This window comes from Lampetra fluviatilis, chromosome 53 (assembly GCF_964198595.1).
Source record: "Lampetra fluviatilis chromosome 53, kcLamFluv1.1, whole genome shotgun sequence".
Taxonomy (NCBI): Eukaryota; Metazoa; Chordata; class Hyperoartia; order Petromyzontiformes; family Petromyzontidae; genus Lampetra; species Lampetra fluviatilis.
In genome coordinates, this window is record NC_136327.1 from 8,533,377 (window position 1) to 8,655,280 (window position 121,904).

Sequence of the window (121,904 nt, forward strand, 5' to 3'; positions counted from 1 at the left end):
ACTGGGGTAGAGTGGGACACCCACTACACACTGGGGTAGAGTGGGACACTCACTACACACTGGGGTAGAGTGGGACACCCACTACACACTGGGGTAGAGTGGGTCACCCACTACACACTGGGGTAGAGTGGGACACCCACTACACACTGGGGTAGAGTGGGTCACCCACTACACACTGGGGTAGAGTGGGACACCCACTACACACTGGGGTAGAGTGCGACACCCACTACACACTGGGGTAGAGTGGGACACCCACTACACACTGGGGTAGAGTGCGACACCCACTACACACTGGGGTAGAGTGCGACACCCACTCCACACTGGGGTAGAGTGGGACACCCACTACACACTGGGGTAGAGTGCGACACCCACTACACACTGGGGTAGAGTGGGACACCCACTACACACTGGAGTAGAGTAGGACACCCACTACACACTGGGGTAGAGTGGGTCACCCACTACACACTGGGGTAGAGTGGGACACCCACTACACACTGGGGTAGAGTGGGTCACCCACTACACACTGGAGTAGAGTAGGACACCCACTACACACTGGGGTAGAGTGGGTCACCCACTACACACTGGGGTAGAGTGGGACACCCACTACACACTGGGGTAGAGTGGGCCACCCACTACACACTGGGGTAGAGTGGGACACCCACTACACACTGGGGTAGAGTGGGACACTCACTACACACTGGGGTAGAGTGGGACACCCACTACACACTGGGGTAGAGTGGGTCACCAACTACACACTGGGTAGAGTGGGCCACTCACTACACACTGGGGTAGAGTGGGACACTCACTACACACTGGAGTAGAGTGGGACACCCACTACACACTGGGGTAGAGTGGGACACCCACTACACACTGGGGTAGAGTGGGACACCCACTACACACTGGGGTAGAGTGGGCCACCCACTACACACTGGGGTAGAGTGGGACACTCACTACACACTGGGGTAGAGTGGGACACCCACTACACACTGGGGTAGAGTGGGTCACCAACTACACACTGGGTAGAGTGGGCCACCCACTACACACTGAGTGGGCCACCCACTACACACTGGAGTAGAGTGGGACACCCACTACACACTGGATTAGAGTGGGTCACCCACTACACACTGGGGTAGAGTGGGACACCCACTACACACTGGAGTAGAGTGGGACACCCACTACACACTGGGGTAGAGTGGGACACCCACTACACACTGGGGTAGAGTGGGTCACCCATTACACACTGGGGTAGAGTGGGACACCCACTACACACTGGAGTAGAGTGGGCCACCCACTACACATTGGAGTAGAGTGGGCCACCCACTACACACTGAGTGGGCCACCCACTACACACTGGAGTAGAGTGGGACACCCACTACACACTGGGGTACAGGGGGACACCCACTACACACTGGAGTAGAGTGGGACACCCACTACACACTGGGGTAGAGTGGGCCACCCACTACACACTGGAGTAGAGTGGGTCACCCACTACACACTGGGGTAGAGTGGGCCACCCACTACACACTGGGGTAGAGTGGGACACCCACTACACACTGAGTGGGCCACCCACTACACACTGGAGTAGAGTGGGACACCCACTACACACTGGAGTAGAGTGGGACACCCACTACACACTGGGGTAGAGTGGGCCACCCACTACACACTGGAGTAGAGTGGGCCACCCACTACACACTGGGGTAGAGTGGGACACCCACTACACACTGAGTGGGCCACCCACTACACACTGGAGTAGAGTGGGACACCCACTACACAGAGTGGGCCATCCACTACACACTGGAGTAGAGTGGGACACCCACTACACACTGGAGTAGAGTGGGCCACCCACTACACACTGGGGTAGTGGGACACCCACTACACACTGAGTGGGCCACCCACTACACACTGGAGTAGAGTGGGACACCCACTACACACTGAGTGGGCCACCCACTACACACTGGAGTAGAGTGGGACACCCACTACACACTGAGTGGGCCACCCACTACACACTGGAGTAGAGTGGGCCACCCACTACACACTGGGGTACAGTGGGCCACCCACTACACACTGGAGTAGAGTGGGACACCCACTACACACTGAGTGGGCCACCCACTACACACTGGAGTAGAGTGGGCCACCCACTACACACTGGGGTAGAGTGGGACACCCACTACACACTGGGGTAGAGTGGGACACCCACTACACACTGGAGTAGAGTGGGACACCCACTACACACTGGGGTAGAGTGGGACACCCACTACACACTGGGGTAGAGTGGGACACCCACTACACACTGGAGTAGAGTGGGACACCCACTACACACTGGAGTAGAGTGGGCAACCCACTACACACTGGGGTAGAGTGGGACACCCACTACACACTGGGGTAGAGTGGGACACCCACTACACACTGGAGTAGAGTGGGACACCCACTACACACTGGAGTAGAGTGGGCAACCCACTACACACTGGGGTAGAGTGGGACACCCACTACACACTGGGGTAGAGTGGGACACCCACTACACACTGGAGTAGAGTGGGACACCCACTACACACTGGAGTAGAGTGGGCCACCCACTACACACTGGGGTAGAGTGGGACACCCACTACACACTGGGGTAGAGTGGGCCACCCACTACACACTGGGTAGAGTGGGCCACCCACTACACACTGGAGTAGAGTGGGCCACCCACTACACACTGGGGTAGAGTGGGCCACCCACTACACACTGGGGTAGAGTGGGACACCCACTACACACTGGGGTAGAGTGTGACACCCACTACACACTGGGGTAGAGTGGGCCACCCACTACACACTGGGGTAGAGTGGGCCACCCACTACACACTGGAGTAGAGTGGGCCACCCACTACACACTGGGTAGAGTGTGACACCCACTACACACTGGGGTAGAGTGGGCCACCCACTACACACTGGGGTAGAGTGGGCCACCCACTACACACTGGGTTAGAGTGGGACACCCACTACACACTGGGGTAGAGTGGGCAACCCACTACACACTGGAGTAGAGTGGGACACCCACTACACACTGGGGTAGAGTGGGCCACCCACTACACACTGGAGTAGAGTGGGACACCCACTACACACTGGGGTAGAGTGGGCAACCCACTACACACTGGAGTAGAGTGGGACACCCACTACACACTGGGGTAGAGTGGGCCACCCACTACACACTGGAGTAGAGTGGGCCACCCACTACACACTGGGGTAGAGTGGGCCACCCACTACACACTGGGGTACAGTGGGCCACCCACTACACACTGGGGTAGAGTGGGCCACCGTGGCAGCACTGGAGAGGTCGGCTGCAGGGGGGAGAAAAAAAATAACCAATCAGCGTTTTGTTAACGTGACATTTTTGACCAATTGGCCGTGTCGGGTGGTGCAGGGTTGCAACACATTTATAATAACGCGATCTCACCCAGAACACAATATTGTGACGTCTATAGGTCTTTACGCAAGCCTACAGGCCTGTACGCAGGTCTGTAAACAGGCCCATCGGTTCATACTCTTTGTTTTTTTCGGTAAAGTCACGTAGGTAAAAAATTAAATTAATGAAAAAACTAAATTAAATGTTTTAATTTAGTTGTAAATTAAATTAAAAAGACAACCAAATTAAATGATTCAATTTAGTTGTTTTTTCATTTATTTAATTACATTTTTTACCTACGTGACTTTACCGAAAACAAAGAATATGAATCATTGCAGTCACAAAAGCTTCAAATCTAGAATTAAAGCCCATAGGTCTGGATGTAAGTTTACAGGTCTGGATGTAAGTTTACAGGTCTGGATGCAAGTTTACAGGTCTGGATGTAAGTTTACAGGTCTGGATGTAAGTTTACAGGTCTGGATGTAAGTTTACAGGTCTGGATGCAAGTTTACAGGTCTGGATGCAAGTTTACAAGGTCTGGATGTAAGTTTACAGGTCTGGATGTAAGTTTACAGGTCTGGATGTAAGTTTACAGGTCTGGATGTAAGTCTACAGGTCTGGATGCAAGTTTACAGGTCTGGATGTAAGTTTACAGGTCTGGATGTAAGTTTACAGGTCTGGATGTAAGTTTACAGGTCTGGATGCAAGTTTACAGGTCTGGATGTAAGTTTACAGGTCTGGATGCAAGTTTACAGGTCTGGATGCAAGTTTACAGGTCTGGATGTAAGTTTACAGGTCTGGATGCAAGTTTACAGGTCTGGATGCAAGTTTACAGGTCTGGATGTAAGTTTACAGGTCTGGATGCAAGTTTACAGGTCTGGATGCAAGTTTACAGGTCTGGATGCAAGTTTACAGGTCTGGATGCAAGTTTACAGGTCTGGATGCAAGTTTACAGGTCTGGATGCAAGTTTACAGGTCTGGATGCAAGTTTACAGGTCTGGATGCAAGTTTACAGGTCTGGATGCAAGTTTACAGGTCTGGATGCAAGTTTACAGGTCTGGATGTAAGTTTACAGGTCTGGATGCAAGTTTACAGGTCTGGATGCAAGTTTACAGGTCTGGATGCAAGTTTACAGGTCTGGATGCAAGTTTACAGGTCTGGATGCAAGTTTACAGGTCTGGATGCAAGTTTACAGGTCTGGATGCAAGTTTACAGGTCTGGATGCAAGTTTACAGGTCTGGATGCAAGTTTACAGGTCTGGATGTAAGTCTACAGGTCTGCACGCAGGTCTGTAACCAGGCCCATAGGTCTCTCCATGTCAGTCCACAGCTCTGGAAGGAGCGTGGATGTGACGAGGGAAGAGGCACGGAACGAGAGGGCCATGGAGAAAGACGACACGAGGAGGAGACGGCTCCGGAGCAATTGATCGATGGGAGACTTTCGCCCAAATAAGAAAAAAAACGACGACACCACCAGAGACACCCCCAGACTGGCTGCACGAAACACGAGCACCGGGGAGGGGGGGGGGGTCGCAGTGAATCCGCGGCCGTCAGCGCAACACAAACACAGCCGGGGAGACAGAAGCGGCGTATAATCCGCACGGGGCGTTTCGTCGTGTTTTTATTATGACCACCATCACCATCGCCGCCGCCGCCGCCAGCACGCGTGTTGTGGTCTCGCCGCCGACGTTGGCAAAGCGCTTCTCGTGTTTGAGGATCGCGGCGCAGCCTGGGAGGCAGCTGCGCCCTGATCCACCTGGAGCCAGGATCCAACCGGATCGCCACTCGGCGGCAGGAGGATTTGGGTCTTCTAATTCCGTGTCACCCGATCCTCGCGCCCGGCCACCAGCAGACACCCCCCCCAGCCCCCACCACGTCCCCCCAGCCCCCACCACGTCGATGAATGCGGGGAAGCCGGAGTCCCGCAAGGAGCGCCGAGCGCCGGCTGGGGTGGGGGGACACGGTGCGGCAAGATGCTGCTCGTGCATCGGCGGAGAAATCAAATATGATTGTACGCGAGGGCAGGAAGCTCGCTGTCCTTGTTGTGGTAGTCTGGCCGGGCGGCTGAACCCCGGATTCGAACCCAGGGAACTCGGCGGTGCCGCCTTGGGGTCTAGAACCACCCACCAACCCCCCCGCCCCCCCCCCCCCAGAACCACCCAACCACGACAACCTTGAGCAATTGAAACATGAAGGCGTAAATTTGGCGAGCCAGTGATTGTGCAAAGTACTGCACGTCCTTTGGCGGGCGGTGGCAGTTAAGAAACAATATCAAATATTACAAACGCCATGGCATTGTTTGGAACCACCATTTACGAAAGTGCCAAGTCCAATGAAAAGGGAATCAAGACGATGGGTGCTGTCCGTACGAGCCAGGCTTGGCTCATCCGACAAAAAGCTTTCACAAAGGGAGAATAAAAAAACAAATAAACCGGCACAATTTCCGTGGGAGGAACCCAGACCAGGGGCGGCAGTGAAAGAAAAAAAACGCACCATCAGCTTGCGTCGTTGGGAATACATTTTTCGTTCCTTAAATTTTCTTTAAATAAAATAAATCCACAAGTATCTCGTTACTGCCCCAAAATTTCAAAAGCGCCGAGAACGGCCACCGCAAAAACCTGCGGCGGGGAGAACCTGCTCGGGTTTGGAGAAAGCGTCTCCGCTCGGAAATGACGCCAAAGCCCTGCGGGATCGGGCGATAGGATTCAGAAATGCGATGTCGGTGCATTTGGCTGCTGCCATACATTTCCACGCGTTAAGCCACTTCTCGTTGAGCTCTCATTAGCGGCCAGGTCGCGTCCGACAAAGGGCTACGTAGCTCAATGGGCCTCACACCTGGTAAAATAAAAACCAGTTGAGCTTTTCGTTTTAAATTCTAATCTCCGACCGTCGTCGTTAGTTCATCCCCCCCCACCCCGCCCCACCAGCTCGCCCCCCCCCCGCTCGCCAACGACGCCCCCGAAACCAGCGTCGCGCGAGCGGCCTGCGACTCGCAACCGCCCACGCGACGGGCAGGGGCTGGAGGGCGGCGCGCCAAGGCGGACTTGAATCTCGCAACCTCGGCGTAGGAGTCGAGCCATCGCTCGCTCGAGCGCTGCCCGTTCGGGCCGAACTTGATGCAAGACGCAGCCCCCCCCCCTCCCTGCTACCCACCCCCACAAAAAAGCAGTGAGCTCTTGTAACGCGGTGGCTGCGCTAGGAACTTGGCCAACCGAATTTAATTCTATTGACGTGGGAGAGTGCGTGGAGGGGAGCGAGATGAGATGGGAGAGGCAGGAGAGTGCATGGAGGGGAGCGAGATGAGATGGGAGAGGCAGCAGAGTGCGTGGAGGGGAGCGAGATGAGATGGGAGAGGCAGGAGAGTGCGTGGAGGGCAGCGAGATGAGATGGGAGAGGCAGCAGAGTGCGTGGAGGGGAGCGAGATGAGATGGGAGAGGCAGCAGAGTGCGTGGAGGGGAGCGAGATGAGATGGGAGAGGCAGGAGAGTGCGTGGAGGGGAGCGAGATGAGATGGGAGAGGCAGGAGAGTGCGTGGAGGGGAGCGAGATGAGATGGGAGAGGCAGGAGAGTGCGTGGAGGGCAGCGAGATGAGATGGGAGAGGCAGCAGAGTGCGTGGAGGGGAGCGAGATGAGATGGGAGAGGCAGGAGAGTGCGTGGAGGGGAGCGAGATGAGATGGGAGAGGCAGCAGAGTGCGTGGAGGGGAGCGAGATGAGATGGGAGAGGCAGCAGAGTGCGTGGAGGGGAGCGAGATGAGATGGGAGAGGCAGGAGAGTGCGTGGAGGGGAGCGAGATGAGATGGGAGAGGCAGCAGAGTGCGTGGAGGGGAGCGAGATGAGATGGGAGAGGCAGGAGAGTGCGTGGAGGGGAGCGAGATGAGATGGGAGAGGCAGCAGAGTGCGTGGAGGGGAGCGAGATGAGATGGGAGAGGCAGGAGAGTGCGTGGAGGGGAGTGAGATGAGAGTAGGAGAGGCAGGAGAGTGCGTGGAGGGGAGCGAGATGAGATGGGAGAGGCAGCAGAGTGCGTGGAGGGGAGCGAGATGAGATGGGAGAGGCAGCAGAGTGCGTGGAGGGGAGCGAGATGAGATGGGAGAGGCAGCAGAGTGCGTGGAGGGGAGCGAGATGAGATGGGAGAGGCAGCAGAGTGCGTGGAGGGGAGTGGAGTGAGATGAGAGGGGAGAGGCAGGAGAGTGCGTGGAGGGGAGTGAGATGAGAGGGGAGAGGCAGGAGAGTGCGTGGAGGGGAGTAGAGTGAGATGAGAGGGGAGAGGCAGCAGAGCACGGAGAAGAATGGAGGTATTCTTTGGTTCTTTCGGTAAAGTCAAGTAGAAAGAAAATAAATTAAATAATAGAATACGACGTTTCGATCGCAACACAAGCAACCGTCATCAGGTAGAAAACAAACCCAGTAAACTTAGAACAGTCGGCACCCCACCTGGTTGATTACGTTTTTACAAAGATTGCTAAATTTGAGATAGAGACAAAACACCGACACGGAGACACACAGACAGACACACAAGCAGAGAGAGACAACACAGAGACACACAGAGAGAGACACACAACATAGACACACAGACAGACACAAGCAGAGAGAGACAACACAGAGACACACAGAGAGAGACACACAACATAGACAACACATAGACACACAGAGAGAAACACAGAGACACACAGACAGGCACACAACATAGACACACAGACAGACACACAAGCAGAGAGAGACAACACAGAGTCACACAGAGAGAGACACACAACATAGACAGACACACAAGCAGAGAGAGACAACACAGAGACACACAGAGAGAGAGAGAGACACACAACATAGACGCGACTTTACCGAAAGAACCAAAGAGTAATTCCTGCAGTCACGAAAGCTTCAAATCAAGAATGGAGGTGGCGCCCTGTGTGTTGTGTACGAGGGACGGTGACAGCGTAGGTGGATGATGATGACGACGACGATGATGGTGGCTGATTGATGGCGGTTCCTGTTATCGTCAGCCTATGACCAAACCGCCCGATATTCGACCCAACTTGTCAGACAGAAAGCGTTGATTTATTTCGGGGTGGGGGAGGGGAGGGGAGGGGGGGTTACATCTTCCCGCCGTTAATCTCCCCAGACGATTCTAACAGCAATGTAAGTCGTGGCCGAGGGATGCGATGACCCTAAACCCCAGGGGGGCTGGAAATTCCCCGGGTCCAACGCCGGCACCCTGGCGGCGCGGTGTCTCTCACGCCGCAGTCGAGGTCTCGGCGCGTTCCGCTCGCCACCCCCCCCCCAACCCCACGTGCCGGGAGGTTCATCCCTCGCCGGGGGCCGCGCGTTGGGGCCGCGGAGAGAGGTGGGGGGGGGAGACTCGGGGGGTGGGGGGGATAGGGGAGTGGGGGGAGGGAGGGTCGAGGGGTCCAACTTATGCCTTGACGTTGTATGCGGCGTGCTTCTGGTTCATGGGGTTCTCTGGCGAGCGCATCCAGTCCTTCTTGAGCGCCTGCTTGAGCTGCGACAGCCGCATGTTGGGGTTCTCCTTCTTCAGCCGCGGCAGGTGCAGCTCCTCGTAGGCCGTGTACGCCGCCTTCATCCGCCGCTCGGGGTGGTGGTCGACGTTCTCCTTGGTGCTGCGCGCACACACATACACACGCACACACACGCACACACACGCACGCACACACATACACACAAGCGCACACATACACACGCACGCACACACACGCACACACACACACACGAGCGCACACGCACACACGCACACACGCGCACACACACGCACACACATACACACAAGCGCACACATACACAAGTACGCACACACACACGCACACACACACACGCACACACACACACAAGCGCACACATACACACGCACACACGCACACACACACACAAGCGCACACATACACACGCACACACACACACACAAGCGCACACGCACGCACACACACACGCACTCACACACACACACACAAACGCACGCACACACAAACGCACGCACACACAAACACACGCACACACAAACACACACACAAACACACACACACAAACACACACACAAACACACACACGCACACACAAACACACACACGCACACACAAACACACACACACACAAACACACACATACGCACACACGCACGCACGCACACACACACACACACACAAACACACGCACACACAAACACACACACACACACAAACACACACACACACACAAGCACGAGCACAGAGACGAGAGATGTTGTTAGCCATGCCGGGGATGAAGCCGAGCTTGCCGGGTTCGTGGCACCGCTCGTTAACCCCTTGCGTGGTAGACGCTGTCCGAGTCATCATTTGTTTGGTGTTGTACATTAATAACCACTTTCCAGTCTCAAGCTCTCCTGTACACGAGGTGTTTTCGTTTATTTATTCAGTGCAATTATTATTTACTTACGTATCCAATGTTTTGCTGTCTGTGCTTTTTTTTTAAAAGACTCCTGGAGCAAATGGCTTTTATCTGGCAATAAAGGTCTTCAATCTCGCCGCGTATTAAAAAAAAAGTTAATTATGCAATAACCCCGAACACTCACTTCAAATGGCCTGACATCGTTCACTTTTACAGGGGGAGTCCCCGTGGGCTCCAGGGGCTAATACCGAGTCAGAGCACAGAGGAGGCCACCAGTGCAGAACACATTCTTATTCTTGGTTCTTTCGGTAAAGTCACGTAGAAGGGAAATAATAAAATAATAAAAATTTTACATAATAAGATAAAATTCTCACGACGTTTCGGCCACAACGCAAGCAGCCGTCCTCAGGTGAAGAACAGGGCTGTCGGAAAGACAGCGTCCTAATGAACACTGCTAAGCTTGGCAGCGTATTTTTAAGCTGGGTCAGAGGAGGAGAGAGCCTTGACAAAGGAGCTTACATATCAGAAGAATTTAGTATATTGATGACAAATCCAGATACAGAACACCCATTCGGGTGTAAAAAAAAAAACATCACGTAAACTTAGAGCACAGTTACATCTCTGGGACCTTTCTTTTGCCAGCATCAAAAATGATGAAAAGAAAGAATCCGTTTTGGTTACCATCCGTAGGACCTTCATGCCGGTATAAAAAATGATGAAAAAAAATACTAAAAGGTTTGACCCCTTTTTGGCAATAAAACGGGAGTTGTGTTAAGATGTTCAGACATCAAAAAGACAACATTAGGCACACACAGTACTTGTGCCAAACACGCGCATTCAAACATGCTCTGATAACAATACATGACGCATTGTCTTTGAAACGGATTGGCCTACACCAGAGACAGCCTCGTCTCACCGCTGCTGGACCAGAGAACAACTCCTGAAGGGGAACGGCACGGAAACAATGCAAGTAATCACAGAGACAGCTGCTTTATTGCCAGAAAGGATATTAATAAAAAAACTATTCTCATTTTTTCGCAACACAGCGATCACTCAGCCCTCGCAGAGACGGACAGCGACGTGACAGTGCCAGCAGGCACCACGGAGGGGCGGGGAGGGGGCGGCAGCAGCGGCAGCCAGAGAGCGCCGTGGCGCTACATTCTCTCTCCGCTAGATATTTATCCGCGCCTCCGAGAGGCACGGTTGGCTACGTACGGTGCGAAAGACGTTCAACGTACGTACATTGAGAATACATTCAGGTGCTATCGGCCAATTAGTGAGAACACACGCGGGGGGGGGGGGGAACCGGAGCACCCGGAGCGAATCCACGTAACGTGAGGGAGGAGGTGGGTGGGGGGGGGGGCGGTTAGCGCTACGCTGCGCTATGAACCTGGTGACCCGGGTTCGATTACCACTCACGGCTAACACCAGTGGAGATTATTTGAACTGGTCCTGGGCTTCTACTAGGTCGACTTAGCCTCAAATGACAAAGGTGGCCGGGCATGGTGCTGGCCACCCACCCCCTCGTATGGTGTGTCGGCCTTCATAGGTGCTCGCTAAAAGCACTTGCCCAACAGTCTGTTAAGGTTATACAGGTGATCTTTGACGTCGTCTTTGGGGGGGCAACGTTCTATACCCGTACAGATGGACGCAGATGCAGATTAGTCCCCGCCTGCTGCACCGCCGTCTCCTGGCGAGCCAGGGGATATGGCACCTCCTCGAAGCCCAGGGGAAGGGAGTTTCACAAGTTGCGTTCGGGTCCTAGCTGCTGCCTCCAGTGCGGGGAGTTCACAGACCCCGTGCAGCGTAGCCACCACCGCCCCACAAAGGGGATTCAACAACACCCTTCAAAGTAGGGCACCAACAACTGCAAAGACAAAGATCCCCCTATATAATTTAACAGACTGTTGGGGCAAGTGCCGTTAGCGAATGGCACCTATGACAGCTGGCATGGTACACGAGGGGGTGGGTGGCCATCTCCACGCCCGGGCGTCTTTGACTCCTTAGTGGCGATGTTTACACCCCGCACCAGGCACTCATTTGAGGCTGGATCGATCTAGGGGAGGCCCAGGACTGGTGCAGATAATCGTCACCGATGTTGTACGTGAGCGGGAATCCAACTCTGGTAACTGGGTTTGTAGCGCAATGTGCTAACCACCGCGCCACCGCTCCCCACACACACAGATCCAAGTCAAACACCGGACTTGACCACAAATTCCAGCGCTGGGAGTCTCAGCGTTACGCAGGGCGGCCGCCGGATTCCAACCGTGAACCTCTGCAAGCAGCGGTGAGCGCACGACCGCGGCACCGTGAGAGGCAACTGAAGGGACCTCAAAAGTAGTTCACGCATCAGTCGCCACCGACGCGAACAGCGGCCAGGACTCAACACTCGGCGTCGCCGGATTCGCGGTGCGGTGGTCGCGAGCGACCGGGCGGCCGCGATGGTCACAGGAACGTGAAAGTCATTCGCCGTGCAACGTCAAGAACCGCACGATGCCGTGCAAATGCAACTGGCGGGGCGGAGGAAACGAGTAAGAAAATCGGCGCACACGCACGGATTGATTCCACAACGTTTCCCCGCCCGGACGTGCGGTTTGTCCGCGAAGAGCGGTGCATCGTCAACGTCGACGAGCCAACGTTGTGACGTCATCGGGAGGTGATGAGGGGGTGAGGGGGGGAGGGGGTGGGGGGGGGGGGGTGAGGGGGGGGGGCGAGACGCTCGCTCGCCGCGCTGGACGTCGTTTTGTCCATTTCCCATGTGGTCACCGTCGGCCACGTTCCGGGCGTTCGACCCTCCAAGCGACGCGAGCGGCGACCGTCGCTCTCCAGAGGGAGACGTCCCCCCGATGGCGACGCGACAACTTGACGCTCATGCTGCTCATGCTGCTCATGCTGTGTTCGCACTCGAGCGTCCGTACGAGAGCCATCAAGACCCCACCCCGCCCCTCCAAAGAGAGACATTAAAAACCTGGGAACCTCACACGTTCTTCTCTCTCCACCTTCCCTTCACCTCATCTCCCCCCGTTCCCACACTCCCTAATCTGTCTCGCTCCCCTGTCTGAAGCCGCCTCTCTGCCTCTGCCCCCGCCCCCTCCCTTCCCCTCCACTCTCCCCTCACTTCCCCCCCAATTTCTGCCTCCCCTCCCTCCCTCACCCCCGACTAGCCAGGTTGGCTACCTGCGTATGTATGGTGGAGAAAAAAGTTCAGCACACAGCACTACATATTCACGAGGCACATGACCGCTGGCAGACGAACCTTCTCCACTCTGGCCAAGTCCACGAGGGTTGGGACGGGTCGGGGGACCAACACCCTACCCCAAAGACAAAGCTCCCCCACAAGGCCTGCAACGGACTGTTGAGGCAAGTGCTGTCAGCGAGCACCTCACAAACACGAATACGAACCGTACGCAAGTTGTTCAATCCGGGCGAGGTGATTGAAAGAATTGGGAGAAAAAGATGACGGGAGGGAATCCCGTCCATCCGACAAACACCGAGCGGCCAGCAACAAACGGCACTCTTACATTCAACACCTTGTAGGGCTTCTCGCGACCGATATTATGAATAACCATTGACCTTATGCGGTCAGATTGCCACGTCGGCAGAACGTTTGTCACGCGACACCAACCACCCATCTGTGGGACGCGGGCTTCCGTGTGCCATCTAATTTCCTTTCGGCAAATGCAACAGATAAAATTTCATTTTTTATTAATTAACTTTTTTATTATTTCATTATCGAGGCTCTCAAAACGCCCTGGCGTGAAGGGCGCCGTATCATTAATAAATAAATAACAATCGCCACAATAAATCATTCTAATTACAAATGGGCGTGCAGCGGTATGGCGCAGAGGTAACACTTGTGCCGCTCGGCAAGAAATGCGAGGGCTGGCAGTCTGTGCAGGTCGTCGTTTGTGTGTTCTACCCCTGTTCTGCAGAGAGAGTGAGTGGAGTTTGTATGATCTCCCCCTATTCTACAGAGTGAGAGTGAGTGGAGTTTGTATGATCTCCCCCTATTCTACAGAGTGAGAGTGAGTGGAGTTTGTATGATCTCCCCCTGTTCTGCAGAGTGAGAGCGAGTGGAGTTTGTATGATCTCCCCCTGTTCTACAGAGTGAGAGTGAGTGGAGTTTGTATGATCACCCCCTGTTCTGCAGAGTTAGAATGAGTAAAGTTTGTATGATCTCCCCCTGTTCTGCAGAGTGAGTGAGTGGATGGAGTTTGTATGATCTCCCCCTGTTCTGCAGAGTGAGTGAGTGGAGTTTGTATGATCTCCCCCTGTTCTACAGAGTGAGTGTGAGTGTAGTTTGTATGATCTCCCCCTGTTCTGCAGAGTTAGAATGAGTAAAGTTTGTATGATCTCCCCCTGTTCTGCAGAGTGAGTGAGTGGATGGACTTTGTATGATCTCCCCCTGTTCTGCAGAGTGAGTGAGTGGAGTTTGTATGATCTCCCCCTGTTCTACAGAGTGAGTGTGAGTGTAGTTTGTATGATTTCCCCCTGTTCTACAGGGTGAGTGAGTGGAGTTTGTATGATCTCCCCCTGTTCTACAGAGTGAGAGTGAGTGGAGTTTGTATGATCTCCCCCTGTTCTGCAGAGTGAGAGTGAGTGGAGTTTGTATGATCTCCCCCTGTTCTGCAAAGTGAGTGGGAGTGGAGTTTGTATGATCTCCCCCTGTTCTGCAGAGTGAGAGGGAGTGGAGTTTGTATGATCTCGCCCCGTTCTACAGAGGGAGTAGAGTTTGTATGATCTCTTCCTGTTCTACAGAGTGAGAATGAGTGCAGTTATTATGATCTCCCCCTGTTATACAGAGTGAGAGTGAGTGGAGTTTATATGTTCTCCCCCTGTTCTGCAGAGTGAGAGTGAGTGGAGTTCGTATGATCTCTCCCTGTTCGACAGAGTGAGTGGAGTTTGTATAATCTCCCCCTGTTCTACAGAGTGAGTGGAGTTTGTATGATCTCTCCCTGTTCTACAGAGTGAGAGTGAGTGGAGTTTGTATGATCTCTCCCTGTTCTACAGAGTGAGTGCGAGTGGAGTTTGTATGATCTCCCCCTGTTCTACAGTGAGAGGGAGTGGAGTTTGTATGATCTCCCCCTGTTCTACAGAGTGAGTGAGTGGAGTTTGTATGATCTCTCCCTGTTCTACAGAGTGAGTGCGAGTGGAGTTTGTATGATCTCTCCCTGTTCTGCAGAGTGAGAGTGAGTGGAGTTTGTATGATCTCCTCCTGTTCTGCAGAGTGAGAGTGAGTGTAGTTTGTATGATCTCCCCCTGTTATACAGAGTGAATGTGAGTGGAGTGTGTATGATCTCCACCTGTTCTACAGAGTGAGTGGAGTTTGTATGATCTCCCCCTGTTCTGCAGAGTGAGAGTGAGTGGAGTTTGTATGATCTCTCCCTGTTCTGCAGAGTGAGAGTGAGTGGAGTTTATATGATCTCCTCCTGTTCTGCAGAGTGAGAGTGAGTGTAGTTTGTATGATCTCCCCCTGTTATACAGAGTGAATGTGAGTGGAGTTTGTATGATCTCCACCTGTTCTACAGAGTGAGTGGAGTTTGTATGATCTCCCCGTTATACAGAGTGAATGTGAGTGGAGTTTGTATGATCTCCACCTGTTCTACAGAGTGAGTGTAGTTTGTATGATCTCCCCCTGTTCTACAGAGTGAGTGGAGTTTGTATGATCTCCCCCTGTTCTACAGAGTGAGTGAGTGTAGTTTGTATGATCTCCCCCTGTTCTACAGAGTGAGAGTGAGTGGAGTTTGTATGATCTCCCCCTGTTCTACAGAGTGAGAGTGAGTGGAGTTTGTATGATCTCCCCCTGTTCTACAGAGTGAGAGTGAGTGGAGTTTGTATGATCTCCCCCTGTTCTACAGAGTGAGAGTGAGTGGAGTTTGTATGATCTCCCCCTGTTCTGCAGAGTGAGAGTGAGTGGAGTTTGTATGATCTCCCCCTGTTCTGCAGAGTGAGAGTGAGTGGAGTTTGTATGATCTCTCCATGTTCTACAGAGTGAGAGTGAGTGGAATTTGTATGATCTCCCCCTGTTCTGCAGAGTGAGAGTGAGTGGGGTTTGTATGATCTCCCCCTGTTCTGCAGAGTGAGAGTGAGTGGAGTTTGTATGATCTCTCCATGTTCTGCAGAGTGAGAGTGAGTGGAGTTTGTATGATCTCCCCCTGTTCTGCAGAGTGAGAGTGAGTGGGGTTTGTATGATCTCCCCCTGTTCTGCAGAGTGAGAGTGAGTGGAGTTTGTATGATCTCCCCCTGTTCTGCAGAGTGAGAGTGAGTGGAGTTTGTATGATCTCCCCCTGTTCTACAGAGTGAGAGTGAGTGGAGTTTGTATGATCTCTCCATGTTCAGCAGAGTGAGAGTGAGTGGAGTTTGTATGATCTCCCCCTGTTCTACAGAGTGAGAGTGAGTGGAGTTTGTATGATCTCTCCATGTTCTACAGAGTGAGAGTGAGTGGAGTTTGTATGATCTCCCCCTGTTCTACAGAGTGAGAGTGAGTGGAGTTTGTGTGATCTCCCCCTGTTCTACAGAGTGAGTGGAGTTTGTATGTTCTCCCCCTGTTCTGCAGAGTGAGTGGAGTTTATATGATCTCCCCCTGTTCTGCAGAGTGAGTGGAGCTTGTATGTGCCGCCCCCTACTGCAGGACCCTCCTGAAGTAACAGAGACTCCGTGAGGCTTTCTTCGCGGGGAAATGAACGTGAACAAATGAAACCGAGGGGGCTGGAGAGAGACTAAAACTACATCTTTTATTTTACCAGGTAAGGCCCACTGAGCGATGTGGAGCACTTTTTCAGAAGCGACCTGGCCACAAGTGATAGCTCGACGAAGCGGCGGCAGATCACGTGGGAATTTATAGCAGCCAAATATTTTACATGCGGAGGGAAAAACCGGAGAGACCCGGAGAAAAATCCACGCGGCCACAGGAAGAGAGACACGCAAACTCCAAATATACAGCAGGCGTCGAGGTCGGGATGGAGCCCATCACGACCTCCGGTGAAAAACAGGCGAGCCGCGGAGCGACGTACCTGAGGGCCGCGATGGCGTCGTCCACGGACCGGGCCTCCACCGCGTCGTCGGCAGCCACCAGCCGGTTGATGTTCTCCTCCAGCGGCTGGTCGGCTTGAGTCACCCCCTTGCCCGCGACGCCGCCTGCATGGGGGAAGGCGAGCGTCGGCACCGCGGGCGGCTCGGGCAAAACGGCAACGCAACACCGCCAAGCCGGTGACCGGGTTTCAGAGATCGGGTCGCCCCCCCCACCTCCCCCCCACCTCCCCATCTCTCCCATTCCCAAGCGTCGAGTTGCCCGGTCAACGATTCTGTTGTGATTGTTTTTGTTGTTGTTGTAATTGTTGTTGTTATTGTTTTTGTTAACGACCACTCCACTTGCCACGCACGAGACGTTCAAACGACACAGCGGTGGTGGGGGCGCTAGGGCACGGCATGGTATGTTCGCCCACATTGCTCGGCTCAAAAGGTTAAAGGCGCAGCCCTGCAATTGCTCTCGATCGCTCACGCGGCTGCTGGCGGAAGGGGGCCTCTCCGCTCGAGGGAGTACTCGAGGGCGCCGTGGTGGCAAGATGTTTACTACCTGGGGCCTGATATGCAGGAGGTCGTGGATTATATCCCGACCCTGACGACTGCTGTATATTTGGAGATTGCAGGTCTCTCTATCTCCCCGTGGTGGCGTGGATTTTTCTCCAGGTCCTCCTGTTTTTCCCTCCGCATTTGGCTGCTGCGTTTATAATATTTGGCTGCTGATAAACCACGACGTGGAGCTATCACTTGACGCCAGGTGACGTCTGAAAAAGAGCTACATAGCTCAGTGTGCCTTACCTGGTAAAATAACAGTTTAGTTTTAAGTATTTGGAATTTGGGCTAATATTGCACGCAGACCGGGCGTCCTGTAAGAGGTGGGCGTACCCATGCTTTACCCCACCACACACGCCGACCTGCCAAATTGACCTTGGGTGAACCCAATCAGACTGCTGAGTGGACCGAGGCGGTGAGGATGATTATGGGGGGGGGTCGGGGGGAATTTAAGAAACCTGCACTATTGTTAGTGCTGCCGGGCCGGGAGATGGAATCGAAACGGCGACTTCTAAATCGATTCCCAAATCGACCGGAGAAAGTCCAGTGCGCTAACAGTGACACCGCAGCTGCATCCGTTGTAGTACTACTGGATTTTCCACAATAGAGGTTTTTTTGGGTTAGATCGCGTAAATATCTGTTGTTAAACCCGCCACCACCCGACACAGCCAACTAGTAAGGTTTGTCACGTAAACAGAACGTGGCCAATTCGTCACTAGTACAGCACTAGTGTGTAGTGTAGTGCATAGTGTAGTGTATAGTGTACTAGTACAGCACTAGTGTATAGTGTAGTGTATAGTGTAATAGTGTAGTGTGTAGTGTATAGTGTAGTGTAGTTTATAGTGTAGTGTACTAGTACAGCACACTGGTGTGTAGGAGAGCCAAGCCACAACATTGTAAATCTGAGTACGCGATCTAAACTAAAAAACCTCTATTATGGAAGATTTTGGTCGCCAAAACCTACGTGTTAAACAAACTGTATTTTACCGGGAAGTAATGACATTTTTTAAATATTCTGTTAAAATAATATGAAACTTGGGTCTTATTTGCAAGGATGCTCCAGGTTAAATGGTATGGTTGATTTAGGAATCATACAGTGAATACAATGACATTTGTCACTGCACCTCCGATCAGCCTGGTTGGCTACGTACGGTGCAAAAGGAGTTCAACATCCGTACGTACAGGGACACAAACTCATTCTGAGCGGTGTTGGTAGTCCGTGCAGGTCAGCACACGCAGGCATTAGCCGATGAGATCACGCAAAATATAATTTGCCTCCTAGCCTCACCCCTACTCACCTTCAGCGAGACGTTTTCTCAATAAACTTTTCAAATCCACGACTGCAACCGATGGCAATGTTTGTCACACTGCCATCAGATGCACGACAGCCAAACTGATGCTAAATTCTCAAAGCTGGAATATGGGCAACTTCAGTGTCGTGTGTCTTTGTAGGCATAAGCGGCCAGGCCAAGACCATCAAACGACTACAACTGAGAAATCGATTTCATAATAATTCAGTCTGCGTGGCTAAATGGGTTCATATGCTCGCCTGTGGTTTCTGTGAGATGATAGGTCTCTCTAAGTCTGTGAATTGCTTTAAAAGTGTGTGGGTCGTATGGAAGTCTACGGGTCGATTCTCTGCGCCAGCCTCTTGGTATCTGTACAAGTCGCTGGTCACCAGGCTGACACCAATTAACTCACCACACTTTAGAACCCGGTTGAATCACAACTCAGCCTGTGTGTGTGCCTACGCGTCTGTCGGTCTACGGGGTCTCTACGTAGTCTGAGTATCTATATACAATATGGGTGGGTGACCAGGCTCGCACCATCAACTCACTAATAACTGACGGTGCCAGCTCAACGATTTGACCTCCGAGCCATCCGGCGACCTCCATCTGGCATCATCATGATCGTTATCACGTGACCGTGAGTTGTTCGGCATGATGTCTGACGTTCCGCTCCCACGTGACAATTCAGTTCAGCATTATTATTGGTATTGGGCAGCGATGTGGCCCAACAGTCGTGGTTCAAATCTGACAGCTCCCCTGATGAAACTTTGTTGTATTAACCATGAATGACTATGTGCCGCCTGCATCACAGTGGATGTTTAAAATCTGCTGGTAATTACAGAATCAGAATCTAAATGTATACTGGATGAGCATTAAAGCTCTTTTTCCACAGATGTCCAGTCGCTGATGTAATTCAGAAAGGAGTAGGCCTTTGTGTGGTGGCCTCACGGGTCCAAATTGATCAAATTTGAAAATAATGACATCGCAAATGACTCCATTGGGATTACGCAATCATCATCATCATTAACAGCCCTTACTGGCAGACTAATGCCCACTCGCAAGCCAGGTGATGAGTCACCTTGTGGTGCGCAGACACAACTGCCACTGGGAGGGGGGGGAGTGCCCCTTCAAATGTTTGACACGAGATGCGTGCGATGTAGCCTACAGCGTCGTCGTTGTCATTCCCATTGTAATGGCGCTAAGCGTGGCCGTCGCAGCGGGCGCCCTTCACCTTCGCCGTCCGACCCCCCGTCGTTGGCGGCGCGCTCCTCCTGCTCGCGCTTGAGCGCCTCGCCGATCTGCGCTCGCGTCACTTTGCCGCCGCCCGCCGCCGCCGCCGCCGCGGCCGCCGCCTGCTTGGCGGCGCGGCCCTTCAGGCTGGCCTGCTCCTCGTCCAACAGCCGCTGGGCCTCCTTCTTGCGCTCCACCTGCTCCAAGCGCTTCTTCTCGCGCTCCACCTGCGCGTTGCGCGGGGGAAGGGGGGACAGACGCGCGACGGAGGCTTATTAGTTGTTTGGTGACACCCGCAGGGGTGCGGCTCTAAGCGTCCGTAACGAGGGCCCCTTCGAAGGAGGCCGCCGATTCATCGCGGCGAGCGGTCGCGTGGTTTCCACGAGCCGCCCTGAAGATTGTTCAGCCGCAAATGTAATCGGTGTTGTCGACACGTCGGCTTCAAAGCCCTTAGCATCTTCAAAAGTGAAAGCCTCGAATTAACGTGATACGTTGTCGTGGGTTTTCGCAGCAAATGCTACAATTCGAAATCGATTTTTTGAGGCTAGGCCACGTAATGATCCGGCCAAATTTGTTATAAGACCCTCCACCACCCGACACAGCAAAACAAATTAAATCGTCACGATAACAAGCGTTCAACAACGCACGCCGATAGTTATCGTTTCAACTCACTGGTGAAGCTGAAGAGCAACCAGGTTTAGTGATCAGATACGTTGCATTTCGCTAGAAAATATGTCAAGCATCTTCAGGACAAGATCCAGGAAGTAAGAAGAACCCGTGTCACCTGACCCCGCTTTCTGAAACAGGTCTCATGACATCACAGCAACAACCAATCAGATAGAAACTCGATATTAACGACTACACATATCTCGGTGGTTCCTCCGAACAAACAAGAGAAGGCAAAAGCAGATTCGCTGCCCTCAAAACAAATTATTTCCGGAGAATTCTTTACATTTCTTATAAAGATCGTGCTATAAACACAGAATGGACCTAGACAAAGAAGAAAGACTAACAACTACGGTACGAAGACATGATCAGGAGGAATGGTAATGGTGACCGACTGCAGAGTCGTGACAGAAGTGTCCCTTCGTGAGTCAATTGCTAGTACAGCGGAAACTGCAGGCTCACTACATTTGCCAACTCGGTTTAATCACAGGCAACCCGTGTTGCCAACTCAACGATGCTGTCGCTGTAGTTAGCGACTTTCTGAGTTTCCCCGCGATAAAAATGTCAAAGCGAAAAAAATTCAGAGACTTTCTGAGCCGTAGACATTACGCCGATTTAGTAGCAGACTCAGGTTTGGATTAAGAATCCTGTGTCGGTGGATTACCTTTAATACTCGGTTAATTGTCTCGTAACATTTCTGAAAACTACAGAAAGTTCGTCAAGCGATACCCGGTGACTTTTTGAGAGTTTGGAGACCCGATAGAGTTAGCAAGACCGCAGGAGGCCGCCTGGATTCAAATCGAGAATTCTGAGTGGAACCAATTTTTGCACCTCAAGCGAGAATCCACTTTGAACCGACGCATTGCAAGGGGACCCAGCATACGACATCGGTTCAAGGTGCAAGTCCCCTACAATTGGTTGCTCACAATCGCCGCTCGGGAGAGCTCCAGAGAGCCTCACTGGCGCACGGCCCGTTCCCATCAAGGCTCGTCTGGCTGGCTTACATCCAGTCGACTGCTGTGGGGATTCACTTTTAAGTAAACCCCAGGACGCCCATGAAGCAGAGCCTGAGCAGCTAATAGGGGCCCTTCCTGCTGAAACAAATTAAATGTATCTCGCCAAAAACCCACATTTCAAGTACATCGAAGCACAAAGTCGCGACGTAAAAAAGGTGAAATACATGTTATTTCATCATCATCAACATCATCATCATCGGCCATCATCGATCCACTGTTGGATGTAGGCCTCCCCAAAGCTGCCGCCAACCTCTCACGACCCTACGAATCCGGCCGTGCGACAATCGCAATGGGGCATCGTGGAAAACAGTGGCACGTCACCGCACGTCACGCACTTTGCGCTGCTCCTTCTTGAGCACGTTCTTGTCATCCTCCACCCAGAGGGCATCCTCCACCTCCTTCTGCTTCTTGGCCGTGGCGACCGCCTTGGCCTCCTCCTTGCGGACGCGGGCCGCCGCCGCCTTGGTGTTCTCGGTGGAGAACTTCTTTGGCATCGCCTCCCCGCCAAGCGCAGCCTGGGCCAGGCCCTAGATGGGTGAGAGCAGACGAGGGAGAAGCTGCTGCTGCGGTGTGCCACGCTTCAGGCAACGTGGCGTTCGCCCCGGAGACTCATTCGATCCGAGTGACCGTTTCCTCTCATCGTTAGATAATCACATTTTTATTCATATAGCACCTCGACCAAGGAGCTGAACAAAGAATCTAACTGTTTGTAAGGCAGAAGAGCGTGGTGCGATGAGATGAGTTGATTCGAAGGATGGTAGTTACGTGAATATGACGACGACGATGCATGAAATAAACAAAGAGTGGTTAATGATGAGTAAGCACGATGATGAATTGGTAGGGAGGTTGGGAAAGAGAGGGATGGAGTTAATGATGGGGAAGGGAGGCGAAAGGGGAGTTTGTTAAGCTACCATTATTACAGAGCAAAACATTTATCTTCCTCCAGAGGCGGGTCTAGAAACTTCCAAAAAGTGTGGTGGGTGGTCCTGCATTAATAAATAAGCACAACAATTTTCACTGCTAAATATCAATTAACTGACAATTTTCAGGGTATCGATCCCGCCGATCGTCCATTAAATCTCCCTCCCATCGTCTCTTTTCCCAAAGTGCCCACCGACATCCACAGCCCTGGAGCCAATCCACTGCTGGATGAGGGCCCTGGCACGCCTTGCGGACCGTGGGGGATTATACGGCCATAATTCACCACGCGGGTCGGTGCGGGTTGGTGAAGGCAGGAGCATAGAGGTATAGTACAGCACTTAACTATGCATGGTCTTCAACCTTGCAGGGAAAATGTCAGGATCAACCCTATCCCCGCATCTACGACTAGCACGGTGTGAAAGAAGTACAAGATCAATACAGGGTGCTTCAAATAAATGTTAACTTACATGGGACAATCGTTTTCAATGAAAAAAAAAACGGATAATACACTTTGACATGATAACAAATGTAATGTTAATAGCTTCAAAAATTAAAAGTCTCCACTTGTTTCGCCATCGTTGTCAACACGTGCCTGGAATCTTCTCCAGGTGGTCTCCAGAGCCCGGAAGCACATTTCTGTTGCAAATTCTTAGAAGTGTTAACATTGTTTTGAAGCACCTTGTCCATACATCCAGGCTTAGCATCTAATAGCTAATGAGTGCAGTCCGGGTGTTTGGTCCGAGGCCAACAATGATAGCTTACACTTTACCTTCTTATAGAAGAAATACTGTTCATGATTATGTAGTTTGTCTTCTGCTCGCAATTCTATCCCGAGGGTGCAATCAGCATGATGTCATGAGGCTAAAGCAACCAATCATAATGCTCTCAGAGGCCAATGCGCCCCCCCCCCCCCCCGCGTTAAGAGAATGGCCCACGGAAGGAGATGACACAGAACTGCTTCCGAAAATCTTTTCAAGCGACCTCTCATTCACACATCACGGGGCTGACAGATATCCCCGTTACATGACAGCCAAACCGATATTCATAATTAAGCGCAGAAACCAAATTTCACGTGATGAGGTCATTTTTGTGTGCAGTCATTGGCGATGGGGGGCTGGATTGAGAACTCGGTTCAACCACAAATTGGTCTCAGAGCCTGCGGGTCTCTATCTGAGACTATGGGTCTCTATGTGAGTCTGTGGGTCTCTATGTGAGTCGGTGGGTCTCTATCTGAGACTATGGGTCTCTATGTGAGTCTGTGGGTCTCTATGTGAGTCTGTGGGTCTCTATCTGAGACTATGGGTCTCTATGTGAGTCTGTGGGTCTCTATGTGAGTCTGTGGGTCTCTATCTGAGATTATGGGTCTCTGTGAGTCTATGGCTTTCTACGCGAGTCTATACGTCTATGTGAGAATGTTGACCTCAGTGATACTATGGGTTTCTGTGATTCTATGGGTTTATATGCGAGTCTATGGGTCTCTGTAAGTCGATGGGTCTTTATTTGAGTCTATGGACCTCTTTGTGAAACTATGGATTATATGCGAGTCTATGAGTCTCTATGGGAGTCTATGGGTCTCTGTGAGTCTATGGGTCTCGATGTGAGTCTATGGGTCTCGATGTGAGTCTATGGGTCTCTATGCGAGTCTATGGGTCTCTGTGAGTCTATGGGTCTCTGTGAGTCTATGGGTCACATATGTGAGTCTATGGGTATCTATGTGAGTCTATGCGTCTATATGTGAGTCTACGGACTTATATGTGAAACTAAGGATTGATATGTGAAACAACAGGCCTCTATGTCAAAATATGGGTCTATATATGTATCAGTGGGTCCCCAATCGAGCCTGTGGGTCTCTATGTGAGACTAGGGGCGTCTTTAAATCTGGGGGTCTCTGTGCGAATCATTAAGAGGGCCTATAAAGAGACTCACTACGACACGAGACGGCCCGGTTCGAACACGGAGATTCAAACCCAGGCATCTCAGCTGTGATGGTTCAGCACTGGCCACTGAGACCAACGCGATTGCGACGACTGCTCACGACCCCGCTGTTGTCTCTGCTGGTGATGGATGATGACCCAAGCACACCCAGGAAGTCTTTACAACACAAAGCACCGTCGGTGTAACACGGAGGCTTTCGCGACCAATATCAACCCCCCAAAAAAGCCCCTATATCATGGACAAACCACTGTGTCCTCTAACGCACAGAGGCGCTGGGCAGCGCGACTACTGCCCACACAACTGGTATTTATCGCGCGGTGGAAGTTCCACGTTCCTGTGACGGGAGCTCTGATATCCACAGGCAAAGTATAATAACGTTTAACAAAGGACCACGATAGCCATGAAGCCCGAGTGAATGATGATGATGATGGTGATGTTTTTTTTATTTGCCGAGCACAGGCCCGAAGGCCCAAAACGCCATGCGACCAGCCACAAACGGCACGATCGATAAATATTTGAAGAGCCGATGACACATCACTGATGATACATCACTGATGATACATCACTGATGACACATCACTGATGATACATCACTGATGATACATCACTGATGATGATGATATCGTCAGCTATGTTGTACTAAGTGCTAGTAATGTTGCTGCTGCCGTTTATAATGACACACTCATTCATTTCAACTCGTCCGATTGTTCCAACAGCATAACCCCTCCACTAAAAGACCACGCTCCGGGCAGCAACCATCTCCACAATCGTTCCTTATCCACGCCAGCGGCAACTCCACGTTCCTCTGGCCAGGAGGAAGATGATGTACGGCGAATGAATGATCGCTCAGCGCGATGTCGTGTGAGGCTCATCTCTCTGGCGTCTCGGGTGCAACATTCAGACTTCGAGAGATTCACTCGGAGTCGGCTAATTGGTGGTGATGTTGGTGATGATGTTGGTGATGATGTTGGGGGGGCGAGGGGTGTTTGAGGGAATCGCGCCCCTTACCCGGGAGTCCAACTGGAAGGCGCCGAGACGAAGGCCTCGCGGAGTCGCTCACAACGCGAGTCAGCGTCACACACACCCACCCACCAAGACCCCCCCCTTGGGTGGTGCCTGCCAACAGATATTGTTTGTTTGTACAACAATAAAACGTCTAATAGATATTCACATTGTTGTGATGTCGTTTCAACAAACAAAAATTCTCCTTTTCAAATTCGTTTTAGTGAATAATTTGCGTGAAATGCTTCACGAGTGACGCGCTTGTTTCGAGCGTTATGAGGCTACAGCGGCCATGGCAGTCAGGGAGGTGACGTCATTGGGGTGTGCGTGTTGCAGGGGGGAGTGTGGGGGGGAGTGTGGGGGGGGTATTGTAGGGGGGGGGGGAGTGTGGGGGGGGGTGTGGGGGGCGGAGTGGGGGGAGGAGAGTGGGGGGAGGAGAGTGGGGGGAGGAGAGTGGGGGGAGGAGAGTGGGGGGAGAGTGTGGGGGGGGGGAGTGTTTGTGGAGGTATTGTAGGGGGGGGGGCAATGCTACAACGGAAGTGACGTCACCACCTCCCCACCTGTCAAGCCGCGGCGTCTCCCCTACGCAAGATGGCCGCTCGCGGCTTCACGACCCCCCCCCCAAGCCGCTCGCTCGGACACGAAGCGCCTCGGAGTGGCGCTCTCGGCGTCTCGCGGCCTCCGAGTTGTCGTCTTCGGCCGCCGCACTCCCCGCACACAGGCTGCCGTCGGTCGAGCGGGCGGTAAGCGGCAGCGTCCAACGTTTGGCGTTCGACGGTTTGGGAGCACCCCCTCCCCGTGTCGCCCCCTGCCACTGCCCGGGGACTGCGACAATCGTCAAGGGCGCCCCCCCCCCCCCCGCTCTCACCACCGACTCTAATGACCGACTCTTAATGATCGACTGATTATCGTTCGCTGATTGCCACTGACGATACCCGCGCCCCTCGCTGGCGAACGAAGCGGGAGGAGGATTTTTGTTTTCTCTCCACAAATCTGGCTGCTGTCCGCCTGATGATGCCGGTCGTAATTGCTGGCGAAACGTCAGACTCCAGTTGTAGATGTGGCTTTGCTGTCCCAACACACCCGGTGGTGCTGTACTAGTCACGAAGTGGCACTTTCTGTTTACGTGACAAACCTCACTAATTGGCTGTGTCGGGTGGTGGCGGGTTTAACGACACGTTTGTATATTTACGCTCTCTCACACAAACACACAGCTACATTATGGATTACATTGGTCGTGTTAAACATTGTTAGAACTGTTGGCGTCAGGGGCCTGTCTATGATGGCCACATCAATGCGCCCGATCCCTTCAAGATTAACTAAACTTTTTACATTTTACCGTGGGGATCTCTTAAGCCCATAAAATAAAAACCTACTGACGTACCGTCGAATGTTCCCCTAAGCCATCTGACGAAATCCCTAAACCCAAAAGTATAAACTCGTTTTTATTTGACCAGGTAAGACCCCACTGAGCTGTATTTTCAGAAGCGACGTGGCCACAAATGATAGTTCAACGAAGTGGGCTTCTCATTATCATGTTGGAATTTTCACAGACAAATACTCTAAACCCGTGTTTCTAAACGTGGAAGGGAAAAACCTGAGGACCCGGAGAAAAATCCACGCGACCACGGGGAGAGAGAGAGACGCACAAACTCCAAATATACAGCAGCAGGCGTCAGGGTTGGGATCGAACCCACGACCTCCTGTATACCAGGCGAGGTAGTTAACATCTCCTAGCCACAGTGATGACGATGAGAGAGAGACGCAAACTCCAAATATACAGCAGCAGGCGTCAGGGTTGGGATCGAACCCACGACCTCCTGTGTACCTGGCGAGGTAGTTAACATCTAGCCACAGTGATGACGATGAGAGAGAGACGCAAACTCCAAATATACAGCAGCAGGCGTCACGGTCGGGATTGAACCCACGAGCTGTATTCCAGGTGAGGTAGCCAAGCAGGCGTTCAGCCTGGCTAGTGCCTGGAAGGGCGACCGTCCATACCAGGCGTTACAGGCTGCAGCGGAGACTTGACGTTGTCGTCAACAGTGCCGTGCAGCAAATGCAATTGCCTTGTACTGTACTATGCTACCGCGTCTATGCACCCCCACTTTCACCAACCCGCACCGATCAGCGCGGTGAAGTATGGTCAAATAACCCCCACGAACTCGCGCACATCCAGCAGTGGATGGACAAGAAGGGGGCTGCTTCGATCGTTTAAGTCGACGTGACCCAGAGACTTACGACTGTTGACTGATTTTATTTTACCAGGTAAGGCCCCATTGAGCTATAGAGCTGTTTTTCAGAACAATGTGGCTATCACATCATCATCAATTACAACCCTGACGCTTGTATATTTGGAGTGTGCATGTCTCTCTCCCCTTGTCTCGTGTATTTTTCTCTGGGTCCTCTGGCTTTTCCCTCCCCATTTATAATCAACATCACGCTGCTCTACATTTCCACGTGATAAGACATTTCCTTGAGCTTTCATTTTTCTCTCAAAAAACTGCTGTAGAGCTCAGTGGGCCTTACCTGGTGAAATAAAAAGTTTTTAAAATAGTTTGTCCGATATTTAGTTTGCTTACGATCTTTCTCTGCCTTTGCAGACGGCGAGCGATGATGAAGGCGGACGGACAGACGAGGTCAGACTCGGCGGCGGATGCCAACGGGACCAGCGGCGGCGACGACGGCCCCGTCGACGGACACCCCAACGGCCTGGCCGCCGACCCCGCGTCTCCGGCCGGCACCGGGGCGGTGCCCGGCGGTGACGACGGGCCGGCCGAGGAGCGCACGCTGACCGACCACCTCAACAAGCGCCTGCTCGAGTCCTTCCTGGGCCGCCTGAACCGCGGCGAGGCTCGCACGAGCGCCGCTCGGGACGGGGAGGAGGACGGAGACGCGCAGGCCTCGGGGCCCTCCCACGAGTGGGACGACTGTCGGCCGTGATGGCGCACGGGGCCCCAATGGGCCCCTGCTGGCACGGATGTACGGGGGGATGGGGCCTTGGTGGTGTTGGCTGTGGCAGGTGCAAGGGAGATGCCCCCGCCACCCTTCCCCCCTCCACCGCCCCCCCACCACCACCCTTCCCCTCCACCGCCAACCCCCCCCCACCACTTGTCCCCCCCAGAGCAAATACATTGAATGTTTTTTTTATTGAAGCAGGGCCCTATTTTAAAAATCCTGACATTTTGGGACCTTCCTCCCAGAGTTAAATGTAGTAGTCAGGTGGGTGGACGCGTGGGTGGACGTGTAGGTGGGTTGTTGACTGGGTGTGTAGGTGGGTTGGTGACTGGGTGTGTGGGGGGAGTGGGTGTGTAGGTGGGTGGGGGAGTGGGTGTGTAGTTAGGTGCTCGCTAAGAAGTCTTGCTCCAACCGTTTGGTAAATGCTCTACGGCAGGGGTGGGGAACCTTTTTCTGCCAAGGACCATTTGGATATTTACAACATCATTGTGGGCCATACAAAATTATCAACTTAAAAATTAGCCTGTTATATTTGGTCAAACATTTAATTAACTCACCCCTAATGTGATGGCTGGAACTGCTTCTCTTTGGTTTAGGCGTGTGATGTTAGCTGGTATTGATGATGTTGCTACTCGCAACTGCTTTTCCAGGTTTGCTCCTAGATTATTGAATTTCGAGTCCCGCCTGCGGTTGCCTTGGCAGGGCCACACCAAATTATTTTGTGGGCCTCGTACGGCCCGTGGGCCGCACTTTCCCCACCCCTGCTCTACGGGGTTAGGGTTAGGAGGATAATTTTCTTTGTGTAGGTGGGTGGATATGTACGTAGTTCTGATAAGCATATAGGTTAGTGCGTAGGTATATGGGTAGGCTTTTTGTTTGGGTTTGTAGGACGGTTGGTAGGTAGATAGGTTAGTAGGTAGATAGGAAACTGGGAGTGTATAGGGGTTGGGGTGTAGGTAGGTGGGTAGGTTTTTAGCTTGGTGGGTGTGTAAGAATGTGGGTTAGTGTGTAGGTAGGTTGATAGGTGAGTGGGTGTGTAGGTATGTGGGTTGGTGAGTGGTCGTGTAGTGGTTAGCGCGCTGCGCTATGAACCTGGCGACCCGAATTCGCTTCCCGCTCATAGCCAACACTAGTGACCATTATCTGAACTGTTCCTAGGCCTCCCCTAGATTGACTCAGCCTCAAATGAGTACCTGGTGCGGTGTGTAAACATCACCACTGGGGAAACAAAGGTGGCCGGGCGTGGTGTTGGCCACCCACCCCCTCGTGTGCCGTGCCGGCCTTCATAGGTGCTCGCGAACAGCACTGGCCCCAACAGTCGGTTGAGCCTATATGGGGGATCTTTGCCTTTGTTGGTGTATATAGGTGTGTGGGTGTTGATGTACGATCACATTTGCTGAGTAAACGCCTGAAGGCCTGCAATATAAAGTGTGCAGCTTGGTAGTGGGGTCAGTGGATAGGTGTGGAGGGAAATGGATACATGTATGGATAGGCAAGTTGATATATATATGTGTAGGTAGGTGGGTAGGTGATTAGCGAGTTTTGCTTTGTAAGTAGGATGGACAAAGTGTCCCCCCTAAATTCACGACGCAATGCTGCATTGCCCCCAATTATGGTTCACAATTCCGTTCACAAATCAATGATGTCTCGTCCTTGTGCATGTAGAATCCACAGTATACAATGCACGCGCCTTCGCGAATCTAAAACGGTTTCCACGCGCACGACTCAAGCCACGTGCCTCGATTGTTTTAATGGACGAACCATTATTCCCTCTATGTAGGTGGCTATCAGAATCGAAATATTTATTTACGCTGGAGGAGGAATCCGATGAGCTATAAGTTCGTTTTCACAGATGTGTCCAGTAGGGGCACAGGGCCAGAACGTGACAACGGGTAGTTTGGCAGCGTTAGCCTTCGTAGCCAGGGGAGAGAGACGTGTGGGATGATATTAAATGTCTTGCAAAGGGGACACCTTTAGTCAAGAAAGGAATGGTAATACAGTACAGGGTATGACTAGTGCGTAAAATAAGATTGGCATAAAAAGACTGCGAAATCAGTTTGATTATCTGCATTCATATGAGAGCAAAATGTGTCTTTTTAAACAGTTTGTAATGTGAATCCGAGGCAACCGAAATTTGATATCATAAGTTAGCCCCAGGTAGAGTTAGTTTTGCCCTTTGCGTCATGCCCAACATGCTGTCTAAATATTGTATTTAAGGGGCTTTAATGTCACACTGGGAGTTTTTACATGACAATGGGATGTCTGTAAGCGGAGACGATGTCGCTGTTCAACTCAATAACAGAGCGCAGTATGTGGAATAAAGAGATGAAAGGAAAGGAAGAGCTTAAAATGACGGTACGAATGAAATTCGAGTCGAGTGAAACTGCATGAAACTCGCTGTTTTATTTACACGCTTTGTCACAAGGAACAGCAGCAGCACGTGCCTTCATATCACGAAACCTCATTCTCTTTTTAACTCGGAAACGGTGCCGAGGTGTTAACATTCTAAACACGCTTCAATAAAGGTGCAACGCTTGCGGTTTTCCAAACGGACAAGCTGTCTTAACGAGCACCCAATCAAACTGGTCCGTGGCTGCACCGTAAAGTGCTCCGTTTAACATCGTGAGAAGCGCTTTCTTATTAGGGAATGCTTAACGGTAGATGCTATCAACAAAGGGGGGCAAAGTAGCTTGTCGTCGACGAGAAAACTGAACACATTGGTCAACAGCACTGCTATACAACGGGCGACGTTTGGGCAATGTGGCCCCGTCTGCACGGCATACAGACAACGAGCGGCAGAGTGGAGTCGAGGCGGCACTGAATGATAGCGCCGCACTATTGTTCAGCGCCGCTGATCCACTCTGCCTCTCCGAACCCCTCCACAGACACGAAGGAGTCCGTCGCGGCGACAATGATACACTCCCTCGCTGCTCCTGACGACGCGGCTATCTGGCTAGACCACCTGAATTGTGAAATTGTCGTTTGTTGCTCTGCGTCGACATCGGCAGCCGTACGACGAGGAGAGAGACGGAACCTCCGTGGGAAGACGAGCCGTTTCGCCCGACAACGTCGCCTGTTGCACACAGTTTAGCTTTAGGGCCGCAGTGTTGCTGGCGGAACTTGTTGGGTTTGTTTTTGTTGAGTATATATGCTTGTTGAGTATATATATGCGCTATTGGTTGCTTGCGCACCGCTGCTCCTGATTAGCACGGTCGGCTACGTACGGTGCAAAAGAAGTTCAACATACACACGTACGCACAATGCAGTATCAGCATAGTTAATCGATTCTTGGGTTGTTTAAATCGTTGTTTTTTCCCGCAACAACCAGTAACCACGCGAAACGAACCGAATTACTGATCGAAACGTTCAGCAACAAACGTAGCGAATCAATCTCTGAACCGAGGAATGAAGGGGAGCGTAATGGTTGGCAGCTCACTGGACTTGCAATCCAGAATGTTGCGATGTTACCCCATCTCCAGGGCACACGTTGCCCACGGCGGTGACCGAGGCCGCCGTGCAGTTCGCATGTCCGTGCACGCGCGTGCCAATCGGCGCGTGCCAATCGGCGCGTGTTCGTTTTCCACCGCTCAATCTGGAAACGGACGCCGGTCGGTTCCCGAATTCACGAACTGGTAAACGATTCTCAAAATGGTGACCGGTTCTAACAAGCGACAGTTCAACAATCCTCGTAGACACGCATTGCATGCTGGTACTCGAGAACTCTTGACTTTGGGCTGTTGGTAACAAGTTAATTTTTTTACGGTGGCTTCTGCCTTCTGTCAAAAACCAAGATCACAAAGATGCCGACGCGGATTGGTTTCTTTACAACGTCTTATTCAACGAAACATTTTAACAGGCCACATCGGAAAAAAGTGTGGTGTCAAGAGGCAGAGACATCTTTGATATGTGAGCACAAGGCTCTTCAACTGGAGGCCCATGGGCCACATCTGTGGCTGAAGGCTCTTGGAGTGACCTGCCTGGCTATGGCACCCCGAGATAATGTGAAAGTGGTCCAGATTAGTGAGCTCAAAAGAGCTAAACAAGAGACACGGATGAGAGAGAGAGCTGTTGTAGACATGAGATAACGATGAAAGCGAAACAAGATGGGTGAGAGACCTAGAGGCAAGAGATAAAGACGAGTGAGATTAAGGCTAAGCAAGAGGGAGTAATTTAATGAGTACATCTGTATCGGCGCTATCATTCTTACAGCGCCTGGCTATCATGAAGGTGCTGCTGTTTCGCGGACGCAGTCTGCAAGTAGTTTCACAGCGGGGAGCGGTGTCGTTCCAATGCGCTATTTGCGGTGTACATTTTTTTAATTTGGACGCCTACGACGGATTGTGGTGTAGCCGACAGTCTGTCCTCCGATAAAGCGGTGGTAGTTGCGCTCCCGAAGAACACCGCGTGATGGCAAAATCGCCTTATAATACAACAAAATATAATATAGGGGTCAAGCGCAGTGCGCGATAACACGTGAGATGCGTACGCAGGCCACACAAAGACCGAGGCGCGTGGGTAGCATCGAGATTCTCGGAGCATCAAGTGCGATGCTACGAGGCAGCCGTAACCGCCGTGTACTCTTCCTCGCGCGGCGTCGTACCGTTCACTCGATCGCGTTACATCACACTTCGCATCCGCGTCGTCAAAAAGTGTTCCCCAATACATTCATCGCATTGTATAATCCAATTCACGTAATTAAAACCCGCGGGTTTATAGAACAGACGGCATTAGGTTTAATACACACACCGCAGTATTAACCGGGGTGGCCTGGTGGAGTCGAACCGCATACCCCTCTTGCAGTGAGTGGCGAACGCGCCACTGGCGGATCACGTCGCCGAGATGAAAGGGGGAAAAAAATGAGCGAGATGAGAATTGGAGAATAAAGATTAGTGACTTGACAAGAGGCTCAAGAACGGGAGGCAGCTGTCGGAGAGCTCTGGGCATGAGCTACAGATGAGAGAGATGAAATCAGACCGAACAATTGCTGTTATTGATCACCTAAGTGGCCACGGAAAGATGCAATTGACACAGCACTGTAAATCATCATTACGTTGTTAATTTTATTAAGTGGCCGGGCAGAAAATGAAGTTGAAGAACCCCGACTCGGCCCATTAAACAAGGAACACATTTTATTTGTGATACTATGCTGGGAGTGGCGCATAAAAGACAATGAAATGGGGTGACGTTGCAGGAAATAGCCCTTCTGTAATGGCCCTTCTACGGCGAGGTGGTAGGAGGTTCGCCTGCTTATCGCGTTTCATTTCGTGTTGAGTCGTCCCGGGGAGACGCGGAGATTGTTGTTTTTCTGTTCGTGCGCCTTCGCCAACAGCGTCATTCATTAAAGTGCTCGCGGGAGAGAAGAGCAAACCACTTCGGCAATGGCAAAACACTTGAGGAAACGTAAACGAAAGTTAAAATGTACATTTTCTTAAGGAGAACTTTGTTTTCAACAATTTTCACAAAGATAACAATTTTAAACAGGATGAAGGTTGAAAGCGCAGTCGATCGGCAGGTCACGTGTGGTGGTGGGGCAAAGTGTGGGTACTCCCACTGCTACATCAGGTCAGAGTGGAGGAGTAGGCCAGCGTGACCTCTTCTAGAGGGGCTGCCGAGCTCCCTCTAGTAGAGGCCCCTTCTGCCAGCAGTGGCTGCACCTTTTCACGTCGTGAATTTAGCAAAGTGAGACGTTCGAAAAAAAAAATTGAACTCCATCAAAAAACGTTGGACTCTTGAGAGATTATTGGAAACTTTATGACAGCGATACAACCTTGACTGGAAATTTTTAATTTTGTCAAACTTCTCATCACACAACCACAACAGTTTTCATGCGGATAAAAGAAAAAAAACGCCAAATTAACGACTGAGCCGCCAAACTTTGAGCGCTGTGATTCAAACGCAACGCATTTCCAAAAGCAGCTTTCTGACGGAGACCTAAAACACCAAAACGCCTCAGGGTACGGCCACGTCCCTCTCTCCCATTGCAATCAGAACAACGGCCGTCAAAACGATGGGGAGGTCACGATGCCTTTCGGGATTCACGTCTCCATTGTGATCGTAGAGGGCGGGGCACGGCGAATACGGCTGGTGGGCAACTGCGCACGCACGCACCGGCGTTTATCCAATAACGCAAACAACAACGCGCACTTATGTGTGTGTTAACCAAAGAGTATAACAAGGCCCTTGCAGCGACGGGAGTGGACTGGCTTTGATCTAAAGTTCTCGTTTTCCAGGTTATCTTAAAGATAGATACCTTCACCTTCTTAGTTTCGATCGGGGTGCGGCCAAGACGATCGCAGCGACGGTCAAATGTAATTTTGCGTGCCGTTCCAAGGGCGGCCGGGTAAAAGTCACGTGGCCGCGTGCCGTATTCCCCGCGCATGACGGTCGCCCCTCAGCGGATGCGGGGATCGCGTGAACAGAATAATTTTTAAAATACAATAACGGAACTTTAAAAGGGCGGTCAAACGCACAGTCCAGGATCGTACGGTTCAGTTTCTCGCGCGTCTCTCGCATCTTACTCCGAGCGGCAATTAACGCAGAGTACAGAAACGTCGAGAAGTGGTTCGTCCGGAACGACGCGCCCCTCTCCCCGCCACTGGGACTAAGCTAGGGGGCGAGCCTGGATAGTGGACGACCCCAATGCATAATAGAGGCGCAGTCGGCTCCAGGCTGCCGCTGCTGCGGAGCAGTGTGGTGGGCAGCAGAGGACGGTGGAGAAGATCCATAGCTGCGGTGCACCTGTCTATGTCGTCGCGTCCCCTCCCCAACCTTGGCCGACCCGCACCAACGCGCATGGCGAATGAGCATGGTGAGAAAACCCCCACGCGCCGCGCACAGCGTGGGCAGACGACTCATCCGGCAGCGGATTTACAGGAGGGCGGGTGACACTGCGCCCGTTCAATGCCGCGTGTTGACCCGCGAAGGTTTGTCTCTCCATCCGACGTGGGTACGCCTTTGTAAAATCGTGCTTATGATGATGAAAATGATGATTTACCAATCCAATGTCCCGATGGTGGTGATGACAGTGGCTTGGTGTAGGGAGGCCCTCATCTGGCAGTGGATCGGCAAGAATGGAAGTGACGAAACACACGTACATGTCCGCAAGGACCGCCAATGTTGCTGCCTCCGGTTGCTAACGATGCGCACGCACGACGTGGACAACACAAGTTGGGCCGAACAAGAGAACTGAACGGGAGTCCGAGCCAACTCAGATTGTAAATCGCGTGGGGGACAATAAAATAAACATTTACAGACCCCCCCCCCTCAATAATTAAACCGAGGCAGCTCAATACGATTGAGGTCTCGCAAGAAGCAGCATCGACATCACGGCGGCGCCGAATGAGCGCGCAACCAACGCCGCGTTGAATAACGCCGCGGCATTTCGACCGCGGGAATTTAAAAAAACGAAACGAGGTTTCCCACTCAGTTCACCGCTGCGGCTCCTTTACACGCCACGAAATAACAACAATGCGTGGCGCAGTAAACAACAAACAAGCCGGCGCCACGGCCTTGACGTTACGACAGCGGGAGACGGCGTCAATCGACGACGGCGCTCCCCGCCAGAATGAACAATCTGGGACCACTTCTTGGGCGAGCGTGGGAGGGCCGACGGGGCGAGCGGCACCCGCGGGCCGGCGATGCGACACCGGCCTACAAACTAGGACGCAATGCCCCCCGAAACACGCTTGGTCTAGTTTCAAGTAAAACGTCAGACGTCTAAATGACTAACCTTGACTGTGAGAGTTTGCTCTTCAACGTCAGCGGTGAGTGGGCTTAGACAATAACAATCAGCGTGCGTTGTTGAACGCTTGTAAATGTGACCATTTTATTTGTTTGGCTGTGTCGGGTGGTGGAGGGTCTTACGACAAATTTGGCCGGATCATTACGCGGCCTAACCCAACAAAAACTAAATCGTAACATTGGCTGCGAAAACGTACCACTTACTACGTGTTACGTTCATTCAAGGATTTCACTTTTGAAGATCCTGAGGACTTTAAAAGCCAATGTGACGATGACAATGATTACATTTGCGGCTGAAGATTTGCAGGACGGCTTCTGGAAGCCACGCGATCGCCGGCCACAACGAATCGGTGACCTCTCTGAAGGGACCCCTCGTTTCGGACGCTTATAGCCGCACTACCGTGGGATATAACCCAACAACTAAGCAGACAACAATGAGCCTCTGTCACGGATCTGTCCCTCCGCGTAAAATGTAGTTTTTTTTACACCTTGTAATGTTTAGTTTCAGATATAATAGCATCACCATTCATGCAAATTCCATCTCTCGAAATCGCTGAGTAGCCACAGAGAAGCGGGAAGGCAGCAGCCAGGTGCTGGGATGGCGATAACCAACAATTGTCCAAGCTCTGCGATGCACTATATATTAAGGTGTTTGTCAACCAGTTAAAGAGTATATATACGCGAGGAAACCAGAGCACCCGGGGTAAGCCCACACGTGCAAGTGAGCATCATTCTACCCCCTACGGAAGGGACAGATGATATTAGTCGGCACTTTGCTGTACTGCCTTCTCATCAGCTGCACAGCCTCATGGGAGTGAATATAAACTTACTAAAATGTTGTACATGGACGGGCAGATATGTGAATGAGGCGTACTATCCGCTTGGTCATTGTGTTACTCGCTTTCTCCACTCAAGGCGCGAACGATTACGCCAGCGTGAGGTGTCACCGCAGGACGTCCCTCTGCTGCGCTCGGGCAAACGTTCAGACGGGGAAAGACGGCAAACAGCAACAGCCGCCGTTCCCCAGCAAGTGGCGGCGACGTCACCACGGCGCTTGCGCCAGGCCGGGTGCACTTCGAGGCCACGTGTCGGGCTTGCAGGCAGGTCACGGGACAGAATTCGAGTGCAGTGGGTTTGACCGACCGCGATGACTGGCAGAAGCAACACCGCCTGTGGCAACTCGCTGCGTTTCAGCAGCCCGACGCTCCGCTCGTTGTTGTGAGGGGTGGTGAGGAAGACACGCACGCATGCACGCACACGCACGCATGCGCACGCACGCATGCGCACGCATGCACAGGCACGCATGCCCACGGGCGTACACGGGCGTACACGACGTGGTTCGTACTTCACAGCTGAGACGAGGTGACACACGCCTTCTTGATTGAGACAATACCAACACTGGTGTTGTTTGTTTTGTATTAAATGCCCGGAAAATTTAAAACACCAGAGGACTCAAGTAATAAAAGACAAAGATCCCCCATATAGCCATTAACAGACTGTTGGGGCAAGTGCTGTAAGCGCACAGCTATGAAGGTCGGCATGGCACACGAGGGGGTGGGTGGCCAGCACCACGCACGGCCGCCTTTGTCTCCCTCGCGGCAATTTTTACACACGGCACCAGGAACTCCTTTGAGGCTGAATCGACTCAGGGGAGGGCCCACGACTGGTCCAGGTAAATCATCACTTGCTGTTGGTCATGAGCAGGAATCGAACTCGGGCCGCCGGGTTCATAGTGCAACCGCTGCACCGCTGCTCCCCGTACCAGAGGACTCGCCCACGGACACACGGCGCGCGGTGAGTCCGCTTGGCAAGGCTGCTGGTTAGTACCTCGGCATCTGCAGAGGGGACTGACTTGCAGCGGCCTGCTGTTCCAAGTCTCGCTGGAAACAAAAAAACAAATAAAACAGTCAACAAAAGCTCCTCACATCCGATTAGCACGGTTGGCTACGTATGGTGCGAACATACGAGGTTACTTATTATGATGTTTGTTTTTCCATGAAAGCTCTTTTTCAGGAGGGTTCCTTTCCCACGTTTTCGCTGGCAGGGAGCGATGTTGCTGCTGTGTACGATCCCAAATGAGTAATTTGCGAGTATTTTCTTTTAGATAGCATTGGGATGTTTTGGCCAAATCCAGTTACATTGTGTACGTTTTCGTTTAGCTATGGGAAAAAAACCAGAGAACCAGCAGGAAACCCATGCAGAACAGGGTGAGAACATACACCTGCACACAAAGACACACATCCCCCGTATAGCCTCAACAGACTGTTGGGGCAAGTGCTGTTAACGAGCACCTATGAAGGCCGGCACGGCACACGAAGAGGTGGGTGGCCAACACCACACCCGGTCACCTTTGTCTCCCCAGTAGCAATGTTTACACACCGCACCAGGTACTCATTTAAGGCAGAGCCCACCTAGCGGAGGCACCACGACTGGTTCAGTAATCATCACTGGTGTTCGCCTTGAGCAGGAATCAGACTCGGGCTGCCGGGTTAGTAGCGCGGCGCTTTAACCGCTGTGCCACAGCTCCCCACTTGCACACACAACTTCTTTCACACTCTCACTCACACACACACACCCTTGCACCCATCCAAAGTGGAATACGTACACACTTTCACTCACACTCTAACGCACGCACAATCATCACACGCTCACAATCACACACTCACTCTGCAGAAGCGGAGGAGAACACACAAGCTCAACACGAAAACGCACCCCAGTTGGCAATCGAACCCAGACCAGCTGCTGCGAGGCACAAATGTTAACCGCCACTGCGCCACCCAGTCGCACCAATGGACGAGTACATTGCCATACAACAAAGCCACATGCAAGAAGGGGAAGAATGTGTGTCTGCAAGCAGTGGAGGCTAATAGAGTAAAACTATACACGTGTGTGTGTGTGGGGAGAACGACAAAAAGTCTCTGTTTATTTAGTGTAACTTTCAGTTCCGTTTGTGTTCAACACGAGAGCGGGCGGTGCTATTAACAGAAAGCTTACACGAGATAAAAAAAATAATTCCTTTGCTTTCATTCTAGCGCATCAATACTTTATTAAATGGAAGTGCTGCGTGCCAGTAAAACTGCTGAATGAGCCAATCGCGATAACTTACACCGCCGCTCGGATTTTATGACATTATAAAGGGTTTGCATTATCCGGGCTGATTGCTTTTCTCCCCTGCCTGTTTAAAAGACTATAATGATTCATGAAGACTTCCTGGCTCAATTACCCAGCTTCGTAAGAAAAAAAGATAGTAAAAAATAATTTAAAATACCAGCGAAACATAAGCCGTCCGTGACAAATAAAATAAACATTCACGGGACGCCCCGCAGGGACGAGCGATCATATACCCCGACGCGCGTCCCCGGCTGTACCGTGCGGCGCTCGATCATCCCGACGTTTCGCCCCACGAGCTAGGGAGCTTCGTCGAAGGGTCGAATAGGTAATGAGAGAGGGGGCCCTTGCCCGTAAGATCAGCAGTTCACCAGCATTCGTTCAAGCAGAGCCTGACTCTGCTGACGAGACACTGCGTGCCGAAACCGGCCCAGAGTTGTGCCCGTCTTGAATCAATGCCGCTAAATTATGCACTGCCGGAAGAAGCTCCCACACGCATGCGGTGATGAGACACTGCGTGTCGAAACCGGCCTTGTTTTGAATCGATGCTGCTGAATGTACCCACTGTTCTGCGGAATAATTTTTTTGTATTTCCTGCGTCGAGAGAGAGTTACGTGAAGGCGACATTCGTCTGCTCAATTACTTTTGTTATTTAGGTATCTCGGCAATGTCCTTCCCCCGCACCTCCGATTAGCACGGTTGGCTACGTACGGTGCAAAAGAAGTTCAACGTACAGACAGTACAAGTTATGCACTGCCGGGAGAAGCTCCCACCACGCGCGCTGAAACGTGGGGCATCACCGTGCACGCAAACGCACGGTGGGCACAACCCATAAACGTGCCGCAGAGACCCGCGTTTAGCCCAGCACGGATGATCTCCAGTGAGCGGAACGTGTACATGAATACGAGGGTGCATTTACATGCCATTCGCAGTTTGGATTTTTAAACAAGATTATTTTGTCGTGTGATTCTCCAAAGTGAAGCAGGTTTGAAGCCTGGTTAAGACTGGGGATGTGCCAGGTGCTGTGGGCTTGTGCCTGAGAGGCATTCAGGAGGTGACAGGACAAAAACACAAAAACCTTGCTGCCGACATCTGCGAGTGTGACGCTCTCGTATGAATGGGTTGTCTCCGGGTTCTCCGGGTCTCCCCCCACGTGCCACAACTCGTCAAGGGAATTCAATTTCCCAAGGAAAATAAATATTATCGTTTTCATCACTACTTATTTTGACGGGAATAAAAATACAAAATTTACCACAGCCCTCGAGTAGAGGGGGTTCCCATCTGCCGGGGTGCGTGTTTCTCTGCTTCCAATTAGCTCCGCCGTGTAGTCATCAGCACTGGCAGCGGCACCAGTGGCACCCACGACACCACCGCCACCGTCACCACCACCGCCGCCACCACCGCCACCACCGCCACCACCGCCGCCGCCGCCGCCGCCACCGGCACGGGGCCATCTGTCCCACAACTTGAGCAGCTGTTCTCCAACCTGAGTCTCAAGCTCCTGTAATGGACATCCCCAGAGTCGTAATTAGTCGGCCTCAGCAATAACGCCACGTCATGCCAATGTCACCGCCACGTGCCCTCCCACAACATCATCGCGAGCACAGAAATAAACCGCATGCACCGTGACGACCATCACAAGCACCGTTACCCATCATCACTGCCACACACGTGGCACCAACAAAGTATGGCTCACAGCTACACTATCGCTCCCCACGCGTGCCACCACCGTCTGTATCAAGGGCACCGCCATCACAACAGTCATGCGCAGATTTAACCACACAAAGGTATGCACAACTGCATACAAAAACTCTCAGCCTTACCCAGACCACCAGCTCATAGTAACTGAATGTGTGCCAATTTTCCGTTTAAAACCACTGAATCAAGAGAGTTGAGAAAATGTGGCCGTCCCAACAGACAGCAGTGAAACAAGGACAACTGTAGACCGGTTTCATCGGCATGAGGAATCATCAGCACACCAGTAATCACTGTTCGCTGCTGCCATATTCCCCTGGGAGACCCATGTACGGAGAGGACTTGTACCTTGACACTTTGCATAAATGCAATTAGCACTCGCCTAGAGGCAACATTTTTGGGATGGCCATAATTTTCTCAAATGTCTGTGCCGGTGACCTAAATGACAAAAATGGCCACACATTCAGTGACTTTGTGCAACGCTGCGTGTGCCGCTGCAAAACCTATTTGTTTTCAGCCTGTATTGATGTTTCCGTTCGGATGGGTTTTACCCAGGGCACACTACCGGGAAGGGATGAAGAGTCAAGAATAGAATGTATGGAGTGAAGAGTCAAGGATGAAGTGGGAAGGAGGTCCCCAAGACGGAAAAAGAGGAGGAGGCACGGCTCAAGATGAACAGCAGGTAGAGATGAGGGGGAAAGGCAGGAAGGGAGGGAGGAGGAGAAGGAATGACCAGGCCAAGATATCGGCGGCAAGAGGGAGATGATGATGATGAGAGTGGAGGGAAGAGAGAGAATGAGCGAGCCAGACGTGTGCTGCAAAGAGCTCTGTGTGTTGTCACAGAGGGCATGGAATGGTTTCAGAGAGAGGGGGGGGGGACCACACATATCACGTAATTTACAGGAGGTCTGAGAGCTGGTGGAAATTCCTCCGGTACAGCCATGGAAAGCTTCTCGAACTCCATGGGGTAAGGGGAGGGGGGGCGGCAGGGGGGGACGAAGGCTCACCTGCCCGTCGCGGCTGATCTGCACCCTCTTGTTGTCGTTCCACGGGTTGAGCAGGTGCTGCACCTGCTGGAAGGGGATCCCGCCCAGGTACAGCCACAGCACCCGAAACACTCCGCCCAGCGCGGGGGAGCCCCACTCCTGGCAACGCTCCTTGCCGATCTCCGACACCATGCGCGCGTAGCCCTGCGGACACAGCCACCGTCGCGCCCAACCCGGGACGCTCGCTCGTCGTGCATCGATTCTACGGCGCGTAGTATTTTTGTGGATTTAAACATTTTTTTTTTTATTTTACCAGGTGAGGCCCGCTGAGCTATAAAGCGCTTTTTCAGTAGCGACCCGGCCACAAATGAGTGCTCAACGAAATGGCTCATCGCGTGGGAATTTGCAGCAGCCAAATACTCTAAGCTTTTTCTAAACGTGGTGGGAAAAACCGGAGGACCCGGGAGAAAAATACAAACGACTGCGGGAAAAGATAAAGAGAGACGCAAACTCCAAATATACAGCAGGCGTTAGGGTCGGGATCGAACCCACGACCTCCTGCGTACCAGGCGAGGGCCGTAACACGTTGCCTTCCTTCGTGATGGCCCTGCACTATGACAACAGCGCCAACAACACCAAACGTACCAAACAATTCAGAATCTTTATTTTGACTGCAGTAAGAGGAATCCGATGAGCTCTACGAAGCTCTGTCCAGTTACGGAGGGTCGTTTTGATCCACCTTCACCGCCCCCCCACCACCACCACCACCACCACCCCTGCCAAGCGCCGCCGGATGCCTCGGCAACAAACCTGGAAGTGTCCGGAGCCCTGCACGGAGAAGACGAGGTAGACTACGGGGCACGAGAGGAACGCGCGGTTCAGTTTCTGCTCGTTGGCAGGCGTCGTCGACCAGATGCCCCTCTGCTGCGACAGCTCCAGGTTGCGCATGTTGCTGCTCTTCATGACGAAGTAGCGCACGCTCGCCGGCGCCCGCCGCGGAGACGGAGGCTTCGGACCCTGGTGGCGGGGCCAAGCCGGCGAGAACGGACGGGCGGAAAAATTAACTGAACGGCACAGGAAGGGGGCCCCGCGAGGGGTTTGAGTCGATTGAAGGGGTTCGTTCGTGGGCATAGCACGCAGCGCATAATCTAGGCGAGGGTAAGGATGTGGATTGGGGTACATTCTCAGCGGTGCGGGCTGCATGAAGGAAGTTCTGGAAGGAAGGGTTTTCTCCACAAATCTGTCCGCCGCTTGATAATGCCGTTTGTAATTACTGGCGAAACGTCGTACTAAGATTGTAAACGTTGTGGCTTTGCTCTCCTACACACCGGTGGGTGCTGTACCAGTAACGAATTGGCATGTTCTGTTTACGTGACACATCTTACTAATTGGCTGTGTCGGGTGGTGGCGAGTTTAAGGACACATTTATATATTTACGCGATCTGGTGATGTTACTGCGTGCGATGATGGTGTGTGTGTGTGTGTGACGACGACAATGACCCAGAAAGGGCTAAACACGTGCATTGGGCACTTTCTCCGAGGTGAGAGCTGGCTGAAGGAAGTTGTACGGATGCTGAACTTCTTTTGCACCGTTCACAGCCAACCGCGCTAAACGGAAGTGCGGGGGAAGGACAAACACACTAAACACAACGAGCAGTTCTAAATACATTTAAGTTTTCAAAATTCTAGAAGGGTTATGGATGTTGGGGAAAGAGGCACTAAGAGGATGCTGCTTGAAGACTCGAAGGAGGCAGGGAGGAAGAAAGCTAAATGGATCCGACAGGATGGAGGCGGCTGTGATTTTCCACCGCTGGGCAGAGGACTAAAGGGAGGGCGGACGCGGTGCGTGGAGCTGACGCGGCTCATCTCCGCGCGTGGACAAACTTAAAAAAAAAACCCGAACGCGTTACATAAGCGGCAGGCAGCACACGCGAGGGCGTCACCTTGGCGGAGGCGGGCGGTGAGGCGGCGACAGGAGGAGCGACGGCGACGGCAGCGACGGCGCCGTTGCCCCTGTGAGCGGCCGACCGACGATCGAGGAGCGGCGGGCCCTGCTGCTGCTGCGGCTTCAGCTGCTGGAACCCGGGCGGGGGGAGCACCACCCTGGACCTGCGGACACGCCCAGCGGTTTCGCAGTGCATAATGGAGGGTTTTGGGTGAGATTGTTTCAATATAAATGTGTCGTTAAACCCGCCACCGCCCGACGCAGCAAATTAGTAAGGTTTGCCACGCAAACAAAACGTGCCAATTATAGCATTAGCTGATGCTAGTTGTAATTACTGGCGAAACGTCACGGTACTCGAATTGTAAAGGTTGTAGTGGGTTTACTCTCCGACACAACCGGTGTGCAGTACTAGTAACGAATTGGCACGCTTTGTTTACGTGAAAAACCATACTAATTGGCTGCGTCGGGTGGTGGCGAATTTAACGGCACATGAATATTTATGGGATCTAACCTAAAAACCACTATTACGGAAAATATTGGTCGCGAAAGCCTACTATGTGTTAAACTGGTTTCGGAGTGATCAGTCATCGTTTTTTTTATTTCTCCTGTCAGGCCACGGACGCGACGACCTCTCACATCCGTGTTGCAAGTCTATCGAGTTGAAGATCTAAGCCAATGATGTACAGAGGTCTGTTTACACTCACCTGGAGACCTACAGACTTACGGGAAAAAGACCTACACATTCACACAGAGACCCGCAGATTTGTGTTATCTACACAACAACTGCCACCGACCTCCCTGCCCGATAAATAAAAGAAAAATGATCAAGGCCTCACATCTCGGCCACCAGCAACTCCTCAGTCGTCTCGGCCCCACCACCACCACCGGCTCCACCACCACCACCGCCGCCATTGCCGCCACCACCGCCGCTCTTCCGGCTGCGATCGGCCCTCCACGAAGCCGCCGCCGCCGCCGCCACCGCGGGTGCCGGGGGCGAACACCTCGCCGCGGCCCCCCGCACCGTCGTGGACGGCGCAAAGTGCGGCTCCTCGGGAACGACCGGCCGCGGCCGCTGGCCGATGCCGGTAGGCTGCTGCAGGCCGAGGGCCTCGTCCTCGCAGGCGAGCGCCGCGATGACGGCGCTCACCGTCGCCTCGTCCGCCTGCGACCAGGCGCGCGACGGCGCCCGCATGCGGCGCACGAACAGCGTGTGCCACTTCTGCCGCAGCTGCAGCAGCAGGTTCGCCGCCTGGCGGGGGGGGGGGCGGAGGGGAGCGGAGGGCGTGCAGGAGGATCAATCGCCCAGCGCTGTGGAGGATCAATCGCCCAGCGCTGTGGAGGCAGGAGCAGCAAGGGTTGTAGGAACAGTGATTCCTCTACTTACGAACGAGTTAAGTTCCAGAGGTCAGAGAGAATGATTCCAGAGGTCTGTCCGAAAGTCGATTTGTTCGTAAGTCCAACTTTACTCCTGTCGATTCCTAACATGGTGTACGGCATGTGCACTAAACACCGGGGATGGATTTAAAAGTTGTATAATCTCCTGTAGGTGTAGATGCCACTGGCCCTTCACGTTCTGCAGATGTAGATGCCACCACTGCCATCTATTGCCCGGCGGTTGAACTTACGACTCTCGGTCCGAACAGGCAACTGGATATAGGGACAGGTTTGTTTGTATGTAAATGATTCTTATAAGTACATTTGTATTAATATGACGATGCTTGTTTCCCCAGGAAAGCCTCGCCAACTCTTCTGCAAATTAAAACTAAACTTTTTATTTTACCAGGTAAGGCCCACTGAGCTACATAGCTACTTTTCGGGAAGGAACCTGGCCACAACTGATATCTCAACAAAGTGGCTTATCACGTGGACATTCAGCAGCCAAATACTCGGCATGCATGTTAATTCTAAATGTGGAGGGAAAAACCAGAGAACCCAGAGAAAAATCCACACGACCAAGGGGGAAACACGCAAACTGCAAATATACAGCAGGCGCCAGGGTCGGGATTGAACCCACGCCCTCCTGCAATACCAGGCGAGGTAGTTAACATCTCGTCAGCGTGGCGCCCCACAGAGACACGCTCCTTCACAGAGAGACCCATAGACTAGCAACAGAGTCGGTTGTAATTAAGCCGGATGTAAAACTGATTCCTCGATTTAGCCAAATTGCATACAAAAACCACCAGGATAAATATGATGGGGTGTTTGTACGGCCATCGGTAGCCGGGCTGAAACCATCAAATCGCCACGCTTGTGCCCACCCAGTGTAATCGCAGGCGGTCTAAAGAGCAGGTTGTGAACCCAGGATCTCAGCCGTCTCAATGAAGCGCTCGGTGCCATGCAGTCAACTCTTAAAAAGCAGTTTAGCACGTAGGCTCTTAGCAAGCAAAAAAAAACACAACAGCGTCAACAGATTTTTAGCTTCTTGTCAGATATTTTGGTGTTCATAGCCTCACTCGTGCTGGGAATTACACTGAGAGACGCACATGTAAACGAGAAAGCACGCGCAGGTTAATGACAAATTTCACACGTAGTAGGAGTAGTAGGGATTCCACGACCAATATTATACATAAAAGGTTTTTATGGGGTTGGATCGCGTAAATGTGTCGTTAACCCACCACTACCCGACGAGGCCAATTAGGAAGATTTGTGACGTAAATAAAAACTTGCCAATTGGTGACTACTTCGGCCCACTTCTGGTAAAATCGCCTGATGAAGCTGAATGTAATTCATATTCTTGGATCTTTCGGTAAAGTCACGTAGAAGGGAAATAATACAAATAAAACATAATAAAATTCTCACATTTCGGCCACAACACAAGCAGCCGTCCTCAGGTGACTTTACCGAAAGATCCAAGAATATGAATCCCTGCAGTCACGAAAGCTTTAAATCGAAACTGAATGTAATTACCAGCGAAATGTCACAGTACTCAAATTGTGAATGTTGTGGATTTACTCTCCAACACACCGGTGGGCTGAAGCAGTAACTAATTTGCACGTTTTGTTCGACGTGACAAACCTTACTAAAATTGGCTGTCGGGTGCTGGTGGGTTAACGACATATTTATATTCAACACAATCTAACCCCAAAAAACCCCTTTATTGTGAGGTTTATGACATCATACTAAACTGTTCAGAAAGCAGAGGGAGGGCTTGGGCAGGAGGTGCCACGGTGAAGAAGCGAAGATGGACAACGGTCAGGAATTATAACGAAGCGGCAGCCAAGAGAGTACGTCCACCGCTGAGAGACCAGACACACACACGCAGCTTGTAATGACGCCGTTGGCAGCGCAGCAATAAGGACGGGCAGAGGGCTTGGGAAGGACGCGCCGCTAGAAGGGTTCGATACAGGCCGACGATCAAGAATAATAACGGAGCGGCAGCCACGTGTCCGAGAGTACGTCCACCATGGAGACGGAGCGATGAGCGTTTGCGTCCAGGTGCTGGACGGGTTGTTGTTGCTGTTGCACTGCACGATTGAGAGGTGGTGGCGGCGGTGGCGGCATGGGGAGGCTTTCATCCGGCAGTGACAAAAGCAACTCTACACATTCATCATCCAGCAGCGGATATGACCACGGCTGACGACGATGATGGCGGTGGCGGCGTCCCTCACCTCGGGGTCCAACTTGAAGTTGATCCACTCGTCGAGATGCAGAACGGCCGTTTTCACCGACGGTATCTCCTCCATCTCGCTGTCGCTGCTATCGTAGGGAATCCCCTCCACTGCACACGCACGTTCACGCAAGACGCGGTCACCGTCGCAGCCGTGACCACCAGCCCGTGATCACCGGCCCGTAACCACCGGCGCGTGACCACGAGCCCGTGACCACCAGCTTGTGATCACCGGCCCGTGACCACCGGCCCATGACCACCGGCTTATAAACACCGAGTTGTGACCTGCACACGAGCCAATTTCAACGCTTCATCTATTTAAGCACTATCAATTGAAAACTAATTTCTTTAAAAACTGCTTTTTGTGTTTAGTTTGTTGTCGTTCCTCCACACCTCCGATTAAGCACGGTTGGCTACGTACATTGTGAAATAAGTTCAACATACATACATATATACTATTTTTATTTTAGCAGGTGTAAGGCCCACTGAGCTATGTAGCTCTTTTTCAGAAGCAACCTGGCCACAAATTATAGCTCAACAGCGGCTTAACATGTGGACATTTACAGCAGCCAAATACTCTCAACGTATGATTCAAAATGTGGAGGGCAACCGGAGGACCAGGGGAAAAAGCCACGCAAACACGGGGAGAGAGACACGCAAACTGAAACTATACAGCAGGCGTCAGGGTCGGCATCGAACACACCACCTCCTGTATACTGGGCGGTGCCCCCTCTCCCTATAATGCTCATTCCCTGCGAGTATGTTCTCTCCTCTGACTGCCAATCCATCATCTACCTCGGCTCTCGGAAATCAACTCTTACAGCAGTTTAACACGTCGGCTTTCACGACCTCATGATACGAGTTGTAATTACTGGCGAAATGTCGTTCTCAGATTATAAATGTTGTGGATTTTCTATCCAAGACGCCAGTGTGCTGTACTAGTAACGAATTGGCATATTCTGTTTACATGACAACCTTACTAATTGGCTGTGTTGGGTGGTGGCGGGTTTAATGACACATTTATATTTAAGCGATCTAACCCAAAAATCCACTTAAAGCGGTTTAATGTGTAGGCTTTCGTGACCAATATTATCCATTATAAAGAGTTATTTTTGGGTTAGATCGCGGTTTAACAACACATTTATATTTACTCCGATCTAACCCCCAAAAAACTCTAAATTATGCATCCTTTATAGCGATTAACTGGTCAATGCGGAGCCTCTATATTGTCATGATTATGCTCATTTTATGCAGGAAAGCCTTGCCGAGTCTCAAGAATTATTTTTCAGGAGGGTCCTGCCAAGTTTTTCACAGTAGGGGGAATGGGGGGGGGTGATGTTGTTGTGTGTAATCCAAATCGAGTATTGAGATTTAGACTTTTAAAGGCACTTCGTAAAATTGAGTTTGCATTTTTTATATGATAATATGGAAGTATTTTTGTTTCGGCATTGGGATGCTTGGTCGATGCCACTTACACTGCATGGTTTGTAATGTTTGATTTGTGTGTTTTCTGCGCACGATCTCCAACCCAGGCGTCCGCCTCTCTCGCTCTCCGAGTAATTCACAGAAACCATTTTTCTCCATGCTTCTGTGCGCCTCCGTCGGTTTAGTTTGATTTTTGTCATTCTCCGTGCTCTCGATTAAGTAAAACTAAATCCACCAGGGGGCATCACATGACAGATAAACGATAAAGGGTTCTTTCTGGCTAGTAACATTTAAAAACAACTTTACCCGAGTCATTAACAACATCTAACAGGACAGCCCTGTTACAAACATTTGTGTAGAGTATTTGGCTGCTATAAACGCGCACCTTGCTACAAAACCCGGTAACCCGATTTCGATTCCCGCTCACAGCCAAACATCGGTGATGAATATCTGAACCGATCCTCGGACTCCTGTCGGATCGACTCAGCCTGAAATGAGTGCCTGGTGCCGTGTGCAAACATCATCCAGGTGTGGTGGTGGCCACACCTCCCCTCCGTGACCCATGTCAACCATAATCGACGATCGCTAACAGCACTTTCCACAACAGTTTCTGTAGAACACACGAGATGTTTATCTTAGGTGGTATTAGTGAGGAGCCGGCAGTAGAGCGGTCAGCATGCTGCACTACAAACCCGGCGACCCGAGTTCGATTCTGGCACACGGCCACCGGTGACGATCATCTGAACCGCTCCTGGGCCTCCCCTATGTCTCCCCTAGGTCGACTCAGCCTCAAAGGAGTACCCGGCGCAGTGTGTAAACATCGCCGCTGGGGAGAGAAAGGTGGCCTCACGTGGTGCTGGCCACCCACCCCCTTGTTAGCCGTGCCGGCCTTCATCGGTACTCGCTAATAACACTTGCCTCAAAGGTATCTTAAGGCTATACGGGGAATATTTCCCTTAGTCTTTGTTTGGTGCTGCGAAGTGTTTACAGTGAAGGCAGGGCGGTGGCTATTGTTGGCAGTGGTGGTGAGTGGTGGTGTCTGTTGATGGTGGTGGCATTTGGTATTATTGGTAGTGGCAGTGGTGGTGAGTGGTGGTGTCTGTTGATGGTGGTGGCATTTGGTGGCTGGTATTGTTGGTAGTGGCAGTGGTGGCGGTGACCGCAGAAGCGCCGGCTGCGTCGGCATCGTCGCCGGTGGCACCGGCCGCGGCGTACACACCGTGCGTCGACGACGGTCCCTGGAGGGCGGAGGCGGGCAGGCGAGAGGGGCCGGCGAACAGAGCCACCGCCACGGGGCTCACGGCGGTGACGCAGCGAGCACTCGCCAGGCGGTGCACCCGCGTCATCTCGCCGAACACCAGCCAGTCCGTGGGAAGCGCCGCCACTCCCTCCGGAATGCCCTCCTCCGAGGGGGAGGACTGCCGCGCACGATAAGGAGACACGGGAGGGGGGGAGGGCAGGGGGTGGGAAAGCAGACACGCCGATGTTGAAAACATTACGTGTTCGCGAACCCCGTTGTCTCATCGGTTACTCCAATACTGTCTCATCCACTCGTTGACCTTTGTGCAGCAGCATCCTTGCAATAAATTCAAACAATGCTTCCATTTAGCGCTCATCAACTTTGCGTGTCACTCACTTGACTGAATGATGCCCCACGCGTCTGCTTAAACGCTGAACCTGTATTTTCTTGGAAAACCTTAAAAAATGTAAGCATATCTGAGGTAATGTGTATAAAAAGAATTCCCCAGTTTCATCCCAACTGCTGTTAGCATCATGCATTGAGACAAAGAATCCGTTCGGACCTCTCGCAAAGTCTAACCTGTACAGAGTTATTGTGATGCGAGTCAAGTTCAGTTTGTGTAATCAGGTGAGGTCTAAGGTGACTCTCAATTGCAAGACCACCCTGGGTCACCAAAATCACAAATAGCAAAACCACACCAAAAAAAATGTAAGGTACAGCAATGATACAAAAATAAAGGCAGAGCAGCATCAACAACTGTATCACGTGAGAAACCCAGAAACACTGCATGAACATAAATCAATAGTAAACAAGAAAATCCACTCCTGTGTGTGTTTGTCGGTCGCCCGGTTTTCTCCCAAACAAAGCCCAACGCTCCGGTACAATAAAGGACAGACGACGATCGCGTGGGCCAACAGTGGGACCGGGCAGTCCTCCCCCACCTTCAAACACCTGCAATGTCATCAGTGTGCGCTCAAGTATGGTCAAACAACCCCTATGACCGACATCATAGTGTATGAAGGTCTTCCTCCAACAGTGGGTTGACAAAGGAGCTGTAAATTATTAGCGTTAACTTAAATAATGGATCGTGGTTAGCGTGGTTGGTTAGCGCGCTGGCTGGCGGGCTGGTTAGCACACCGGCCTTGCACTCCAGGGGGTCGCCTGTTCGACTCCATATCCCAGGGGCGGGAATTGAAACAAAGTTCCTTTAATTCACCGCCCCCCTCCTACCGCCCACCTCCGCCACCTGTGGGTGGGGTAAAGTGTGGGTACTCCCACCTCTTCCAAGAACATAGTGGCCAGCGTGAAAGACAAGGCCAAAAATAGCCTTGACAAGAACCCTCGCGAGCTCCCTCTAGAGAAGGCCTCTTCCAAGGACGTGAACAAGCAATTGCAGGGCTGCACCTTTACCTTTCATAACTATAATAATCGCTGCACTCTCCCGGACCAAAAAAAACATCACCAAAACAAATACTTCCAGATGAGTTAAGATAAAAACACACAAAGTAAAAAAAATCCCCATGGGGTCTCGAGAATCTGCCGCCCCCCCATTCTCCGTCCACTTTTGACCCATCAATTTCCGCAAACGCAATATTTATGTCTGCAGGGTAGCGCTGCCAACACGAGAATAAAAAAGCTCATCCTATTTAGGCAAGTGGCTTGTGGCCATGCGCATATCACAAAAGTCACTCCAGAACATAATACCATACAATAAGATTGGCTTTAAATCGATTCAACTGAACTATGTTTTATTTCACCAGGTAAGTCCCACTTAGCTAGATAGCTCTTTTGCAGAAGCGGCCTGGCCACAAATGAAAGCTAAACAAAGTGGCTATCATGTGAAAATGTATTGCAGCGACCACGGAGAGAACATGCAAACTCCAAATATACGTGTGTCAGGATCGAACCCACGACCTCCTGCATACCAGGAAGGTAGTTACCATCACGCATATTGTACAGGCCATCATGTCAATCCACTGCTGGATGAGGGCCTCCCCACACCGTGCAGGTCGTGGGGGTTATATGACCATACTTCACCACGCTGGCCAGTGCGCGGTTAGTTTGGCGGGGGAAGGGGTGGACAGGGCAGTTCATGATACATCACTCACCACGCATGTTAGTAGTTAGGCATGGCTTGGAACTGAATTCAGGTTGCTGCTGGGTTCATATCGAAGTGCGTTAACCACTGTGCCACTGCTCTACATGGTTATAAGGTCTACTGCACCTCAGGATAACACGATGCCACCAGAACAATTGAAATGTAACCACGAAAATGTATCTTTCCTCACAAAGAAGACAAAGAAAAAAATTCCCCAAATAACCTGAAAAGACTGATGGGGCAAGCGCTGTAAGTGACCGCCTTGAGGGGGTGGGTGGCCACCATCATGTCCGGCCGCCTTTGTCTCCCCAGTGCTGATGTTTACACACTACACAAGGTACTCCTTTGTAAGGCTGAGTTGACCTAGGGGAGGCCAAGGACCGGTTCAAATATTTGCCATTGATATTGGTGATGAGTGGGAATCGAACTCGGGTCGCCAGGTTCATAGCGCAGTGTGCTAACCACTACACTACTGCTCCCTACACTCATAATCACACACCTACACTCATACACAAACTTAAATAAAAAAAAGATCCCCGTATAGCCTGAACAGACTGTTGGGACAAGTACTGTTAGCAAGCATCTATAAAGGTCGTAACGGCACACTAAGCAGTGGGTGGCCAAGACCACACCTTACCACCTTTGTCTCCCTAGTGGAAATGTTTACACACCTCACCAGGTACTCATTTGAGGCTGGGTCGACCTTGGGGAGGCCCATGACCGGTTCAGATAATCGTCACTGGTGTTGGCCGTGAACGGGAATCGAACTCGGGCAGCACAAACTCGACGCAACAGAAAGTCTCCCGAGTCGGGAATCAAACTCTTCTGGCTGCGAGGTTCGAGCCTCATCCCCCCAACTGCGCCGCCCAGTCTTCCCCCCAGCCACGGACGGAGCTGCCGGGCGCGCACGCACGCACACACACGCACACACACACGCACGCACACACGCACACACACACACACACACGCACGCACGCACGCACACACACACGCACACACACACACGCGCACGCACACACACGCACACACACACACACACGCACATACACGCACACACATGCACACACAACAACAACAACAACCGCCATTCGCCACTAAGTGGCGGTGACGTCACCACGACGCTTGTGCCAGGCCATGTGCACCCTGAGGCCACGTGAAGTGTCGAACGCCCGCTGGCAGGAGGTCACGGGGCAGACCCAGGTGCCACGGGTCGACTGACCGAGATGACCGAGACGAGTGGCTGATGCACCACCTGTGCCCCCTACTGTGCCAACTTGCTGTGCTTTAGCCACCCAGCGCTCCGCTCGTTGTTGTGAGCGTCGCTCCTCCGCCCTCCGTTGTTGTTGGAGGGCGACTGCCTCCAACTGCCCAGTAGCGTCCTTCACGAGCCTCCTCCACTGAGGCCGATCTTGACACCGCTGGTACCAGTCATCGGCAAGTCCACTCAGCTCCACGTCCTCCTGTACCACATCACTCCATCTCTTCTCTAGCCCGTGCCGCGCCCGTTTAGCCCCCTCGATCCGGCCGAACAAAAGCTGTTTAGGCATGCGGTGGCTGGGCATGCGGGCTACATGACCCAGCCAACGCAGCCTTGCCTGCCGGAGGAGCTCACTGATAGGACTTTGCCCAGATCTTTCAAGGACTTGTGAGCTCCTCACACAATCCAGCCTGGTTAAACCCAGGATGGATCGTAGGCAGGCCAGCCTAAATGTTTCCAACCGGCGAAGATGCTCCACTAGGGGGGTCCACGTTTCGCAAGCGTAGAGAAGGGAGGGAATGACCGTGGCCGAGAAGACCTGAAGCTTCGTGCGGAGCGACAGACCAGGTAGCTTCCACACAGCGTTACGCAACCGATGAAAAGATATTGCCGCTCGACTGATTCGGAGTGAGACCTCTGCTGATAAACTGGAGCCGGTCATAAGCACACTGCCCAGGTATGGGAAACTCTCCACTCTCTCCACAACTGCCCCATCACCGCACACACACACGCGCACGCACACACACACACGCGCACACACGGTGGTACCTTCTTGAAGCCGGGCTGGTCGAGCACGGAGGAAGGGTGGAGGCGCACCCTGCGCTCGAGCTGCGTGGTGAGCGTGTGGCTGGTGCGGTCCACGTGGATCACGTTGGGGTAGAGCCCCGCCACCAGCGCCGCCTTCACCACCGGCCAGTTCTCCGAGTTCGTGTTGAGGTCGCGGATGTCGCCCCCGCCTCTCGCCCGCACGAAACCTGACGCGCGATTATTATTATCATTATTAGTGATATGACTGTCAGTGACGCTGGCTTACACAGGAAAGATTAATTTAAAACTTAACTGTAAAAAAAATGTATTTCACCAGTTAAGGCCCCACTGAACTATATCGCTATTGTTCAGAAGCAACCTGGCCACAAATGATAGCGCAACAGTGGCTTATCATCATGCCGAAACTTATAGCAGTAGCCAAATACTCTAAACGTGTGATATTGATGCTAAATGTGGAGGGAAAAACTGGGGGACCCGGAGAAAAATCCACACGACCACGGGGAGAGAGACATGCATACTCCAAGTATACAGCAGGCGTCAGGGTCGGAATCGAACCCACGACCTCCTGTATACCAGGCGAGGTAGTTAACATCTTGCCACCGTGGCACAGAAGGGTCCTGCCAAGTTTTTTCAGTAGAGGTGCGATGATGTTGCTGCTGTGTGTGTGATCTCAATTGAGTAATTTATAGGTAATTGTTTTACAGCATTGGGATGTTTGACCAATATAAGTAAAATTTTATGTTGATATTTATTTACTTACTATGGGAGGAAATCAGAGAAACCAGAGAAAACCGTACAAACATATAAACTGCACACAGAAAGTCGCCAAAATCAGGAATCGAACCCAGACCCTGTTTGCTGTGATGCACAAGTGTTGCCACTGTGCTGCTGCCACCCTGCCTGAAGAGTTAATGCACATTTTCAACAATAAGAGACAGACTACAAATTTAGTCGGAGTTTTTTTCTTAAATCCATCCTTAATATCATTCCTATCGTGCTATAAATATCGTGATATGAGATGCGTAATCCATTCAGAAGTCTCTAAACCTGTCGTGACGGAGAGCGACGAAACGGAGGCGGATATCACAGAGCTACTACAGAGCTCCATTTCAAGTGACCTCCGGTTCACACCCGCTCTGTCATATTAGGGTAATATTCGTTGCAGGAAGGTCAAACTGAAATGTTAAATTCTCAGAGCTGGAATTTTAGCCAAATAAAGTGCAGAAGCAAATTTAATGGGATTTTTGTGTGCAGTCATGTGGGGACCAGGCTGAGACCTTCAGCTTCCCTACACTTGAGAAGCCAGTTTAATCACAGACAGGAAGCCGAAACCTGGATTGGAACCCCAGGATCACAGCGACGCCGGCTGGGCGCTCTGAAACTTCCCGAGCCACTCGGTAGCGTCGACTATGCAGCTCGTCTTACCGGACGCACGCAGCTGACCCAACAGCTGCGACCTCATGCCGAAGATCATCTCCATGGTGCCCTGGCTCAGGAAGCTTCGCTCGCAGAACGAGCGCTCCCAGCCGTCGGCGCACGCCTTCTGCCACGCCTGGCAGGACGGAAACACAGAGACAGCGCACCGGAAAAACACTTTTCAGTGACGGGGCAAGTTTGTTTTTCCCCACAAACAGTCTCTTTGTTATTTAGCAAAGAGGCGGTGACGTGGCCCAGCGGGAGCGCGCCTGGCGCTTGTAGCAGAGGTTAACGGCTCAAATCTGGCGGGCCGCCCGCGGTTTTTGGTTGTGAGATGTTAACGACCTCACCTGGTATACAGGATGTCGTGTGGGTTAGATCCTGACCCTGACGCCTGCTGTATATTTGGAGTTTGCATGTTCTCCCCGTGGTCGGGTGTATTTTAATCCTGTTTTTCTCTCCACATTTAGAAACATGTATTTCGAGTATTTGGCTGCAATACATTTCCACATGATAGGCCACTTCATTGGGCAATCATTTGTGGCCAGGTCGCTTCTGAAAAAGAGCTATGTAGCTCAGTGCGCCTCACTTGGTAAAATATTTTTTTTTACTGCGGTATGTATTAATTGTAAAATACACGCCACCTGCCTTACAGTGGACGTTACAGATCCCCGGACGTCATAAAAAATGGGTAGGCCCTTGTATCCCTGCGTCATGCCGACTGCGTCATTCTCCAAAATGTGGCACTTTCAAAACATTACACCACAACTGGGACCACACGTACAGGAGCAAAATCGATGCCCACTATCGGCAGACTAATCCCCGCTTGCCGGCCCGGTGCTCAGCCACCTTGCGCTGCCCCACAGGGGGTGCCCCCCCCCCCCTTTGTAGTGCGTTCAGGATGAGGTGTGATCTAAGTCGCCTATCAGATTAATACGCAGTAGGCTTTCGCGACAAATTATATCCAGAAAAAATATTTTTTTTTGGGTTAGATCACGTAAATATAAATGTGTCGTTAAACCCACCACCACCCGACACAGCCAATTAGTAAGATTTGTTAGTACTTGAATTGGAAATGTTGTGGGTATACTCTCCAACACACCGGTGTGCTGAAGACGTAACTCATTTGCACGTTTTGTTTATGTGACAAACCTGACTAATTTCCTGTGTCGGGTGGTGGCGATTTAACGACACATTCATACTTACGCGATATAACTGACAAAAAACCCTTTATCCTGGATGTCGCTTATCACGTGGAAAGCGCTCTAAGAAATGCCACAGTATAACAGAGGGCACTCAATGAAATGCAAATCACTATTATTGTTACTACCAGTCTAACAGTGCCCAACCAACCAACCTGCCAAACAACCCCTCCCTGCCACCCACGCGACAACTGCTACCTGCGCCACCCCACCTGGAATGCCCGGAGCAGGGCCATGTGATCGCTGAACGTGGAGGCGGCGAGCTTCTTGCGCGAGAAGGCGGCGGCGCGTTTGTGCGCCGGCTGGCTGGGCAGCGTGAAGGGGTCGCGGTAGGCGAGCGAGCAGGCGATGGTGAGCACGGGGTCGAGGCACTTGAGCACGACGCCGTACAGCACCATCTTGCCCAGGTGAGGCTCCACGGGCAGGTCTGACAGGTGATGACCCAGCTCCGTCAAGTCCTCCCAGTTGTCCATCGCGTCGATCGCCTGCGTGCGTGCGTGCACGAACATGCGCGTGTCTGAGTTTATGCCTGCGTGTCGTTAGCCATGACACTTGGGTCTGTCCCGTGACTTCCTGCCACGTGGCCTTAAAGAGCACATAGCCTGGCACAAGCACCGTGGTGATGTCACCGCCACTCGGTGCCGAACGGCGGTTGTTGTTGTCGTCATTAGTGGTAGCGCAGTGGTTATCGTGCGTGCCAGGAAACCGGCGGCCCGAGATTGATTCCCGTTCGCGGCCAACACCGCTGACGATTATCTGAACCGATCCTGAGGCTCCTCGAAATGGGCTAAAGTGAGCACCAGGTGCAGTGTGTAAACATTGCCACTCGGGAGCCAAAGATGGCCAGGTGTGGTGCTGGCAACCCACCCTCATGTGTGCAGTGCCGGCCTACATGTATGCTTGCTAACAGCACTTGCCCCAAAATGTATGATAAGGCTATATGGGGGATCTTTGTCTCTGTGTCGTTAGCACACTTGCATTACAAACCCAGCAACCCGGGTTTGTTTTCGACGCCGTATATTGCGACTCAATTGGTGTTTGGGTCAGGCCACGTGAATTTGCACAAACACGGGGGACAATGATTTCGTTTGACCGTGTCAAGCGGTGGAGGGTTTTTAACGTCACAAACGTGGCCAGATCGCGACGCGGCCTAAACCCAGACAACAACAAAAAAATCAATCGCGAACCAGCAACTCCTGGAAGGCGATGTTACAAACAGAGAGGCAACACAGGCGCCGTCGTCTGGGCGAGGCTTTGCGAAGGCCGCCCCTCCCCACCGCACCTTGAGGATCTGCAGGGCGTTGCGGACGATGAGATTGGGCGGGGGATCCGGAGCCTTGGCCAGGAACTCGGCGATCGGCATGCAGGTGGGCGCCAGCAGCTTGGTGTGCAGGCACAGCTCCTGCAACAGCAGCAGCAGCAGGGGCAGAGGTGGTGCAGGTGATCCGCAAAACAAATATCACCATGACGGCACCACCCTCCCGTTTATCCTCTATTTTTTTTTATTTAAAAGCATTGTAATAATAACACTTTCGTTTTGTATTAGCGTCATTCAAGCGGTTTGCACGGCTGCCTCGGCGTAGCATCGCTGCTGGAACAGTATATTGTGGCAAATCTATTCTGGCAAATCGCCCGATGATGCTGGACGTAATTACCAGCGCAACGTCGTGCAACTCAAATTATAATTGTTGTGGATTTACTCTCCAACACACCGGTGGGCTGAAGTAGTAAACTAATTGGCACGTTTTGTTGACGTGACAAATCCCTTACTGGCTGTGTCGGATGGAGGAGGGTGTACGACACGCATTGCTATTTTGCTCACGTGGCGACCTGAACCCAAAAAATGTATTAATTATCCCCACTGTACACAATGCAAACCGTTTCCTTCACCCACGTTACACGCATCATACTGTTTGCGTTAGTTTCCGCGATCTGACAAGATTTGGCGCATTCTGGGCACTCTTGGTCAGAGGCTATGATGCTGCTGATGATGTTGAAGATGGCGATGATGGCGACGATGAAGATGGCGATGATGAAGATGGCGATGCTGCTGAAGATGGCGATGATGGCGATGATGGCGATGATGGCGACGATGTAGATGGCGATGATGAACCTTTATCCCTGGGATGCTGCAGACAGGCACAGCGAGACGAGTGTCACGCCGCTGACGGTGTCCACCGGCCGTGACTTCGTGAGGACCGTCGAAAAAGCTGTTTATGATGGGGGCCAATGTCAGCCTGAAGGCCCTCGACGTCACGCGATGCCCCCCCCCCCCCGCCTTCTGGCTTCCTGTGGCCTGCGTCGTTCGTACCTGCAGCGGCTCTCGAAGCAGCTCGGGGGTCTGGAACTCGAGCATGTTCTGGAAGCGCACCTTGCTGAACAGGTGGAAGCAGATGCCGGGGCGACACCTCCCAGCCCTGCCCGACAAAACATCAAGACAAAAATTCCACATTTTTAGCCCACGCACTTATTGTTTCCACAAGTCGTGCTGTGATGCAATCTACGGGAGCGATACTTCCATCTCGTCCACGCTGTGTTCAACCACTCACACGTGAGGTCACAACAACAACACAAAGATTCCCAATTGAGTCGCAATACACAGCGATGAAAACAAACCCGGGTTGCTCGATTCGTGGCGCACGTGTGCTAATGACAGAAACACAAAGATCCCCCGTATAGCCTTTAGCAGACGGCAGGAGTAAGTGCTGTTAGCGAGCACCTATGAAGGCCGGCATTGTAGCACAGGAGGAGGTGGGTGGTCAACACCACGCCCGGCCGCCTTTGCCTCCCCCAATGGCGATGTTTACACACCGCACCACATACTCATTTGAGGCTGAGTCGACCTAGGGGAGGAGCAGGAACGGTTTAGATAATCGTCACTGCTGTTGACCATGAGCGGGAATCGAACCAGGGTCGTCAGGTTCGTAGCGCAGCACGCTAACCCCTACACTACAACACACTCACTCACCTACTCGCCCACTAACAACACTCACCCACTTCGCTTCTTCCCTCGCACTTTTCCGCTTTGGAATTCGCTCTCCCATCATCCCTTTTGCCCCGATGCGCTTACAGCCGGAACTATGCAAGCGGTGGTGTTGTTGTGGCAACCGTCGCCCCACTCGGGAGCTACTGACAGCGCACTCGGTGATGAGTTACCTTGTACCAGATGAGATGACGTCCAAGACGATGCATTTATGTACGTATGTACGTTGACCTTCTTTCGCAGCGTACGCAGCCAACCATGCTAATCGGAGGTGCCAACCGTGTTGATGTACATCTGTGTACACCCATACCTGCCCCTCCTCTGGAGGCTGCTGGCCTGCGAAATCCAGACCGTCTTGAGCATGGTGACCGAGGTGAGCGCGTCGTACGATTTCTGCGGACAGGACGGGCGCACAGTCACCATGAGCAGCCAAACATTACCACCTCCGCTTTCTCTCCTAAAATATAGACATCATTATTACTCAGGGAATCGTCACGCAGTCTCAAAAACTCTTTCTCAGGAGGGTCCAGCTAAGTATTCGCAGTAGGGGGTGGGAGGACGATATTGCTACCTGAAAATCTCAATTTGAGTAGTTTTACACGTACGCTTTCACAAACAATATTATTCGTATTAACGCAATCTAACCCAACAAACCTTATTATGAACCCAATTGAGTAATAATCTGCGTGGGGAGGGTGATATAAAAAATGTGGCCGGTGAAGCCGGCACGCAATGGCCTACTCATTGGGAATGACGTCACGGGGTCTTTAACATTCCACCGAAGCAGACGGCGCGTGGAAATGTATCGGGTCCTTACACACCGCGGCGGTGATAACCAGGGTGGCCTGCCGGATTCGAACCATGAACCTCTGCTACTAGCGGCGAATGAGCTCGCTAGCACCGGGCAGCGTGACCCCCCCCAAGTGAAAAGAGACCGATGATTAATGCGAGTGAAGTGGCGACGATCGAGCCGACGGGCGACTTTGACGCAGACGTCTGACAGCAAAGTGGGAAGAATAAGACATTTAAGGGCGCCATGTTATTCCACATCAGTGGATAGACCATGGCCGATAATAACAATAATTACATTTATACAGCGCTTTTAATTAAGGATCTCAAAGTGCTGTACAGGACACAGCAGCAGCAGACACTCAGCATAAAAAAAAAAGATAAATATATTTAGAAAATCATTAACTAAATGAACAAAACATTTAATAAGCGGAAGCGTATAAATAAGTTTTGAGGGGCATTTAAAAAATGTCCACAGATTCAGAGATCCCTGATATCTCGTGGAACAGCGTTCCATCGCTGATGTACGCGTGTGTGCGCATGTGTACGCATGTGTGCGTGTGTGTGTGCGCCTGTGTGCGTGTGTGCGTGCGTGTGTGTGCGTGTGTGCGTGCGTGTGTGTGTGTGCGTGTGTGCGTGTGTGTGCGTGTGTGCATGTGCGCGTGTGTGTGCATGCGCGTGCGTGTGTGCGTGTGTGCGTGTGTGTGCGTGCACGTGCGTGCGTGTGCGTGCACACGCTCTCTGCACGTGTGGGTCAGCACCTCCTTCACTTTCCCCGAGTCGATCACGAACACCACGTCGTTCACCGTGATGCTGCTCTCCGCTATATTCGTCGACAGGATCTTGCGGAAGGGTTTGGGGTTAAAACAAAAATGAAAAGAGACAGAGCGAGCTGTAACCGCCTCCACACACACACGTTCATCACCGTGAAAACAATCTTCTAAATCTAGACAGGATCGCACCGCTGAACAAAATAGTCCCGTGGTTCAGTTTGCAAGCGCGAGTTCACGTTTCAAGTCGAAGTTAGAAAAATGTATATTTCATGGAAGCTTGTTCGTAAGTGTGGGTGTTTGTAAGTCTGTTATTTGTAAGTGCGGGTGTTCGTAAGTCGGGTGTTCGTAAGTGTGGGTATTCATAAGTGCAGGTGTTTGTAAGTCGAGAACTGCCTGTAATGAAAAACCATAATTTTAACTAAACTGTTGTTATACACAGTATCTGTTTTAAATCTAGATTGAATTCTAATTTTTTTTAGAATCACTTGTTGTGTTTAGTTTGTTATCCTTCCCCGCACCTCCAATTAGTGCGGTTGGCTACGTACGACGCGAAAGAATTTCAACATACATGACACCTGTTAAAGAAGTCGGGAGTCCGGTGACACGGTTATTTTGACTTTCTGCATTTCATTAAGACATCCTGGATTTGCATGTACAGGGCATTGCTTAGATGCCTCAGCAACTCAGAGCGGCTGACATCACATTTAATCTCAATCATTCCAATGCCCTGCTGAAATGTAGCCAAGGGAACCCCCGGTGGCAGCTGTCCATTTGCGGCTCAAGGTGTACGCTGGAGCGTACCGCAAAAGGGAATTTGTCTGCAAGTAAGCGGCGATGTCGCTTCGCGTTCTTTATTCCCAAATTAAGTAGTGTGCGAGTTAATGCAACCACCCCAACTGCACACACGCAAATAACAAAAATCAGTTCAACAAACTTTAACGTACTTTGAACATTCGAGCTCAATGTATTATTGCGCTGCTTTACCCAGGAAAGCCTCACTGGGTTTCTCGACTATTGTTCATGAGCGTTTCTGCAGTAGGGGCACTATGTTGCCGCTGCTGTGTGTAATCCCAATTTAATCAGTTGCAAGAAATTTTTTTGCAAGCATTTGGATGTTTGCCCAATACCAGTAACATGGTGTGCAGGTTGTTTTGTTTTGCTGTGGGAGAAAAGGCTCCAACAACCCGGAGGAAACCAAATGCACAACAGGGCGAGTCGGGAGTCGAACCCAGGCTCTTCTTGCTGCGAGGCACGCGCGTTACCGCTGTGCTGCTGCTGCTGCCACTCTGGTGAACCAATATAGGAACGACCAAGGCTAGAGGAGAGAATATAATAAAATACGTACAATTTTGCGGGTTCCTGGCGGCACGCTCTTCAGAACTCTCCTCTGGTCGCACGTCTGCATGTTGGAGTGGAGGGTGAACACGTGGAACCTGCCACAACAAGCGACGGGACTCTTTAGCTCCGCCCCGGCGGCCGCTGGATTTGAGACGTAAACCTCTGCAAACAAGCGGTGAACGTGGTACTTCTAGGCGACGTCTAAACTAAACTATTTGTATCTTACCAGGTAAGGAACTCTGAGCTATGCAGCTTTTTTTAAAGCAACCTGACCACAAATGATAGCTCAACAAAGTGGCTTATCGCGTGGAAACATATTGCAGCCAAATACTATAAACGCACGTTGATTTTAAATGTGGAGGGAAAAACTAGAGGCCCCGGAGAAAATCCACGCAACCACGGGGAGAGAGACACGCAAACTCCAAATACACAGCAGGCGTCAGGGTCGGCATTGAGCCCACGACCTCCTGCATACGAGGCCAGGGAGGTAACATCACGCCCTGCTACCCACTCCATCTTATTTCGTATGACATGCAATTTGCTATGCAAGAAGCCGGGGAAGGCAGCGAATTAAGTGAACAATTTACCCCTTTCGGTGGGGACCAGTCTGGTTTGGGGCAGCGGGTCTGCTCCCCATCTTTCTATCCTCTGCTTTTCATAACCGGTTTAGTTTATGTTGACGGTGTGTACGTGCGTCACAATGTGATATAATGGGCCCGTCCTTTGCCTCAATAAAACAAAGTACATGAGAAATTTGACCAATTGGATGCAACTAGGAGTATTTCAAGCATAGTTCTTGAGTAAATATCACAGGCAGAGCTAAATAGAAGGGTCATGACCACCGTAGCACAGAGCGAGAGAGTTAGAGAAATGTGTCTGCGTGCAAGATGGCAACCTTCACAAGGCGCTCCAAGTCAGAAAACAACGACGACGACGATCGTCGTTAACCGGCGACTGGACACCGGCCCGCCGTACGCACGGTACGAGTGCCAATGGCTATGCGTGCAAACGGCGGCTAACAGGGCCAACAAGTAAACCCGTAAAAACAAAGTTTTTCACTATAAATCCTTTATATGCGTGGCGGCTAGAGTCTTCTCGTCCTCTGGCTTGAGATGGCTGCCACCTATGGGTCAGATGATTGTCTGTCAGTATTAAACAATTGGTAATTAAATATTTAATTTGTTTTCCCTAAACAGTGTAAAATTTTGGAAAAAAAAATTCACGAAAATTAATTGTCACACACAACGAGTCTGTGTGGAAAATGTCAGCTCGATTGGATCACGGGAAGTGGGTTAAAAACGAGCGAAAGATTTGCACGGTCCTAAGCAAGCAAGTGAACTTAATATAAAGGATTTAAAAATATATTCGCCTGTGGAGGACGCGGGGATCGATCCCGCGACCTTTGGCATGGGAAGCGAGGGCGCTACCAACTGCGCTACTCCGCCACGGCCTGTGGAGGGGTTACGCTCTGGGCTCCTACACTGTGACGTTCAGCCAAAGCCATGAATGAGTTGTATTTGAATAAATGTAAAAGAATTTTTTTGCCTAAAAAGTGTAAAATTTTAGAAAAAAAATTTCACGAACATTAATTGTCTGGCACAACGAGTCTGTGTGGAAAATGTCAGCTCGATTGGATCACGGGAAGTGGGTTAAAAAACGACCGAAAGATTTGCACGGTCGTAAGCAAGCAAGCAAGCACGCAAGCAAGCAAGCAAGCGAACTTAATATAAAGGATTTAAAAAACGCCACCAAGCTGAAGGACACGAGCCCTACCCCCTCGCAAACGGGTACACGCGCACACCCGCAGCAGCAGCAGCAGCAGGTCACCCATCAGAGCCGGGAAGGTGGGTAAAGCATACTCACTTGTGGCTCTGCTCCGAAAATCTTTTGTCGTCGCAGAGAATGAGGTCCCGCAGGGTGATGATCTCATCGTAGCCCGGCAGAAAAATCAGCACAGCTCCTGAACAACAGCAGCACCAACAACAACAAACATCAACAAAGAGCCCAACGGTATTGTTTAAAGCTCTATCAGCTGAGGTTTAAAGCGTTGATGCACTAGTTCTCTCCGTCTGTCCGTCTGTTATTTGAAGGCATGATAACTCTTGAAAATATTATTCAGTATGTGGCCATCAAACATAAAATAGGCGACATTTCGGGCAACAGCTCTTCTCATTAGCACTTGAACATAATTTGATCAAAGTGCTGGCCAATATTTGGAGGAGAAATAAACGGGGCTCAAAGAAGGCAAGCGCCTCCGTTTCCTTCCCCCCCCCACGATGATGTCATCTACGCGCGACGTTGTAACCACGGGGAAAACACGCAAACTTCAAATATACAGGCGTCAGGATCGGGATAGAACCCGCAACCTCCTTCATATACCAGGCGAGGTATAAAGGAGGGTTATTGGTGGGCACTAGACATTAATATAAACATTCAACGCATTTACTATCAAACATATATAACATACCAATTATTTAAATTGGTATGTGAATGGGGGTGGGGGGGTAATCATCACCATCGCCCCCCCCATCCCTTGGATCCGTTGCTGCCTGGGAAACCACAGCACTCCTTTCTCAAGCTATACAGCAGCAGAGGTTTGCAGTTCGAATCCAAGATCCTGTGACGTCATTCGCAAGTGCAGGCCACTGCGGACCGGTGTTATGATAATTATTTGTGAAATAAAAAAAAAACCCTGGAAATTACTTATCTGGGACTATACAAAGCAGCGATCATTGCCCCTTACTGGCAGACTCATGCCCCGCGTACAGGCCAGGTGCCGAGCCACCTTGTGGCACACAGGGACAGCTGCCACTGGGGGTGCCCTTTCAAATGTGTTGAGACGTGACCATTGAAAGGCGCAAATCGTGTGTAAATCACTCCGAGAAGCCGCGGCGTAAAGGAGGGCAGCTGTATCAACAACAAATCATTGACATCATAATAATAACGATCATCATCACCACCACCATCATCATCGTCGCCGCCGTCGTCCGGCCGGCGCGGTGGACGGCACCCACCATCGCTGGAGCCCTGGCAGATCTGGTTGAGGAGGTGCAGGATGAGATCGAGGTCCACCTTGTCGTCGTCGAAGGTGTGGTGGTAGACGCTGAGCAGCTCGCGCTCCTCGGGGCTCAGCTCCGTGCTGGCGTTGGCCAGCGTGCTCTCGTCAGGCCCCCCCTCGCCCACCGAGGCCCTGGGAGCCGGGGGAGACAAACAGGGTGAGAACTCAACTAAAACTATTTTACTTTAGCAGGTAAGGCCCTGGGAGCCCAGGGAGACAAACGGGGGGTGAACTCAACTAAAACTATTTTACTTTACCAGGTAAGGCCCTGCGAGCCGGGGGAGACAAACAGGGGGTGAGAACTCAACTAAAACTATTTTACACTATGAGATCTCTTTTACCAGTGGCAAAATATAGTAGTAGGTTTTTACCCTTTTAAACTGGTACAAAACTGACACCTTTATTCAAGGCATCATGTTTGCAATGAGCACAACACAAGTAGTCAAAAAAGCAAACAAAAAGAAGCAACTCTTCCCACCTCCCCCCTCCAACCCAGCTTAAATATACGCTCCAAGCTTGGTGGTGTTTCATTCTTCACCTGAGGATGGCTGCTTGCGTTGTGGCCGAAACGTCGTGAGAATAATTTTATTATGTTTTATTTTTATTATTTTATTACTTCCCTTGTACGTGACTTTACCGAAAGAACCAAGAAGATACATTGCTCTTTTTCAGAAGTGACCTGGCCACAAATGATAGGTCAACGAAGCGGCTTATCAGATGGAAATGTACAGCAGCCAAATACTCCAAATGCATCATGGGACCTCCTTTGCCAGTGTCAAAATATAAGAATAGGTTTTCCCCTTTTTTGGCAACAAAACAGCTGTGTTAAGATGTTAAAACACCAAACTGAAACCTTTTGCAAGGAATCATGTCTGCATTAACCACAATACTTGTGGTGAAAATACAAAAAAAACATGCTCTGACAGTATATGCATTGTCTTTGAAACTGATTGGTCCACACCCGAGACAGCTTTTTTTAGAGCCTAGTCTCAAACACTGATTGCCTTTTGGCGTCCTCTGGTCTAACGCTGTTGGTGAGACGAGGCTCTAAAGAAAGCTGTCTCTGGTGTGGACCAATCAGTTTCAAAGACAATGCATATACTGTCAGAGCATGTTTTGTTTGTATTTTCACCACAAGTATTGTGGTTAATGCAGACATGATTCCTTGCAAGAGGTTTCAGTTTGATGTTTTAACATCTTAACACCTGTTTTGTTGCCATAAAAAAGGGGAAAACCTATTATTATACTCTAAATGCATGTTTCTAAATGTGGAGAGAAAAACCGAAGGACCCTGAGAAAAATCCAGGTGACCACGGGGAGAGCATGCACACTCCAAATATACAGCAGGCGTCAGGGCCGGGATTGAATCCACGACCTCCTGTATATCGGGCGAGGTAGTTAACATCTCCTAGCCACCGTGGCGCCTCACACTGCTGGGTGGACAGGGGCAGTGAGAGATTTAAGAATGTTGGCCACATATTAGTAATAACCATTATAAGCCATGATCAATCTACAGCTGGATCAGGGACTCCCCAAGCTGTCACGATCCCTCACGGTCCTGCGATGCAAGAATCTATCCAGGCACCTGCACACGACTGATTTCATCTCCACGGTGGAAGTGTATCTTGGCCGGTCGTGTTCCCATCTTCGCTGTTACTTTAGAGAATCCCACCCACCGGCCATCGTCCCTTCGCGCATCCTGCCCAAGCCCACTCGTTAAAAAAAGTCAAATCACGTCTCATACTCGCTAATGCCTTTTTAACAACAAAAACTTATAACAATGATTTTCAGTGCCGGACGGAACATCCGATATGGCGACAGTGTGGCAAAATTAGCCCTGTATATCTGGAGTCTGCATGTTCTCCCCGTGACTTTTTCTCCGGGTAGATTGTTGGATTGTGAGATTGTGAGAGATGTGATATATTTGGGAGGCATTCTTCCAGGGGATTGAAAATGGCTGATGACGATAATCTGTTTTGTGACTACTATTATGGTTGTTAAGTACGCAGGAAAGCCTCACTGAGTCTCAAAGCAATGTTTCCATGAGGATGCTGCCAAGTTATGTTTCAAAATAAGGGGAAATGTGTGATCCCATTTGAGCAATGTGCCGGATACATTTTCCAGCACTGGAATGTGTGACCAACACAATTACATCGAATGTTCCTGTTGCCTTTAGCTTTGGGAGGAAACCAGACAAGTTGGAGGAAACCCATGAAACACTGAGGAGAAAACGTGCAAACTCAACACCACAGAAACAGAATCCCGAGTCGGGTATGGAATCCAGGCACCTTTTTTTGCTGTGGGGCACAAGTGTCACCACTGCGCTGCCACCTACGATGAATAACATTAAATCAGTGCCCAAATAAGGCGATGTTATTGTTGATACGTACACAAACGATTCCATCAGCTCCACCACTTCCAAGTGATTAAAATTCTTCGCCCAGTCGAAAGCGTTCCTGCGGGAAAAAAAACATGGCAAGGGCATTGGGGGCTCGTCTCGACGGCGGCAACGAGCGATTGCGCCGCACCCCAACACGAGCACGGGGCGGCACATCTTGCAGAGGGGGGGGGGGGCGGCACCAGCACTGACGTACGCACGTGACTGTCGGACCCAACAAACAAACACCAGGGAGAGAGGCAGATGTTGTTCACAATGGAAATGAGGACGACGAGACGGGCATCAGGGATCACAAGACCGGATATCCGGCGACGAGGAAAACGGCGGAGACGCGGCCGAACGGTCGGCCTCTCGCCACTTGCTGAAGGTTTGTCAATTCGCATCCGGCAGGCCACCCTAGTTATTACTGCGATGTGTGTTAACCGTAAAATACTATATTCTCAGGTTTTTTCGGTAAAGTCACGTAGGTAAAACATTAAAAGTAATGAAAGTAAAATAAAACAAAACAAAAATAAAAAAATAAAATTCACGACGTTTCGGAGGTAAAATACTATGCACTATCTGCTTGACCCACAGTGGACCTTCCGATGTCATTCCAAATTTGCTAAATTCAAACGTAACACCGGAAATTACACAACTGTGATAACGCACGGCAACTGTCGCTTCCAACTGGCAAAACACTAACGCGGCCCGGCACAAAGCAAGGTTGCCCGATCATAAACGGCTCATTCTGATCACCACTAAGAGTGGAGCGCATCTCGAGAAAAGCCGAAAGAAAGTCGACTCAGAAGGTTGTGGCGTAAGAAGGGAGGACAACCGCACAGGAAGAAGAAAGGCGATGAACATGGAAGCACTAGGGAGGAGGCCGAAGGTGGTTTTAAAGTGGTGGGACCAGGACTGCGGAGTGGATGTTGGAGGTGATGGCCCAGGACAGGAGTGAGCGGAGGAGTGAGGAGCAGGTTTGGAAACATTCCAGGAAGAAGGAGACACTTTTGGCCCTCGCACACGGACGGCGCGAGGATGCCGTCAGTTAAAGAATTTGCACAACGTTCCGAAAGTTGGCAACGTTTCAAACATGACCCCCACCCACCCCCTTGAAACAAAGAGTATTGTGTGGCCGTTCCGCTGCACAATAACAACCGGTGCCACTTTTTAAATTGTTCGGTGTGGCTCTCTCCCGCCCGCTTCGCTTGTAAATTCAACGTTGCAGCAGAAATGTAAATTTAGCCCAACACCGGCGTGAACACTTTCGGCCACGCGGTTTTCCGTTTCGATTTTTCAAAAGGCCAAATATAGTTCAGCGATGCCAGGAATCCCAACGCCACGTGTTCTCACGGAGGGGATTTTTCTGTTTTGTTTTGTTCGTGTACTTGACTTTTCACGTTTGTGACTCACTCGGTAGAACACACGTGCACGGACGAGAGTCCGGCTGAATCAACAACACGCCGGTTCCCGCGGGGTCAGCGGTAGTACAGCAAGCGGGTTCATGAACTGGTTTTTATGGAATTTTTCAATGCTATCCCCTTGCAACTTTAAATATCTTTCATGGTAAATGCAATGTAATCCCTTATCAAGCAACACGCTCCTTAAACGAATGGCCAAACATCACAGACGCAAGGTGACGTTGAAAGGTTCAGCCCTGCAATCGCTCGCTTACACGACTGCTCACAGAAGAGCCCCCCCCCCACCCCCCAAGAGGGAATTTGGCCTACTCTTCCAAGCTGGTTAAACTTCTCAGAAGAGGTGGAAGTACGCAATAGTTCACAGGGGAGTGTAAGTCTGCCAGTAGGGAGTGAAGTTGCAATTTGATTTAACCCAATTAAAAGTAAACAGTGGCCAATTTTTTTTCCTTACAAATTTGGACCGTCGCAGCGGTCCTAATTTGTAAGGAAAAAAAATTTTGAAACGCGAAACCCCCACCCCTCCCCACCTCCGTAGCGACGAGCGGCCAACGTGCTTCCGCCTGGGCCGTGTCACCGCCCGATTGTGAGCGAGGGGGGATGGGGAGGGGGGTGCAGGTGCCCTCACATGCCGTTGGAGGCCTTCACGTTGACGTTGGCCCCCATCCGGAGCAGCTGCTCCACGATGCCGATGAAGCCATGTCCTGCGGCCACCATCAGCGGCGTGGCGGTCGTCTCGCTGTGCCTGTAGTCAACTGCCCGGTAGAGAGACGATCATCATCAGCAGTAGCGGCGGCGGCAGCAGCGGCGGTAGCAGCAGCGGCAGTAGAAGCAGCTTCAGCGGCAGGTGTGTAGCAACCCATTGATTAGACGATTCAAATTCTTACGCTCACACGTAGGGACCTTCCGAGCTGTAATGGTTGGCAGTACTGGCCGTCCAATCTAGAGGTCACCGATTCGGCAGTTGAAACGATGAAGTAAGTTTATTAATCACAGCCCCCCTTTAGTGTAGGCTCTTTCAGCAACGGTGGCACGAGCAAGCAAGCCAGCAATAGAGGGGCAGCACCTCATTCTTTCAAATAAGAAACGAGGCCAAACTATGACTAGGGCCGCCATGCACGTGGGCCAATCGACGCACCCGTCGCAAACCGTTCCACCGATAAAAAAAAAACGGCTTTCCAATTCCTGACTCTCGGAACAGGGAACAATAGAAATATTTCTATTTTATTTGACCAGGCAAGGCCTACTGAGCTGTTTAGCACTTTTTCAGAAGCGACCTGGTCACGAATTATCTCAGTAAAGTGACTTATCATCATGTGGAAATTTATAGCAGCCAAATACCCTAAACACACATTGATTCCAAATGTGGAGGGAAAAGCCGGAGGACCCGGAGAAAAATCCACGCGACCACAGGGAGAGAAAAAGAAACATCGCAAACTCCAAATATACAGCAGGGGTCAGGGTCTGGATTGAACCCACGACCTCCTGTATACCAGGCGAGGTAGTTAACATCTCGCCACCAAGGTGTTAATCGATTCAGAAAAGGGCTACCGGTTTAACAGGGGAAGAAGTGGGGAGGGGAGGAAGGGGGGAGGGTATTTTCCCGGCCACCCTGTTCCATTGGCACGCTGGCCCGGCACGCACCACTGACGCGCTCGCTGAGCAGCAGGTGCAGCAGCTGCGTGAAGGCGTCCTCGTCCCTATTCATCCACAGGTTGCTGATGCACGCGTCCATCTCCTTGACGAGCCACGGCTCCAGGTTGGAGCCATCGCGCTCCGCCTGTCCGCGCAAAGACAAAGATCCCCGTCGTATAGCCGAAACAGACTGTTGGGGGCAAGTGCTGAGGGGGTAGGTGGCCAGCACCACGCCCGGCCGCCTTTGTCTCCCGAGCGGCGATGTTTACACACCGCACCAATGATCCCCCATATAGCCTCGGGCTGTTGGGGCAAGGGCAGTGAGCGAGCACTGATGAAGGCTTGGCACGGCGCACGAGGGGGAGGGGTGTGGCCCCAGCGTCGATGTTTACACACCGCGCCAGATACTCGTTTCATGCCGAGTTGACTTAGGCGATGCCCCGTGAGTGGGAATCAAACTAGGGTTACCGGATTCACAGTGCGGCACACAAAACGCACAAAGCCGCGTAACATGGACGCTCACGGAAACTTAGATACACACATAACAGCGAGGGAACCCGAAACCAGAGGAAACCCATGAAGAACAGGGGGAGAACATACAAACCAGTGCGCCACCCTGCCTGTCCATGATTTTAACAATGTATTATTATTTTATTATTTATCATTGATGGGAGTGTCCTACACGCAATGGCATTTCTCAGCCATGCGATAATAAAATTATAACAATGCAATGACAAAAAAAACGTTACCTAAGAATGAGCTCAAATTACTGATAGGAAACTAGGGAACACAAAAAACCAAAACCCAAGAGAGGGGAGGGTTCCTTCCCCTAAACTAAACTATTTTTTATTTTACGAAGCGACCTGGCCGATGAATGATAGCGCAACGAAGTGGGGGCTCATCATCATGTGAAAATTTATAGCAGCCAAATAATGTGGAGGGAAAAACTAGAGGACCCGGAAAAAAATTCACAAGACCACGGAGAGACACCGCAAACTCCAAATAAACAGCAGACATCAGGGTCAGGATCCAACCCATGGCCTCCTGTATACCAGGCGAGGTAGTTAACATCTCTCGCCCCCACCCCAGGGTTCCACACGACATACCTCCTGTACGAAGGCGCTCTCCCCTTCGTCGTTGAGCATCTTGGTGTGATCCGGGAGGCATGCGGCGCTGGCACTGCGTACTGGCACGCTCGATCCCGTCTCCTTCGCCTCGTACCATTCGCTCAGCTTGTTCTGCTGGCTCTCCACTGCGCACACGCAAACACAGAGATCCCCCCCCGGTATAGCCTCAACAGACTGTTGGGGCAAATGCTGTTCGCGAGCGCATGTGAGGGCTGGCACGGCGCAAGAGGAGGTGGTGTCGCCACGGCCGGCCGCCTTTTGTCTATACGCTGCACCAGGTACTCATTTAAGGCTGAGTCGACCGATTTAACAAAGAAAAACGACTTTTTTTTACCAGGTACGGCCCACTGAGCTACGTAGCTCTTTTTCAGAAGTGACCTGGCCACACAAATGATAGCTCAAGAAAGTGGCTTGTCATCAAGTGGATATTTATAGCAGCAGCTAAATCCTCTAAATGCATGTTGATTATAAATGTGGAGGGAAAAACCAGAGGACCCGGAGAAAAATCCACATGAACACAGAGAGAATATGCAAACTCCACGGGGAGAGAGACACGCAAACTCCAAATATACAGCAGATGTCGGGTTGGGATTGAACCCACGGCCTCCTGTATACCAGGCGAGGTAGTTAACATCTCCTAGCCACAGTGGCGCCCACCGTGCCATACTGGACCTACGGCAGGTGCAGGACTGGTTTGGATAACCACCACTGATATTGGCTATGAGGGTCACACAGGTCATGGCAGCTAAGAAGAAGCCTGGTCAGGTGACGCGATTATTCGGACTTCCTGGGTATTGACCTGATAATGCTTGGTGTAGTTTCAAGCGAAACTTCGCGCATCTAATCGTTAAATCTGACGATGGGAATTGTTCAACTCACCGGTGGGACAACTGAAACAATAACAATGGGCACATCGTTAAACACCTGTAGACCACGTGAGAGTCTAATTAGTTTGGCTGCGTCGGGGTGGTGGAGGGTCTTAACTGCACAGATTTTGACCAGATCGTTACATGGCCTAACCCAACACTTTATTAGGAATTATTGACTGCGAAAAACTAACACGGACGCTACTTTATGAAACAACAATAAACAACAACAATAACGAGAACATTCACAATGTTCATAATAATAATAACAACACGGCTACGGTGGCGACGCGATTGCACAATCGTGAAGAAGAAGAGCGACAAAAGACTGCAGTTGACAGTGGCCGGTTGAGACGAGGAGCGGAGGGAGGGAGGGAGCGGAGGGAGGAAGAAAGAGCTTTATAGCTCATCAGATTCCTCCAATATGAACATTCTCCTGACTATCTTTTATGCCTGTCCAAGGACGGGTGTATATTGTAGTAAATCTGAAATATTCAATAGAAAAATTGTTCAGCTCATGATTATTAATGAGGGGGGGGGTTGCCCCATGTGTAGTGACGTCACCCGCTCATGATTATTAATGAGGGGAGGGGTGCGGCATGTGGAGTGCGTGACCTTCTTGTGCGTTCGTGTAAATTTCCACGCGGGCATGAATATTAATTGGGAGGAGGGGGCCTCTTTTGCAGTGACGCCACGCACGGATGTTGTACTGTGCTGCGTAGATTTATTTTTTACCGTCACTTTCTGTAAAGAAACGTCGTCATATTTGAAGCGACTTTGCGTCATAAATTATTTAATTCGGCTCGACCTTCCTCTGCGTTAGTGTAAAAATCCACCCATTCATGAATATTAATGATGGAGGGGGTGGGCCTCATGTGGAGTGACGTCACGCGGGGGGTGGGCCTCATGTGGAGTGACGTCACGCGGGGGGTGGGCCTCATGTGGAGTGACGTCACACGCGGGACGGACAGACATTTCTGGGTGATTATAGGAGGTAATTCCGATACACTCTTTAGTTCTTTCGGTAAAGTCACGTAGGCAGAAAAAATAATAGATCGCGACGTTTCGATCGCCACACAATTAACCGTCTTCAGGTGAGAGAGAAGAGACAGAAGACGATTGCTTGTGTGGCGATCGAAACGTCGTGATCTATTATTTTTTCTACCTACGTGACTTTACCGAAATAACTAAAGAGTATGGATTCCTGCAGTCCCGAAAGCTTCAAATCAAGATGAATTCCGATACAGTTGTAGAACGCCGCGTCAACACAATGGGAGGCTCTCTCAAGCAATGAGGGGGGTGGTTTTGCCGGCTGTGCGTACGTTTATCTTTCTCCTTCTGGTATCTCTCCATCTCCTTGGACTTGTAACCCGTGGTGCGCAGGATGTCCTCCAGAAAGAGCCGCTTCACCTCAAACAGCCTCCCGGGCACTGGCTCACGGACCAGAGGCAACACGACGTGCACACCGCCACATTCAACACCGCCACGTTCAACACCGCCACGTTCAACGCCGCCACGCTCAACGCCGCCACGTTCAACGCCGCCACGTTCAACACCGCCACGTTCAACACCGCCACACATTCAACGCCGCCACGTTCAACATCGCCACGTTCAACGCCGCCACGTTCAACGCCGCCACGTTCAACACCGCCACGCTCAACGCCGCCACGCTCAACACCGCCACGCTCAACGCCGCCACGTTCAACGCCGCCACGTTCAACGCCGCCACGTTCAAAGCCGCCACGTTCAACACCGCCACGTTCAACACCGCCACGCTCAACGCCGCCACGTTCAACACCGCCACACATTCAACGCCGCCACGTTCAACATCGCCACGTTCAACGCCGCCACGTTCAACGCCGCCACGTTCAACGCCGCCACGTTCAACGCCGCCACGTTCAACGCCGCCACGTTCAACGCCGCCACGTTCAACGCCGCCACGCTCAACGCCGCCACGCTCAACGCCGCCACGTTCAACATCGCCACGTTCAACATCGCCACGCTCAACGCCGCCACGTTCAACATCGCCACGTTCAACGTTCAACATCGCCACGTTCAACGTTCAACATCGCCACGTTCAACATCGCCACGCTCAACATCGCCACGCTCAACATCGCCACGCTCAACGCCGCCACGTTCAACATCGCCACGTTCAACATCGCCGTCGCGGGACCCACGGGAGCAGCGGCGCCGCCACCGCTGCTGCCGCCGCACGGATTCATTTCCATAATAGAGGTTTTTGGGTGAGATCGAGTGAATATGAATGTGTCGTTAAACCCGCCACCACCCGACACAGCCAATTAGATAGGTTTGTCACAAACAAAAAATGTCGAAAGAACCAAGAATATGAATCCCTGCAGTCACGAAAGCTTTAAATCGAAAAAAAAATGCCATGTTTAAATGACAAACCTTACTAATTCATTGTGTCGGGGTGGTGGCGGGTTTAACGACATTTATATAAGTAGCTATGCTTGACCTCAGTGCTAAATATTAAATACGGCACTTTATACACTACATATGTAGATAAGATGTTTTTGGGTTAGATCGCGTAAAAATAAATGTGTCGATAAACCCGCCACCACCCAACACAGCCAATTACTAAGGTTTGTCAAGTAAACAAAACATGCCAACGAGTTCCTAATTCAGCACACCAGTGTGTTGGAGAGTAATTACAACCAGAAAATATTGTACTCTAATGGTAAATGTTGTGGGTTTACCCTCCAACACAACGGTGTGCTGTACTAGTAATGAATTGGCATATTTTATTAACGTGACAAATCTTACAAATTGGCTGTGTCAGGTTTAACAACACATTTATATTGATGCGGTCTAACCCAAAAACCTCTATCATGGATATTTGTCGCGAAAGCCTGCTACGTGTTAGTGAAACTGACGGATGGATTTAGCGTTCTCTCACAGCGGATGATGGGGCAGCCGCCGAAGTACTTGGAGAAGAGCGAGACGTTGAGGGAGGCGCTCATCAGCACGATGCGCAGGTTGCACTGCCGCTCCAGAATGTCGCGCAGCTTGATGAGCAGGAAGTCGCAGAAGCGGTCGCGTTCATGGACCTCGTCCTAGTGGATACATCACCACCAACGCTGCTGCCATCATCGTCATCAATTTAACCACCACTACCACCGCCATCATCACCATTATCAATTTCACCACCACCACCAGTTAAAAAATGTATCATGACTACCTAACAAGACAAAGATCCCCCGTATAGCCTTAACTGACCTTTTGGGGCAAATGCTGTTAGCGAGTAGCTCCTATAAAGGCCGGCACGGTACACAAGGTGGTGGGTGGCCAGCACCACCCTTTAAGAACCACCACCAGCACGACTACCAGAACCAACACCAGCACTACCACCATCATCACCACCCGTAACCATCACCACCATTATCACTACCATCATCACTACCCTTAACCATCACCACCACCAGCAGAGCCATCACCATCAATAACCACCACCCTTAGCAGCAGCAACACTACCACCAGCATCACCACCATCATCACCTTTAACCACCAGTAGCAGCATCAGCACCAGCTTCATAACCATAATTAAATTTCACCATGTACAGCCCGTTGTCAATCCAATGATTAAAAAACTAAACTGAACAAAAACTCAGAAACCGCAACTGGCCACATCTTGGGTTTGACCCAATTAACTTTAGAGCACCGGTGTGGAGGGCGACGGTAGCTTGACACGCACCACGATGATGTGCGTGACGGTCGACATGGCGCTGTCTCCGGACATGAGGGTCCTCAGCAGCACGCCGTTGGTGCAGAACGTGAGAAGTGTCTTTGGCGAGACCCTGCACAACGCCACATGCAGAGCGCGACGGTTAAAGGGATCTCAAATACATCAATTGTGTTTTCCTGTTAACCTAACATCTAGGTTGTCATAGCCAATATTATGATTCGTAATTTAACGTACGTATGCAAGTTGAACTTCTTTCGCACCGTACGTAGCCAACCTTGCTACGTGGTCGAATGTGTTGTAAGTACCTCCCACCAGCCGACAAAGCCAAACCATTTAAATTATCACATGATGGTAAGTGTTTAACTATGCGCCAAACAAGATTGTTTCAGCTCACCCACAGTTGAGTTGAAGAACAATTCTATCAACAGGTATTCAGCAATCATATACAATGCCTATAAGCGATATGCTAAATTTGGTTGTGACAATTGTTCTGTACCCTACCCATACCCATGGCAAATTGTTGTTTGGCGACATCGTGCAGAGGAAGGATTTTCTGACAGGTATTTTGTCAGATAATGTTTTTGTCGCCAAACCAAAAAATGTGCTATATATATTGTAGCGAGTAGGCTTTCGTAGAGTTGTGTCAGAGAGCTCAAACAGGAAGGAGAAACGCAATTGAACACAACCAAAAAATTACACGACAACTCAACGAAAGGACACGGCACAGCGCAGGGAGAAACACAACAGAACACAGTGGTAAAAGTACACAGGAACAAATGTATGTTTGCGTGTATGTTGAACTTCTTTCACAGCGTACATAGCCAACCATGCTAATCGGAGGTGCGACTAGCACAGTTGGAATGAAATGACGAGAAAAATACAATAGCCCTTGGTACAGAGGGAAAACACAACAACAAAAACAACAGAAGACACACGCACAACAGAAGAACAACACGAGCTGGCGATGGCACGCCGGGGCGGTGCCGTTGCCCCCACACGCAAGCGCCCGGAGCGCTACACACCTGCTCTCCAACCGGATCTGGTAGCCGACGGTCTGGCCGATGCCCTCCCCTCGCTCCGCCGCCACCCTCTCGGCCACGGCGACGGCAGAGATTCGGCGCGGCTGCGTGCAGAGCACGCGGCACGGCCACCCCAGGCGGGTGCTCTCGTCCAGGATGTACTGAGGGATCTGCCGGGGGGGGAGGGGGTGTGGGGGGGACACGGGTGGCGGTACACGCCGAGTTAAGCGGTGATCAGAGGCAGTTCTTAAGATCGCAATTAGAGTAAAAATCCATGTTCCCGCTCGTGGTCCTCACATCAGGTGGGGCAATGAGCCCAATTTTTTCCCTCCTCTAAATAAAGGAGCACCAAGTTCTAGGACTGTGCAAGCACCTGCGTGGTTTTGCCAGAGCCGGTCTCGCCCAGCACCAGCAGGATGTTGGACTTGGCGATGGTGCCCAGCAGCTGCTCCTGGAACTCGGCCACGGGGAGGGTCTGGCGGAACGCCTCCAGCTCCGAGCGCCCCCGCGGCGGCGGGACCTGAGGGATCCCGTTGTTGAGCCGCCCGCTCAGCCTGCTCATCTCGTGCCTCACCCCTGCGAGTGACATGACAAATTAGATCAGCATCACGGGTGCAAATGGTAGCGAGATGTTAACTCCCTCGCCTGGTATACAGGAGGTCGTGGGTTTGATCCCAACCCAGCCATCTGCTGTATATTTGGAGTTTGCGTGTCTCTCTCCCCGTGCTCGCGCAAAGTTTTCTGCGGGTCCTCTGGTGTTTCCCTTCACATTTAGAATCAACGAGCGTTTAGCGTATTTGGCTGCTATGAATGTCCACATGATAACCCACTTCATTTGTGGCCAGGTCGCTTCTGATAAAGAGCTATACAGCTCAGTGGGCCTTACCTGGTGAAATGAAAAATAGTGTGCTGAAATAGATTAGTTTAAGTTGATAAAGGGCACTAATAGAGCACGACAAAAAAACGTCACTGCCAACTCCAAAGCGGGAACAAACCTGGGTCGGAGCCGACACCAGACGGCGCTCGGTCCGTGCGGGGCAGCAGCTCGGTGCGCTCCTTGCTGGTGACGGGGAAGCGCTGCAGCAGCGCATGGGCAGCGTGGCGCGCCGGGTGCGACAGCACAAATGACATCTCGGCGCCCACCGCCTCCGCACTCTCCTTCTTGCGCACGGTCAGGCACCGCATCGGCCCCTTGCTACCGAACGCAGCGAGTACGTGGGGGCAGCGTGAATTACAAGTGGGCGGGCGGGTTAGGTAGGTGGGTGGGCGAGTGGGAAGATGGATAGGTGTGCATGCAGACACAGGGGTAGGTGTATAGGTAGGCAAGTAGATGAGTGGGTTCGCGAATGCATGATGAGGCATGCAGATAGGTAGGCATGTAGGTGGACATGCATGTGGGCAGACAGGTGTATAGGTAGATATGGGGAGCGGTACTGTAGCGGTCAGCATGCTGCGCTATGAACCCGTTGACTGAAGTTCAATTCCCACTGACGGCCAACACCAGTGACAATTATCTGAACCGATCATACGCCTCTCCTAGGTCGACTCAGCCTCAAATGAGTACCGAATGCGGTATGTAAACATCGCCACTCGGGAGACAAAGGCGATCAGGCTTGGTGCTGGCCACCCACCCCCTTGTGTGCCGTGCCGGCTTTCATAGGTACTCGCTAACAGCACTTGCTCCAACAGTCTGTTAAGACTACATGGGGGATCTTTGTCTTGTATAGGTTGGTAAGCGGGTGGGTGGGTCGGTGAGCGGGTACGTAGGTTAGTGCATGAATCACAAGCTTATGAATCAAAATTCATTAATACTTTGCAGTTACACCCCAACTAATAAAACCCAATAGCTGAGCCTCACTGACTTCCGACTCCTCGAGATGAGTCCCATCGACTGGCAGAGGCGGTGGACGAAGGCGCGCTCCGTTTTTGTCAGCGAGGAAGGGAACTCCAGCTCTGCAAGCGAATCGCACGTCAGGAGGACAGACTTTCACGAACGTACACGCACCTCAGTACATTTGGTATCCGCGCAATTCCCATAGCGCAAGGCAATCTTGCATGCTCTGTGTATTCCAGAGTCCGCTGTAATATCGCAGTATGGAGCGATGTTACAATAATGCTTCAAATCTAGACTCAATTGGATATTTTGCGGGTAGATTATAATTGTGGACCATGATGACGGCACTAACAGCATGCAAAGCAAGGACAGTGTGTGGCTGTGTGGCTGAATTGGTGAGCGGTTGTATGGATGTGTAGCTGTGTGGTTGGGCAGTTGTGTGGGTGAGTGGTTGGGCAGTTGTGTGATTGTACAGTTTGTGTGGCTCTGTGGTTGTGCGGTTGATTAGTCATGCAGTCGGGTGGTCGTGTATAGTATTCTCTCGTTATTCACGAGTGATACATTCAGGAGATGCTCGTGAATATAACATTTCGCGGATAAAAATATTGGATAATAAATTACCTCAAATTCATAAATAAGCTGTTAAATACATGGAAATTATCTCATCACTTTCTCGTATCCCATTCTCTCTCATCACTTTCTTTCTCTCTCTCTCGACAAGTCGTGTATAGTTCCAGATGTGACTCACGGATAGCCAAAATCGCAGATATCAAGTTTGTAAATAACGAGGTACCACTGTAGTCACGTGACCGTGTCGTTGTGTGATGTTCACTGTGGTTGTGAGTTGTGCGGTTGGGTGGTGGTTGGGTGGTGGTTGTGGCGTTGTGAGTGGTTGCGGTCGGTGACCGGCTCACCTTTATCGTCGCTGTAGCGGAAGCGCTCCATCGCGACGTTCACTGCGATCTTCACCTCCTCGCTCACCTTGATGTTCTGCAGACCTTTGCCGCGGCCGCCACTTTGGTTCCCTCTGCCACCGCGGGGAGTTCCTACGGGCTGCATGGAGGCTGCGCGTGGACACGACATGGCGTCCTGCAAAAAAAAAATCGACAGCCACGATTGGACCACTGCTGGATGACGGCCTCCCCAAGCCATCGCCATCTCTCACGGATCTCACGACGCAACGATCTTGCTCTTACACACGAGCTGAGTAGTCCGTGCTCTCCAGTTGCCTGGGTGAAAAGTTGGGCCACGTTTTGCCCAACCCTGGCCAGCTGGCTCAAAAAACGTAATCAATGAATGAGCCGATTTCATCGCTCCATCTCAGCAGTGGATGGTCTCAGGCGCGTTTTCTCCTTTGGCTGCCACTGTGTGATTAGTACTGTTGGCTTCGTGCAGTTCAAAAGAAGTTCAACATACATACACACTTACATTCTGACATTATCTTTGACCGTCCCTTAGAACGACAACGTCCTGCACAATCCCACTTACCTCTCTTGACAATGTCTCTTACTTTTGTACGTTCTCTAATCAATGTGTTTTCTATGTTGAAAACAAACTTCTTTAAAACTTATTTTGTGTGAAGTTTGTTGTCCTTCCCCCACACCTCTGATTAGCACGATTGGCTACGTACGGTGCGAAAGACGCTCAACATACATACGTTCCTATTCCTTGCGTTTAATTCAAAATTTGTTGCATTACAAAGACAAAGACCCCCCCTGTATAGCCTGTAATAGACTGTTGGGGCAAGTGCTGTTAGGGAGCACCTATGAAGGCTGGCACAGCAAATAAGGGGGTGGGTGGCCAACACCACGCCCGGCCACCTTTGTCTCCCTCGTGGCAATGTTTCTGCATCACACCAGGTACTCATTTGAGGTTCAGTCGACCTAGGGGAGGCCCAGGATCAGTTCAAATAATTGTCACTGCAGCACGCTAACCGCTACACTAACCGCTCTCCACAGGCACTCCTTGGCATACGCGATAGATGCGTTCCTGGAAAAGCACGCGTATCTCAAAATCGCGTATGTCAAAAGCAATGTTCCCATAAGTAATAATGGTAAAGGAGGGGGTTAGGGGATTTCACTCACACTCGCAGACATAGTCGCCGATTTTATCCTAGCCTATATCAACACAATACACGTACACACAATATAATACGGGTGCCTCAAAAAAATGTTAACACTTATATGGGACTATCGCTTTTATTGAAAAAAGAACGGTTAATACACTGTAACATGATAACAAATGTTTGTTAATAGCTTCAAAAAGTCAGAGTCTCCCCTTGTTCGCCATCATCGTCAACACGTGGCTGGAATCTTCTCCAGGTAGTCTCCAGAGCCCGGAGGCACATTTCTTGTGATATTGTTGCACATTCTCACAAGTGTTGACACTTTTTTAAGCACCCCGTACTTTAAATTAAAAAGAAAATCATGGTAACTCTAATATAATTCCCATAAAATAAAGAAATACAGTAAGGAATACAAAAGCGATGAACACAACACAAGTAAACATGACAACGTACGATCACAACGCGAGACAAATGGGAGTGCTGGGGTACACACTGAGAGATGCTGTCCAATCCAGCACACGAGTTGATATAAATAATATTTAAAAATACTTTTTTTTCCAACACGCTTTAATGAAATGTACCGTTCTCGTAATGGCAGAACTCCACGACTCTAGGAAATGGCCTCGAAGCGTGCCATAACGTAAGGGACCGTGGTGATTTACAACCAACGTCAGTTGAGCGTGGACAATTAGACCCAAGCCGAAACAAAACATATAAAAAATATTATTTTAAAATATATTTTTTTAAATGATAGAATATAATATTGTCATCAGTATGACATAAGTATACCAAGTTTGCAGTCGATACCACATTGGGAAGTGGGTTAAAATTGAGTTACAAGATTTGAGGATACAACATTGTGAGTTAAATAAAAGCGTGTAATAAAATATAAATTATTAGTATTAGTGATCGTAGCGAACTGGCTGCTGGCAAGGCCATTGGGTCGCGTTATTACGAAATTTGCCTCTGGCGTGTCAATGTCTAAATACAAAGCGCGCGTTATTCCGAAATGTCGTGCCACAAAAGCGCGTGAACCGAGGATTGCCGGTATTCGAAATGTCCACCACGTTCCGAAATAAAAGTCTGAACAGGTCTCCACTCACCCCCCCATCCTCATTCACCAACGCGCACTCACCTGGGTGAACTACGGCCAAACAACTTCAACAACACGTGGGGACAATTATTTATTCTCATACTCAGGCGGTCTATAGACCGCTTGTTAAAGTGGCACGTTACATAAATTCAACAGCCTGAGGGAAGATGGAAATTCCACGTTGATACGATCGGTGTCAATACACAAAAAAACACACCGAGGTAACACAAGCGGTCGCATGTTTTGCCTTGTAAACGTAAAATGTTTTGTCCAAGATGGACGTGAAATATTTGAAACGCAACTTCGTTATGAATTCTAGATCTGAAGCTTTCGTGACTGCAAGGATTCATACTCTTTTATGTTTGTCGGTAAAGTCAATTTAGCTGTGACGGTCCCACCTGATGACGGAGACTTGTGTTGCCTCCGAAACGTCGTGATTTATAATTGTATTTATTATTAATTTTTACGTTCGTTATGAATCTCCCCACACAGCGATGGCGAAGTGATATCTGAACAAAGTCCTGGGGTCCCGCCAGATTCTCACCAACGCACGCTGAACAATCTAATCTAATTGTATATTTATATACAGCACCTTCACTCGAGGCGCTTGACATTGTTTAAAAAATGAAATAGGTGACAATTTAATCATTTCGAGGGCAGTGAAGAGAACCAGAATTAGTATTTATACTGCAGGAGGAATCTGATGAGCTATAAAGCTCTTTGTCACACAGGCTCAGAACGTTACAAAACAAAACAAGGAGTGCAAAGTCTAGGAAAGGTAAGCAAATCACCAAATCTATACAACTAAACTATGTTACTTTACCAGCTAAAACTCACTGAGTTTAATATTTAAAGCAGCGACCCGGCGGCGAGGTCGTCCAGTTGTGGACATTTCCACGTCTACAGCCACGGCGGGCTGACGACCTAAGAGCCGATAATCATTACATTTATCAGCTAAATCGATAACCCCCCTCACCAACCCCGCCAGTGATTTCCCCGCTAAAATTGAGCACGGGTCGCTCAGATCTCCTCCCTGAGGCAGATGGAAATTCCACATTCCGATGGCGGCGGGTTGATGGGTTGTTCATCCATTGCACAACCAATGTTGAGGGGAACACAAGCGGGTGTTTGTGTGTTTGTTTGTGTGTGTGGTGAATATAGCACGGATAGCATGGAGTGTTTATGTCCACGCGAACGTGAAATACATCATCACGAGTTCATTCGATTGAAGGGAAGAAACCGGCTAAAGCCTGACGTAGGCCCGAGTTGCCTTCAGACTTTAGTTTAGATCGATTTTACTAATTTCCGTGGTAAAACGAGGAGAACCGATTCATCTCGGTCGATACATTTTGATTTTAAATGTAAGAGCGCGGGTGAAGTGGAGTAAAACTCACTCTGTCCCACTCCGAGCCGCCGAGGATTCAAACTGAAAGTGGAATCACAAACATGACGCTCACGGGAGAAACCAATTGATCACAGGGTGAGGGGGCGCGCGGAAATTATTACTAATTAAATCAGCTATTTCTTACGTTATTTATCAGTTTAAAATAATCATTAATCTCTTTTTATTTATTACAGTTTTAGCTATGTTTTTATTAAGCCACGTAAGACGTTTAATCTATATACAGAACGCTTTAACCCATACCCCCACACACACATTAATGGACTCAACTTGGCGCCTTTAATATCGTCAGTAACGATTCCAGTAACCTATCGATTCCAAATTAATTATTTTACATTTTAACAGTTAATTCAGTTGAATGCCATTAAAACCCCATGTAAAGAAAACATATGTATAATATTATACATAGTACAAAAGTTATAATTCAAGAATTAAAAAAAATCTGGTGATACCCTAGTCGATCATTGCAGGGTGATCGATTCGTTAATCGATATAACCTGCTGCTTAAAAGTTGGCCTGAACAATTTGGGGACAATATCTAATTTATTTTTCTGACAGATATTGCGATTTGATTTGAGATTAAAACTTTTTAAGTCAAGCTGTGTAATAGATTTAAAACATGTGATGGAACATTACCACGTGATACCATCAAAATATGAACTGCTCTATATATATTCTAATGCAAGGATGAGAACTTAAAATATATTAATTGCTTCCAACATGTATTTATTAAAATGTTTTAATTGAGATAGAACAATAAAAGATATAACAATTGTTAAGTTAAATAAACAAAGTGATATTAATAAAAAATAAAACAATTCCAACCATAAAGTAAGAGGACTTTTTCAAATCGCAAATAATCGCAGCCTTTGCAATTTGCTAATCGCTTTGCTTCAAATTGCGACTTAGATTTGAAATCGACTAATCGTTCAGCCCGACTTGGAAGTACGCTACCGATTCGAGAAGGAATCGACAACTGGAATCGATTTCGCCACCCAGAATCATGATACTGGTAGGAACCTCCTGGTTACACCAGCCCACAGGGGATTATTGTGTCCGTCGTGCAGGGAGGGGCTGGGTGTGGAGGATGGAGAGGGCCTGTGTGGGGAGGGTGGGGCTGGGTGGGAGGTGGGAGGGGTGGAGTTGGGTGGGGAGGGACTGGTCACTCCGTGGTGCCCTTATAAAACTCAACGTTTAACCTACTCACGCCGGCTTGTGCCCGCCCTCACAGTCGGGCATATTTGCGGAATACACCACGCCGCCGTTGACCCTGGCCATTGACCGAGCAACCCAACGTTCCTACCAGCTCCCTCCGCAGGAATGTGTTTATTTAGACTCCAGGAGCAATCCGATGAGCTATGAAGCTCTTTGTCACGGGTCTCACATTTATAGGTACCGCTTCTAACGTGGCCTCCCTGTTTGGATCTCTTATTTTTGGGGATTATAAGACGCACCTAGCGTCTTGTTTATTATTGTAAGCGTCTTATAATCCGGTAGGATGTGTGTGCGTGCAAATATTTAACAAAAACGCAAAGGTGCGCAGTTTAACGTCGCACGCACAACAGCGCTCAGCCTTGCCCAGACCACCAACTCAGTGCAAATGAATGTGCGGCCGAAATGTGTCGTTGAGAAATTACCGATCCAAATAGTTGGTAAAATGTGACCATCATTGCTGATTGACACCGGGCACTGGGTCTTATAATCCCGAGAATACCGTAACATCCAGAACCACGATATTTATTTACACTGGAGGAAGAATCCGATAAGCGATAAAGCTCTTTTTTTTATCACAGATGTCCAGTAGGGGCACGGGGTCAGAGCACTACAGCAACAGTACAGAAACACGATAACAGTGCAAAGTATAAGAAAGATAAACATATCAGCCGTTAAGTCGTCCGGGTTTTTCCCCTCTAAATTTAGAATCAACATCACGCGTTTAGAGTTATTTAGCTCCTGCTATAAATGTCCACGTGATGGCTGACATACCGTGTCAACCCACACGGTTTACCCGTGTATTCTTGTACAGGGAAATTGAGTTTTCAGGTCAAATACGGGCAAAACGTGTTTTTGTTTGTGTTTCTCCCTCGTGATGGGACTTTGTAAGATAAACGTCGAGATTTATAACAACAACCGCCATTCGCCACTAAGTGGCGGTGACGTCACCACGACGCTTGTGCCAGGCCACGTGCACCTTGAGGCCACGTGAAGGGGGCACGGGGTGACCAACACGGTCTGAGTTGGTCTGCAATCAGGTCTACACTCATACGGGGTTGACACGTTTGTGATGATGATGATGAGCCCACTGAAAAATAAGTAACATTTAAAAGTACTTTCTTAAAAACACGCTTTAATTAAATGTATCGTACGAGTAATGGCAAAACTCCACGACTCCATAACGTAAGGGGCCGTGGTGATTTACAGCCAACGTCAGTTGAGCGTGGACAATTAGACCCAAGCCGAAACATAACATGTAAAAGAGATTGTTTAAAAATATTAATTTTTATGATAGAATATAGTGTTGTCACCAGTATGACAAAAGTATACAAAGTTTGCAGTCGATACCAGATTGGGAAGTGGGTTAAAATGGAGTTACAAGATTTGAAGATACAACAACAGAGTAAGTTAAATAAAAGCGTGTAAAACATCTACGTCACAGCTCAGTGGGGCCTTACCTGGTAAAATAATAATAAACTGTTTAATAGTTTGCATACCGATAGTTTAACTTTTAATTTTGGGTGGGGGAGGTAAAACCTCTGACTTGGCACCGCGTTTAACGAAACATCCATTTCTGGAGGTAAATCCTCCGCTGCGTGACATCGCCCGCCCGCCTTGGCGACCCGGCCCGGCAGCCATGGCCGCACCTGACGGCGATTCCCCTTCGCCCTCCTCCTCCTGCTCCTGCCGCTCCTCATCATCATCTTCTTCATCATCGCCGCCTCGCTGTGTCCTCGTCTTCAGCGGGAAGAGGAAGTCGGGCAAGGACTTCGTGACGGACTTGCTGCGCGAAAGGTTCGCGATGACCCCGGCCACGACTCGAGCAAACATTCAACAACATCGCTTCGTGTGGACGGACTTGTGTTGTTGTTGTTCTGTGTTTGTTGTTGTTCTTGGTGGTGGCTTGCTCTCCACCCCCCACACACACCGCCTCATCCAGCAGTTGGATGGATCGCGGCCTACGACGATGACGGCGGCGCCAAACCATTCGTGTTGCGTTGACCAGCAGCAGCAGCAGCCAGAGCCTTTCGCCACCAATGTTACAACATTCGTAATAGAGGTGGTGGTGGTAACCCTCCCCTCCACCTGGAAGCGCATTTATTAAGTTAATGCACCTTACACAATCTAGATTTGAAGCTTTCGTGACTGCAAGGATTCATACTCGTAGGTTTTTTCGGTAAAGTCACGTAGGTAAAAATAAATAATAGAAATAATAAAATAATATTTCTATTTTTATCATTTACTTTTACCTACGTGACTCTACCGAAAAAACCTAAGAGTACACCTTACACAATTCCTCATAGAGGAAACACGTGCTAATTAGCTGATTACTAATCTATGATTTAATTACAATCGCCGCCTCTGATCTCTGCTCCTGATGGGTTCAGTGACGTCACCCTGCTGCTGCTGCTGCCCCATTTAAGACCTGAAGCAGGCGGATGGCTTCACTGTTCGTGCTACTAAGATTGTTAATGTTGTGGATTTACTCTCCAACACACCGGTGGGCAGGAGTAGTAACTACTGTAATTGGCGCGTTGTTTACGTGACACTTCCCTTACTAATTGGCCGTGTCGGGTGGTGGAGGGTTACGACACAACGCGGGCAAGTATGGTCAAGTAAACCTGCGGGAGGCAACCTGCAAGGCCCCTCGGTTGGAGTGGCAAACATCGCGGGTAGCCACACGCGTGCCTCCGACCCCGAATCTCGTCGGATTCCTCACGAGCCAAGCAGGGGATTGGAGGCTGGATGACATTGCTTTGTTGCTATAGGCTCGAGAGCTATGGGCGGCAGAGGGGCAGGGCAGCAACAACCATCGCTTTCCCGTGCCCCTGTATGTAACGGTGCTTCATACCGCGTCAACCCACACAGCGTTGGTGTACGGTGATTTTTTTCTGCAATATTTTGCTGTCTTTTCTTGGATTTTCTGTTTGCACTTAGTCACATTAACTTTAAGATGTTTTTTGTTCATGTGTTTTGCTTGTTGCGGTTGCACCCGATTCAAGAGCCGAATGGCTCACAGGGCTATACCTAATAAATGAACTTGAAATGAACTTGAACTTGTACAGGGGAATCGAGTTCTAAGGTCCATACGGCGTTGCCTTAGCGTTAGCGAGTTCGCCACTTGGTGCAGAGGCTCACGGTTGTGTTCCAGCGGCCGCCCTGGTGACACCAGCGGGGCGGTGGTGGCCATGCACGCCTCTCATCCACCGCTGTGCGGGCCACGAGGGTTGGTGGATGGGACAAATGTTGTGTCGAGGAGCCATACCCTGACTCGCCAGCAGAAGGCAGTACAAGCAAGCGGACTTGTCTCCGTCTGTTTTCATTTGTACGGGAATCGAGCGTTGCCCCGCGCCGCTTTGCGCGCGTGGATTTTGTCCTGGGTGCTCCGGTTTCCTTCCACATGCAGTCACTCATGAATTGTCTGAAAACATCTTCATACAGAGGCATGCCTGTCAACCCATACGGTTTGCCCTTATTATTATACAGGGAAATTGAGCTTTTAGGTCCATACGGCATACAGCCGTTTCAATACGGGCAAAACAAATTGTTGTCTTTGTGTTTCTCCCTTGTGAGGGGACTTTGCAGGATGAACGTTGAGATTTATAAGGTCATGCGGTGACCAATAAGATCTGGTGTGGTCTGTGATAGAGTCGGCACTTGTGTTGTGGTTATTGCAAACATGATCCTTTGTACAAAGGTGTCAGTTTTTGTACCAGTTGAAAAGGTAAAAACCTATTACTAAGGTATGGTGGTTATACTCTCCCCACGTTTGTGCTGCTCCCCACGCTTCACCGGCGTGGTGAAGTATGGCCAGATGACCGCTCGGCCACTTTCACGGCCATGGCAGCGTCAGGAGACCATCATCTAGCAGGGCTACGTTGCTCTGGTAATTAATGCGTTAATTTATCTGGTTAATTAAAGCTGGCTTATTTAAGACCGGCAGTGGAAATTCCACATTCCCATGGTGTGGGGGGGGGGAGGCAAACTGCACATAACAGCCGCTGTTGACTCCCCCTACAAAGTAGGAACTTTCTGACCCGTCCCTAACTTTCTGACCCCGTGTCCCTACTGGACATCTGCAAAAGAGCTTCATAGCTCACCGGATTCCTCCAGTATAAAAAAACATTTTGATTCTGAAGTAGCCCCCAATTTAGCGGCCCCAGAAGGTTGATGGGGTTGGGCATGCGGCTGAATGGCGACATGGTTTGTTGTCTAATATCAGTGAGCTGACAACAATAATAATGTCAACTCATAATGCAAGGTATTCGCTCGTTCTCCTAGAGAGAGGGATGACGAAAAAGGGCGCGAGGAGGACAGCACAGACCAGCGGGAAGGCAGCAGCAGCCGGACAGACGGTGTGAGACTTCACTACCAGAAATTGGCCAAGCTCTGCCATCCTCTACATACGAAGATGCTTTCCGCCAATTAATGAGTGACTACACGTGGGAGGAAACTGGAGCACCCGAGAGAAAATCGACGCGCGCGAAGGGGAGGAGCAACACTCGATTCCCGTACAGATTAAAACAGATGGAGACACGTCCGCTTGCTGTACTGCCTTCTGGCGAGCCAGGGTATGGCTCCTCATCAAAACATTTGTGCCATCCATCAATCCTCGTCGCCCGCACAGTGGTGGATTAGAGGCATGCATAGCCACCACCGCCCAGCTGGCGTAACCAGGGTGGCTGCTGGATTCCAACCACGAACGCCTGCACCAAATTTGCAAACTCGCTAAAGCTAAGCAATACCATAATATGACAGGGCGCTGTCGGTTGTAAGATGTTAATTACCTCGCCTGGTATACAGGAGGTCGTGGGTTCGATCCCGACCCTGACTCCTGTATATATGGAGCTTGCATGTTCTCCCCGTGGTAGCGTGGATTTTTCTGCAAGTTCTCCGTTTTTTTCCTCCACATGCGTTTTGAGTGTTTGGCTGCTACAAAATGTCCACGTGATCAGCCACTTCATTGGGCTATCATTTGTGGCCAGGTTGCTTCTGAAAAAAGCTACATAGCTCAGTAGGCCTTACCGAGTAAAATATAAAATAGTTAATAGTAGTTTTTATAATTTCAGCATCATTCGTTCGGCACAATTTTAAATGATTGTGAATTATAATGATTGCTAATTTTCTATTGGATTGTAATTGTTGCGTATGTAATTCAAGTTGACGCGTATCAATTTTACATGTATATATTACGCTGGTCCTTAGCGCACTGTGCTGGGAACCTGGTGCAACCCAAACCACGGCCAACATCAGTGACGAGTGACATCCGTGCCGTGGAATCTGAAAAACCACCACGTGGAAGTTGTGGTTGGGGGGAGAGAGGAGGGCGTGGGTTGTAAATGGATGAACGCAGCCACCAAAAATATATCTGATGAAATAATTATAAATATATAATGTAATCATTAGAAATATCTAAAAATATATCTGATGAAATAATTAGAAATATATATAATGTAATCATTAGAAATATTTAAAAATATATCTGATGAAATAATTAGAAATATCTAAATATTTCTGATGAAATCATTAGAAATATATAATGTAATCATTAGAAATATCTAAAAATATATCTGATGAAATCATTAGAAATATATAAATATAGCTGATGAAATCATTATAAATATATATGATGGAATAATTCGAAATATATAATGTATAATCATTAGAAATATCTCCAAATATATCTGAAATAATTAGAAATATATAAATATATATCTGATGAAACCATTAGAAATATATAAATATGTATGATTAAATAATTAGAATAAATATGTAGTAACACACTTCGGAGACAGGGATCATTAAGGCACCTTTATTTTCACACGTCAGGGAACTACAAACGCCCGAAGTGCTTACACACTAGTCACACATCCATCTCATTCGACGGCACTAGCTAGTCCAGTTGGCAGGCTGTCGAGCTAGCGGCGTCTAGGATGGCTGAGACGCTAGTGACGGGGGGGAAGACGAACAGCGATACAGCGAGGGGATCCACTTCCAGCAACATCCCCGGGGGGGGCCCCCTTCTATCCTCCCGGCGTGGCCTCGCTCCGCTCTCGCCGTGCCCCCTTCCTGGAACCCACTTGCAGGTTCCCTGGCTTCCAAATGGACCCCTTCCTGAGCTTCCCTTGAGTTCTCGTCACCCCCATATATACTCTCTCTGCTGACGTGTGTCCTGCCCTCTGCTGTCAGTACCACTTTTCCGTCAGCAGCCAGCGTTATTAAACTACACATACATATAAAAATGTATCTTATGAAATCGTTAGAAAAGCACTCTGGGAAACGGCCGATAGAAAATATGCATTACACGTGAACCACATGTGTCTCAGACTGATATCTCACAATCTAGTTTTGATTGGTATGCACTGCACTTTCAACCCGGTGATCTGGGGTTTTAGTTCCTGCCCACGGTGCGTAAGCTCATGGGTTCTTGGCTCCCCCTGCCATCTCCCCCCCACCTTCAATAACTCCCACTAACCGTTGTGGTGAAGTATGGAAAATAATGCCCATGACCGACACATTGTGCTTTGAACTGCTTTTTGTGTTTAGTTGTTTGTCCTTCCCCACACCTCCGATGAGCACGGTTGGCTACGTACGGTGCGAAATAAGTTAAACAGACACACGTACGTATATCACTGTATTACGATTTATTTTGTGGATTGGAATCGGTGGAATTGCCCAAATTGATTGGGTGTCTTATGCAGTATATTTTTGTCTATAAGCAAATCGTCCGGAATGCACCCAACCTCATGAAAACTCATAAGCTAAGCCGAGTAAAGCCTGCACAGTGCTTGAATGGGCAATCAAAGTGCATTACAGTTTGATTTTGACATCGGTCTACTGTTGTGGGAAAGCTGAGGGCATCGTGGCAAAATCCATTGATGTCGTGCTTCTGTGCTCCCAACTTCTTTGCAAGCGTGGTGAAGTGTGGTCGAATGGCTCGCACGACCCGTACCGCGGCATGGGGAGGCCCTCATCCTGCAATGTATTGACAGGAGGGCTGCCCGTGTACATGAGTGGCGGTGGAACGTAGCAGAGGTCAAAAATTAGGGTGAATACAATCATTGGCCGGATTGCATGTGTGTATGTTGAACTTCTTTCGCACCGTATGTAGCCAACCGTGCGAATCGGAGGTGTGGGGGGAAAGGACAAATTAAACGCAAAAAGCAGTTCTAAAGAAATGAGCTTTCAATCGAGATTATTTAAAAGTGCGCAGCTGCAGTGACTTCCTAATATTAGAAAGAAGAGCGTTCCAGACGGCCGGTAACAGTCCTTGTTTGATGGCTAGCCACAAGCTGCTGCGAGGATCATCGGAGTTCACCTGCTGGTTTATGCTCCTTGACGGGATCAGCAAGGTACCGTGGTTCATTTGTGGCAAGCACTTTGTGTATAACGAATGCGACCTCATCATAAAGTATTCGTTCGGCAACCGGAAGCCAATGCAGCTGGGCGAGCACTGAACAGAAATGGGTCAATCCACTGCTGCATGAAGGCCTCCCGTAGTTGCCGCCACCTCTCGTGATCCTTTGATGCTACAACGATCCATCATCTGCACGCGAACTAATCTCGCCATCTCCTTGTCAGACATCCGCTCGGAAGCGTAAAAGTAACCCTGGTTTTCCAAAATGCAAATCGTTCCCCCGAAACCGACTGTAGAATAGAAAACAACTGTGCGGTTGCGTGGGAGGCCGCGGTAGTTTTTGTGGAAGTGATCGCCGTTGCAAAAAAAGCGTCCGATGGTAACGATTGGAAAGATATTTGAGCCAACACAACTTTCTTTATTGAGAAAAATGCCGATGGAAAAAATCTTGCGGCCTGTCGCATTTCATAAGATGGTGAAATGTGAGCCAGACATTTGACCATTTTAACATTCTAAAATCTGTAATCCGTGTCCTTTAGGTTAAACTAGGTATCTGGTGATGATGATGACAACAGCAGCAACAACGACAGCAAAACTCAACACATTCGTCGTTGACGACACCGCGTGGCCTTAAACGAAGACGTTGCGTTTGCCTTGTCGCCTTGTCCCTGCCAGTGCCTCTCTTCCTGCGATTCTGGCAAATCGCCCGATGATGCTGGATGTGATTACCAGCGAAATGTCGTACTACTCAAATTGTAAATGTTGTGGATTTACTCTCCAATACACCGGGGGGCTGAAGTAGTAACTACACTATACACGACACTATACTAGTAACTATTTAGTGTTTTGTTTACGTGACAAATCCCTTACGAATTGGCTGTGTCAGGTGGTGGAGGGTTACGACACATTTATACTAACCCAAAAACCTTTATTGTGAATAATATTGGTCGCGAAAGTCTACGTGTTAAACTTTTATTCTCCGTTCACAGAAAAAAATAATTGCATTCTCATCACACCCCACAGTGCAAACAAGTGGCACTCTGCAGCCCTTACCTATCCACTCTCTCTGTCTACTGGCAACCTCTCTATATACCATGAAGAAGGGCCTTTGCCTGAAACGTCACCTATTTTTTTTCCCTATTAAGTCGAAACACAAACAGCACATGCTAGGTAAAGGTACGTGCTTATAAAGAAGGCTATTGCCTGAAAAGTTGCCGGTGATATATTATTTTCTTATTTTAAGGCCACAAATACAAAGATCCCCCGTCTAGCCTGCACAGACTGTTGGGGTAAAAGTTGTTAGCGAGCACCGATGAAGGCCGCTGCCGCACACGAGGGGTTGAGTGGCCAGCACCGCACACACGCACACGCTCACACGGGCGCATGTGCCGAGTTATTCTGGGTTTGAGCGCGTAGGTGTCACGTCAATCAAGCCCATAACCGTCCACCGCCAGACAAAGCCAGCAGGGAAATTTTGTTAATTTCCAAACTTTTATAAGAACTGGTTTTACCCCTTCCTGGCAAAACAAGTGTCAAGATGTTCAAACCCCAAACAGAAACATTTTACAAGGAATCATGTCTGCATTAACCACACATTCAAACAGAAACAAGGTAAAAACCTTTTCTTATACTTTACTGGCAAGTAAGGTCCCATGTTGGCAAACTTGAGCGTGGGCTTTTCCTACGTAACCGTTTTTTTGCTGAAAAGCAAAATCCATGGGCGCGTTCGCCCGCGACGCGACGACTCGATTTGATCTCGCCGTGTCGGGTGGTGGAGGGTGCACGGCTGTAATTAGCATGAGGGCCCGTCGACATTGCCCACACGATCAAAACCAGAGGACGTCCAATTGAGAGAACGCACGAGCTCCACACGGAAAGGCTCCCGAGTCAGAATTCGAAACGAGTCGCGAGTGTCGCCGTTGTGCCATCCTTGATGTGGCGCGGTGGCTAGGAGATGTTAACTCCCTCGCCTGGTATGCAGGAGGACGTGGGTTCGATTCTCACCCTGACGCCTGCTGCTGTATATTTGTAGTTTGCGTCTCTCTTATCATCATCATCACGGTGGCTAGATGTTGACTACCTCGCCTGGTATGCAGGAGGTCGTGGGTCCGATCCCGACCCTGTCGCCTGCTGTATATTTGGAGTTTGCGTCTCTCTCATCATCATCACGGTGGCTAGGAGATGTTAACTACCTTGCCTGGTATACAGGAGGTCGTGGGTTCGATCCTCACCCTAACGCCTGCTGCTGTATATTTGGAGTTTGCGTGTCTCTCTCTCTCTCATCATCATCACGGTGGCTAGGAGATGTTAACTACCTCGCCTGGTATGCAGGAGGTCGTGGGTTCGATCCTCACCCTGACGCCTGCTGCTGTATATTTGGAGTTTGCGTGTCTCTCTCTCTCTCATCATCATCACGGTGGCTAGGAGATGTTAACTACCTCGCCTGGTATGCAGGAGGTCATGGGTTCGATCCTCACCCTGATGCCTGCTGCTGTATATTTGGAGTTTGCGTGTCTCTCTCTCTCTCCATGTATTTGTTTCCGAGTCCTCCAGTTTTTCCCTCCACATTTAGAATCGACATCCCGCGTTTAGAGTATTTGGACGCTCTAAATGATAAGCCACTTTGTTGAGCTATCATTTGTGATAGCCAGGTCGCGTCTGAAAAATAGCTATACAGCTCAGTGGGGCCTTTCCTGGTAAGATAAAACAAGGTTTTGTAGTTATCTGGCCCTGCTGGGGAATCTTTGTCTCGGCTGTTCACCAAACCGTAAGCGCCGCGTTGCGTTTCTTGTTCTCGTTGCAGGCTGGGAGAAGACGTGTGTGCGATCCTGCGACTGTCTGGACCCCTGAAGAGCCAGTTCGCCAAGGTGAGTTCACTCGAGGGCGCTGGCTCTCATTGCTCTATCAAGTGGGGGGGAAAGGAGGGGGGGGGCGAATGTCGAGAGAAGCCGCAGCCAAAGTGAGTTCTCTCCCACGGCACCAACGCCTTCATCCTGCAGCGGATTGACAAAGGGCTGTAAAGTATATTTTTGCGCTACTGTTTTCAAGGGATACCGTAGAACGGTGGCTCGGAGATGTTAACTACCTCGCCTGGTGTACAGGAGGTCGTGGGTTTCGGTCCCGACCCTGACACCTATAAATTTGGAGTTTGCGTGTTCTCCCCCAGGTCGCTTCTGAAAAAGAGCTATAGTTCCGTGGGCCTTACCGAGTAAAATAAAAACAGTGTAGTTTTTAGTTTAACTGCCACAGCGGTTGTAGTGCTCGCAAGTACTGAGCTTGCGATCCAGAGGTCTCCGGTTCGATTCCGTCTCCCCGTGCGGCAGTTGAAACAATAGGAGCCATCTTCTTGCATCTCCGGATCGCCCCACTCCACCGCCCCTCTGTCTAGCGAGCAGTAGAATTGAGTTTAGCACCAAAGTCAATCAGCAGGTCGCTTGCGGTGAAGTGTGGGCCCCTCCGGCCTCTGCGAAGACATACCGGCCAGCGTGGAAGAGTAGGCCAAATACCCACTAGAGTGACTGTCTAGAGCTCCCTCTGGTGGTCGCCCTTCCACCAGCAAAGCCGGCGCTGACCGCATTGATGGTTGTCTACTTAAGAAGCCGAGTCAGCTGACACGGTTGTTCCTACTTCGTCTATCTTGTCCCGAGTGTCGAGCTGCTGCTCAATGTGGCTGTGAGCATCGTTCTTCAAGTCGCCGTTGAGCGAGCTGAAACATTAACATTCGGCGCGTTTCTGCACCAAGCGACAACTTTATTTGGCTGTGGCGGGTCTGTGGCGGGGGGGAGGGGGGGTCTTAGCGACATACATTTGGTCCAGATCGTTACGTGGCCTAACCCAAAAACCAATTGTGAATCATGACATCGGCTGCTAGAAGCTACTCGGAGTTCATAATAGAGGTTTTTGGGATTAAATCGCGTAAATTTATGTGTCGTTAAACCCGCCACCACCCGATTTAGCAAGGTTTGTCACGTAAACAGAACGTGGCCAATTCGTCACTAGTACAGCACTAACCGGTGTGTTGGAGAGCCAAGCCACAACATTTACAATCGGAGTACGACGTTTCGCCAGTAATTACAACCGGCTTCATCTCGGTGTTAAATGACCGCATCGATTTATACCTCAACGATTGTCTGCACCACGTGACCCGGTTCCCAGTCTGTGCTAACGACGCGTTATCCCGCCCCGTGTCACGATTCGTGATTATGTTACTTATTTTACAAATCTAACCGAACGGGCCGAGTTACCCTGCCGTGCGCGGGAGAAGCCCCGGTGAGCGTGGGTGGACGGAGCCGATGGAAGGACGGGCGGCGCTGTTTGCGGCAGGAGCACCGGCTGGAGCTGGACAAGCTGCTGGACGCGAGCGACTACAAGGAGCGCTACCGGGGGGACATGATCCGCTGGGGCGAGGCTCGTCGGTCCGCCGACCCCGGCTTCTTCTGTCGACTGGCGACGCAAAGCGACGGGGCGCGGTGCCCCGTGTGGGTGAGGAACCCGGCCCGCCGGTGCCGCCACAAACACCGCAACGGCGACCACCGGCACCACCACCGCGAACACCACAACACCGCCACCAACACCGCCACCAACACCGCCACCAACACCATGGCCATTGCCAACACCGCCACCAACACCGCCACCAACACCGCCACCAACACCGCCACCAACATCATGGCCATTGCCAACACCGCCACCAACACCGCCGCCACGACCACCGCGAACACCACTACCGCCATGGCCATTGCCAACACGGCCAACACGGCACCTCCTCGCTACCGACGGCTTTCAGCCACATCCTTCCGCCGGTTCCCGCAGCTGATGCACGGTCGCCACGCAGCCACCTCCCAAGCTCTGCCGTGACGGTCTCGTCCAGCCCATCTGGCCTTAGGCCTTCTCTTTCCCCTTGGCGTCCAGGCTCGTTGAAGACCGCTCCAATGCCCGTCACGGCAATCGCCCCTCCCCCCCCCCCCCCTGTCCTGCACACACGCGTCCCACCCAGTTCAGCCGCTCCGGCTAACACCGCGGTTTCGCTGAATATTCGCCGTGAACATTTATTGCGCGCCATCCGATTCACAGTGGACGCAAACCTGTCAACCCCTTAGCAGTGTCTCTTTATTACAGACAAATTCAGACCTTATTGGTCACCCCGTGCCCTTATAAATCTCAACGTTCATCCTACAAAGTCCCATCACAAGGGAGAAACACAAACATATAGACATTTTTTTCCCCGTCTTGAAACGGCTGTACGCCGTACGGACCTGAAAAACTCAATTTCCTTGTACAAGTTGTACAAGAATACGGGTAAAACCGTATGGGTTGACACGGTATGTGGACGCCAAATATCCTGCGGTGTCAAAGAGTGGGCCCTCGTGTGCCGGCATCTCGCTCTAAATCTTTGCCAAATGTTGAATATTATGCCGCAAATCAAAGCTCACCTTATCTCCATTGCCCATTCCCGCGTCCTCCCCTTCCCTCACCCCCCCCCCCTTCTGGGCACCCTCGATCCTGGTCACCTGTTCCTCATTCCTTGCGCTCCCCTCCCATCTCAATCACTTCTCTGTTTGTCCCGTTTTTGTTTTCGTAATGTTAAGTGCCGCCTCTTGATCGAAGGCGCTCTTCATCGGAGGCGCTCTGTAAAGTGTCAAATGAGATAGATTCCTCGGCTGCGATCACGCACAAGCAGCAGGAGAAATCATCGCCTCCCACCGCAAAACCTCGGCAAGACCCTGCCGCTAGAAGATGCACGAAACTCGGCTTGGCGTACCCTGCGTAGACAAGCAGAAATATAGCAACAGCAATAACAACGGCAATGATAATAGTGAGTTGAACACGTAGTAGGCTTCCGCGACCAATGTTATCCACCATAAAGGTTTTGACCGATGAAGCCGGTTGTAATCGGCAGCTAAACGTCACAGTACTCCGGTAAATGTTGTGGGTTTACTCTCCAACGCAGCCGGTTAGTGCTAAAGGAGTAACCAATTTGGCGCGTTGTGTTCACGTGACAAACCTTGCTAATTGGCTGTGTCGGGTGGCATGTTTGTATGTTGAACTTATTTTTCACCGTACATAGCCAACCGTGCTAACGTACGTATATGTATGTGGAACTTAGCCAACCTTGCTAAAGTACGTATGTATGTTGAACTTCTTTCGCACCGTACATAGCCAACCGTGCTTATCGGAGGCGTTGATGGCTGGCGGGTTAACGGCACATTCATATTTACGCGATATAACCCAACAACAACAAAAACGTTATTGCATTTGGCAACGACTACAACAACAGTGACAATAATGATGACTAACGAGGGGTCGTTTTTTTGGTTCTCACGCCGCTGGAGAGAAATCGTTTTCCCTGCAACGGCTCCGGCTCTGCTGCCGCTCCCCAAGTGGCAGGAGAGCTTTGGACTTTCTCGTTCGATAAGAAGCAAGATTCCTCCACCACCACCCCCACCCAGCACGTTGAGAATGTTAACAAAACAAAAACACGCCGAGATTTCCTGGCCCCTCGCGCGATTACCGTAATATCTCCCCCCCCCACCCCCGCCACGGCCACGATGCAAAGTCGTGGCAGTGGGGGGTAGCGGCGGTGATGCTCGTGCTTGGAGTTTCTGGTTTTGTCCCCAATTTCCCAACATTGTTTTGGCTCCCGTCTCGTCGTCTGCGGTGTTTTGATGTCGTGGCGGTGGGCCCCCTTGGCAGAGGCGGGACTCTAAAACGTTTCAGAGTGGGGGGGGTGGGACGACGACAGGGGTGGGGGGCGCGAGGGCTGTCCAGAAATGTCAAGCGTTTTAAATCTGGGCGGCAGGATGTTGGCAGAAGTGGCAGTAAGAGGCGTGCCTCGCACCAAGAAATGCCTGGGTCCGATTCCCGACTCTTTATGCGTGGAGTTTATATGATCTCCCCCTGTTCTGCAGAGTGAGAGTGAGTGAATGGATTCTGTACATTCTATCCACCTGTTCCGTACCGTTTGAATGTGACAGTTCACATGGTCTCCCCCCTCCTCCACCACCACCTGCCCCTGATCCACCCCTGACTTTGTGCGTCGGCATAAGCCTTAAACGTCGAGCTTTGGCGTTCGCGGCGCTAACAGACGCACGCGGCGCTAACAGACCCATGTGCACGCACGTGGTCGGTGGGGGGGGCAGGGGAGAGGGGATTTACGCAGAAAGGAAGTGCGGTTGGCGTGAGAGTTGACGGCTGATTTATCGAAGCGAGGTCCTTCCTGCGCCAGCGTTAGGACGGACTGGGAACTGGGTCACGTGATGACATGTGCGCGCTCAGCTGCTGCTGGGAAGTCTGCTGCAGGAGGAGGTAGCTGCTGCCGCGACCAGCGATGGGGGGCCCCCTCTTGGGGTTGTCGAACGACGGGGTGGGCAGTAAACCCCGGTGCGCATTTTCAGAATCGGTTGCCCCTCCCCCCCCCATTCCCCCACCGTTCCGTGAGTCAGGATCCGGCCACCGATGATTCCGGTGGAAAGTTGGGTTGGTGCCGAACACGCTTGGCATGTGCGTGTGTATGTTGAACTTGAGCGCCGCACGTAGCCGTGCTAATCGGAGGTGCGTGTAGATGTACGCCGCTGAGAATGAAGTTCACAGTGCGGTGCATTCACCACTTAGCCACCGACGGTCTCACCACTGGGCCACTGTCTCTTCTGTCTCTTCCACTGTGGGAGTCTGTGTATCTCTTCGTGAGCCTATGGGTGTCTGTGTGAGTCTGGGTGTGGATGTGAGCCTATGGGAGTCTGTGAGTCTGTGGGTCTCTACTTGAGCCTATGGGTGTTTATGTGAGTCTGTGGGACTCTACGTGAGCCTATGGGTGTCTATGTGAGTCTGGGTCTCTATGTGAGCCTCTGGTGTCTATGTGAGTCTGGGTCTGGACGTGAGCCTATGGGAGTCTGTGAGTCTGTGGGTCTCTACGTGAGCCTATGGGTGTCTATGTGAGTCTGGGTGTGGATGTGAGCCTATGTGAGTCTGTGAGTCTGTGTATCTATGTGAGCCTATGGGTGTCTATGTGAGTCTGTGTATCTCTACGTGAGCCTATGGGTGTCTATGGGAGTCTGGGTCTCTACGTGAGCCTATGGGTGTCTATGTGAGTCTCTGAGTCTGTGTATCTCTCCGTGAGCCTATGGGTGTCTATGTGAGTCTCTGAGTCTGTGTATCTCTACGTGAGCCTATGTGAGTCTGTGAGTCTGTGTATCTCTACGTGAGTCTATGTGAGTCTCTGAGTCTGTCTATCTCTACGTGAGTCTATGTGAGTCTGTGAGTCTGTCTATCTCTACGTGCGTGGACTGTGGTTTGAGTTTAGCAACCACAGTCGCTCTCGGGGTCAGTCCTCATTGTCCATTAGTGGAACAGAGAGAGCGGCACAGGGGTTAGATCTTCGGTGGCTGAGTGGTGAAATTCATTCCCAGACTAACATCAGTGGTGTATATCTAACCCCCCCCCCCCCCCCGCTGGGCCTCCCCAAGGTGGACTCAGCCTTAAATGAGTACCTGATATGGGTGTACAAACGTTGGCACACAAAGGGTAGCCAGACGTGGTGCTGACTGCACCACACCCCACCGCACCCCACACCACCCCACACCACCTCATGCCGCTTTATAGATGCTCGCTAACATCTCTTGCTGAAAAGTCTACACTGAACATCTCCGTCCGCGTCCATACATGCGTATGCCATGCGCGTGTGTGTGCGTGCGCGTGTGTGTGTGTGCGTGTGTGTATGCGTGTGTGTGTGTGCTTGTGTGTGTGTGCGTGTGTGCGTGGCCGTGTTTGTACCAACGCGACATACGTTCAACATGCGTCGTGGTGACGTCACCGCCACTTAGTGGCGAATGGCGGTTGTTGTTGTTGTTGTGTGCGTGCGTGTGTGCGTGTGTGCGTGTGAGTGTGTGTGTATGCGTGTGTGCGTGCGTGTGTGTGTGTGCACGTGTGCGTGTGTGCGTGCGTGTGTGCGTGTGTGCGTGTGTGTGTGCGTGTGTGCGTGTGTGCGTGTGTGTGTGTGTGTGGAAAGAGATGGCGCAACGGTTAGCGCACTGCGTTACGAACCCGATGACCCGAGTTCGATTCCCGCTCGCAGCCAACAGCAGTGACGATTTTCTGAACGGTCCGGGGCCTCCCCCAGAGTGTGGGGACAAAGGCGGCCGGGCGTGGTGCTGGCCACCCACCCCCTCGTGTGTTGTGCCGGCCTTCATAGGTGCTGCTCGCTAACAGCACTTGCCTGAACAGTCCGTGAAGGCTATGGGGGCGGGGGGATCTTTGTCTGCGTGGCCGTGTTTGTACCAACGTGAACACTCATCTCCTTAGAGCTGCTTGTTGTTGTGTTTCGTTGGTTGTCCTTCCCGCGCACCTCCGCTTAGCACGTTTGGCTACGTACGGTGCGACATACGTTCAACATGCATACGTACAAGGGCTGCACGCGGCTTTATCTTTGCCTGTGTTTTATTGACATGCACATTGTACCCTTCTTTTACCCTGCTCCACCCTTCCCCCTCCCCCCGGCCCTGCAGTTAATCAGCGATGCGCGACGCCGATCGGACGTGGATTGGTTTGCTCGCCACCACGGCGCGGTGACGCGCACCGTGCGGGTCTCGGCCTCCGACGGCACGAGGCGGAAGCGAGGATGGGTGTTCACGCCAGGCACGTCTGCGGTGACACCATCGCCTGCACCACCATTGCCCCCCCACCTTAGACAAAGATGCCACCGTATAGCGACAGTGCAGCGGTTAGCGCCCTGCGCTTCGAACCCGGCGACCCGAGTTCGATTCCCACTCACGGCCACCCGACACCAGTGACGATTATCTGAACCGGTCATGGGGCTCCCCTAAGTCGACTCAGCCTCAATTTAGTACCTAGTGGCGATGTGAACAAAAACATCGCCACTGTGGCGACAAAGGCAACCTGGCGTGGTGCTGGCCACCCACCCCCTCATGTGCCCTGTTGGCGTTCATAGGTGCTACTCGCTGACAGCACTTACAATGACATCATCACCACCGTCGCATCCTGCTACTCACTTCTCTTCCCCCGCCACCTGTTTGTGCGCCGCTGCGGAGGAGCAGGCCGGGGTTTGCGAGTGTTTCCCACGCTCGGAGCGGCTGCCGCTGCGTTGTTCTTCGCCACCGGCGGGCCGCCGCCGCTTGCCGTGACGTGTGCCGCCCACGCGGAGAGCCCCGATAGAGACTTGCACGATTGGTTCAACTGCCGCCCCCGGAGATAATTGACGTCTAACTGTCGTAATATGTAAATACATTTAGTTTTAAAAACATCATTGTTTTATAAACTAAGCTATTTTTTTTTTACCAAGTAAGGAGGCCCACTGAGCTATGTAGCTGTTTTTCAGAAGCGACCTGGCCACGGATGTTAGCTCAGCGAAGTTGTTCGTCGTGTGGAAATTTATTTTCAACCAAATACTCTAAAAAGCGTGATGTTGATTCTAAATGTGGAGGGAAAAACTGGAGGAGCCAGAGAAAAATCCACGCGAGCACAGGGAGAGAGACACGCAAATTCCAAATATACAGCAGCAGGCGTTGGGGTCGGGATCGAGCCCACGACCTCCTGTATACCAGGCGAGGTAGTTAACATCACGCCACCATGGCACTCCGTAATGCTTAGGTTAGGCCACGTAATGCTTTGGCCAAATCTGTATCATAAAACCCTCCACCACCCGACACAGCCAAACAGATGAATAGTCATTTTCTCCTAAAGCACCTTTCATCCGGAGATCGCAAAGTGCTGTTGATGCAAAAATATAAATAAATAAATAACTTTATAACAAGGAAATGAAACCCAGTAAACTCCTACTATAAGCGTGCAGGCTTGTGATAGGAACACCTTGCCATTTCGCATAAACACCCCAAAGGTAAAGCTAAACCATATTGAGCAAATGAAAAGACATCGGTGTTAAGGCGGCGGGGGGGGGGGGGGGGGTTTGATTGAGCCGAGAGTCGCGGCTTGGGGACCCGAGGTGGCAGTGAGTTCCACAGTTTGGGGGCCACACGGGAATCGGCCCCAAGTCGCCCACGTCACGGGCACAGGACGACGCGGCAGGTTTTTTATGTTTCTGCTCGCTCACTCACCCACCCACCCGCTTACTCACCAACCAACCCACCCACTCACACAAAGACAAAGATCCCCGTATAGCCTTACCAGACTGTTGGGGCAAGTGCTGTTAGCGAGTATCACCTATGGAGTGCTGGCACAGCAACGAGGGAGTGGGTGGCCATGTTTAGGGGGGAGGTCCAGAACTGGCTCAGATATTCTCCACTTTATTGGTTGTGCGCGGGAATTGAACTCAGGTTAGTGGAACAGCGTGCTAACCACTGTAATACCACACAGTCACTCACACACCTACTCATTGACCCAGACACTCGAACACAAACTCACTAATCCACTCACCCACTCACTCACACTCCCACTCACTGATGCACCCACTCACTCACACACCTACTGACTGATCCAGACACTCACACACAAACTTACTAATCCACTCACCCACTCACTCGCCCAGTCACTCGCCCAGTCACTCGCACTCCCACTCGCTGACGTACCCACTCGCTCACGGGAAAGTTTGAAGGGCAGTTCTCACAACCATATTCAGCTCAATTATATTCACCAGCTTTTGTTTACAACGCCACCAGGGCATCGTTAGTACAAGATGCAGGAAGCCCCGAGTAAAATCCAGGACGTCAAACTATCCGTGTCACCTGATCCGCCTTCTTAAATAGGTGTCATCACCAATCAGATGTGTGCTGGATATTAACCGTTACAAATTAAGTGGTTGCATGCTCCAACCGCGGGCAATCGCTCGGTAAGTCGCGGCATTGGCAAAGAATCACTTTTAACGGGCGGCGGGGGTCGTGGCAGCGTGGAGGTAAACAATTTGCGCCGCGCGGCACAAGAAGGGTCCAGGGTTCGATTCCTGGCCTGGGGGGGGGGAGAGGGGGAGAGGGGGGGGCCTTTGTCTTGCGTGGGTTCTGTACGCGCTCTCCGCTCTCCGCTCTCTGCCCCTGTTCTGCGTGCGTTTCCTCCCGATTCCCCCGGTGTCCTCCCATGGCTGAACCCCCCTCCCACCCACCTCCATACAATGAAAGTGATCTCACCCAAAACATCCCCAGTGCTGAAGAATTCCCTGAAAAATTCCTCTGTCAGGGGGTCACACAGCAGCAGCAGCATCTGCAGCAGCAACAGCAGCATCGCTTCCCCCTCCCTCTCACCTCGCCCCTCTCCTGCGAAAACAAGTTTGGCAGGGACCTCTCCTGAAAATATGTCTGGAGACGCTCCCATATAAAACAAGCCGCATAATAATTTTTTAAAGTATATATCTCGTTACGAATATCTGTACGGTGTAACATCCGAGCCGTCGCTGGTCGCCCATGAAATAATGGAGTTGAGCGGCTCCCCGGGCCAAGCCTCCCCACTGCTGCTGCTGCTGCTGAAATCGATGCAATCTCAAAACTAATCGTCGTACGATTCGAACAAAAAATTTTGGCAAAGGATTCATTTTGGCTGAGTGTGTGGGGAGTACAAGGAAAAAAAGAAAAAAATGTAAAGAAAACTAAAAGAAGAAATAAAGAAAAAGGAAGAAAACAAAAGAAAATATAAGGAAAAAGGAAAACTAAAAGAAGAAAGATTAAAAAGAAGAAAAAGACAGAAATAGGAAATAAAGAAAAGTGGAAAAAAAAAAAATATTAATAAAAGAAAAAAAATGTTGGCAAAGGGTTAATTTTGGCTGAGTCCTCCTTTTGCCCACTTCAGCAATTGTTTATTGCTGTGGTTATTTACGCCTGATGACGGGCACTTGTGTTGCGCCCGAAACGTGATTTAATTTATTTTGTACCTACGTGACTTTACCGAAAGACCCAAAGAGTATAGGAGAAAAAAAGAAAAAAATATAAGTAAACAAAAATAAGAAATACAGAAAAAGGAAAGAAAAAAATAATAAGAAAAGAAGGCATTTGCGACGGGAACGTCAAACTGTATTTATAACCGGAAAGACAAAGGTCTGCTTGGCACGTGTGGGGTGGGGTGGGGGTGTCAGGCAAAGCTATCTTGGTTCCCATAAAAATACCCTAAACATCAACGCCGCCACCGCAAAAAATATCAACAAATCCGCGTTCTTATTGTCAAAGATGATAAAGAGCGCGCGCGCAAGACGATGAAAAAAAAATGTCAACGTGATCCTCGCTCAACTTGAAAACCTTCGCTGGAGCGCTGTTGCCTAGCAGCAAAGATAACAGGTTCCCGTATAACCTTCACGGACTGTCGGAGGCCGAGTGCTGTTCGGGAGTAGCTGATGTTGCTCATGAGCGTGAATCGAACTCTGTTTCTCCGGGTTCGTATGCGCAGCGCATTAATCGCTGCACCATCGCAACTCGCCCACCAACGTCCGCCATTCGCCACTAAGTCACGGTGACGTCGCCACGGCGCCTGTGCCAGGCCAGGTGCACCTTTGAGGCCGCCACGTGAAGCGTCGAAGGCTCTCTGGCAGGAGGAGGTCACGGGACAGACCCAGCAGGTGCCATGGGTTGACTGAGACGACCGGCAGATGCACCGCCAGCTGTGCCCCCTACTGTGCCAACTTCTTCTGCCAAGCGCCACGGTGGAAACAACAAAGTAGATTAACCTCGTGCTGAGCTCACCGACCTACGCACACGCAATTAAACTCGCCCCCGCTTTCACCATCGCGGAGTCAATAATTACTCAAAAGAAAAATATCCGCTTCCCACTCGAAAGAGTTGAGGCATTTGGCTGTGACCTCTCAGGCACAGCCCCTGGGCATGTGGTGGAAATTCCACATTCCTGTGGCGGGGGGGGGGTGCGGCGAGTATCGGGAGGGATGATTCCCTCTCGTCCAGGAATCGATCTCGCGGACTCACAGCCGCCGATGTCGGCCGCGGTCGGGGATCGAACTCGGGTCGCCGGGCCACCTGCCTGGAAAAATCCGCGACCAAGCGATCGTTATCGAGCCGCGGGCAGGGAGTGGTGGTTGGCACACAGCACGCTATGGACCCGGCGAGCCCAGTTCCATTCCTGACCGTGGCTAAACATCGACGGCGAGCGATTTCTGATCCGGGACTCGCCGCGCCTGTGACCTGATCCCGTCAGATCTCGCAAGCCTCGCGGGGGGTTGAGGCCGGATGGAATTGCTTGAATGAGTGACCCGTCGTGCATAACAGGTGCTTGAGGCTATCGAGCTCTGGGCAGCGAGAGGGTGGTGCAGCAACAGCCATCGTTTTACTGTACAGTACTTGTATGCTCCCCAGGTGTGTGACCTCCTCCCCACGCTTCACCAATGTGCAGTGACCGGTGCAGTATGGCCAAACAATCCCCTCTGACCACTGCCGCGGGGGGGTAGCAGGATTGACAAAACGACGACTTGAACGTAAAGATTGGTTGGTGCTACGCCGTCCGTGTTCGAGTTAATTCTTTACTTTTAATGCAGCGACAACAAAGACAAAGATCCCCCGTATAGCCTTTAACAGACTTTTGGAACAAGCACCTATGAACGCCGGCACGGCACACGATGCAGTGGGTGGCCAGCACTAGGCCCGCCCGCCTTTGTATCCCTAGTGGCGGTTATATTTACACACCGAACCAGGTACTCATTTCAGTTTGCATCGACCTCGGGGAGTCCCTGGACCGGTTCAGATGATCGTCAGTCACTGGTGATCGAACTCGGGCCACCGGGTTCAGAGCCGCAGGGTGCCAAGCGCTCCTGCTCCCCACGAATGCTGCGGCCCACACTGAATCACCAGCCGAGTCAAACAGTCTGAGCGCGGAGTCGATGTTCGCGGGCAATATCACGGCTCGCAATTGATTCGCGCATGAAGGCTGCGTAGTGATGTGGCCGAATATCGGACTCCCCGGGTCGTTCCTCTTGACTTGCGAGGCCTTGCCCCGGAGAGATGCTTGGCCTGGTGGAAGTGAATCGTCGCTTGTCGAGCCGCTGCTAAATGCGGCTTGCGAGGGGGATCCTTCTGCGAGCCGCGCTGGCCAGGGAGCTGAAGCGATAAAAATATCCGGCGCGGGTTTTTCTTTTGCGCGGTGCGGCGGTAGAATTTGTTTTGCCGCGTTTAGGGGTCTTGACGTCAACAAATGTGGCCACATCGTTGCGTGGCCTCGCCCAAGAATGAATTGCGAAATGAAAGTAAAATATTATTGATGAACACGAAGCCACATCGCCCCTTACTTGCAGACAAATGCCCAGTTATAAAACAGGTTTTCTTTTTGGGGTTAGATCGCGTAAATATATAAGTGTGTCGTTAAACCCACCACCACCCAACACAGCCAACTAGTAAGGTTTGTCACGTAAACAGAATGTGCCAATTAGTTGCTCGTACAGCACACCGGTGTGTTGGATAGCAAAGCCACAACAAAAACACTTGTATTATGGATGATATTGGTCGCGACAGCCTACGTGTTGAAATTCCCGTTTGCGGTCCGCTCCAGCGAACACCTTGAGTCACAAAGGGACAGCTGCCGCCGGGGGCTCCCTTGGCGAGATTGCAGCAGGGCATTGACACGATCGAGATGAGATGAGATGTCAGCCGCTCTGAATGGCTGCGGATTCTAAGCAATGCCCTGTACATGCAAATCCAGGAAGTTAGAATAAAATGCAGGAAGTCAGAATAACCGTGTCACCTGACCCCCGACTTCTTAAACAGGTGTGATGTACGTATGTTTGTTGAACTTCTTTCACACCGTACGTAGCCAACCGTCCTAATCGGTGGTGCGGGGGAAGGCAAACAAACGCAACGCAAGAAGCGGTTCTGAAGAAACGAGTTTTCAATTTGGAAATTAGTTTTCAATTTCGACTGAATCTGATGGATTCAATTGAATTGCAATCGATGCTAAGCACACAAGCTGCCTTTTGTCCGTGCAGGGATCGACGACATGGAGTCGGAGTGCGGCCTGGATTCCGGAGTGCAGTGGGACTGGAACATCCGGAACGACGCACCGGACGGCGACCTGGACTCTCAGCTGCAGGAGATTTTGAGTCACGTAGAGCTGCAACTCGGGAGCTGACGGAACGCGTGGCACGGTGGCCTCTCTCGTCGTCGCCCAAGGCCACCCCCCCTCCCCCTGGTTGACTTGCACGGCCACTGCTGCTGCACACAACCGCCCTGCCCCGCCCTGCCCCGCCCCGCCCTGCCCCGCCCGCCTCCAGTCCCTTTCCAATCAAAGGGTGCAGCGGTGAGAAACACTGCACTTTGAACGTGGCGACCCAAGTTTGATTTCCGGACGCGGCTGACATTGGCGGCGAGTGATATGTGAACCTCGGTCTTGGCGTACTCCACCCACCCTTCAACTGCCCTTCACCCGCCCTTCACCCGCCCTCCACCCGCCCTTCACCAACCCGTACTACTGACCAGGGTGGTGAAGTACGGTCAAACAACGCCGCCCTGTATCCCACCAACCCACCAACGCGCACCGCATTGCGTGCGCTCTCAGATGCGGTTCTGCGGCCGTCTGGAACGCTCTTCAATCCGATATTAGGAAACCACTGGGAGCTTTGCACTTTGAAATCATCAAGATTGTAACACCCATGTCTTTAGAACCGCTTGATTTGTGTTTAGATTGTTTTCCCTCCCGCACCTCCGATCAGCATGAAGAAGTTCAACATACGTACACACCTGGTGACGTACCGGCTAGGCCTTCAGCAACGAATATATTAAAGGACCAAAAATTATTATTATTTATAGTTGTGTTACACTTGACACCTCAGTGACTCTTGATCAAAGTGGTTTCTCCTTTCAAGTTAGCATGTGACCTCATCCTCCAGAGAAAGTGGTGGAAATCCCACATTGCTGTGGCGGGTGCTAGTACGTCTGCGACATCGGTGTGCGTTCGTGGTTGTATCGTGTGGTAACCGTCGAACAACACCTCCACCGATGGCCTCGCCAGACGGAGACAGCTGCCACTCTTGCCATGGCAGCCTGCGCCAAAAGGGCAGCCATAAATCAATTAAAGAGAAGATAATTTTAAATATGCACTTTTCCGCTTCGTGTTCGTACGGTCGGGCAGGACGTCCGACGTTTTGTGTCACGTGCCGGGAGCTTCATCAGGAACCGTTGATTCAAACTAGAATTGGGTTCTTGAAATAAGCCCCCCGGGTGCAGACCGAATCGACGTCAGAGAGAGAGAGAGCGGGGCAGCAGCGGCTGAGACGACCTGCGCGGTGACATCACACGCAGCACACACACACACACCACTTACACACGCAGCACACACACACAGACCACTCACACACACAGATCACTCACACACACACCACTTACACACACACCACTTACACACAGACCCCTCACACACAGACCCAGGGGCGGTTTCTTCATTAGGGCAATTGGGCGACGCATCACCAATGTCATTCAACCACAGAGTCACGCTAGCCGTCACTGTGCCTCTGGATATAGTCCAATCAGCGTCATGTCACGTTCTGTGGAGTACCGCCTCTTTTTGGGCGATTTCACTCCGGCTGAGAATCGCCCCGAGTGGTCCCATAGACTTACATTCAAAGATGTTTTTTTTCGAACGGGGGCGCTGCAATGCATTCTCTATGGCTTCCGGGAGGGCTCGCACTAACGTGCTTACGTCATCATACGTAAGCACGTTGCATCCAACAATATTATTTGTCGCCACCTAGTGGAATCTTTAATAAAATAAACTTGAGTGGATTGTATTAATAGTGAGTATAGAAACAAACAAGATGTATTGTAAGAGTCACTTTATTTTTCATTAATATTAAAGAAGTGAAGTTGCCTTTACATGCTTAAGCTGTTAATTTATCCTTTGCATGGGTGGACCTTATCCTTATAAATCATCCAGACATTTGCCCCCCCTGAGAGATTTTGCAGGAGCCGCCACTGCACAGACCACTTACACACACACAGACCACTCGCACGGACCACTTACACACAGACCACTTACACAGACCACACACACACAGACCACTCACAGACCACTCACACACACAGACCACTCACACAGACCATACACACACACAGACCACTTACACAGACCATACACACAGACCACTTACACAGACCACTCGCACAGACCATACACACACACAGACCACACACACACAGACCACACACACACAGACCACACACACAGACCACACACACACAGACCACTCACACAGACCACACTCAGACCACACACTCACAGACCATACACACACAGACCACTCACACACAGACCACTCGCACAGACCACTCACACAGACCACACACAACAACAACCGCCATTCGCCACTAAGTGGTGGCGACGTCACCACGACACTTGTGCCAGGCTATGTGCATGTTGAGGCCACGTGAAGTGTCGAATGCCCGCTGGCAAGAGGTCACGGGGCAGACCCAGGTGCCACGGGTCGACTGAATGAGATGACTGGCTGATGCACCACCTGTGCCCCCTCGTGTGCCAACTTGCTGTGCTTTAGCCACACGGTGCTCCACTCATTGTTGTGAGCGTCGCTCCTCCGCCCTCCGTTGTTGTTGGAGGGCGACTGCCTCCAACTGCCCAGTAGCGTCCTTCACGTGCCTCCTCCACAGAGGCCGATCTTGACACCGCTGGTACCAGTCATCGGCAAGTCCACTCAGCTCCACGTCTTCCTGCACCACATCACTCCGTCTCTTCTCTAGCCCGTGCCGCGCCCGTTTAGCCCCCTCGATCCGGCCGAACAAAAGCTGTTTAGGCATGCGGTGGCTGGGCATGCAGGCTACATGTCCCAGCCAACGCAGCCTTGCCTGCCAGAGGAGCTCACCGATGGTACTTTGTCCAGATCTTTCAAGGATGTATGAGCTCGCACAATCCAGCCTGGTTAAACCCAGGATGGATTGTAGGCAGGCCAGCCTAAATGTTTGTAACCGGCGAAGATGTTCATTGAGGGGGGTCCACGTTTCGCAAGCGTAGAGAAGGGAGGGAATGACCGTGGCCGAGAAGACCTGAAGCTTCGTGCGGTGCGACAGACCAGGTAGCTTCCACACAGCGTTACGCAACCGATGAAAAGATCATGCCACTCGACTGATTCGGAGTGAGACTTCTGCTGTCATGAGCACACTGCCCAGGTATCGGAAACTCTCCACTTTCTCCACAACTGCCCTATCACCAATTGTGGGGGTGGAGTGTCCGATGGTACAACCCTCGCTTCTCTCCCACCCAAAGTGGAAATTTCTCGCCCACGGAGATTTTAATTTTCCAATTCTGATAAATAAATCATGTACAGTCCATACAACGATGCCGTGCGATTGTCCAGAGAATTACTTTGGCACGTGATTTGAACAAACTATTACATAATGTATGAAAAATAAGAATATGAGGTGTTAAGGTGTGCAAACACCAAATAGAAACCTTTTGCAAGGAATCCAATCTGCAATAACCACACAGTACTTGTGGTCTACATGCAAACAAACATGCTTTCATAATTATATATGCATTGGTCAGATAATCGTCACGGGGTTGGTGGCCGTGAGCGGGAATCGAACTCGGGTTGCCGGGTTCGTAGTGCGGTGCGCTAACCGTTACGCTACCGCTCCCCATAGCACCGATACACCACCACCTGCGTTTATCCGATAAAAGGGTTATACTGTGGTGATAGTGTCGCTAGACATTTTTACAATGCGGGTACCGGTAATGCAAAACCCAAATTTCAACAGCGCTGTTGGCATATTAACGCTGGGTGCTACGGTGGCTAGGAGATGTTAACTACCTCACCTGGTACACAGGAGGTCGTGGATTCGATCCCGACCCTGACGCCTGCTGCTGTATATTTGGAGTTTGCGTGTCTCTCTCTCTCCTCGTGGTCGCGTGGATTTTTCTCCGGGTCCTCCGCTTTCTCCCTCCACATTTAGAATCGACGTCGCGCGTTTAGATATTTTCTTTGACTGATTGCCCTCCACCACAGCAGCCTTTTTGGTGGCCTCGTCTCACCGGTGTCAGACCAGAGAGCGCCCAAAGGCGAACAGCGCAAGGACAATGAACGTATGAGATCATGTCTAGCTAGGGGTGAGTAGCTCTATCATGGGATACATATCTGCCAGTATCAAAGGTCCCTTGATATTGCATAAGGGTCAGAAACGAACGCAGCAAGACGTGCAAATTGCAAAAAAATATCCAGGCACGCAAAACATGTCTGTATGTTGCGATTTCCCGCTCACTGCCACCAATCACGATAATTACCTGAGCTAGTCGGGGCCATGCCGAGGTCTACTCGGCCTCAAACGAGTGCCTGGTGCGGCGTGTAAACATCGCCACTGGGGAGAGAGAGGCGGCGTGGTGCTGGCCACCCACCCCCTCGTGTGCTGCGTCGGCATTTAAAGATGTGGTGGTGGTATTGAAACGCGCGCACACCAGCTCCGCTTAACTCCCATTACTTACCGGCGCGGGACGGTTGTGATATCCCGAGCCGGGGCCCCTCCCGGGGGGAGGGGGCCGTGGGGGGTGTGTGATCCCACAGAACCCCGCCCCTCGGTGGGGAATTGTATAAAAGGCGAGACCCTGAGAGAGAGAGGGGAGTTCGAACAAGCCGAAGACAAAGAACCAGCTGAAGACCGAAGTCCAGCTCGCTAGACCCTGGGACTACTCTGACCCACTGCCCTTCTAAGGCCCGGGCAGAGCAAGCAGGTGGTGCGACCCAGAGCCTCGGAGCCGATGTCCTTGTGAGGGCCGGGTCCGTGTGGCTGGTGGTCGAGACCTGTGCCTTGGCTGGGCCAGGTCAGACAGTCTCCTTGAGAGGAGGGTCGTGGTATAGGTGGGGAGTAGGCGAGTCAGATTGGGAATACCTCCCTTGAGAGTAACGGGTGAAGAGGCCGTTACCTATTCGAGTATGAAGCTGTAATAAATACGTGTCGCCTCTACTTAAACCGTCTCTGTCGTCACGGTGCCCGCTACATAGGTGCTGCTATCAGCACTTGCACCAACAATCTGTTTAGGATACGCGGATTGGGGGGGGGGTTCATCTTTGCGGCCTTAAAATAAACACAATTCTAATTGGTGACATTCCGGGCAGTCGCCCTGCGTAGGGTGGTGGAGGGTTTTGTGACACAAATCTGGCCAGAATGTGACGTGGCCCAACCCAAAAAATCTTTATTCTAAACGAAAAAAAAACTTTTTTTTTTATTCCACCAGGTAAGGCCCCACTGAGCTATACAGCTCTTTGTCAGAAGCGACCTGGCCACAAGTGACAGCTCAACGAAGCGGGCTCATCATCATCATCATCGCCACGTGGCTGGTTATAGCAGTAGCCAAGGAACTCTAAGCGCGCGACGTCGATTCTAAATGTGGAGGGAAAAAGCGGAAGACCCGGAGAAAAATCGACGCGACCACGAGGAGAGAGAGAGAGACGCAAGCTCCAAATACACAGCAGCAGGCGTCAGGGTCGGGATCGGGATCGAACCCACGACCCCCTGTGCACCAGGCGAGGTAGTTGACATTTTAGCCACCGCAGCACCCAGCGTTAAAACGCCAACAGCGCTGTTGAAATTTGGGTTTTGCATTACCGGTACCCGCATTGTAAAAATGTCTATCGACACAATCACCACAGTTTAACCCTTTTATCGGATAAACGCAGGTGGTGTATCGGTGCTATGGGGAGCGGTAGCGTAACGGCTAGCGCACCGCACTACGAACCCAGCGACCCGAGTTCGATTCCCACTCACGACCACCAACCCCGGTGACGATTATCTGAACCGGTCCTGGGCCTCCCCTAGGTCGATTAAACCTCAAATGGGCGTCCTTGATGTTGGCTGCGTAAGCAGGCGTGTTGCGTTCCTGCATCTTGCCCCCCCCCCGTTTGCACTCTCACGGCAACGTAAAGATTGAACGCCCCGCATGCTCAAGTATTCACAAGTTCAAAGTTTCAAGTGAGAAGTCCACGATGAGTCCATTTGCTAAGAGTCACCTCTGGGGGGGGAGGGCATGAGTCTCCTGCCCAGTGAGGGGGTCGATGGTTGCCGCCCGCTGCTGCCGAATAAAATAAGAACATTTCCATATGCACAGGACACAACGGAGTGTAACACGGTCCGGTGATGATGCTTGCTCGCAAGATCTCCTCCCAAAACTGAGCAGCAGCAATAAGTAGCGCAATAGAAAATACTACGTCGATAAAAAACAAAGTAATAAAAGCACAAGAGAAGAACACTGCGTGAGAAATTTTACGGTAAAAAATAAAAGACGTTCGCAATGGTACTCGTATACACTTATGCGGGGGGAGAGGGATACATTGGGTAAGTGTGGAAACAATACAGTGACTTGATTGAGCAGTGTGGTATTGAGAGTACAGGTAGTCATCGACTTACGAACACCCGCACTTAGGAACCAGCTTCCATGAATTGTTTATTTTACGTGGACTTAAAACGCGAACTCTCACTTGCAAATTGAACCTCGCCACTTTTTGTTCAGCTGAGCGATCCTCCGCGGAATGGTAAACGAGTCAGCCTCGTGCCGGGTGGTGAGTGTTTATGTGCGTGGAGGCATTTAGACGTAGAGTAGATTACTGCGTCCCGACCTACGAACAACCGTTCGACTTATGAACGGACACGGTGAACTAATTGTGTTCGTAAGTCGATGACTTTTCTTACTAAATAACAAGCAGCGGTCGTGGTGGTTGTGTCGGTGTGTGTGAAGAGTGATGTGCGGCAGGCTGTCTGCGTCATCCCAGTGGGATGATTGGGCGCTGTAAACTATTGAATTATTTGAACGCAGAGGAGGGAGGTGAGTGAGAGAGGCAGGTTAGGGAGACGGTGAGGAGGGAGGGGAGGGAGGAAGAGGAGAGGGCGGGGAGAGAGTGAATGGGGCGTGAAGCTGATGGGTTGAAGAGAGCGAGAGAGAGCAAAGCAGAAAGAGGAGATCGACAAAGCAGAGGGAGAGTGAATGATGGAGAAACGAGAGATCGAGACGGCAAGGGGAGAGGTGGGAACAAGCAGCGCCAGGGGGAGAGGTGGTGAGGGGTGGTGAGGGGTGGTGAGGGGTGGTGAGGGGTGGAGAGAGATGGTGAGGGGTGGTGAGGGGTGGTGAGAGGTGGTGAGGGGTGGTGAGGGGTGGTGAGAGGTGGTGAGGGGTGGTGAGAGGTGGTGAGGGGTGGTGAGGGGTGGTGAGGGGTGGTGAGAGGTGGTGAGGGATGGTGAGAGGTGGGAGAGAAACAGGGAAACGTTCATTGCTGCAGCAGCAAAACCACTGGATCCGTTTCTCGATACAAAGTGGCGTCGAGAACAGTGTCACGCGTACACGTCACAAACACTACCCGCGTCACGTGGCACCGCACGTGCCACGCGCGTCACAAACACCGTGACGTCACGCCTCGTCAACCAGTTCAGAGTGACGCCGTCCGCGCCGCTGCAGAGGGGCTGACCGGCTCCCGCAATTGGAGCGGTTCGCGTGCTCCGGGCGGATCCGTGCCTTGAGAAGCCCCCCTCTCCTCCTCCTCCCTCCTGCCTCTTCGCCATGTCACCTCCTGACCGACCTCTACACGGCCTCTTCACAATTCTTGAGCACAGGCCACCCAGACGCCTGCCGTGGGGGTTGCGTTGCGGTGTCGCGGGGCATCTCGGCGGCGATGATCCACGGGGTTTGGCTTCTAGGGCAGGTTTGGGGGGGGAAAAGAGCTTCATAGCTCATCGGATTCCTCCTCCTGCTGCTGCTGGCTCCAAACTGTGATGACCCCCAATGGTGATGACCCCCACCTGCGATGACCCCCAACCTTTCGGCGTGCCAACCGAGCGAGCCGTCGTGCACAGACGAATGCCTCCGAGATCTAAAATCCAGCTCCGTTTATTCACCGCCATCACCACGGTCGCAGCTTCGTGACCTCATCCACCGAATATTGTGCCACTACATTACTATCATCATCAGCAGCAGCATCATCAGCAGCAGCATCATCATCAGCAGCATCATCAGCCGTGCTCTATCCACTGCTGGACGAAGGCCTCCGTGGGCCAACCTCTTAACGATCCGCGCCGGCGTCGTTCCGCATCGCTCCGTCTCCGCGTGGGACGTGCCTCCCGGCGCGCGAGTTCCCCTGTGTTGTCAAACTCGCGAACCCCCCACGGGTTCCTCTCTCTCGCTCGCCCCCACGAGGTTTGCCGTTCCGCATTTGACATCGAACCGTCGCGGCGTTCCGTTGTGTGGGTGTGTGTGGGTTTGTGTGTGGGTTTTTTTTGTGGGGGCGTGTGTGGGTGTGTGGGTGGGTGTGTGTGGGTGTGTGTGGGTGTGTGTGGGTGTGTGGATGTGTGGGTGTGTGCGGGTGTGTGTGGGTGTGGGTTTATGTGTGGGTGTGTGTGGGTGTGTGTGTATGGGTGTATATGGGGGTGTGTGGGGGTGTGTGTGTGGGTGTGTGAGTGTGTGTGTGTATGTGTGGGGATGTGTGTGGGTGTGTGTGGGTGTGTGGGTGTGTGTGGGGGTGTGTGAGTGTGTGTGGGTGGGTGTGTGTGCGTAGGTGTGTGTGGGTGTGTGTGGGTGTGTGTGGGTGTGTATGGGTGTGTGTGGGTGTGTGTGGGTGTCTGTGGGTGTGTTTTTTAAATTAACGAACAAACCCTGACTCAACCCAGCGGAGTAAACACGCGGATGTCATTTTGGCATATCCATCGTATTGTACTGCACTTCTATACTCCCGCGCCTTCACCAACCCACACGTGACAGGCATTGCGAAGCAAGTTCAAATACTAATATAATTAACACCACCGCCGCAGCGGTGTGCAGAGGCCCTCCTCATCCAGCAGTGGATTGACAGAGTGCCGTGCCGTGCGCGCGGCGTGCAACCGCAACGCCGCCACGCGTTCTGACCCCCCCCCCCCCCCGGTCAAGAGGGGCCCGTGGGCTGGACCCACCGCTGTCCCTGGGGCCTGTGGCACCGAGCTCTCTATCACGTGGTGCAGCGCGTGCAGTGCCCCCCCCCCCCCCTAGACGTCTGACCCTGAGAGATGTTAGCTCCCTCGCCCGGTACGCAGGAGGTCGTGGGGTCGATCCCGACCCTGACGACGCCTGCCCTATGTTTGGAGTTTCGCGGCGTCTCTTCTCCTCGTGGTGGTCGCGTGGATTTATCTCCGGGCCCTCCGTTTTTTCTCCCCATTCCAACATTTGGACTCAACGTCACGCGTTTAATAGAATTTGGCTCATCACGTGACGAGAAGCCACTTTGTTGAGCTGTCATTTGCGATCGCCAGGTCGCTCCTGAACAAAGAGCGACATGGCTCAGCGGGGACCTTACCTGGTAAAATAAGAATAGAGTTTAGTTAAAACATTTAAATAGCGGAATCAAAACGTTGCGCGCGTCGCGAGTGCGGCCGCAAGTTGTCGTGGAGCGGTGGCGCAGCGAGCGGCGCCGCGTCCATGCAGCCGCGTCCACGCAGCCGCACCGGGAGGGGGAGTCGAGCCGGTGCCCTGCGGGTCGCGAGCCGCGGCGGTGCCGCTCGCCGGCACTCGGCCGAGGCAGCCTCCCCACCACGGCAATGTGGAATGTCACCAAATGCCTCGGAGTGCCCACGCACGCTCGCCCACCACCCAGCGGGGTCGTAGTCGCCGATGACGGTGAGCGGAGCGAGCGCTTGTTTAGTTGCTGAGTTGGCGACCAACACGAGAAATCGTCGCTCTGCTCGCGCCTCGCGTCAATCGTCGACGGACCCGCAGAGAGAGTCGCCGGGAGGGCGCCGCCGAGCGCGCCGCAGGCAGCTCGCCATGGGCCCATCGGGGACTCGGGCCGGGGACCTCGTTCGCCGGCAGCGCGGCGGCGCTTGCTGCCCGTCGCAGAATGTTCGAGGGGTTCTGCGCGGTTCGAATCCAGCGGCCCTCCCCCCCCGCCGGTCAATTCCGTGGCGGTGCGGCGCTAACCGCGGCGGTGCGACCGAGGGATCCCCGGGACGGCGTTCACAAGAGGAGGAGGCCGTCGCTCGCCCGGCCCGCGTCGGCGTGCGGAAGTCGCCGCTCGCTCCTCCGCAAGTAACGCGGCAAGAAGCCAGAAGGGCGACTCGGTGGGAGTCCTTGCACGCAGCAGCAGCAGCAGCGGCAGCCAGAATCGTCGCTTGCCCCTCTCGGCAGCAGACTCATGCCCTGGGGTCACGCTTGCAAACACGAGACTCAACCTTGGTCTCTTAACAAAACACAAATAAACTTAACGACAATAATAACAATGACTCAGTACCTCCGATTAGCATGGTTGGCTACGTACGGCGCGAAAGAAGTTCAACGTACACGCGTGCAGAATTGGCGGCGTTCAAATAGCGGCAAGGCTGTAGCGGAGCAAGACGCTGTCTGTGTGTTGCACAGACACAGGCCGCTCGTCGGAGGTGTGGTGAGTGTGGTGTGTGCGGTGTGTGAGTGGTGTGCGGTGTGTGGTGTGTGCGGTGTGTGAGTGGTGTGCGGTGTGTGGTGTGTGCGGTGTGTGCAGTGTGTGCGGTGTGTGTGGTGTGCGTGCCACCAGTCGAGTAATTGGCGGTGTCACGTTTGTCCCAACCCCCCGGTGCACAACGGCGTTGTCGGAGCAGCGCCGTTTTATTTTTGGCGCTCGGAAGAGCCGAGCTCGCCCCGTTTCCTCCCTGGGATCGAGCCGGGGGCGCTTTGCATGAAACACAAAAAATCCCAAAACGAATCCGCGGATCCCTCCTCTCTCTCCGTTTCTCCGCGGCGGGCTCGCTTCTTTTTATTCCCTTCGAAGTCCTCCAGCTTTTTTTTCCGTCTCCACATCTTTCGTCGACGATCTCACGGCTCCGTTCGTGCGTTTGTGTCGCGTTGTGTTTTTGTATTACCCAGCCACGCGCGTCGCACGGTCGCGGCAGCGCGCGCCGGTTATTTAAAAAAAAGCGAAACTCAGAAAGCAGAAGTCGAATAAGAAGAGTAATTCCTGCAGTCGCGAAAGCTTCGAATCTAGCGAGTAGAAGTCGATTTCAGCGGGGGACAAAAACCACGCACACGCAGATGTTGTGTTGAGTCATTGAAGACTCTCTTTGATTGAGTTCAACACGCAGGCGCTCACGACCAATATTATCAACAATCCCGGGGGGGTTTTTTTTGAGGGGGGGGGGGGTTAGATCGCGTAAATATCTCTTGGATTTAGTTGGAAAGCGGTTCGCTTGATAAAACACTAAAACACAAGTTTGTGGAGCTTGGCTTCGAGGCGTGTTTCGGGGTCTGATGTCAGCGCCGTGTTGTTATGGGAGTCCTCTCTTGGCCTTCGCTGACACTCACATTCTCAAAGGACATGTTTCTTATTTTGTTTTGGCCAAGTATTAAAGTGTGAAGAAAAATAAGAACAGACGTCCACACTTTCGGGCAATTAAACATGAGTTGTGTTCAGATGTTCAAACAGCAATTAGATTGTAGCTTTGGCGAGGAATCAAGTCAAGTCTGCATTCACCACACACAGACCTTGTGGTGGACATGCAGACAAACCGGCTCTGATGACAAGGAATGCATCGACTTTGAAACTGGTTGGCCTACACCAGAGCCAGCAGCCGCATTGATGGCCTCGTCTCACCAGCGTCAGACGAGAGAAGCTTAACGACGAACAGGACAAGGGCAATGCCGCACGAATCAGAGCATTCACAGCTCGGGTTGAGCAGCTAACTCAGACCAGAGAACGGCGTTTGAACATCCTAACACCTCCTGTGGTATTGCCAGGAAGGGTAAAACCTATTCGTGTTTTTCAAACACATCCCCCCCCCCTTCACAATAGGTGGGAGATCTCGTCCTGAGCAAAGGTTGAACGGGATTTTCAGATACCTTTGGCAGAGGCCATACATTAACAGCAAAGACAAAGATCCCCCGTATAGCCTGTGACAGGCTGTTGGGGCAAGTGCCGTTAGTAGCGAGCAGCACCTACGAAGGCCGGCACGGAACACGAGGGGGATAGGTGGCCAGCACCACGCCCGACCCGCCTTTGTCTCCCCAGCGACGATGTTTTTTTGATCAGATCGCACCAGCTACTCATTTGAGGCCGAGTCGACCTAGGGGAGGCCCAAGACCGGTTTGGATTGTCATCATCGCCGGTTGTTGGCCGCGAGCGGGGTATCTGCACTCGTGTCGCCGTGTTCGGAGCGCAGCGTCGCGCTAACCGCTGCGCCACCGCTCTCTCCACCTCCCCCCAGGCAGGGAACGTCTCCCTGGGGTCTCAAAGGTGCTCGGTCAACAGGGGCCCTGCCGCCTTTTCAGCGTGAAGGGGAGCGGTGCTGCTGCTGCTGCTACTGCCGCTGGAGCAATTGGCAACGGTGACATTTGTTTTAAAACTGTCGTGACTGCAGGGATTCATCTTCTTGGTTCTTTAGGTAAAGTCACGTAGAATGGAAATAATAAAATAATAAAAATAAAAACATTATAAAATAATTCTCACGAAGTTTCGGCCACAACGCTCGCAGCCGTCCTCAGGTGAAGAATAGGTCTGTCGAGAAGACAGCATCTGAATGAAACAACCCCAGGCTTGGAGCGTCTATTTAAGCTGGGTTGGAGGGGGAAGAGCGCCTTGCTTGTTCACTACTCCTGGTTGTTCACGAGTGGCCAGGGATGTGGACCATTCCCTCCACACTCTCCACGACCTGTACCGCATTGCCTCTTTGTGTTCTTACAATTGTAACGCATTAGTAGTGGCAGTAATAATAATGATATTAAACATTAAGTAAAGTAAGAACGGCAGAGAGCCTAAGACCAAGTTTACGTACACGCGGTCATAGTTCGGGACTCTTAGGTTGATCGACTTAAGTCAAGTAATAAATAAGCAGACGACATTTGGAATAATATCGACACATTTTACAACACGCACGTGTTTCACGAATGGGACCCCAACATTCGATCGAGGGATCAGAGACGCAGAGCCTGAGCTCAAAGTCTCTCAGATGCCAACCTGATCCAGGTGAGGGCCTGGACCAGGTGAGAGCCTGAACCAGGTGAGGGCCTGGACGGGTGAGAGGCTGGACAGGTGATTGGCTGAATAGCTGATAGCCTGGACAGTTTGATGCCCATGGTTTATGCCGTGACCGTCAATGAGGCAAAGATGTCGATTGAGAAAGGCCAAGGACGCAGGACGGACCCCTGAGGGACACCTACAGCGGG

At 51.3% G+C, this 121,904-nt stretch overlaps 4 protein-coding genes across 5 annotated transcripts; 2 read left to right on the top strand and 2 right to left on the bottom strand.

Moving 5' to 3' along the window:
- Positions 1-8,408: 8,408 nt before the first annotated feature.
- CCDC124 (coiled-coil domain containing 124) lies at positions 8,409-25,966 on the bottom strand. 2 transcript variants are annotated; one of them, XM_078879348.1, is made up of 5 exons: positions 25,945-25,966; positions 21,862-22,053; positions 19,846-20,071; positions 16,764-16,887; positions 8,409-8,990 (listed from the first exon to the last, which is right to left on the bottom strand). In XM_078879348.1, the coding sequence occupies exons 2-5, from the start codon at positions 22,018-22,020 to the stop codon at positions 8,786-8,788; spliced, it is 714 nt and encodes a 237-aa protein (XP_078735474.1). In that variant the 5' UTR covers positions 22,021-22,053; positions 25,945-25,966; the 3' UTR covers positions 8,409-8,785. The 2 variants fall into 2 exon arrangements, with proteins under 2 accessions (XP_078735474.1, XP_078735473.1); XM_078879347.1 differs by lacking the exon at positions 25,945-25,966 and adding an exon at positions 25,391-25,634.
- A 9-nt stretch (positions 25,967-25,975) lies between these two features.
- Positions 25,976-30,777, top strand: LOC144949359 (uncharacterized). The gene is made up of 2 exons (XM_078879349.1): positions 25,976-26,127; positions 27,988-30,777. The coding sequence occupies exons 1-2, from the start codon at positions 25,976-25,978 to the stop codon at positions 28,325-28,327; spliced, it is 492 nt and encodes a 163-aa protein (XP_078735475.1). The 3' UTR covers positions 28,328-30,777.
- Positions 30,778-30,892: 115 nt separating this feature from the next.
- On the bottom strand, positions 30,893-84,371 carry YTHDC2 (YTH N6-methyladenosine RNA binding protein C2). Its single transcript, XM_078879339.1, has 31 exons — positions 84,306-84,371; positions 80,668-80,842; positions 79,782-79,872; positions 78,915-79,114; positions 78,293-78,495; positions 77,923-78,089; positions 76,910-77,012; positions 76,115-76,271; positions 74,520-74,627; positions 72,311-72,456; positions 71,214-71,349; positions 70,198-70,324; positions 68,162-68,227; positions 65,728-65,903; positions 64,577-64,673; positions 62,721-62,808; positions 61,364-61,444; positions 60,124-60,206; positions 59,142-59,247; positions 58,113-58,232; positions 57,043-57,315; positions 55,638-55,764; positions 54,213-54,418; positions 50,068-50,266; positions 47,425-47,534; positions 44,653-45,065; positions 43,815-43,980; positions 42,682-42,888; positions 41,893-42,075; positions 40,443-40,691; positions 30,893-37,962 (listed from the first exon to the last, which is right to left on the bottom strand). The coding sequence occupies exons 2-31, from the start codon at positions 80,834-80,836 to the stop codon at positions 37,903-37,905; spliced, it is 4,617 nt and encodes a 1,538-aa protein (XP_078735465.1). The 5' UTR covers positions 80,837-80,842; positions 84,306-84,371; the 3' UTR covers positions 30,893-37,902.
- Positions 84,372-87,131: 2,760 nt separating this feature from the next.
- Positions 87,132-111,338, top strand: PMVK (phosphomevalonate kinase). The gene is made up of 5 exons (XM_078879350.1): positions 87,132-87,322; positions 95,689-95,752; positions 97,209-97,367; positions 102,383-102,512; positions 108,754-111,338. The coding sequence occupies exons 1-5, from the start codon at positions 87,165-87,167 to the stop codon at positions 108,894-108,896; spliced, it is 654 nt and encodes a 217-aa protein (XP_078735476.1). The 5' UTR covers positions 87,132-87,164; the 3' UTR covers positions 108,897-111,338.
- Positions 111,339-121,904: the final 10,566 nt, after the last annotated feature.

Excerpts from the sequence above, each read along its gene's own strand:
- PMVK (XM_078879350.1), top strand. The coding sequence starts at position 87,165 with ATGGCCGCACCTGACGGCGATTCCCCTTCGCCCTCCTCCTCCTGCTCC. Across the intron at positions 87,323-95,688 it reads ACGGACTTGCTGCGCGAAAG|GCTGGGAGAAGACGTGTGTG; the intron begins GTTCGCGATGAC and ends TTCTCGTTGCAG. Across the intron at positions 97,368-102,382 it reads GGGCGCGGTGCCCCGTGTGG|TTAATCAGCGATGCGCGACG; the intron begins GTGAGGAACCCG and ends CCGGCCCTGCAG.
- LOC144949359 (XM_078879349.1), top strand. The coding sequence starts at position 25,976 with ATGGCCGCTCGCGGCTTCACGACCCCCCCCCCAAGCCGCTCGCTCGGA. Across the intron at positions 26,128-27,987 it reads TGCCGTCGGTCGAGCGGGCG|ACGGCGAGCGATGATGAAGG; the intron begins GTAAGCGGCAGC and ends CTGCCTTTGCAG.
- YTHDC2 (XM_078879339.1), bottom strand. The coding sequence starts at position 80,836 with ATGTCGTGTCCACGCGCAGCCTCCATGCAGCCCGTAGGAACTCCCCGC. Across the intron at positions 78,496-78,914 it reads TGGTGTCGGCTCCGACCCAG|GGGTGAGGCACGAGATGAGC; the intron begins GTTTGTTCCCGC and ends TGTCACTCGCAG. Across the intron at positions 60,207-61,363 it reads ACTCGGGGAAAGTGAAGGAG|AAATCGTACGACGCGCTCAC; the intron begins GTGCTGACCCAC and ends TCCTGTCCGCAG.
- CCDC124 (XM_078879348.1), bottom strand. The coding sequence starts at position 22,020 with ATGCCAAAGAAGTTCTCCACCGAGAACACCAAGGCGGCGGCGGCCCGC. Across the intron at positions 20,072-21,861 it reads TCAAGAAGGAGCAGCGCAAA|GTGGAGCGCGAGAAGAAGCG; the intron begins GTGCGTGACGTG and ends CGCAACGCGCAG. Across the intron at positions 8,991-16,763 it reads GACGCCATCGCGGCCCTCAG|CACCAAGGAGAACGTCGACC; the intron begins GTACGTCGCTCC and ends GTGTGCGCGCAG.